At 59.0% G+C, this 139,249-nt stretch overlaps 1 protein-coding gene and 2 long non-coding RNA genes across 7 annotated transcripts; 2 read left to right on the top strand and 1 right to left on the bottom strand.

Moving 5' to 3' along the window:
• On the top strand, positions 10,261–35,534 carry PCDH1 (protocadherin 1). 2 transcript variants are annotated; one of them, XM_021084940.1, is made up of 6 exons: positions 10,261–10,476; positions 17,917–18,779; positions 21,645–23,840; positions 28,980–29,199; positions 30,082–30,120; positions 31,556–35,534. In XM_021084940.1, exons 1-5 carry the CDS (start codon positions 10,437–10,439, stop codon positions 30,105–30,107), a joined length of 3,345 nt encoding a protein of 1,114 aa, XP_020940599.1. In that variant the 5' UTR covers positions 10,261–10,436; the 3' UTR covers positions 30,108–30,120; positions 31,556–35,534. The 2 variants fall into 2 exon arrangements, with proteins under 2 accessions (XP_020940599.1, XP_020940598.1); XM_021084939.1 differs by lacking the exon at positions 30,082–30,120 and having other exon boundaries at positions 10,262–10,476.
• LOC110259521 lies at positions 70,427–96,426 on the bottom strand. The gene is made up of 3 exons (XR_002341951.1): positions 96,338–96,426; positions 90,759–90,876; positions 70,427–71,665 (listed from the first exon to the last, which is right to left on the bottom strand). It is a non-coding gene; the product is annotated as an uncharacterized LOC110259521 (long non-coding RNA).
• Positions 96,764–130,555, top strand: LOC110259522. Of its 4 annotated transcripts, none has more exons than XR_002341954.1 (3): positions 96,764–96,848; positions 99,555–99,714; positions 127,149–130,555. It is a non-coding gene; the product is annotated as an uncharacterized LOC110259522 (long non-coding RNA). The 4 variants fall into 4 exon arrangements; XR_002341955.1 differs by lacking the exon at positions 127,149–130,555 and adding an exon at positions 123,621–123,883; XR_002341952.1 differs by lacking the exon at positions 127,149–130,555 and adding an exon at positions 109,174–110,631.

The following is a 139,249-nucleotide window of genomic DNA, read 5'->3' as shown; positions in this document are numbered from 1 at the left end:
CAGGGTGGCATCAGAGAGCGGGCGGGGGAACCATGCTGCCGGTGATGGCATAATTGTTCCTTACCTCTCCTGGCTCCCCCAGTGTTAAATGAGCTTTATGTCAATACCACACCCGCAGCTGGGATGAATTATTGAAGCTCATTCACTGCAATGGACCCAGGTTCCACTTGCTTGATGGAATGGAGGGGAACGTGAGCGTATTATTTCTGTTTGCCTTGTGGTCGGTACATTTTCAGGCTTTTGTTAATAGGAAGGGACTCAGCCCTGACCAGCAGATAATCTCAGCCTCTGCAGCTCATGGGATCTGTGGAGTTGGGCATCGTAGGAGGCGAAGGGCACACAAACACCATCCAATGGCTCCAAACCCACAGGGGCTCTTAGTTACGACAAGTGACACTGTCGTCCCCACACGCCTATTCACACCCACACAAGCACATGCATGCACAGTACACTCAAAGTCTCCGTGAAGGTACGCTCCCCCACCAGGGGCCCCGGAACGAACACATGAAGGATGCTGACGTTTTCAAAGACGACTTTCCAAAAACAGGCTTAAACGCCTCTCTCCCTCGCTTCTCCTTCAGCAGCAATGCCTCGCTAGCAGGGCTGGCTGGTTTGCCTGTGACCCTTGGTGAAAGCGGATGATCTGGGGTGACCAAGATCAAGGAGGGGGGATTCCGCCGTGGAGGGTCCTCTGTGCACACGTGGGAGAACAGCCTTCCTCCTCGGCTCTCCCGCGATCCCCCAGGAGCCGGCCTATCCCATATAGATGTGTTTCTGCCACTTGGCCCAAATGTCGAAATGATTAGTTACAGCTCTGCACTTCCCCACACATACCTGCGCGGGCCTTCCCAGTCACAGACGTGTGTTTACACACACACACACACACACACACACACTACATACCAGAGAAAGGTTTGAATGCTGCTGAGAAGGCCTCCCGACCCTGTCAGCTGGTCACATGCCTCTCACAGATCCCACCACTAAATATATATTCCTCAGGAGTCCCCAGTTGAGAATCAAATACCTCTGGTCAAGGCAACGCACCCTCAAGTTACCATCTAACATTTTGATGGGAACAGACTCTGCCCAGGGCACTACTCCCTTCCCAGGCTGGCTGATGGTCACTCATGCTGCAGGTCTGATCTGGCTTCCCTGCCTGCTCCCTCTTCCCCCGGAATAACTGCCTCCACTATAAGTGTCGTTAAATGATTAGCTGTGCCATGTCATTGGTGTAGTTTGTGGCCACAATAAACTGAGAGCTCCACTTGGTTAGGGCCGCCTTTCTTGTTTGTCACTGTACCCTGCAGTGCCTAACCCGGTGCCTGGTACAAAGCAGAGGCTCGATAAAGCTTACATGAAGTTGGAGCGTTTGAGGAAAGGCGTGCCAAGGAGAAAAAGAGGCACAAAAAGGTCAGAGGGTCCCCAAATCTTTTCATCTTGGGCCTCTGAATATCGGTAGCCTTGCCTTTCCTCACCTGCCAAAGTGACACCCCTTCCCCCTGCCTGGGGCATGTTAAGATGCTTAATGGGATCACACAGGTGGACAGCACGAGGTCCCAGGGGACAGAGACATCTCGGCTGGAAGAAACAGGCTCGAGGGGCAGCCTGGCCTGGTCTGTCCGGCCCGCTTTTCCGAATGTGACTAAGAGTTCATACCTCTATGAAGTCTTGTGTGAGGAATCCTCTATTCTAGATGTTTCCTGGTAATTGAGATGTACGATGTGTGTTGCTGAGAATGTATGGTGTCAATAACAATGACAAAAATATTTACAGCTTTGCATTAACGAAATGTACTTACATCTACCGAAAGCTTTCTATGTGCCAAGAACAGAACCCAGCATTTTATAAAGGGTTATATATAATTATTTCAGTTAATTCCGTCTCTTAAGTACATATTATTCCCGTTTTACAGATGGGGAACAGGCTCAAAGAGATGAAGTCATTGGCCCCAGGTCACACTAGGGCCAAACTAGGAACAGTTGAGTCAGGACAGGACTCCGGAGGCCAAGCTTTCACTCTCTGGGATACACAACCTTCTCTTTTAAGCCCACAAGGAGCCGCCAGCCCACCCCTTACCCCCGGACTTTCATACTCACTCAGCAGGCAGAAGGGGATGCCGTTTATAGACCTGGGACCGATGCGGGATCTTGGAAGCTGCCATTACTTCCTTGTCCTAGAAGCACCTAACATGGCTCCTGATTCCTAGCATCGGAGATGAGAAGAGATGCCAGAACATCTGGAATTGTAGGAGGAGGCAGACAGAAACAGCTGGGAGGTACCCATGCCTGGGCGTCCCCCAGCAAGACACTCCTGGGCGCCGGCCCTCCCGCCTGAGAGATGGGCCCATGTCAGCCTTCCCTCTGGATTTCTCCTCTCTCAGTGGTGATTCTCAGGGCTCCCTTTGGAATGATGACCTGAGGCAGGTGATAGGTGAGCCACACGGGGCCACATAAACCAAAGCCAGTCAGGGCGAGGAGGGACCTGCTCCTGAGCGTGGGCCCTGTTCTCCTGGGACCTCCCGCAGGGTCCAGCCCCTTCCAGGAAGTGAGAACGACACTGGACACGGGGTGGTGGCCCCCCTTTGCCCAGCCCTCCCTAGTGCACTGACTCCAGCTTTATTCCTCCAGGGCTTGGCTGGCCTCACGCTCCATAGAGACAAATGAGGACTGGACCCAGCGAAGACCCCTAAGGTTCCAGATTCGTGCGGCTGAAACTCAGTCCGTGTTGCAGACACTTCTGGCTCGTCCTTTTCACCTGCATGGATCCTGGTGTTTCCCCTCCGGTCTGTGAACTCCTACAGGACAGGGTCTAAACCTGTGTTGAAAGTGGTCCGTTGGCACGCACGCTCTATGGCCACTTGCTTCTATGGTACTGTTTTCCGGGAACTGGACAGCTAGAGGGCACGTCCCTGACGCCCTTACAACTAAGAGCACTTGTGCGACTGGGAGGCCAACACGTGGAAGAGGCCTTCTTTGTGCTATCTTGAGCTTTCTGCTGGCAGGCCAGGTCCTGGAGACATGGGATTCTCCTGGAACAGTTCTTCCAGCTTCCTGGTCTCTTTTCCCTGATTCCTAGATGGCGAGGCCTGGCAGGTCTTTAATTTGACAGTCCCAGTGGTGGCCCTCTGAGTCCCCATCCTGCTGATCGGGGCATATGTATTCCATCTCCTCGGTATGAGCGCTCTTGGCACAGCTTCCGGGAGTCCATCCACTCTGCAAGTGATCTTAATGTTTTGGTAAGCACTCCATGCCTATATTAAGTTCCCTTCCGTTTAAAATACCTAGAGTAGTTTCTGTTTCCTGTACCGAAACAAGCCCTCCGAAAGCTGTGAAATGGCTTCTTGGAAAAACTGGTCAGGAGAGTGAAGGGTAGGAAGGCAGGTGAGCAGAAGCAAACATACATGATCATAAATCAGCTTCTGTTACTCACAACCGGTAGATTTTCCCATTTAGAGTATAAGAAAGATAGAGGCAGGAGCAGAGCAGGTAGGCAGGTAGGCACAGAAATAGACGTATACTTCAGGGGTCATAAGGGTTCTACAGAGAGGAGAGGCAGGCCAATAAGCACACGGTTCAAATGTGGGAATTCAGAAATCTGTTACAGATCCACCCCTGAATGCAGATTAATGTGTGTGACACTTTGATACACAGAGCGAGAGAGAGAGAGAGAGAGGGCGCATGACTCAGGATTCTCTCTCCTGGTCTGAAAACTCAACCCCTTTATTTACTATGATGGACCCAAATGGGATGAAGAATGATGCAGAAGGTAGAAGGGGTGTGTGTGTGTGTGTGTGTGTGTGTGTGTGTGTGTGTGTGTGTGTTTAGCAGGATAAGAATCAAGGCGAAGTGATAAGACTGCAGAGGAAGAAAGAATGAAGTAGGAATAATGAAGAAAGAGCTGGAAGTAGGTGGGAGGAATAATGGGAGTGAACTTAAACTTAAAGGAGAAGACGAGGCGAATGCAAGGGTGTTTGAGGGCAGATAAGCAAGAAAACCAACCTCCTCGCTTCTGAATAAACTAATTTCGGTTGCACGGAGCCTGGAAAATGGCGAGCATTGGATGCACGTTTGCTGAACGGAAGAACGAAGCGAGGAAGGCTGAGGGGGGCGGGATCACACAGGATGGGCTTCGTAGGTGCTGACAAGCACTACACCTTACCAAGTTTCACCACGAGGCAGGCATTCCGCTAAGCACCTTACATGCATGTCATTTGAAATCCACGCAAGGGCTCTATGAGCCAACGGTTCGGTTATCCCCATTTTAGAGATGAAGAAACTGAGGCTCGGACCGGTTAGGTGCCTCTCCAAGGTCACAGAGGCATAAGTGGCAGAATCAGGATTTAAACGATCACTCATTTGACTTCCAAAGCAGTGTTTCCCACTGCCAGAGAATCTGTACTCCCCTTTGAGTCAAAGGTCGGTCCACCCCCTCCCCCATGAGTTTAGACGGGGACCCCAGGGGACATGCTCCCGCCGGCCCACGCAGAGGGGAGAGGGCTAGCCGAGGGAGGATGGGGTAAGCAGCTGGGGCCGGGCCAGGCTCCCCATCTGGGGAGGGACCGTGTTAAAGCCTCATCTTCAACAACACACAGAAAAACCATTGGAAACTTAATCATCTCCCAGAATTATGATCCCTCCCCGCAGCAGGGAGCACATTAGCAGAGCTGGGAAATGATAATTCAGCAGCCCCCAACCCAGCAGGGAGAGCGAGAGAGAGGAGGAAGCCGGAGAGAGCGGGAAAACCGCCGGAGCGGCCCGCCGGGGTGGGGGAGGGCGAGGGCCGATGCCAGCGGCGAGGCCTGAGGGCACGCGACCCTTCACCTCTGCTCGGGGAGGGCCGGGCCCAAGCTGCTCCTTGGGTCCCTTCTCAGCACCCAGGAGTCCCCCTGTCCGGAGCGGCACCCAGGCGCACCCAAGCCGGCCGCGCGCGGCGGTGCTGGCGTGGGTGGGGGCGAGCAGCGAGCTCCCCGCCCGTTCGGGCCGCCTGAGCCCCGTCTCTTCCGACGGCACCGCGGCGAATCGCTGGTCTGTCAGAACCCGAGGTGCTGGACAGCTCCCAGCCCCGGAGAAGGTTCTCCGGAGCGAGCTGGGGGCGGGGCCCGGCTTCCCCCACGGGCGGTCCGCACCCTCCGGCGGGGAAGCGCCAAGGCTGCCCGAGCTGGTGGGGGGCGGGGGCCGGGGGTCGTGAAGGGGTCCCGTGCAGATCTGGCGGGGACCTGGGGACTGGAGCCCTGGGGCCAGCTGCTCCAGACGCATTCCTTCCTTCTGAGTCGAGACCCCCTACTGTCCCCCCCACCCCCATCAGGGACAATGGTGCCTTTAGCCCCCAGAGATGAATAGGGCCTTTGAGAGCCGCACGCCACGGGGTCAGCGGCGGCCACCGGGTCCCGGAGCTGCCCAGCCTGCAGAGCGCGGAGCCCCTGGTCTGGAGCGAGTATGCGGTTCTGGGGGGAGGGAAGGTACCCTATGGTCCCGTCTCAGACCAAGACGGGTGGCTCTTGGGAAAGAGAGTCACCCCAGAGCTGGCAATTCCCGCCAAAGAAGGGTTTTAGAGGCACCAGGAGAGAGGAAGCCCCTCTCTGTGCCTGCGAGGGGGGAGGTGGGGGGTGGGAGGGGACAGGTGCGCGCCCTCTGCTCAGGAGGTGTAGGAAAGTCAGCTCTGAGCAGGCAGAACCTGCCCGGCTTTTGCCACCTCCTCTCTCCCCTTCCCAAATCAAGGTCCCACTCTCCCTTGGGATGGGGCATCTTCCTCACTGTCTCAGAGCCCAGGTCCCTTCCTCCGGGGCTGCCCCTGAGGTCTGGTCTCTCCTCCTGTCTCCCCTCCCCTCCCCTCCTCACACAGCACAGACTATCCTGTTTCTATGGCAACAGGCCCAGCAAGGCTCTGCCAGGAGGCCAAGGCCACTACTGCTCTTGGTGGCGAGGGGGCTGGAGGAATTGAAAGTAAGGAGCAGGAGGTGAGTCCTAGCTACTCCCCGGAAGGGGATGAAGATCTGCTGAGCGCGAGCGTTTCACTGCTGGAGGGGCAGCAAGAAGAGGAGCCCGAGATCGAATTTTGCAATGTGATTGAGGCAGAGTTGAGGCGCTCCTTCTTGTTCCACGGGTCCTTAGTGTTCCAGAAATCTAGACGAGCCCCCTCAGAGGGGAAATCAGTGGGTGGAGAACGAAGGGAGATGGGTCGTACCAAGGGCTTTGCCCCTTCCTCTCTCACATGAGGCGCTATTGTTTGGCCCTCCTGGGAACATGGGCAGTGAGAGAAGGAGGAGGCCCCCCAGGAAACTAAAAGGCCATGGGAGGTGAAATTGGGGTGGACGTGGATATTCAGGGCTGCTCAGGAATCTCCTTAGGCAAGTGGGGCTGCGGGTGGCCGGAGGCCTGGGAGGGTCAGATGCTCTGTGGCATGTCCCCCAGGACCTCCACTGAGAGTCGGGCTGGGGTGGGTGGGTCTGGATGCTGCAGCTCCTCCCCTCCATCCATCCCGCCAGGATGCCAGGGTGTGAAAAGAAGAGAGTGGCGGTGGCCAAGTACGGACTGGGGGCAGAGGAAGATGCCTGAGGAAGAAGGGGTCAGTAGAGGGGTGAGTGGGGTGGGGTGGGTGTCGATGGTGAGGGCAGCTAGAGAACTTAGAGGCTTGACTGTCAGCTCCTGGAAAGGGAACTCCAGCGTTCATGCCCTCCCAGGGCTCCCATCTCAGGCAAAGCTGCCTCCTGGGCAGGGACTGTTGGAAATCTCAGAGTCCTGGGAGAGTGTGTTGGGGGAAGTCCCTTGGGAAGGGGCCTCCCAGGTTATCAGAAGGTTCAGCAAAACTTCCCTGGGGAAGAGGGGGGAGTAAAAGGGGGTCCCTTGGGAGCCTGAAGTTTCCTGGACCTGAGCCATCGGCTCTCCCTCTGCCAGAGCCCCCAGCACAGCCGTTTTGGTGTTTGCTTATTTTGGTTATTTTTTGATGAGATATTTTGGTGCTGTGCACACTGCCTCCTGTTGCCATGGCAGCCGTGACAGGGGCTGAGGCACCGTGAGAAAAATACCAAAATTAATGAGTGAGCGAAAGTGCAGCCGAGAGAAAAACAAGGTTAAAAAAAAGAGTTAAAACAGTAATGAAAACAGGCTTCCCAGCTCCAGAGCAAAGCAGCTGCCGAAGCCTCCCCAGAGTAGCTGCAGCCCCCAACCCCCACCAGCCTCGGTCGGGCTCCTGGCATCTCCAGACCTCAAGGCACAACTCACTTGCCTTCCCCCACCCAGCCAGTTACAGACGCCACCACAGCCATTCGGGACCCATCCCAAGTACAACAGTAGAATAGCTCCAACAGCAGATCAGCTCCCATCTCAGGTAGCATCCAGCCTCCCAGAACAGCTTCCCAGGGAACAGCTTCTCATCTCCTAGGCAACAGAGTCTGGGCTATGCCCCCCCCCCCCACATCAGTGGTCCAGCTATAGCACCGGGAAATGGCCTCCCAGCTACACTTGAGCTTAGGAGCTATGGCCGCAGACATAACAGCATCCCAGCTAGAGTCCTGCACACAATAACAGCCCAGTCACAAGCCTGGGCAACAGCATCTTAGCTATAGCCAATCCTCTGTATGCTGTCATCACAGCTATAGCTTTAGGACCAATCGCATCCCAGCTACAGTCCTATACACAACAGTGGCTTTGCTCTTATCCCAGGTAACAGCCTTCCTCCCAGGTACAGGCTCCTAGCAACAGTCTCTCATCTCCTAAGACCTAAGCAATGGATACAGCTACAGCTCTACCTACGTCATATTAACAGAACAGCTTCTCAGCTATAGCCGGTTTCAAGTGTGCCAGCCTCACACCTATAGCTTTAAGCCTAACAGCATTTCAGTTACAGCTCTTCTCTCAACATGCACACATGAACACACACACGCACAGACACACACGGCATGGCAACAGCTTCTCCAACAATAATCCGATCTGGTTATAGCCTAGGCACACCAGCATCATAGCATCACGACAGTGTCTCAGCTGCAATCAGAGGCGAGGGTTTTTGTTACAGTGCCAGGCTCCTCCACGGCATCCTAACTTTCTTAGCCACAGGCCATACCAGGAACATATATATCATAGCGAGGGCCTTAGGCCACAAGCCGCCCAAGCACTCCCATGCCTAGCATCCCCCAGGGTCCAATCCCCGGCCACAGGCTCAGCTGGACTCTCAGGCACCATCAGTTTAGAAGCCATCCAGCTCTCTACTTGCCAGCCAGGTCCTCCTCCCAGGTTGGTATGGAGCCAGGAGCCTGGCTTCTCTCTTCTTCAAAGGTGGCCTCCCAGTCTCTGCCCTTCACCTGCCCTCCTTCTTGAGGAATGCAGCCCATCCCCGATCCCCACATCTGCACTGTTCCCCCCCCTTTCCCCCCCCCCTCAGGTCCCCAGCAGAGCCCGGCCTGGCAGCGGGGGAGGGGCAGGAGGGGGTGGGAGCAGGGAGGAGAATGGACACACCCTGGTGGGGCCCTGGCCCAGTTCTGCTCCTGCCACTTGGTGCAGGATTTGGGTTTGATGGTGGTGGAGCCGGGAGGACGGAGGAGAACATCTGGGAGATTAGCATTTCCTGCCCAGCTCTGCGGCTGCCTATCTTGCTCAGCCCTGAGCAAGGGAGGAGAACAGAGGAGCCTTTGAACGGCTCTCAGCTAGCAGACTAGGGAGGGTTTGCTGCACTGGGCAGCGGGCGCACGCTGGGGGCAGGGAGGCTGGGGCAGCTCCTCTGTGGAAGGTTTCTTGTCTCTGGGCCACTGATTCCTCCCTTGGAGCTGTGCGCAGTGATGGGGAGCATATGAGTTTTGCAGGGGACGAAAGAAGCCACTTACAGGACAGATCCTTCTTTCACTAGCCCACCCCCTCTCCCATCCAGAGCCCCCCACCTGGGCCCTTAGGGCTGAGGGCTGGGAGTGCGGACTAGAGCAGGGCTCAGGCCAGAAAGGAAGTCCCGCTGGGGGGAGAGATCTTAGGAAGCCCTTGGCTGGCCAGAGGGCCCACCCTTAACCTTGAAGAGTGTTCCACTGAGAAGTCAAGTATCGGAGGGGAGGGAGCAGAGGAAATAGACAAGGGACAGAAGAGTGGCAGAGATGGGAAATGGGGACAGACAGGGGGAGGAGTCAGAGGCCAGGGCCCAGAAAGGCCCAGCAACCAGGCATCCCATAATAGGGCTTTTCACGCCCGGCCACAGGCCTTGCCAGGGACAGCCTTTCTCACTCTTCTGACCTAGAACGCTGCGTTGGCCTACAAGTGGCAAGAGGCTAGAGATGGTATGGGACTGGGGCACTGGCCAGCCTGGGGTACCAACCCCTGAGCGAAGGGAAAGGCGTTCCCAGGCTGCTCGGCGACCTCTAGATGGCGCCAGAGAGCCGGAGCTGAGCAGGAGAAACTGAGCACCGAGTGTGTGAGACACTGCGTGTGACACCGTGTGTGACTCGGTGTGGAGGGAGCGTGTGGCACTGCGAGGGCGTGTGACACGGGCCGTGACACCGCACGGCTTCGTGGGGTAGGGGCCCTCGTGACTCTCTGTGCATGTGCGTGTGTCCCTGGTAAATGTGTTGGGGCCACAGCTCCAAGGCGCCCAGAGGGCAGGTGCCTGGGGGACCCTCTCAAGGCCCCAGCTCAGGCGCGTCACCTCACCCCCACACTTGTATATCTCCCCATCCTCATTCTCGGGGAGCCCCCGGGTCCCCTTACCTTGCCCCTCCCACGGTCCCCTCCAAGCCCCACCCCCACGGCTTGCGCGGCCACCGAGGCTGACCGCTCTGCGGCTTCGGCCAGAGGGGGAGGGGCGGCCTTCCCCGGAGCGCAGTGGGGAGGGAGGGCCGCTCGGGGGTGCCGTGGGGGTCTGGGCGGCAAGAAGGCGGATCTGGGGGAGCAGATGCCCAGAGAAGACGCCGGGGGAGACATTTCCCCAGCCTCGACTTCCCCGCGGGCAGGGTAGGGGACAGGTGTTCGAGGCAGCTTAGAAAAGCAATTCGGGAGGGGTCCCAGATGGGGGCGCGGGGGGGGGGGGCGCTGAGAGGAAGAGCAGCAGCCAGGGAGGGGGACAGCCTGCGTCTGCTCGCCTTGGGGGGCGGGGAGCTAGCAAAAGGGGTCCTGGCTTTGGGGAGCGGTGCTCGGGTCCCCTCCCAGCAGGACCAGAGCGGTCCTGAGCTCCACCTCCCGGCGGGCGGAGGGGGGACGCCGAGTGGCGGGCGGGCGGGCGGGCGGGCCGGCCGGGAGGGAGGGGGAGGGAGGGGGCGGGCCCGGCTGTGCGCTCTGCTCGCTGCTGGCTCCGCCGCCGCCGCCGCCGCCGCCACCGCCGCCGCCTCACACACACTCGGGGAGCGGGAGCGCGGCGCGGACGCCGAGCCGCCGGGGCTGCTGCGCCCAGAGCCAGCCGGAGCCGGAGCCGGAACCGCAGCGCCAGCCCGAGGGAGCCGCAGCCCGGGCCGGGGCCGGGGGCGGCTCATGGACTGCAGGGCCCGCGGCCGGCGCTGCCCCGAGGCGGGTAAGGATAGGTGGCGGTGGAGGCGGTGGAGGCGGTGGTGGCTCCCGGCCGGGAGCGGCCATGGCCGGCGGGAGCCGAGGGAGGGGCGCTCAGCCGAGCGAGGCCACCGGGGCCCAGTCGGGGCTGGGCGCGCCGAGGCAGAGGTGGGGGCGGCTGGGAGCTCGGAGTGGGGGTGGCGGCCGGGGCACCCTGGCTTTTAAGGTCCGCCGCCCGAAGCCGAGCGCGGAGAGGGGGTGCTGGACCGGACCCCAGCTAGGCGTCCTGCACTCCGGCGCGCTTGGAGCCGCGGGGATCCGGGGGCTCGGGGAGCGCAGGGGATGGAGATGGTTTGGGGAAGCGCGCAGCCTCGGGGGGGGGGGGCTCCCCGCGGACGGAGCCAGCAAGGACCCTCACCCACCATGCACACACACACTTGTTGGGCGACCGGTTCGGATCACTCAGGCGCCTGCAGCTCCCCGGGGGCACCCGGAGGGCCAGACGACGGACATAGGCACACGCATACATACATATGTGCACACAGGCAGACCTCCCGCCCACAGGCGCCCACTGGGGCACCGTCACTAGCTCAGAATCCGCCTGGGCGTCTTCACGCTCAGCTGCACGGACACACAAACCGTGGCCATAGAGAGCAACAGAGCACAAGCGGGTGTGATGTTCGGCGACATGGACACACAAACACAATCTCATGTATGTCACGGCCACAGTTCTCCAGTTGAACATTCAAAACCCAGCCTCGCACACACACACACACACACATACACACATATTCCTTTAAGGAACACACCCTAACATAAATTATGTTACACTCCCTGGCCGGAACATAGTACACAATACACGTCTGGCTTGCACCCCTTGGGTGCACCCATAAACACAGAACCCAGTGTCTCAGCCCACGCCTTGACGGCACACACCCTAACACAGCAAGTGGCACCCCAAACAGCGCCTCACGGTCACAAACACGGAATCCACTGCTTCACACATCTTAACAGTGGGTGTCACAAACACCTTCCACCAACAGTGTCACATTACACCTTGCAGCGTACACACGCGAACACACAACGCTCTCTGCCTCGCTCTCAGAGGCCGGATTCCATCAGGGGAAGCCGCCGGGCCGCCCGGGAAGCCCCTGGCGCCCCTTTCCCGGTATCCGGACCGTGTTAGTGTAAATATCGGCCAGCGGGAACCCTAGGGGCAGGCCGGCCTCGCTCCCGGGCGAGCGCCTCCCCACCCCCACTCCGGGGCCGGCCGGCCGGCCGGGTGTTCCCGGAACGAGCTGGACCTGGCAGGCCGCGCCATCCCGCCTGCCCGGCGCTCCCGGGCCCTAGGTCCCTGTGCAGAGGGGGCGAGCCCTGGGCGGTGTTTGCGACCCTCTTCGAACCGTTTCGCTGCGTTCTCCGAGCCACCTGGGTCCCCAGCACGCCTCGGCCCCGCACACCTGTCTGTCCCTCACACCTGGGCGTCCCCTCCGCCTGGTCCCGGCTGCAGGCCAGCGTCGCGGGCGCGGCAAGGCCCGGGGACCAGGCCGGAGCCCGCGGCCCGCGCAGGGGCGAAGCTGGCCGGCGAGGCTCGCGCCCCTTACCCCCGGCGGCCCCGGGAGCCCAGACCTCTGGGTTCTGTTTCTCAGCAGCGCTCGGCGACCATTCCTTCCAGCCGGAATCACGCCGGCGGCTTTGGGGGCTCTGAGTGCTGAGCGGGAGCCCAGACCCCGATCTGGCCGCCGCCGAGGGTCCGTTTCCGAGAATTTCTCCTCCCCGCCCGGCTCGCCGCTTTGTGATCCCGGCGCCGGCTCCCTCCCCGCCCCCGCCGGGCTCCCGCTGCGCTGCCCCCGCCGACGCCGGGCTGCGGGGCACCCTAGGCGGCGGCCAGAGCTGCGGAGGAGGGATTCCCCGCAGCCGCCCGGGGCTGGGGGCGCCTGTCCCCGCGCCGCGTTCCCGCCGGGCCCGCAGCGCGCGGAGCGGGGGTGGGGGTGGGGCCGGCCGAGCCCGAGGACCGTGGAGCCGCCGACCCACCTCCCGCGACACGCACGCCGAGGCCTCTCGGAGGAGACGCCCGCGCGCGGGTGTGTGCGGGGAGCGCCCTGGCCACGGCGGCGGTGTGGGCGCGGGGAGGGGGGGGCGTTGCCGACAGGCGCCCGGAGCCTTCCATTACCCACCTGCTCTGGGCCAACCCTTGCCAGGAGGAGGGCGCCCGGAAGGTGTTTGTGACAGTCCTGAGGTCTGGGGCGGGGGGACTTTCTTGACCCGGGGGTCTGGGAGGATTGAAATCTGTAATTATCGCTAGAGCCGGGCAGAGGGTGGAATGCAGGAGAGGAATGAGAGGGGCCTCCAGAGGCCCAGGGGTGGTAGAGGAGCAGGTCTGGCTTCAGTTCTGGCCGCATTTAGTTTCTGCCCTTGGCACTCCCACCCCCACTCCAATCCAGGATAAAAGGGATTTCAGCTGGAAAGCGGCGTCTTGCTGGTATGCCACCCTCCTGGCAGAGGGGCCGCTGCCGTGGCTACTTGGTCGGGGGAGCTGGGCCAGGTCGCCAGAGCGAGCTAACTGCTGCGGAGGGTCAGGTGGCCGCGCAGCGGCAGGCCTGCGAGGGTTGGGGGAGGAGCTGAGTGGGAGTCAGGGCTCCGGGAGAGAAGATGGGAAGGAGGCCCTTCCGACTCGTGGGGGGTGAGGGCTGCCCCTACCAGGAGTGAGCATAGGCGGTGCTGCAGAGAGAGAGAGTCTTTCAACCATGTATTGAGCACCTACTGTCTTCCAGAGCCTATGGTGGGTGATGAGGATGCTGTAGTAAGATACCATCCTTGCCACCATAGGTCTTCCCAACTGGTAGGGGATTGGTTTGTTCATTTCTTGAACTAATGAGCACCTACTGTGTGTCTGATGCTGGAAATGTAACACCGTATTCAGTGATGAAAAGATAGCTGTCCTTTATAATGTAATAGACCTCAATGTATAAGATCTCATTTAATCCTCCCAAATAACTGAAGAAGCAGGATTATTTCCATTTCACAATATGAAACTATGTTCAGAGAGGCGAAGTCACTTGGCCAAGGTCACACAGCTAGGAAGTGGCGGAAGAAGGGTTCGAACCCCAACAATCTGACTCAAGAATGCAGGTGCCTGGAAACCCTGCAGAGGCTGATAGAGGACTGTGAAAGGGAAGGGAGAGGAGCCAGGCTGCGCGCTTCTTCGCTGTGGGAAGCCTCTGAACAGCTCCACCCGCACCGCCCAGCTCGCCTCCCCTCTTCTCCCAGATGTTCGCTTTGTGCCTTGGTGTTTTGTGCCCACGGTGGCTGGTGTGTAATAGCACAGAGGTGAGGCTTGCGGCTCAGAGCTGACCTGGCCCCTGGGACGGTGCCGTGTGCCCTGTATGTTCCCTCCCTGGCCTCGGCGTTCAGCAGGAAGTGGACCCTGGTCCCCGAGCCGGGCTGGCAGCGAAGGCTCCAGGTGAACCCTCACCGTGGCCCTCCTTCCTCCCCAGTTGTTGACACAGACGGCGTTTTCCTTGCCCTTCTCTGGACTCTGGCCTCACGCCTCACTGTGCTCCCAGGCTGAGAGAATGAATCCCAGGCCCTGCCGAGGCGCCTGCTTCCCAGGGTCCTGGGTGCGCATGTCACTAGGTGGAGCTGGGGACCCCCCTGCCAGGGAGGCAGCCAGTGCCTGGGGAAGGGCAGATAAGGCGCTAATGGCCTCAAAGGCTGCCGCCTGGGGACTCACGACTCCCAATAACCTTCCACCAGGACAAAGTTCAGGGCTGGTGGGAGCTGGGGTGGGGGGGGCAGAGGGCCGCCTCTCTGTCACTCCTGGCTGTTCTGGCTCTCACCCCGCAGCTGGGGAGGGCTGGGGTCCTTCTGTCCTTGGACCCTAGGCTCTCCCTTTCTCTTTCCCTCCTTGCCCTGCCCTGCAGGTTTGGCAGCCACAGGGAGTGTGAGTGAGTGAGTGAGTGTGTGTGTGTGTGTGTGTGTGTGTGTGTGTGTGTGTGTTTGGGGGCAGGGGCCATAGTGACCCCTTTCTAGCCTCAGTGACCTCTGTTGATTTCCCGTCCCCCATCCAACCTTCTCCCTACGCACGTGAGAGGGATGCTTATTTCTCAAACCCCAGCTCTTCTGCCTACTACTTCTGTGACCTAAGGCAGTTGTTCTTTTTGGGCCTCAGTTTTATCCTCTGCACGAGGGGGAGCAGTGCGATCACATATAAGTAGCCCCTGTTTCAGAGGCTTGGAAGGATTCGGTGGCAGGTGGATGTCGATTTAGTAAAATCTCAGGGAGCGAGAGCAGGGCTGAGGATGAGCACGAGGGCAGCGCCGATGGGAGCGGGGATGAGAAGAGAATGTAGCCTTCTTTCTTCACTCCAAAGACCTAAGGCATCTCAGAGTTGTTCCCAGAAGGCTCTGGACCCTTGCTGCCTCCACCCGACTGCCTGTGCGTTTCTCCTGGTCCCTCTTCCAGAATCACAGTTCCTAAGGGTGGGGCCAGATGATATTCTTTATAAAAAAGCCTGAATCCTCTTCGACTCTTGCTTTTCCTCTGGGCAACCCTCCCCCATCCCTATTTCCCCCAAATTCCTCCTTCCTCCCCAGGAAACCCCCCCCCATCCTTCTTTGGTTTTCTCGCCAGCTCAGAAGTTAGATACAATCCTTTCCTGACTCATGAGGGCGACAGGGGTGAGTGAGTGAATGTGTGTGAGGGGCAGGGTGAGGAATGTGTCACAGGCGTGCTAGGTTTGTGCTGCCTGGGGGGCCTGAGGGGGCCCCTGGTTGCGACCCAAGATGGGAAGGGGAGCCCGGTGGGCGCTGAAGGTGGGCACTGAGTCGGTAGCTCTTAGAGCAGCTACAAATCACAGACAGCCTCCTGCCGCCAGACCGTGGACCTCTGGATTTGTAGCCAAAATTTGTGAGTGATCATTTTTCTTGGAAAAATTTGCAGCGTACTTTCATAAAATTCTTAAGGAGGATATGACCCCAAAAGATTACAAATCCTTAATCTGGAGAGAGTGCGCGGAGGCCAGCCATCCAGGCTTTATTGCTTTTCTTTGTCAGGTTTAGGGTCATTTCCAAGGAACCCCACCCCCGCAAGACGTGTGCACGGAGTTGGTGCTCACGTGACCCCATGCTCTGTGTGCTGTGGGGTGGGGTGGGGTGAGGGGGCGGGGTAGGGTGCCCAGAGGGGCGTGAGGGTCTTTGGAGACACGTGTGTTTGGGCTGAGGCGTGATGGCCAGATGAGCCCAGGGCCAGGTCCGTGCAGATGGAGGCCAAGTGGCTGGAGGATGGATCCAAACAGCAGCAGATAAATCCCTCCTTCCTTTAAAGAGATGAAGATGGCAGCTGGGAATAAACGCACAGGAAGCTGATAAGAGCTCCTCCGGCAGTGGGCGCCGCGACCCGACCCGGGAGGGGCTGTGCGTGTGTAAGGAAGCTGCATTCGGTGACCGCTGGCTGAGTCTGCTAGGCACCCAGACAGAGCAGGACTGCACTGGACCCCAGGGAGGTCTCAGCAGACTAGCGAAAATGGGCACAGGAACAAGCAGTGACCACGCAGTGAGTTCCAGGATAGGCCACGCCTGGGAGCTAAAATCGGCACAGTCATCCAGCAGCTATTGCTGAGCATCGGGAGTGGGTGGGCAGGGGGTCCAGGGCAAGGCCCTGAGGACAGAGGAGTAAACAAAGCAGAGTTTCTCTCCATCTCTGCTCACAGTCTCGTAGCAAAGACCAACAATTCCCGAACGGTGTCCCCAGCAGCTACCTGACTGCCGTTGTGAGTGCTTGGAGGGAGCTGCTGTCCCCATCCCTGCTCTTCACTCTGCCGCCTTACATGTGTCACATGGGTACAACCTAACCACAGGGCCAAGTTAGAACCACTGTCAGCTCCTCAACAGCAGACTGCATCTGTCTTGTCTGCCACTGTGTCCCACTGCCCAGGAACGAGCCTGGGACATTGGAAGGGCCCGGACGTTCACTGAAAGATAAACAAGCACCTGCAGTGTACCCAGCTCCGTGAGGATGCATGGGTGGGGCTGGGGGTGAGTGTCGGGAGCCCGGTCCCCCCCCCCATCAGGGTGCTGGGAGAGGCAGAGAGCACAGGAATGGCTTCGCAGTCCGCCGTCGAACCACAGGGGCGGGCGGGTCCCAGGCCCCGGTGATTCATCGCCGCGGGACTGGGACACACAATGCGAGGCTGTGCGTTGGAGGGAGGAGAGGTCACCGTGGGAGGGCTTCCCGGGCCGCCAGAGCCTGTCTTCGTGGGGCGGGTGTGGCCCGTGACAGGGTCTGGGGTGCAATTTCCAGGTGTGGGGCCGTCTTCCAGGAGCAGGTAGGGAGCTGGAGAGATGAGATGGAGCCTGAGCCTTTGTGAAAAGTGCTGGGCCAGAGACTTGGGGGTTGAATAGCAGGCCTGGCCAAAGAGGTGCTCAGAGCGGAGGAGGTGGGCTAGTGTGGGGATGGGGGTACCGCTTGTGGTGGGCTGGAGCATGTTGGGGGGGACAGGCAGGAAGAGGCAGCTACGAGATCCCCTGGCCTAGTGCAGGCGGGGAGGGGGCCAGGGGCTCAGTTCCCCGAGAGCCCGAGCAGGGGTGCGGGCGGCGGGTGGGGAAAGGCTGCCGGTGTCATTGGTGGCTCTGTCCCAGTTAGACCTGCTGGGCTCCCACTTGCTACGGACAGGCCAGGGCAGCTCGCAGTGCCAATTCCAGGGCTGGGCAGCTCTGACCACAGTCCTGACCCCAGCCTTGACCTCTGCCTTGCTCTTCCCCAAACCTGCCAGTGAAGAGGGCGGGCGGAGGAGGCCGGGGAGCCGCGCGTGTGCGCAGAGCCATGCGTGCTTGGAAGGTCAGGGAGGCCCTGCACCTGCTCCTCAACCTGACCTGTTTTCAAGCCTTGGTGGGTGCCCAGTTCAGGCTGGCCCGTCCTGGGGATGGGGACCTTGGCACCAGGGGCGATGACTGTCGGAGGAGAGGGATTGAGCGGTCCTGCATCTCAGACGGGAGAGGAACGTCACTCCTCCTCCCTCCGGCCGCTGTGAGCGGCCCTCAGTGGGGGCTGCACTGATCCTGCCAATATGGGGGCGGGGGGTGCAGGCCTTACTTTCCACCTGCCGTGTCCGCCTGTCTCAGTATCAGGGTAATTAGCATGGGTGACTAAGGCGGGCCGCTGTGGGGAAGGAGGTGTTGGGCAAAGCAGAGTGGGGGGGGGCGGGGGGAGGATCAGGGCGTTCCATGGGCGGGACGGCTCTAGGCCTGTTCCGGGCCCTACCGGCTCCTCCAGCTGGGGCAGACACTGCTGCTCCACCCAGCTCTGGGTTCTGGGTTCTAGAACCGGTGTTCCGTGCTGGGGCAGAGCTCTCTCTCGGGAGAGCAGGGTGCCCCTGGGAGCGGGGGCTGGGGGCTGGCTCTGGGGGCCCCCAGGGCCCCGGGCTCTCCTCCCCAGCAGACCCTCTGTTTCACTCTCCCCCTTACAGCCTTCCTGACCCTGGAGCCTGCCCGGATGGGGCCCCCGAGGCGCAGCCCAGGCCCGGCGGGGCACCGGCTGCTGCTGGCCCCCTTGCTGCTGGCCCTGCTGCTCCTGCTGGCTCCATCCCCCGGCCACGCCACTCGGGTGGTGTACAAGGTGCCGGAGGAGCAGCCGCCCAACACCCTCATCGGGAGCCTCGCGGCCGACTACGGCTTTCCAGACGTGGGCCACCTGTACAAACTAGAGGTAGGCGCCCCGTACCTGCGGGTGGATGGCAAGACGGGCGACATCTTCACCACCGAGACGTCTATCGACCGCGAGGGGCTCCGCGAGTGCCAGAACCAGCTCCCCGGGGAGCCGTGCATCCTGGAGTTTGAGGTGTCCATCACGGACCTCGTGCAGAACGGCAGCCCCCGGCTGCTGGAGGGCCAGATAGAGGTACAGGACATCAACGACAACACGCCCAACTTCGCCTCGCCGGTCATCACGCTGCCCATCCCCGAGAACACAAACATCGGCTCCCTCTTCTCCATCCCAGTGGCTTCGGACCGGGATGCTGGCCCCAACGGCGTGGCATCCTACGAGCTGCAGGCCGGGCCCGAGGCCCAGGAGCTGTTTGGGCTGCAGGTGGCAGAGGACCAGGAGGGGAAGCAGCCACAGCTCATCGTGATGGGCAACCTGGACCGGGAGCGCTGGGACTCCTACGACCTGACCATCAAGGTGCAGGATGGTGGCAACCCGCCGCGTGCCAGCAGCGCCCTGCTGCGCGTCACTGTGCTCGACACCAATGACAACGCCCCCAAGTTCGAGCGGCCCTCCTACGAGGCCGAGCTGTCTGAGAACAGCCCCATAGGCCACTCGGTCGTGCAGGTGAGAGTCCCCTCCATCTAACTGTCAGGGTGACCCACCTTCAGACATGGGAGCCGCCCCACCTCACGAGACTGCCCTTCGCTTAGGGGAGAAACCGCCAGGAGACCGCGGGGCAAGCGCTTCTCCGCAGACCCTGCCCAGCGAGACCCTCCGCGGGGCCACGGGTCCCTCACAGGTGCTTTTACGTCCCTCTCTCAAGCTACTTAGGGGACAGGGACACGTGGCACATGCACAGTAATCCCCCCACCCCTAAGGCAGACAAGCTGGAGAAAGCTCTGCGAAATGAACCCCCTCCCCAGTCATATGACAGCCCCCCGCCCCCAGCCAGGGGAGCTGGAACAAAGGCCCAAAAGTAGAATCGCTCCAGAGACGAGCGCATCTGCCCGACCCAGGAGCCCAATGTGGCTTTCCTGAGGCGGCGGACACAGCCTTCCTCCGCCCACCTCTGAAAGTCAGATGAGATCATTTTAGCCAGGTGGGTCGTCAGAGTTCCAGAAAATGGTACACAGCTGTCTGTACCCTGGCCTCCTCCCCTAGGCATAGGGCGCCCATGGGTGTGGGGCGCTGGGCCCAGAGCGGGGTTGGTGGCCTGTGCTGAAGTTCTCAGCACCCCTTGCCATGGGAACTGCCCCAGGGGCTGGGCGCCTGGTGGGGCCAGGGCCTGGGAGGGAGCAAAGAGAGCGTCCCTGCAGACAGGTGGGTGTATCTCCCGCTGTCATCTCGGCCTTGGCCTCCTGCCAGCCCCAGCTCCTTTCTCCTGGGCCACGGGCTGAAGCTGTCTGCCCCGGGTGTGAGGGAGCCCAGGGGGCTCTGTCTGCCCTGCGCACCATTTCCCACCCTGGGAAACCCTCCGTCCTGTGTCCTCAAACTGAAGCAGGGCCTGGGAGGAGTTTGGGCCTTCGTTTAGAGGCTGGTGGACTAGAGCCTAAAGAGGAGAGCCTGAGAAAGAAAAGCGAGACAGACAGTCGGGGATGGCGAATAATAATAGTCTAGGTGCCAACACTGTTCTGAGTCCCTTATGTGTGTTATATCATTCGATCCCCACCGTATAAGGGCAGCGTCACCCCCATTTTACAGATGGGGAACTGAGTCCGCACAGAGTAGGCAACCTGCCTGATAGCACCTGCCTGATGTTTCACATCCCACGTTGGCCACGTCCATCAGTTTGGCTTCAGAGCCCGTGTGTGTAAGAGCTGGGAAAGGGGATGAAGCAGGAGACTGGGGCAGAGACGGGGCTGCAGGTGGACAGAGCAGAAAAGAGAGGACGGGAGAGAACCAGCAGCGGGAAAGAGGCGGAAAGAGACAAAGTGAGGTGGGAGGGGAGAGACGGAAGCCAAGAGTCAGAGACAAAGAGGTGAGATGATGAAAGAGGCAGAGAAGGAGCAGGGCGACCACTATAGAGACAGGGAGACTGTGGGACCTATCACGCAAGGGTCGATGACAGAGGGGGCGCAGGGCTGGGGGCGAGGAGAGAGCGTCCGAGACCAGGTCGTGGGGAGCCCTGCCCCCCCGTCTTCATTGTCCAAAAAGTCCAGGTGGACAGGAAAGGAGACCAGCCATGGCTCGAGGGCCCAGCAGGTGCCGTGCGCGGCCGTGTGTCAGCACTGCCTGTCTGCCCTGGGTGGACAGACAGAAGGCTGGATGTGCCTCAGGGAGCCGTTGCCACATGTCAAGCAGCGGTGGGCACTTTTACTTGTATCGGCCCATCTGATGCTCCCCACGGCCTGTGAAAGAAGGTCCTTTAGGGTCCTCATTTCACACATCTGCAGGCTGAGGCTTGAGGAGGTTCAATGATTGGCCCAAGGTTGTCACGGCGTTGGGAAGTGGCGGAGCTGGGATTTGACCCGAGGACGCTTTGGCGTTGCTCCCTACAGACTCTACCGAGTTGCACCTAACCCGTCCTCCCCCCAATCCCCGCCCGCACTGTCGTCATACGCTGTCTGGCGGTGACCTCATGGCGACCTCCTGTTCCTCCCTGACCGGTGCTGCCTCGCGGCCATCCCCACCTGGCTCCCACTGCCCATCCCCGCCCGTGTTTGTACAGACTTGGGCCGGGTGCGCGTTGGCCTCGGCCTGGGAGGGCGTGCCCGCTGCACAGGGACAGATAGTTCATTGTTTGATGCCGGGAGCCCAGCCTGCTGCCAGCAGGCTCTGTGGCCTGCACCAACCCCTCCCTCCCGGCCGCAGGCTCGGCCGGATTCCTCAGGCTGGTGCCGCGCCAGCGCCAGCCCCGGGAGGGGAAGGGAGAAGGAACAGGTTTCCCCGGTTTGATGGTCGTGGCCTGGCCTGGCGGCCTCTCCCTGACCCACATCCCTACCTGGCTGCTTCTAAAACAGAAATTCGCCTCGCCGGTGCTCCAGGTGGGCATGTGGGTCTCCACGCGTGTGCAAACACACACGTGCACACACACGCACCTTCTTACAGAATTGCACGCACATGCGTGCACGTCTTGCACGCCTGTCACGCAGACACACCGCCTCTGCTCGTCGGAACAGCGGAACAGTTAAGCTGAGTGGAATTGCGGCCCTGGCTGCTAGTTGGCGCCTCGCCCCCCGACTCGGGTGGACTAGTACAGGAATGGGAGGGAGAGTTTAACTGCCCTGACCCGTCTCTGGCAGCTGCTGCTTGCAGCGCCGCTGAGGGTCTGTGGGCTGCGTCTGTGTTCTTCCGGGCACGAGCTCGGGACGCTCGGCCACAGGGTCCGAACCGGGGACCAGGCAGCGTCCGCGTGGCTGCTTTTGGAAAGGGCGCCGCGTTAGATGGGTCGCGTCTGCCGTGCGTGTTGCAAAGGCCTCACCTCTGTCCCTTACCTGGCCGTCCCCGAACTCACCCGGGCCTGTCTTCCTGGTTTCCCCTGCTCTGTAGGTGAAGGCCAATGACTCAGACCAAGGGGCCAACGCGGAGATTGACTACACGTTCCACCAGGCGCCCGAAGTGGTGAGGCGCCTGCTGCGACTGGACAGGAACACGGGCCTCATCACGGTCCAGGGCCCGGTGGACCGCGAGGACCTGAGCACCCTGCGCTTCTCGGTGCTCGCCAAGGACCGCGGCACCAACCCCAAGAGCGCCCGGGCGCAGGTGGTGGTGACCGTGAAAGACATGAACGACAACGCCCCCAGCATCGAGATCCGCGGCATCGGGCTGGTGACCCACCAGGACGGGATGGCCAACATCTCCGAGGACGTGGCGGAGGAGACAGCCGTGGCCCTGGTGCAGGTGTCGGACCGAGACGAGGGAGAGAATGCCGCTGTCACCTGCGTGGTGGCGGGCGACGTGCCCTTCCAGCTCCGCCAGGCCAGCGAGACGGGGAGCGACAGCAAGAAGAAGTACTTCCTGCAGACGACCACCCCGCTCGACTACGAGAAGGTCCAGGACTACACCATCGAGATTGTGGCCGTGGACTCGGGCAACCCCCCCCTCTCGAGCACCAACTCCCTCAAGGTGCAGGTGGTGGACGTCAACGACAACGCCCCCGTCTTCACCCAGAGCGTCACCGAGGTCGCCTTCCCGGAAAACAACAAGCCGGGGGAAGTGGTGGCCGAGGTCACCGCCAGCGACGCGGACTCGGGCTCCAACGCCGAGCTGGTTTACTCTCTGGAGCCCGAGCCGGCCGCCAAGGGCCTCTTCACCATCTCCCCCGAGACCGGCGAGATCCGGGTGAGGACGTCGCTCGATCGCGAGCAGCGCGACAGCTACGAGCTGAAGGTGGTGGCGGCCGACCGCGGCAGCCCCAGCCTCCAGGGCACAGCCACCGTGCTCGTCAACGTGCTGGACTGCAACGACAATGACCCCAAGTTTATGCTGAGTGGCTACAACTTCTCGGTGATGGAGAACATGCCGGCGCTGAGTCCGGTGGGCATGGTGACCGTCATTGACGGGGACAAGGGGGAGAACGCCCGGGTGCAGCTCACGGTTGAGCAGGACAACGGCGACTTCGTCATCCAGAATGGCACGGGCACCATCCTGTCCAGTCTGAGCTTTGACCGGGAGCAGCAGAGCACCTACACCTTCCAGCTGAAGGCGGTGGACGGCGGCGTCCCCCCGCGCTCCGCCTATGTCGGCGTCACCATCAACGTGCTGGATGAGAACGACAACGCGCCCTTCATCACCGCCCCTTCCAACACCTCCCACCGGCTGCTGACCCCCCAGACCCGGCTGGGGGAGACGGTCAGCCAGGTGACGGCGGAGGACATCGACTCCGGTGTCAACGCTGAGCTGACCTACAGCATCGCCGGCGGCAACCCGTACGGCCTCTTCCAGATCGGGTCACATTCCGGGGCCATCACCCTGGAGAAGGAGATCGAGCGGCGCCACCACGGGCTGCACCGCTTAGTGGTGAAGGTCAGTGACCGGGGCAAGCCGCCGCGCTACGGCACAGCCCTGGTCCACCTCTACGTCAACGAGACCCTGGCCAACCGCACGCTGCTGGAGACCCTGCTGGGCCACAGCCTGGACACCCCGCTGGACATCGACATTGCCGGGGACCCAGAATACGAGCGCTCCAAGCAGCGCGGCAACATCCTCTTCGGCGTGGTGGCCGGCGTGGTGGCCGTGGCCCTGCTCATCGCCTTGGCCGTGCTCGTGCGCTACTGCCGGCAGCGGGAGGCCAAGAGTGGCTACCAGGCCGGCAAGAAGGAGACCAAGGACCTGTACGCGCCCAAGCCCAGCAGCAAGGTTTCCAAGGGCAGCAAAAGCAAGGGCAAGAAGAGCAAGTCTCCCAAGCCCGCGAAGCCCGTGGAGGACGAGGACGAGGCCGGCCTGCAGAAGTCCCTCAAGTTCAACCTGATGAGCGACGCGCCCGGGGACAGCCCCCGCATCCACCTGCCCCTCAACTACCCGCCAGGCAGCCCGGACCTGGGCCGCCACTACCGCTCCAACTCCCCGCTGCCCTCCATCCAGCTCCAGCCCCAGTCGCCCTCCGCCTCCAAGAAGCACCAGGTGGTGCAGGACCTGCCGCCGGCGAACACGTTCGTGGGCACCGGGGACACCACGTCCACGGGCTCTGAGCAGTACTCCGACTACAGCTACCGCACCAACCCCCCCAAATACCCCAGCAAGCAGGTAGGCCAGCCCCTGCGGCTCAGCGCCCCCCGGCCCCCACCCCACCCCTACCACGGGGCCATCTGGACGGAGGTGTGGGAGTGACGGGGCTGGGGTCTCGGGCCTGCCGCGCCCGCCGGCCCAGGTCAGTGGTGGGAGGCGCTGGGACCGGCAATGACCCTGCTGCCCCGGCCGGGCAGGGGTGTGCTGTGTGTCCCCTCCCTGCCCTCCCCTCTGGGAGAGGCCTGTGACTTGGCACATCCTGGGACCTGGTCCCAGCAGCTGGGTCCTGGCGGTGGGGGCTGATGGGCAGGTGAGCAGAGCGTTTGGAGGAAGTGGGGGCGGGGAAGAGGGCAGTGGAGACGAAGGCAAAGCAGGGTCTCTGTCTGAGACCAGCCACGGGTGCTTCTCTAGAGGGAAACGCGGGGACCTGGGATCCTGGTGGCAGCCGGGTGGGGACGCTGTCAGGGAAGGGGGCCTCCCCCCCTTGTGCCTTCTCTGTGTACTGTGTCTGCCTTTCCCCACCCCAGAGCCCTGGGAGTGGGCCCCGGTGCCCCCTCCCCAGTCCCCAACACTTACAGCTGATAATAAAGTTCTCTATTTTTGGAGTTTTGGTTTCTTATTTTCCTGGAACTGAGAGAAGGAGTGAGAGAGACTGGAAAGAGCCCTTTGTCCTGAGGTCCCGTCTCGGGGTCACCATCCCTGCTCTTTGTCCCTCCCAGGGCTGTCCCCCTCCCCCCGCCCTCTCTAATGGACCCCTGCCCCCGTGACCATAGCTGTGACCATGGCCGTACCTGGCGTGCGCCCTCCTGAGCTGTCCAGCAGTGTGTGCCCTCAGCTCGCGTCTGTGACCCCTTCACCGGCAGAGAGCCTGGTGAGCACTCGTGCCCTTTCTCTGCCGAGACCTGACCTCTGCCCACGTCGAGCCTCTCCCATCAGAGCCCAGACCAGAGCACTGGTGGGGGGGCATGCGGCCTCAGGTGGAGGCAGAGACCCTCTTAATTACCCCAGGCACCCACCTCCCCTGGGGCCAGAGCCTCCCAAGCCCCTTTCCCAGCCCCTCCACCCCACACCACTCAACACCCAGCCGCTAGCCTGCCCTGCCCCCCATTTCCCCCACGTCACCCCCTGGGCTGTCGGGAGGGAGGGCCCGGGGAGAAGGGAGGGACTCCCCCGTGCTAGGGACTGACCCGCTCCCTGCCCCCTGGGGCTGAGGCGTCCCATCCCCGCCTTCCTTCAGCTCCTTGCTCTGGCCGCCCTGAGCTGCTGGCTCTCCCTCCCTCCCTCTCTCTCTCTCTCCATCTCTCACTTCTTGCTCTCCTGGGTCTGCCCTGTCTCTGGCTGTGCCTGAGGAGAAGGCTAAAGTCTGGGCGAGGGGCTCAGGTCCTAGGGGAGCCTGAGGCCAGAGGCAACCCGTCTCCATGGTGACTGAAGAGGCTAGAGACGCTCCCAGGAGGTCCCAGGCGCCAGCTCGCTGCTCTGATTGTGTCCACAAACTCCCCGGCGCCCTGCGGGACCCTCCAAGTTAACACTCCTGGGGGCTTTGGAGGGGTGGGGCGTGGGCAGGTGAAACTTGGCGTCATCTGGTTTCTTGGGGACAAATAGGCAGCTCTAGGGTGACCTCCGGCAGTCCCTGACCAACCCGTCTTTCTCTTTTGTTCCTTTCCTGCTGCCACCGCTTCCGTCTTCCCTTAGCTCCTTCACCACTCTTTCTATCCCAAGGTCTGAGGGACTGTCCCTCAGCTCCAGTCCATGGAGTCCTGTCCAGGGAATCACTCTGAACGTTTGAACCAAACCACAACACGGTACACAGGCTGAATCGCTGCTGTGAGCTCTGCACAGTGCTAGACCCCGAGGGCAACGTGGTGGTGTTTCTGCAAGACATGCAAGGGACAAGATGAGGCAGTTGAGAATCTTGGGGTCGAGTAGGACGTGCCATATAGGAAAGCTTTTCCCAACTTGTTCTACCACATCTTCTGCCCCTACTCACTTCCAATTTTTTTTTTTTTCGCATCTTACCAGGTGCAGCTTACCATGCTAAGCACTTTGTGTGAATTAGCTCATTCAATGCCCATAACTCTCTGTGACGCAGGCCACTGTAATGCTTAATTTACAGACGTGAAAACTGGGTTGCAAGGGAGTAAGTTCCAGCGCAAATCAGCAGGAATCCGGTGGACAGGGTCTCCTGTTGTCCACTAGGCTCTAAAAGGGGTTCCACGACTTAGGTGTTTTTGGTGTTGTTTTTATGATTTTTATTTTTTCCGTTATAGGGTTCTGTCAATTTTCTCCTGTACAGCAAGATGGCCCAGTCACACATGCACGTGTGCATTCTTTTTCTCGCATCATCCTGCTCCATCATAAGTGACTGACTAGTTGAGTTCCCAGGGCTCTACAGCGGGGTCTCGTTGCTTAGCCATTCGTGACTTAGTCTTGGTAGGAGGTGCCCCATCACCCTAGCCTACTAAAGGCTCTGCAAAGCCTGCCACCAAGGGGGACCTGTTAAACCTTGGATCACTCTGGGTTTTCCGAATTTATTGGACATGGTTTCCCCTCCCGTTGTCTGAGGTGCGTGGGGTAGGGGGAGCTCCTGGGGGTGCAGTGAGCCAGCTCTTCAGGAAATGAGGAGCAGGCGTTGATGGGAGGAGGCTGAGCCATCCTAAGGCAGGAGGGAGTGGGACCACGTCGGAGGCAGGGAGGGGGCAGGAAGGGGAGTGTTCTGGCCAGAGTGGAGGGTGTAGGGGGAGCTGCGACAGGGACTAAAAGACTGGAGGGTGAGGACATAGGTGCCTTGCTACAAGTTCCTTACGAGGAAATGGGAGCCCCCGAAAGCCCATGAGTTTCGGATGAACTGAGTTTTAGAAAGTTCACTGGAGTGGATGGTGGACTTCGAGGTGAAGGGACAGCCCTGAACCTCTGCCTCCTGGGCTACGATGGTGGCAGGGGGGCCGATGGATGGATGGAGGGATGGAGGGATCGGGCTGAGCTGGAGAAAAGACCCGCAGGACTCAAGGGATGACTGGGTGCAGGGTTGGGCGTGGGGAGTGAGAGGAGAGCTACCAGGACTCGCAGATAGATGGTCCTTCCGCGTCTGGGTGATGGGAACATGAGATCACTGCCCAGGCGGAGGCTGACTGGAGACAAAGAATGTGCGTTCAGACATGCTGAGTCCAGGGTTCCCTTCAGGACAACCGACTGGGAACACCCAGCAAGTGTCCAGAACCTCTGGCTGGGGGTTTGAGGGAGATTTTGGAGCTAGGCTTTTAAAGATTGGATAGTCATAGAATTCTAGGGAACATTTAGTGTTGGGTGTGGCCCAACCCTCCATCTGACGAAAAAGAATCAGGAAAAGCACCGAGGGACAAGCTGGGCAGGCAGGGCCGGAGACTCGGGTTACCAGGAACAGGTTCTGCCGGAGGGAGGGCTGCCGGCTATTGTCTTAGAAGAAAACCGGAGGAGTTTTCTCGTGGCACGGCGGGTTAAGGATCCGGCATTGTCACTTCAGTGGCTCGGGTCACTGCTGTGGCACAGGTTCGATCCCTGGCCTGGGATCTTCCACAGGCCACGGGTACGGCCGAAAGGAAAGAAAAACTGGAAAGCAAGTCACTCCACGGCCAGACAGCCCTACGCCTCCCAGACCCTCCTGGAGCCGGTTTGCTGGCTCGCTGGCCCGTGGACGTGCTCTCTGCCACCCTCCCAGCCTTCAAATGTCAGATCGGCTTTGGGGCTCTGTCATCACCGAGACACGGGTGTTTGGGGTCACAACAGGGATCCCAAGAAGGGTTGCCTGTTCCCACAGGTGGGGTGGGAGCCCAGGCAGGGAGGCTGCTCTGGAGCTCCCTGTCCTGACAGCCTCTCCCACCCCAGCTGCCTTGTCATGGTCACCCTCCTCTGGCCACTCGATAACCGACCCACAGTTTTAGATGAAAGACAAAGCACCACGAAGTCTCAGAGGATTAGAGGGAGCCTGGGCCTGGCCACCCCCACCCCTGCCCTCCAGGGACCCTGGGTCTGCACCCGCCGCAGCGCCGCATTTCTGGTTGGCAGGAGAACCAGGGGCGGTCCCAGGTGGGTGTTCAGGCGATTGCTGGTTGTGCCAAGTGCCAAGCCGAGCTTGCCAGGCTCTTGGGATGATGGTTAACCCAGGGCAGGCAGAAAGGGCTGCTTGCTGGGAGCAGGCTGTCCCTGTCCTGCTCCCCTGCCTCAGCCCCCACCCCCTCTAAACTGCCACGTCCCTGCTCCTGCGAGCCGGCAACCCCCGCCCACGAGCGCCTTCCTGTTCCCTAGAAGGAGGCTCCATCTGAAAGCAGCCTTCCGGAATCCTGATGGATGCCAGCGCCTCCCCCATGCCCAGGTCCCCCTGGGCCCTGCCCTCTCCAGCTAATACGATTTCCGGGTCTGGAGGGCTGGGGGGTCTCTGGTTCTGCTTCCCCTTCCGCCAAGGTGCCCGGGGTTGTTCTCAGGCTCCCTTTCTTTCTCCGCTCCCAGGCTTCCCCTTTCCCAGGCCTCTCTGGAGGGGCACCTGGTGGGGACAGAGGGGCCGAGGGGGCGGGGACCGGCCTGGTGTCCTGAGGCTCCTACAGCGGTAGAGCCCAGGGCTGAGGCACAGGATCAGGAAGAGGTCAGCGTGTCACTGGGACGGAGGCAGTGGGAGGTCACAGAGCAATGAGTCTGCCGAGGAGCTGGAGTCTGGAAATTAGGGAAGTATCCTGGTATTGGTGAGCTGTTTCGGCATCAGGAGTCTGTTCTGCTTTTAGGGAGCTGTTCTAGAAACTGGAGGCTTGTTGGTGTGCTGGAATTAGGGGAGTTGGGGTGGCTGTCGGGAATTAAAGAAAGGCTGTGCCAGTGCTGGGAAGCTGCGCTCTAACAAACAGTTGCACTGGATTAAGCCACCGCAACACGGGCCTGCGCTGAGCTGCGCCATGGGGTGTGTGGCCCTGGCTGTACTGGGAGCTGTCTTGGTATTAGGGGGCGGTTCTCTCTTAAGGTCGGCGCTTTCTGGGGGGCTCTGCTGAGCTGGGGGGCTGGGCCTCTTCCTGGTTGCTGCTCAGGCCTGGAGGGCTGGAAGCTCTGGGGGTGGCCTGGCTGGGACTGCAGCCTGCGTGGTGGTGGGCACTGGAGGGCAGGCTGGCTGGCCAGCAGTGACACTCCCTCTCTCTGCAGTTACCTCACCGTCGCGTCACCTTCTCCGCCACCAGCCAGGCCCAGGAGCTCCAGGACCCGTCCCAGCACAGTTACTACGATAGCGGCCTGGAGGAGTCTGAGACGCCGTCCAGCAAGTCGTCCTCGGGGCCCCGACTCGGTCCCCTGGCTCTGCCCGAGGATCACTACGAGCGCACCACCCCCGACGGCAGCATAGGAGAGATGGAGCACCCCGAGAACGGTGAGGGCACCCCGGGAACGAGGAGGGCACCCCGGGAACGAGGAGGAGCCTGCGCATGGTGACGAGACCTCAGAAACGGCCTCGGCCTATCCAGCTCTTGTGCGTTCGGCGGGCGTCGCCGTGCTGAGGGCTTCCGAGCATGTGCTCACTTAACCTTCACGACCAGGCTCTGCTCTGAGAACTTGGCTGCGCCCCCTTTACGGTGGAGGCGACTGGGGCTCAGGGAGGTTGAATCGCTCACCCAGAGTCATACACAGGAGGGACAGAGCTGGGAGGGATTCGAACCCAGGCCTCTCTGATCGCCACGGCTTTGCATTCAGCCCAACTTCAGGCTGCTCCCTGGGAACAGGGACCTTGAGAGTGGGGGCCAGAGGGCTCCGGTAGTGGTGAGGGGACCTGGAGGTAACGGGGGTCAGAGGGCCGTGAGGAAAGGGAGGAGGAAGGAGGTCTGGCTAGGGGGGGAAGCTTGCAGGGGGCGGGGGGGGCTTGGAGGGTGATGGCAGAAGCGGGTCTCGGCCGGAGCAGAGGTGGGGTGGGAGTGGACGGTGGGGCGTGTTGTCGGAATGTGCGTGTGTGTGCATGTGTGCGTGTGCGTGTGCATGTGTGAAGGCATCCACGGCAACCCGTGCCCGGGAGCTGAATAAGCTCCCCCTTGGGAGAGAGAGAGACTCTCCAGCTTGGAGCTGTCCCAGGTCTCACCCCCTCCCTCAGTCCACACGCCCCCAACTCCCCCAAAGATGGAACGTCCTGAGCCCACCTCGGGTAGAGGGCCCATGCCCAACGGACCGACCGCCCAGGCCCAGGTCTCGGGGCGCCCTCAGCCCCACCCCGCCCCTCCCCGCGCGATCTCACGTCCATCTCGTCCTTTTTATGCCCGCGCAGAGCCAGCTGGCCGGAGCAGGCCCTGAGGCGGACTGCCAGGTATGTGGGAGCTGCTCTGGGGTCTGGGGTCTGTGGGACTCAGCCCAGCACCCAGCCCCGGCCACCCCGTGCCCGTGATCTGCTCCGTGCCACGTTGGGTCCCCCACTGTGCCCTGAGCTGAAGAGCCGGGGCGCTGTGAGGGTTAACGACAGAGCTACCCGTCCTCACCTTGCGCTGGCAGGAGGCCAAGCCAGGATGGATGGTGCCAGGGGAGTCCCCGCCCGAGGTGGTGCCGCTCAGTCATGTCCCTGGGGGGGGGGGTCACCGCCTGGTACTGTCCCCCAGTGAGGGCGGGACAGGGGCAACTGTGACAGGAAGTGCTCCTGGCCCAGCCGTTCCCATGGAGACCCCTGCTGCCCAGCAACCACACCGGCTACTGCTGATGCCAGGCGGCCAGCTCCTGTTCCCGTGGGCGTTCTGGGCAGCGAGCTGGGGCAAGGCCAGGGGTGGTGGTTGGTTTAGGGGCGAGCGTGAGGGGGGGAGGGGCTGCATGAGCGTGCTTGTGGGTACGCGAGTATGTGCTTTCTGGCTTTGTAGCAGGGCCTCGCTGGGCTGGGGTTGGGGGGCTGGGGTCCTGGGACAGCTGGGGGCCTGGGGAGGCTTGAGGGAGATCAGGAGAGCGGTATGTGCCCGCCTCGTCTGAGGCTAGAGATGCCTGGTATGAATTTGTGTGTTCACACCTGTCTGAAGGTAGATTGTGTGTGTGTGTGTGTGTGTGTGTGTGTGTGTGTGTGTGTGTGTGTGATTAAGAGAGAGACCGTGGAGTTCCCGTCGTGGCGCAGTGGTTAACGAATCCGACTAAGAACCATGAGGTTGCAGGTTCGATCCCTGCCCTTGTTCAGTGGGTTAACGATCCGGCGTTGCCGTGAGCTGTGGTGTAGGTTGCAGACGCGGCTCGGATCCTGCATTGCTGTGGCTCTGGCGTAGGCTGGCAGCTACAGCTCCGATTAGACCCCTAGCCTGGGAACCTCCATATGCCGTGGGAGCGGCCCAAGAAATGGCAAAAAGACCAAAAAAAAAAGAGAGAGACCGTGTCTTTGACGAGGACGGGGGGTGTACTCGCCGCTGAGGGTAGGCGTGCACGTCTCGGCCTGTCTGGAGGTAGACGGCCGAGCGCACGGACGAGGTGTGTGCTCGTGTACCTGTCTGAGGGCAGATACGGTGGGTGCTTGAGGGGAGAGCTGGAGGGTGGCTGAGGATGGAAGGAACGTGTCTGTTTAAGGATAGACTGTGTGCGTGTGGAGTGTGCGTGTTTACGTGTGTGTGAAAGAGCACAGCGGGGGATGGCGGGAGGGTGTGTGTGCCTGTGCCTGTGCTGGGGCGGGGTGTGGGGGGGAAGGCAGGGCCGTGCCTCCCCCTTCGGAGGCCGCGTGGAGGGGCCGGTGGGTGTCCACGGAGCAGAGCCTGACGAGCGCCCTCCCGCGGTCCCCGCAGACCTGCGCCCTCTGCCCGACGTCGCCATGACGGGCACGTGCACCCGGGAATGCAGCGAGTTTGGCCACTCCGACACCTGCTGGATGCCCGGCCAGTCGTCTCCCAGCCGCCGGACCAAGAGCAGCGCCCTCAAACTCTCCACCTTCGTGCCTTACCAGGACCGGGGAGGGCAGGAGCCTGCGGGCGCCGGCAGCCCCAGCCCCCCGGAAGACCGGAACACCAAAACGGCCCCCGTGCGCCTCCTGCCCTCCTACAGTGCCTTCTCCCACAGTAGCCATGACTCCTGCAAGGACTCGGCCACCTTGGAGGAGATCCCCCTGACCCAGACCTCGGACTTCCCACCCGCAGCCACACCGGCATCCGCCCAGACGGCCAAGCGCGAGATCTACCTGTGAGCCCCCCTCTGGCCGGCCGGCCATCCCTCCCCAGCCGCCGGCCAGCTCCACTCCTGACCCCTCCAGCGTGGACTTCCTGGGCCAGGGCTCCGGGGGCGGCGGGGGGGTGCTGGCCTCACGACCACGCTGGCCCTTCCCCCAGGCAGGGTCCAGGTCCCCTCCCCTCACTTCATCCCCCAGACCCTAGGGAGCCCCCTCTTCCCCTTATGGGGCTCCCCCAAGCTGACGCCCAAGAGGGCTCCGCTACCCTGACCAGGCTCCCTCCTCTCGACTTCCGGGGAGCACCCCCTCACTTTGGGCAGATGGTGGAGTCAGGGGTGGGCAGCACACTTTTAACTCGTTGTCTCCCGCGTGGCCGACCAGGGCGGGGCTCGGACGCCCCCATTCCAGCCCTGCAGCAGGGCTGAACTGGGGAGCCCCCCTGGGAACTCCCAGAGGAAACTCTTGACCGCCAGGGGCTCCCTGAAGGGCTGTTGTTACCAAAGGTGGGGTGGGGATGGGGGTGGGAGTGGGCGGAGGCCTTGTCTTCCTGCACTGCTCCTGGGCCGCCCACCCGCCTGCCACGCGCCCGCAGGCGCCTGGTCCCCTGGGGCCCCCTCCCTGCGGCTCATGCAGTGTCTGTACATAAGGACCTTGGAATGATGTCCCCATTTCTGCCTGATTTGCAACTTTTCTTGTTGATGTTGTGTTGTCTTGGGGGACCCCTCTGGGGGGGGAAACCTGCCCTGTGCCCCCTCCTCCCTGCCGCAGTGCCCCTACCCCAGGCCTCTATCGTTCAATGTTGTAAATACCCCTGGGGCCGCGGCGGGAGGGGGTGCAGGCCAGGGAGACAAAGGGGGGTGGGGGTGGGGATGGGGGAACATTCGCCTATCAGCAGAGCTGGGCTTTTATTTAATTTTTTTTAAGAAATCAAATCTCTATTTTTTTGGAACTGTTGCGCTGTGCCCTGGGGGGGGGGATCCCCGCTCCAGATGAGCATCACAGAGGGGCCCTGAGGCTGTGGGGGCAGCTGGACAGGGCTGGGATGACTGTGCCTCCGGCCTGGTTGGGTGAGTTGGGAGCAGGAAGGTCTGCTCAGGCGGTGGCGGGTTGCTGCCCCCCCGCCCCCTCCCTGCCCCCCACCCCCCAGCCCCTGCCATGACTGACCCGTCAGCCTGTAAAACCACCATTGCCTTGATCTCAGGGGGTGGGAAGGGCTGCCTCAGGGCACCCTGGGCTTCGGGCCCCCTTCTTCCAGTTGGGCTTCCCTTTGCCAGGGTCAGGGGTCCCTGGGGGAGGGGGTGGGGAGACTGGGGGAGCAGAGAAGCCCAGTCAGCCATGACGAGGTGGGATTCTTTCCTTCACCTCAGGGGGCCAGGGTGTGAGGGGCACCCTGCTGAGCCCCCATCTCCCACTGTGGCCATCTCAAAGCCTCAGTCCCCTTTCCTTCCAGAAACCCCCACTGCCTTGGCCCATACCTCTCCAGCTCCCCAGGGGCCCAGGCTGGGAGGCTGGAGACCTCAGGGTATGGCCCTTGCTCGACTTCGTCTAAGCTTGGGGGGCGGCCCAAGGGCAGGAGGGGTGGGTACAGGCTGCTGGGTCGTCTGGTGCCTTTGGAGCTGTGCTGCTGGGGTCTCGACACCCGTAACCCCAGAGACACCCCCCTGCCCCCCGGAAGCCAGGGGGCTGAGGAAGCCCCTTAGTCACCGCTCCTTGGCCCTGACTTGGCTTTGGGTAACAGTGCCGGGAAGGAGAGCTTTGTTCGGCTGGTGCCCCAGCGCACACCGCCCTTCTCTGGAGGGCAGGGGCTAGAGCAGGCTGGGGTGGCAGCAACCAGGTCTAGGGATTGGCCAAAGGCTCCTTTCCCTGGGGGAGGCCCAGGAAGTGGGCTGGGGCTTGTTAAAGAGACAGCCCCTTCCCCCTGCACAAACGGGGCAGGTGCAATAGTGGCGGAGTTTGTCACAGGCGGTGCCGGCTGGTGAGTCAGTGGCCTCAAAGGGCTGTCCTGGGTCCTGGAGGTCAGGATGCTGGCAAAAAGATGGCAGAGGCCCAGGTGCTTGGCAGGGAGGTGTCTGCACAGGCGGCCTTCCTGGGGTCAGTGTTCTCCCCCGAAGGCCCTGTTGGCCTGGGCGCCCCGCCTTGGTCTTGGAGCCCCGTGAGCACGGGGTGGCGGGGGTGGCAGGGGAGTCAGGACAGAGGAGCATTTTGCACAATGGAGAAGCCAGAAGGAAGGGGGTGGCCAGGTGGCCAGGAGGGCTGAGAAGCACAGAGGAGGAGCCCTGCCCGCAGGCAAAGGCAGAGCCCTAGCCCCCTGGTTGGGGTCAGGGTGCCGAGTCTGTCACCACCTGGGCACTCGAGAGGTGAAACCAAAGGTGGGCAGGGGATGGGTGACAGTACTGGGGACCATCGCGGTTGGTCCTAGGTTTGTGAAGCCCTTCCCCGATGCCTTGTGTCGCGTACAGTTTTATGTACAAATGGGCGACATTTGGCCAGAGGAGACCCCGCTCAAACCCAGCCTGACCCAGTCAGAGTCTTCCTAGAGGGGACCTAGTCGGTCCCCAACTCCTACTTCGGAGCGTGTCTCTTGGTAGGGGGAGGGTCTACGGGGACTGACTTCTCTCCTAGGGTCCCTGAAGCCTGTCTCACACAGCCGGAGGGGGCTCGGACCTCCCTCGCTCTGGGGGCTCCCTGGGCCCTCTCTCTCCCCTTGGGAATCTCTGGGGGTCGTGTCCTCCCGCTGGGGACCGTGGGAGCGCGGCCCCCTTCTAGCCAGGCTCTCTGCGAGCCTGTTCTCCTCCCCGGCTGCTGGGAGGCCCTGAGGCCTTCGGGTCTTGGGGGCCCGCTCCCTTCCCAGGGCAGGGCCCGCGGCTCGGAAGGAAGCCCCTCTGGGAGGAGCTGTTTCGGGCCCTCCCCGCGCCTCTCCTGCGGCCTCTGGCCGACCTGCAGCATCTGGGCTGAGACTGGGCAGCTCGGAGTGGTCTCTTCTCCTCGGGCCCCGGGGAGCCTCTCTCCTGAGGGCCCGGCCTCTGGAGCCATTTCTTCCCTGGGTGGGGGCGGTCTCCGGCTGTTGGGTTGGCTCGTGTTGGCCAAGAGAAAGTCTCTTAGGGGGCGTCTCCACGTGGGACTTCTCTGGGAGGGGGGACTGTGTCTCGCCCATGGGGTTCCCGGGCCGCGTGTCTGCCCGTGGGGACGGGGAGACTGTGTCTCCTCGGGTTATCGGAGTGGGGAGGGGGGCCGTGTCTCTCTCGTGTGTTGGGGGGGTGGGCGTCGGGGAGGGGGGTTGGGGGCGCCTCGGGTGCCCACACTGGGGTCGTGTTTCTCTTGGTTCGTGCCACTTCCCATCGCCTCGCTCCTCCTGGGAAGGGCCCCCGCCCCGCCCCCACTGCACCCGGTCCCTGGCGCTGCGAGCACAATCCCGTTGATTTGTAATGATTTCTGTCTCTCTGTCTTTCTCTTTCTCTGCCCACCCCCGCCCCCGCCGCGAGCATGCGCAGGCACCGCCCCTACCCCTCCGGTTCGGTTCGTTTCCGGTTTGTTTGCTGAGCTGTCAATGAAAGGCCCGTGTAATTATTCCCGAGCTTTACAATAAAAGTGTGAAAACCGGACCCCACTTGGCTTCTTCGCGACCCTGGGGTCTGCGTCCTGGGGAGCGTGGGGTCTAAGCCTGGGGTAGAGACCTTGGAGAGGGCCTGGGGGAGCGGACAGCAGAAGAGGGGTCGAGACCCACGCTAGGATTCATCGATCGGTGCCACGAAAGGATAGGGGACGAGACGTCATAGGCTGAGGACCGACCTCTACTTCGTACCCCTCAGAGCGTCCCGCAGCCCATCCGCTGGGGCCGATCCGCTCCTGGCAACCCCGTTCCCACCGGAGCTGAGGTGCAGGCTAGGGATGGGGCTGGGGGGCCGCGCAGCGCTGGGGACGGTTGCGCTCTGCTGCCCGCTTCCGGGAGGCAAGTATCGGTTCCCGCTCCCCTCCTTCAGCAACGAGGGTGAATCGCAGAACTGGATAGGACGGGGGCGGGAGAGACCTGTCTGCCGCTCCCTCGCACGCTCAGGAACGAGGGTGGGCAGTCCTTGCACGGGGACCCGAAAAGGTCTCAGCCCTCGTCCCCGACTGCGCTCCCCGCCTCCCCCCGCCTTCCAGACCGGAGCGGTCCCGGCCTTTTCCGTCGGGCTCCGGAGAGGAGAGGTCGAAGCGCAGAGACCGGATCGGCCGGTTTCCCGGCCCCGCCTCCGGGCGCCCCGCCCCCCGCGCGCGCGGCGCCTCAGCCCGCGCGCCCCCGCCCGCGCCGCGTGGGCCTGGCTCCCGGACCCCGGGGTCGGTTCAGCTGCTGGGATTAGCCGGGCGCAGGGACTAATCCTGGATGAGCCTCCGTGTAAACCCGGATCGACCGCGGGTACGGGGGGGGTCGCGGGGGCGCTCTCATCCACTCCCATACCCGAGGCTTCGCAGGGCCCGGACCCACCCCGCGTCCCCTGCGCCACTGTTGGAGACGAGCGGTTGGATCTGTTGTGCAGAAGAAGGAGGGCGGGGGGGGCGGGCAGGATGAAGACACCGCCAAGATCAGGCCTGGATCCGTCGCGGGAGAGCTAGCCTGGCATCGGGGTGGGGGTGGGCAGCCCGAAAGGAAGGGCAGAGGGGCCCTGGCAGCCTCTGAATCCATAAGGTGTAGGTTCAGCTGCCCGGCTCAGTGTACAAGCCCGGCGCCCACCACCAACCCTCCAGCTGCAGAATCCCGAACCCTCCCTCTGCCAGTGGCCAGGGTGACCTATCCCTAACCTTGAAGCCTCACCTCCTCAATCAACAGGAGGGCCCCATGTCCTGTCCGCCCCTGACTTGGCCAGCGAGGGATGAGGAGCTCCTCCTGCTGAGGCCCAAGCCCTGGAAACGATGTCAGGGTTCAAGGGACTTGGGTACTAGAATCCCATCTCTGGTTGGTTCATTCACTCTGCAGACATTTCCCGAGCCTCTCCCTCCTGCCAGCCCAGCACAGAGGGACACCCTCAGAATGACACACGGTCTCCATGGGAGAGGCAGACAGATAAACAATGACCACGTCATGCGTTCACCTCTGCCCTGAGCTGTAAATTCAGGATAGGGAGCCAAAGGAGGTGTCTCCCCAGCACTATCCAGCAGGCTTCCTGGAAGAGGTGGTCCAGAGCTGTGTTTTAAAGGCCAGATGAGGAAGAGCCCACTGAGGAAGGGGTGAGCGCCCAGGCTGCTGGATTAGCGTGTGCAAGGGCCTGGGGTACAGGAGGAGAAGATGAGGGGGTTCCGGAGGACAGGAAATTGGTGAGGAAGGCAGGGGCCAGAGCCAGCAGGGCCTGCTGGTCAACCTAAGGAGGGAACACGGGAGCCACAGAGGGATTCTAAGCTTCTGAAAGAAAAGGTCAGGTTTATGTCCTTTACAGATTCTAACTGTCCTCCTCCCTTCTCTGCCCAGGTTTCTCTGGCGATGCCTGGGTAGGGGGTAGAGGCACACAGCCACAGATAGACAGGAAGAGGAACCAGGGCAGAGTAAGTTAGGCTTTGGTCCCCATGTGCATCCTTCCATCACACCTGGCGTCAGAGAGACCTACGGTAGAAGTCTGTCTACAGCACTTGCTGGTGGTATGAGCTGGGGCAGGTGATCGAGTCTTGGTCTCTTCATCTGCAAAATGGGGATAAGATGCTTTACCATCACCGAGGATTGTTGCGGGGCTTCAGGGAAATCATGCGTCCGCTCTTTTATTTAACACATACTTAGCACCTACTGTGGAGCAGGCGCCGTGTCAGCTGCTGGCATTAGGGCACCGAATTAGACAGGCATGGTCCCTTACTGTCTCTTAGAACTTCCCTTCCAGTGGAGAAGACAGACAATAAACAAACAAACAAATGAGATAATTATAGATTGTGTTCAAGTACCGTGAAGAAACCAAACAGTGGGACAGGGAGGAGGAGAACTGGGGGTGTGGGAGAGGCGGGGGCTCCCTTGCTCAGTGGAGCCCAGGAACCTTCTCTAAGGGAGCCTGAAGCTTTCAAACCCACAACAGAGTATTCCAGGTACGGAAAATTGCAGCTGCAGCTGCCAACGCCCCCAAGATGGGCGACAATATTGAAGAAGTTAGCCCGATTCCTCTAAGATGCTAAGCTTCCTGAGGGCAGGAACCTAAGTCTTTCACTTCTCCCAACCTCCTGGAGAAAGAGTGGGTGAAGCAAATAGAAGTGGAGGGGAATTCCAGCTTACTGGGCTGCTGTTCCCCCCCCCCCATTCCCTGGAGTGTGGTGGTGGTGGTGGTGGGTCCTGGCCTCTTATCGGCCCGCCCATCTGCACAGCTTAATCTTCCCTCCAGCTGTTCTATACAGGAAAGATCTCTGCCCACTCCTGTTCCATTCCTGGGGTTCCCAATCCTCTCCTCAGGCAGGAGGGGCACGTTGAGGCCCCTCCAGAATCTGCCAATCAAGAGCCAGGATTGGGCATAATTGACTCTCTGACCTGCGGGGCTTGAGGGTCTCCAGGCCCCTCTGGGGTCTCCCCCTTGGCTGGGGTCTCACACCGGGGAGACCTTGAGGAAAGCGCCTCGCACACGGGTATGTTTCCCGCACAGCCACCCGTGCTGCAGAGCACACAGCTCCTCTCACTCGCTCACCATCCAGCTGCACATCGTGTCTCCATGGCAACCAGTAGGCCTGGTCCATGGATGTTAGAAATAAGTGCCAGAGGAAGAGGGAAGAGAAGAGCAACGTCAGACATAAAGAGACTCAGAAAGATAGTCTCCCAAGGAGGCCCCTCTCCCCTTGCACCCCTGCCCGGAAGACCTGAATGGGCCTAAGCAGTGGGCTGAGGGCTGTCTGGAGGCAATGGGGGCCCCCTGGCCGTGAGGGAGGAGCAGGAGTACGAGAACCTGAGTTTGGGGCTAAGAATGCTTGGTCTGGGTAAAAGGCCGATGGGAGAGTTGGGGGGGGCGCCTTTCCTTTCTCCCAGGCCTAATTGGCCGTTCAGGCTGAAACCACCTCTTAGGCACTTAGTCTAATTAGAATTGTTCTGGAGAAGCCAGTGGGGGAGGGGAGGCAGGTGGAGCGGGGTGTGAAGTGGGAAGGGGGTGGGGTGGGGAGCAGGAGCTCCTCTACCACCTTGCATCTCTTCTGTCAGCGTCCAGGGGCTGGGCTGGCCTCTCACAGTCGAGGCTGTGGGTCCGGAACCCCCTGCTGAGCCGTGACTGGCGCTCCCTCACACACACCTGCTTTCTGCCCAGCGTCTGTCTGTCTGTGCCTTCCTCTGACCCGCTCTCTCCTGCTCTCCTTCATCTCCTCCTCTTCCTTCTCCCTCTTCCTCAGTCTCGGGCCGTAATGTTTGCCTCACGCACAGGCGAAGGGTTAGGAGCGCTGGCTGGGGCTGATCCACTTTGGAGTGGAGGCGGGTGGGGTGGGGTGGGGTGGGGGGACAGGATGATATTGAGAGCAGCCTCCTCTTTGGGGAGTAAGAGGGAATGGGGTGACTCCACGCTGGCATGACTCCCCCTACAGAGACACACGGGGGAGCGCCCCCTCTGTCCCCGCCTCCCACCCCTAACCAAGTCTTTTCACAGCTCAGGAGTATGTGGAGTTTGGCCTCTGCAGCTGGACTGTCTGGGCTGTTCGGGACAGTAGCTTGAGCTCTCTGAGCATCAGTTTCTCTAGCTTTGAGATGGGATGATAGATCCTAACTTCGTGGACGTAAAGGGATAATGCATGCGAAGTGCTTTGGATGGAAAGATATAAAGCGCTCAATAAACGCGGATTTTATTGTGTCTCTGGCTCCTTTCCTTTCCCCAGGGCCCTTCAGGAACCAGGATATGCGCGTCTTCCTCTTGTCCTTGCTCTGCTTCCCGTTCTGATGGCCCCCAAATCGCCTCTCAGTTCCTCCACTCAGCCCCGCGGCCTCGCTCTCAAAGCCTCTCTAAGGCAGGGGTCCCCTTGGGGGCGGTGGTGGAGGGGGAGATTAGCCCTTGCCCACAATTGGTGGCTGGGGAGGTTGGGACATACCCTGCTCTGGTCTGGGGACTAGTTTTCCTTCTGCAGACGCCTGAAGAGGAGGAAAGGGGACAGCCATAAATGATGCAGGGAAGTGCTCTTGCTGAGGGGACAAGTAGGGACGAGCTGCGTCCGGAAGCCTGAATATTTCATGGGGCTGCAGCACTGGGAAGGGCACAGTCCCCGAGCCGTGTGTGTGTGTGTGTGTGTGTGTGTGTGTGTGTGTGTGTGTGTGTGTGTGTGTGTGTGTGTTCCACCTGCTCAGTGCCTCTGCACCCACGGAACGCTGCCCGCAGTGAGCCTTTTCCTGGCCCTGAGCCCTCCAAATCCTCTCAGCACGTGCATACTTTATCTCTTACAGCTGTGGCATTCAGCTCTGAGGCTGAATTGTGACATGGTCACGTTTTTCTTGCCCGTGTGCTCGGTCCCCCCGCCCCCATACCCCAGGACCGCCACCCTTGTCCCTCATCTCAGTGTTATCAGGAGAGCCCTGTAGTGGGCAGGAGCTGGTGGGCTGCGGTGGGGTGAGGGTGGCCGGGAGGAGGTCGCCCTGATTTTAGGTCTCATTCCGGGCAGGTGGGGAAGGGGCGGACAGCAGCAGGTACGGTGCCTTCCTTGTCTGTGCTTCCAGATGAGCCGGGGCAGCCTCTGCCCAATCCCGGCCTCGGGGTGGCCGGTGGCAGCTGCTCTCCATGGTCCTTTTCCTGACTCCATATCTAGGTGGGGGATTAGATAGTGCCCTTGTGATCCCTGTCATGGGTCCCCTGTATCCTTTTCCTTGACCCTGGCCAATCTATCATTATTTCATTTGTTGGTTTACTTGCTCAATTTCTGTCTCCTCCCACTAGAATAAAAGCCCGCAGGAGGCAAGAATCTGGTTTAACTTATTCACTAGCCCTCAAGAATATTTGCTGAATGCATCAATGAACGAATGGGAGGAAATCTGCTTGGGGAGTCTGCAGCCAGAACCAGACAAGGGAGGCAGAGGAGAGAGGGGCTGCGGGAGCAGTGGGGAGGGCTGTGGTGGAGAGCGGGGGTTGGGGGGGAGAAGGTGTGGGGGGGGGGTCAGGAGGCGAGGGGGGGCCGGGACCAGGGGGATGGGAGGAGGTAGGTAGATGGAGCTGGCGCGGTGAGGGCAGGGCTCTGGGGGAAGGCATCCAGACCCCCAGATGGGCAAGAGGTAGTGCTTTGGGCAGGAGATCCAGGCTGGAAGAGAAAGCCAAGGACAGCCGCTACCCTCTGCAAGGGCATACTGGGATCTGGGGTTGGGGCCATAATGGATGGAACACAGAAACCCATCAGGAAGAGCCGAGCCCTGGGAGTTTCCCAGGGCCTTCGGATGCCATCAATGTCCCTCCAAACACCCTCACCCCCAAATCTGGGCCAGATGCCCAGCCTGAGGTCCCCTCCCCTTGCCCTTCTAAGCCCATAAACAGGAAATGCCCGAGGCTGGGCTGACCAGTGCCACTCTCAGAGAAAGAGCCAGAGATGTCCCCAGGGCAGGAGGAGGTACACAAAGCCAGCAGGGTCTTCTGACTCTGTGATTACCCGTTTCAGAAGCTTCCATCTGCCCAAATCAAAGGTGACAGCAATATTAACTCATTAGCACGAAGCCCCCAGAGGAAGCTGGGATGGAAGGCAGAATTCTTTCCCAAGGCTCTTCCTTGTCCCTGGGCCCTCTCCTGAGCCCTGGGGCTTCCTGAGAAGGCAGGCAGGGACAGCAGTGGTAGCCTGCGGTGGGGATGGGGCAACTCCTGTCGGAGAGATGGCGACTCCCCCAGAATTGGCCAGAGGGGCTATGGAGGGAAAAGCAGAGGTGTGCACCTGCAGTGGTTGTCATGGCAACCTGACTTCCATCCCAAGAGAGTGGCCTTTCCCCCAAAGCCCTGCGAAGCCTGCAACACAAGCGCGCGCACACCCACACACACACACACACCCTGGCTTTGCAAAACTCTACCCCTGAGACAGCCCTACAGCTTATTCTCTCCTCTCCCCCCCAACTCCTTTGGTGAGGGTGAGACCAGGGATGAAGCCATGAGGAGCGGATGTAGAGGGTGGGGGTTTGGGAGGTGAAGGCCCTCGGCAAGGTGGGCTGTGCTTCCCAAGCGTGTGTGTGGGGGGGTGCACTGTGCCTGGGGTGGTGTCCCCAGCATGTGCAGAGGGTAAGTGTCTACTCAGCTCTCCCACCCTGAGTCCTGCAGTCAGACCACACAGGAGAGGGATTTGGGAGGGAGGGATTATTAACAAAGACAACAGCAATCACAGTTAACCTTAATCGAGGGCTTATTAAATCCCAGCTCTGTGATTGTGGCGAGCAATTTACAGGCAGTGTCTTATTTGATCCTCACAACAACTGTACAAGGCAGGACTTATTAGCCCCATTTACAGATATGAAAACTGAGATTTTAGGAGGTGAGGTAACTTGCTCCAGGCCCAGGAGCTGGAAAGAAGCAGAGCAAGACTGTGCAGAAGGGGAGGAGACAGAGGACAGGGGTACCAGCCCCTGAGGCCACTTGTCCCGTCCCCAGGCCCCCCCAGGCCCCTCCTGCCCAGGTGCCCCCAGCCCCTCACAGGGCTGGCCTGGCACCACGCCAAGGGGGGCGGGCTGGGGACCTCTGAGCGAGGTGCCTGCCTGGGCTGGGCCGGGCTGGACCAGCTGAGGGCACCTGTGAGGGTGTGAGGACACTGAGCAGCGGGCATCATGATTGGCACGAGCCAGGGGAGCGGCTGGCAGCCTTGCTCCTGGTAAACATGAGGAGAGGTTACTTCACAAGGAAACAGTAATTAACTTTAATTAGCACCTTGCATCTCGGAATATTATTAACATCTCAATTTCTCTAATCAAGGCAGCGGGAGAGAGGCGGCGTCTACTCCTTCCTGGCCTTCCTGGCCATGCCCCTGGCTCCTGGCGTGGTTCCTGCCTGGTCCCCACCCCAGGACGGCACCCAGGGACCCCTCCTCAGAGGCGGGTTGCCAAGGGGAGTCAGGGAGTGAGGGGACCTGGACCCACAAGGCACACAGAGAGCGGGTCCAGCGCTCGGACGCAGGAGCCAGCAACAGGGCATGAGGCCGGGGCCACCTTATCTTTTCAAGTTGACCAGAAGCACCGAAGGAGGGCCAGGCTGGGTTCCCCCACAGAGACCCACGGGGAGGCCTGGCCGTCCCCTCCCCGCTCTGCTGGCGCCTCTCTCTCTCCCTTCTCTCCAACTTCCTTCTCTGCTGGCGCCTCTCTCTCTCCCTTCTCTCCAACTTCCTTCTCCTCCTCGCCCTAATGTTCCCTTTCGACATGGGTTTATTAAGCATCGGTTACAGGCTAGAGGCTGGCTTTCACCACTGGGGATGCTGCAGTGGACACAGAATAAATCCTGCCCTGGGGAGTTTAGAATCCCTGGGAGGAGATAAGGCCTGAGTATAAAGAACTCTAATTGGGCTCCACCCTGCTAGGCATCATCAGTGCTGTGGTTCCAGGAGGGAGGCAGGAATGGGAGAAGCAGGGGCCCCAGGGGCAGGGCGCCCGGGGAAGCACCACCAAGGCAGGGGACCCGGAGGCAGTGAGGGCGCCTTCTTCAGAAGGCCATCTGGGGGGAGGCCCTGAGGGCACAGAGGGGCCTCTCCATTACAGCCGCTCTCAGGGGCTGTGAACCCTGCCGCTGGTCGCCAGTCTGGCCTTAACAGCCGAGCATCCTCCTTGGCCTGGCCTCGGCGGCCTGCCGAGGCGCCACGTGTGGTTTCTGCGGCAGTGTCCTGCTGACTGTCTCTCAGTCCAGCCACGGGATTTCCTGAGCACCCACTACGTCTTGAAGGCCGAGTCTGCCCCGGAGAAGGCTCCAGATGCCGGCCAGAGGGGTCACGGCCGTGGTTGGCCAAGCTGCCTAAGGCCTGACCTCTCAGCCAGACAAAAGCAGGGAGCACAGGGACACCCAGCAGAGGCGGTTCCACCTTGAGGCCACCGGCGCCGCAGCTGTCCTTGTGCTTGTACCGCCTCTGTGCCAACGGAGGACAGTGTCAAAGGCTAAGGTCCAGCTTCGATCTTGTCCAACATTAACCCCGAAGGCAGGTAACAGCTCCGTGCAGACCCCGGATCTCCACGGGCGGCCGGCCGGGTGCATGCGGGACGGGTTTGGTCTGCACGCCTCCTATGGGCCACAAGGCGGGGATGGGCCTTTGCTCTCCCTTTGCTGTCACTCACGCTCCCCGCCAGTTGTGATCACCGTTGGGCGAGGCCTCCAGCATCGCACTCAGTTCTCATGGGAACTCAGAGAAGCAGAGGCCCAGGTAATAGCTGAGCGGAAGTCACAGGGCTGGTCAGAAAGGGGCAGCGGAGCCGGACAAGCGCGGCTGGCGCAGGCGTGGGCCGGCTTTCTGAATCTGTCTCCCCGCCCGACCCGGAGCCGGCGGGGCCTGTGCCCGCAGGGAGAGGCGGGGAGAGGCCTGAGCAAGGTCCCTGCCCGTCAAGGACAGCGAGCTGCAAACCCAGGCCTCCCGGTGCCCCGCCTCGGCTGCTGCCCGTGCCCACGCGGCTCCCCGGCCGGGCTGAGCCTGTCTAATTGCAGAGGAGCCGCGCGGGGCGGGCCCGTCTGAAGTTTCCAAAGGCCTTTTTGATGCCGGCGATTAGGGCGCTGAGGAGGCTGTCCAGCTCCCCCCGAGACGGGGCCTTTCTTTGTTTCTCTCTCAACCGGGTCTCTGCTCTCTCGGCCCCGAGGACGGGGTTGTCAGAGGAGCCACCCCGGCTCCTCTCCAGGCGGGAGGGACGGGAGGGACGGGAGGGACGGGGCCGAAGTGAAACCTAGGGAATCAGCCCAGCCTTCACCTTCCCCACCGCTCTGGGCTGTGCTGACGTGATCATTAGCATAACATTTGCATAAGGAACAATTGAGGAGATTGGAGCCTTGCCTCAGAGGAAACACCTGCAAGGAACTGTGAATGAAAGCCTCTCCCGCCCCCACCCTGCGATCCCTCCCCCGGTCCCCCAGGATGGGGGAGTGACGGAAGGGCCTGCCTCAGGGTGGTGACAAGGCCAGTTAGCATCCCAGAGTCCCTGCGTGGCGCCGCCTTCTGTGTCCTGTCTTCACAACCAGCCGAGGTGGCCCATCGCGTGCCTCGCTAATACAGTTTAGGGAGAAGTTGAGGCTCAAGCGCCCCGAGGTCACCTAGATGATGTCAGCGGCAGAGCTGAGTTCTGGAGTAGGCGCTTGTGCCCTTGGGCCCTCAGGCACTCCCGGCGGTTGGCAGGCTCTAGGCTCACCTCAGGCACCAAGATGCAGTCGCCCAGGGGGCCAGGGGATCCCTAGCGGATTGGAACAAGGGGTCCAGGACAGGCTCCCGCTCGCTTGCTCGCTCACGCGCGCACGCCCCCCCCCCACCATGCACACGCTCACACTCACGCATGCACAGACACTCTGCCCTGCCCCCACCCATGCTTCTGGAGGCTGAGGAGCTGGGCTGACTTGGCCCATAACCAGGTTAGCCAAGATCCAATTAGCTAGTTAGCGCAGGCAGAGCTGGGGGCAGGCAGGGCGCGCAGGAGAGCGGGACGGATGGGCTGGGTAATGTGCAGAGACAGCCAGAGACAGCGGCTCCACGCTAACCTGATAAGCAGCTCCCAACATCGATGAGGCCCAGCCTGGCAGGCAGAGTGGCCTCGATCCCGGGCGGCTGGTGTGGGTGCAGGGCCAGCCTCTGGCCTCCCTCCCCCAGCCCTGCCTGCCTGCCTGCCACACAGCCCTTCACGCTGCCCTCAGCAACACTCACTCCTGCCCACCCCCGACCCCCACCCCGGTGAGGGCTGTGGGAAGGCAGCCTCTGGGCTGGGATACATTTTCTCCAAGTAAGGCTGCGAATGCCTGCCTCAGGCAAGGAGGATATTGGGTGAGACGGCCTGACCGTCTCCTCCAGGTGCGGGGCCAGGGGAGGGGGGTGGGGGGGAAAGAGCCGTCGGGAGAATTAATGGGGGGGTTAAAATAATAACAGCCACTATTGGCGAGTCTGCTGCGCACCAGGCACGGCGCAGGCTACTAATGTGTAGGTCCTCTTATCCCGGCAACCCTCGCTGCAGGCGCTGTTAGAATTTCCATTGCACAGATGAGAAAATATAGTTAAGAAACTTGCTCAAAGTCACAGGTGTCCCCAGGCTCAAAACCACCGCACTGTGCACTATCCCCGAACTGGGCCTAGGATTAGCAATGACATAACTGATAGTCAGGCTTCTTGCTTTCTTGCATATAATACTTTTTTGCTATAGAACTAACAAAGCCTCTTTGCATTGATCCTGCTTAATCCATAAGAGATACCTTATTTCTAACCCTACTGCGCAGCGCAAAGAAACCAAGGCTTGGAAGGGCTATGAGACTCGCCCAAAGCCTCACAGCTGGTGAGTAACCCTTGGAACCTGAACCCAGGCCAAGTCCTTCCGAGTCCTAGTCCAGCGCTCTTGAGGGACAGTAAGAGAAAAAGACATCCCTCTCTGTGTCCGAGCAGGTGGTTCATCTTTATGCAGGGCCACGGGCTCGTGGGAAGGGTCGTGTAGCACCTTGCTGGGCCGCTTGTGCAGCAGCGGAGGAAGCACGTGTTTTCCCGTCGCCGCCGAGGACCCGGTGGGGGTTTGTGTTGGGACGTGGGGCTGTGTTGACCAGAGGACTCCAGGAAAGGAAGGGCCAAGAGAAGGGTCTGCCCACCGTGGCCTCAGATCATCTCTGGTCTGACTTCCTCCTGTTTTTCAGAGGCTACAAGGAATTAAGTAACTCCCCGAGGTCCATCGGGCCGGCATGCACACCAGGGCTCCCGACTCTAAACCAGGGCTCCCCTCAGCCGGGCCTCCCGTTCACCGCAGGCTGGGGCCTTCCTAAGCTTCTGAGCTCTGTTCCGTCTGACATCCCCGCACACCTGCCTGTGAAGGGGCAGAGGGATGTGCTCCCCCCGCCCCCGCGGGAAGGCGCCCCATTGCCCTCTCTCTGGGCTCTGGGAGAGGAGAACCAGCTGAATTCTTGCCACTTCAGGCAATCCGGGGCTTTGGGGTTGGGACTCGGGGCTGTGTATCAGGCAGGACAGCATGAGGAAGGCACACACCGGTGTGGGACAGAGCATTTGGGCCACGCCCAGGCCACGAGAACATGTGTGCACTACTGTGTTACACTCTGCTTGCCCTGACTCTGGCACCAGAAGGGTTAAGTCGTCCCCAGCCCAGGCACGGGCGCTGTCTGTGCAGGAAGCCGCTCTCCCAGTCCCAAAGGCCTCAGGGAAGGGGGGGCGATGCTCAGTCTCTTTCCCAGGCTCCTCAGCCTCCCTGGGGATGCAGCTACATGCCAGAGAGGTGACCCTTGACCCCTCCCCCTCCACCCACCCGCCCTCACAGCCCAGCCAGGGAGAGCCCTGACCCTGCTCAGGGTGCTGGGAGCCTGGGATCACCCCTCTTCCTCACCTCATTTTTCCCACCATCTCACTTATTCTCCTAGTGCCTCGCTGTGCTCCGCTCCTGGTGCAGAGTCGCTGCACTCAGGGCCCTGAATTTCCTCCCCCATCCCAGCTCCAGGCCCCCAGGCCTCTCCTCCCAGCCCCTGCATTTGTAATTTTCTAAAAATAGGAGCCTGTGTTTCTTGTAGGCAACGCCGGAAATATACAATCCAGCCCAGGCATCCGCCGGGTGGGGACAAGGAAGGGCTCCTGCTCAGAGACCCCAACGATGCAGCAGCCCCCACCCGCCAGGTAAACATAGGAACGCAGCCTGGCAGGGGGCCAGGGGGGTGGAGGCAGGAGTGGAGGTTGGCTGGGGCTCCTGAGCTAAGGTCCCTACACAGAGGGTCTCCTGGTGGCCCCCCACCTGTCGTCATGAACAACGCCCCCCTCCTACTTTCTCAGCAACTGCCTGGCCGAAGTGGGGGGCTGGCTGCCCTACGGTCAGCCGGGTACATCTGGAGGCAGGACTGAAGTCCAGGGACATGCCAGCAGATTTGGGCCCTGTCCCCTGCTCTGTTTCCCAGGAATGGGTAACGCTGTTCAGAGACACCTGTTTCCCACCCTTCTGCCTCCTCCTGGACCCCGGCCACGACGCAGAGGCCAAAGGGGTCCAGGAGTGGCATCAGCTAAGATCCCCTTGTCTTTCCCAGCTGGGAGAGCAGATGGCCAGGCTGCTTCCACAGGGTGGCAGAAGAACTGGGACCACATCGTGCTGACCTTTGATAAGATTTGCTCCTACACTGGGCCTTCCCATTGTCCGGGCTGGCATTTGTGTAACTGCCAATCGTAGTACCTCTGGGAACTTCACAAACAGTAGGAATAATTAACTGGAAGACGAAGACCTGACATTTTTTAAGCGCTTGCCGTAGTCAGACCCGGGCTACATACCACGCAGGCTTCGTTCTCGCTGAATCCTGGCAGGAGCCCGTTTTTACCACCCTTAACCTGACGGTGAGGAACAAGCGCGGCAGACTGCCCACAGAGCTGGCCCTAGGTGACACTAGCAGATGACATCCCTGACGGCAGGCACAGAGGCCCCAGCCGGGCAGGATCCCGCAGCAGCCCCACGGGCTGGCCTTCCCGGTTCCTTGCAGGAGGCTGGGCGGGGCCGCAGCCGCAGCAGGGCCTGCCCACAGCAGCACAGGGAGGAATGAAGACTGGCCTGAGAAGCCCTCTGGGGTCAGCACTGGGGGGCCCCTTCACCCGCTGCAGCCTGCTGCCTGGTCCTGGTACTCTCCCCACACCTGGCTTTGGCACCCTAAAAAGCATCAGACCCTCCTCTCAGGCCCAAAGGGGGAGCTGTCCTGCTCTTCCCCACCGAGAGCAGGTCTTTGGACGTGCAGCCTCTGGGGTTACAACAAATGTATTAGTCCGACAGGAATTCCCTGGGGTGCCTGCGCCTGGGAGAATCCCCCCGTTAAAGCTGGTGACGCAGGTAAGCGCTTGGGCCGGCATCCAGCATAACTACAGTGAGTAGATTAGGGGGTCATTCAAGGGACCCCGAGACACATCACCCATGATAATAAAAATGCTGGTGTTCCCAGCTTACCAGCTACCCGTCCTTATCAGTTACAAGCCCGGCACTGTTCTGAGCGCCTCGTGGACATTTCGTATTTGCAGTGACCTGTACGGTAGGTGCTGCTCATCCTTGTCCACAGATGAGAAAACTGAGGTCAGAGTCTCAGAGTTAGTAAATGAACAAGCTGGGATTTGAACCCAGGCCTGTACATAAGGGGCTTTCTTTTTTCTTTTTATTTATTTTTTCTTTTTATGTCTTTTCTAGGGCCGCACCCGCGGCATATGGAGGTTCCCAGGCTAGGGGTCGAATCAGAGCTGTAGCCACTAGTACACCACAGCCCCAGCAACGCGGGATCTGAGTGGTGTCTTCGACCTACGCCACAGCTCATGGCAACACTGGATCCTTAACCCCCTGAGTGAGACCAGAGATGGGACCTGTGTCCTCCTGGATCCTAGTCAGATTCGTTAACCCCTGAGCCACTATGGGAACTCCAAGGGGCTTTCTTAAAGTTGCTCTCTCTGGGCTGATTGGTACTTGTGCGTGTCCCACAAATACACAGACCTCTTGGGTAAAATCGGCAGTTTCTCGAAATTCCAAGACTGCTCCAAGCAGTTCTGATGGGATATAATGCCCTACAACTTGGGTCAGGCTTTGCTCTGGTCCTTTCGTTGGCTGCTGGTCAGCACGCACCTTCCTGTAGCAAAATCTCCTGAGCAATAACTAGTAGCTGCTTTTATGTTCAGAAAACACCCATTAAAAGCCCATCTCATTATTGCAATTCTTTTTTTTTTTTTTTTTGGCTGTGCTTATGGCATACAAAATTTCCTGGGCCAGGGATCGAACATGCACCACAGCAATGACGTGAGTCACTGCAGTAAGAGCACTGCACCCTTAACCCACTTGAGCCACTAGGGAACTCCCTCATTGCAATTCTTTTTTTTTTTTTTTTTTTTTTTTGCTTTTTAGGGCCGCACTTGAGGCACATGGAAGTTCCCAGACAAGGGGTCGAATCTGAGCTACAGCTGCTGGCCTACACCACAGCCACAGCCATGCGGGATCCAAGCCACATCTGCAACCTACCCCACAGCTCACAGCACCGCTGGATCCCTGACCCACTGGGTGAGGCCAGGGATCGAACCCACATCCTCATGGATACTAATCGGGTTCCTTTCTGCTGCACCACCACGGGAACTCCGTTATGGTAACTGATGGTGGTCCCTCCCCACCAAAGAACCCCCTTTCCCTTTCCTGTTTGTCAGCTGAGCTACTAATTTGTATGATCCTTTTCTCCTTTGCTTTTACCTGGTCCTTCCACCGTGACCCTGGGGGTCCAGGATAAATTCCATTCAAACCTCCCCACCCCATCCCTGCGGGCATAGCCTGGAGACTGGATCTGAACTCTGGTCCTCTGTCTGCCTATCCTGTTATCTCTCCCTTAATATTCCTCTGGTCACGTCACTCCTCCCCTTCTGTCGCTGGTGTCTCTATTACCGCCTCCCTCCCCTGAGCCCACACCACGGAACCGCCCAACATGTGTACGTGTGACTGCCTGGAACATGTATCTTTCAAGGAGCCCGAAGTTGAGTGACAGTAAACAGAACCTTGGAGACCCAGACATCATCGAGGGTATATGTGGACTTAGCTGCGGGAACTTAGACATGAGGCAAGATGGGAGGGCGCGAGGGATGGGATGATCAAAGAATGAGCTGGAGGGAGAAATGGGAAGTGGGGGGAGTGATATTGATTCAACCAGGCAAAGAATCCTTGACTGTCAGTGCTGGAAAGGCCCTTAGAGATCAAGCAGTCCAGGAGTAGCAAAGGAGTTTCAAGTCACGAGCTACAGCTGAATAATGAATAGCAGCTGCCTAGACTGTGTCCCAAGAAGAGAGTGCCGATATTGATTAGCAATGTCTGCCATGGGCATTGGATTAGACATGGTGGCATGTGTGCCAGAATTGACATCCCTGATCTAGTTCTAACTTCTTCATTCTGCAGCAACCCAGAAGCCCAGAGGGGAAGAGACTTGCCCAGAGTTTGTGCAGTGAATTGGAGACAAATCTCAGGGTGCTTGCTATCTCCCTAAAACCCGAGTAAAAATTACACAGCATCTCCTAGGCAAAGACAAGGGACCCAGGGAAAGTGGGTCCTTGGCATGGGATAACCAGTAAAGGAGCAGCCACCTTGGAGCCGTGGAGGAATCTGTGTCGCAGGCCTCAGACACTAGACACTGGGTTACTGCTCGGTTCTCACTGGGTGATCAGTGACCGGGTACCCAGCACCCTGGTGGCACCTCCTCTAACCTCTGCCCTCTTCCACTTGTGTTGGCCCAGGGAGGACAAGGAGGTTCCCTGGAGCCAAGGCTGTGGCTCTCTCTGAACAAAGAGTAGAGAACACAGGCAGAGGGAGGCCGGAGGAGGGGGTGTGGTCTTCGGGCAGGGATGGCACCCTCAGGATGCCCAGTGGAGAGGGCCTTGGACACGACGGCCATTAGGAGGCAAGCCCAGAGATACCTGCGCAGGTGTGGTGTGTGAGCCAGAGGAGAAGAAAGAACCTCCAGGTGACAAGAGCTGCAGGATGGGGATGATGATACCCTGACAAAGCCGTGGGGGCTTGGAGCCCAGCCCAGCCAGGCTGCTGGCACAGCCAAGCTGTGACGCACCACTGTCAGGCAGGGGCGGGGGAGGGGAGGTGGGTCAAGGTGCCCACCAGCAGCACGGCCTTGGAGGTTGGCTATTGAACTGCTGCCTCCCTCCCTGTCTCTGTCATTTTCCCTTCTCTTCCTTTCCCAACCCTCTTAGGGGTTAAGCTCTAACGATGCAAGGATCCCTCCCTTCCTCTTTTTTCCCTCCTTATCTTGCTCTGTGACAGAGACTCCACCAGGAGCAGACAGGGAGAAGGGAGTGATGCAAATAGTGGTGACACCAAAAGATCTGGGAGCTGCTTTCACGCTTTCACCTACCCAGGGCTATGAAGAGAACCCAGGCTGTGCGAGTCCAAGGGCAGAGGATCAGATCTCACCGGGCTTTTCACAAAAGGAAACTAGGAACCAGAGGAGGGATGACCTCCCCCAAGTCCGCGTCACACCGATCTGCATCCGGCTCTCCGTCCCGCTTCTGCTGTGGAGCTCTCCCAGATGCTCCTTAGGGAACCACCGCCTCCCTTCCTCTGTCCATGTGGCTTACCTTTTTTAATTGCTTTTTTTTTTTTTTTTTTTTTTTGGTCTTTTGTCTTTTTTAGGGCCACACCCCTGGCATATGGAGGTTCCCAGGCTAAGGGTCCAATTGGATCTGGAGCCACCGGCCTACACCACAACCACAGCAACGTGGGATCTGAGCCACGTCTGCGACCCGCACCACAGCTCATGGTGACCCCAGATCCTTAACCCACTGAGCGAGGCCAGGGATCGAAAAGGCAACCTCATGGTTCCTAGTGGGATTCGTTAACCACTGAGCCACAATGGGAACTACCCGCCCCCTTACTTTTTAATTGGCCATGCCTGCAGCATGCAGGAGTGCCTGGGCCAGGGATTGAACCCACGCCACAGCAGTCACCCGAGCCACAGCAGTCACAATGGCAGATCCTTAACCAATAGGTCACCAGGGCACTCCTGTCCATGTGGTTTAGAAAGGGCTGACTTAACCTGATTTATCCAAGATCTCAGGGTAGGCCCATGACTGGCGCTGGCCTGTCTGTGCCTTCCATCCCTGGGCCACAGGTTCTAGCAATAATTTACCCAGTAAGTCCGCACTGGGTCTTTTGTGGAACTATGAGAAAAGGAGTGCTTTCTTTCCATTAGGCTTGTTGGTGGGTTTAACCCTGGAGCTGCTTAAAACACTTGGGGAGTGGCTACTGGAAAGTGAAGCCAACACAAAGGAGAGGAGAGCCAAGAATTAGAGAGAGACAGATGCCAGATGACATCGTTGGAGTACCTGGATACAGCAATTCCTGAAGTCTAACCTTAGAATTTTCAGGTATATGAGCAAAAAAACTTGAGCCAATTTGCATTGGATTTGCACCCAAGAGACTCTAAGGCAGCTGAGAGAGAGAGAAGGCCAGACTGCCCAGAGATGGGGACAACTGCAGGGATAAGGACCAGGTCTGACGAGAAAGCAGGGGTGTGCGGAGAGGCGGAAGGCTAGTCCGTTGGGATCACTGAACTGACACTCAAGAGTGAAACGGGAATGCTAGAGTTTATCAGAGGGAACACACGGATGATTCTCCAGGTGGCTTAATCTGAAAGAGGGTGAAAGCTTCTTGACTGCTACACAGGCTGTCGATCTGTATAATGACAGAAGTGCACCTGAGCCCCCAGCCTGTGCAGGATGTGGGTGGACAGAGGGTGGAGAGGAAGCCACGGCCAGTTGGAGTTTATCCTGACAGTTAGCAGCCAGTTGCAACGGATGTCCCTACTAATAGCTCTTATGATGCAAGCCGCATTCCAAGACAGATCTTAAAAGACAAATGAAAACATTCGCCCAATCCCTGCTTATCACGTACGCTCAGCGTTGCCCTCCCAACCCCTTCCTTATCAGATGGCCCCAGACTGCATCTGATTTACAGGATACTAAACTTAGTGATAAACAAGAGAGACAGAAGGAGGAACTAAATCATAAGCTTGACTCATCCACAGTCCAGGTTGCATGGTTCCGACGCATCCCCAGATGCAGCCCAGGAAGGGTGACCACAACTTTCCTTGCTGTGGCAGCAAAAGACATACTGAAGCCCCATGGCTTATAACCTAAGGTGATGAGCTCCTGAGGGCCACCAATCTTGAGCCTCGTCTGTGCTGCTTGCAGGAGGTGCCAAGGGGGGACGGGCACGGTGGGAGGAAGTCATGCCCTGGGCTGATAAGACGCTCCCGTCCCTTGTCCCAGGCTCCCTGTGACTACCCTCCGTCTCTGGGGTGAGAGGCAGGACATGGCCCTAAAGAAAGCCAGAGAGGGCCTGGGGCCTGGGAGTTATTTCACTTTACGTTTCCCGCCTCGCCCACTTGGCCTCACTGGGAAACCATCGATTCTTTTCTTCTTCCTCATCGTTGTCTTTTTAGGGCCGCACCTGCGGCATATGGAGGTTCCCAGGCTAGGGATCAAATTGGAGCCACAGCCACCAGCCTACATCAGAGCCACCACAACGCAGGATCCGAGCCACATCTGCGACCTACCCTGAAGCTGGGGACTACACCAGATCCTTAACCCAATGAGTGGGGCCAGGGATCGAACCTGTGTCCTCATGGATACTAGTCAGGTTCTTAACCTGCTGAGTCACAACAGAAACTTCACAAGTGATGCTTTAAAAAAAAACAACAGAGGGAGTTCCCATCGTGGCTCAGTGGTTAATGAATCTGACTAGGGACCGTGGGGTTGTGGGTTCAATCCCTGGCCTCACTCAGTGGGTTAAGGATCCGGCATTGCCATGAGCTGTGTGTAGGTTGAAGATGTGGCTCAGATCTGGCATTGCTGTGGCTGTGGCGTAGGCCAGCGGCTACAGCTCTGATTGGACCCCTGGCCTGGGAACCTCCATATGCCGTGAATGCGGCCCTAAAAAGGCAGAAAGACAAAAGACAAAATAACAAAAAAAAACAAACCCGACATAGGAGTTCCTGTCGTGGCTCAGGGGAAACGAATCTGACTAGTATCCACAAGGACGCAGGTTCAATCCCTGGCCTCCCTCAGTGGGTTAAGGATTCGGTATTGTGGTATAGGTTGCAGACACGGCTCGGATCCCATGTTGCTGTGGCTGTGGTGTAGGCCGGCAGCTACAGTGCGGATTTGACCCCTAACCTGGGAACTGCCAAAGGCTGTGGGTGTGGCCCTAAAAAGACAAAAAAAATAAATAAATTTAAAACATTAAAAAAAAAAATACCTGCTGTATAGCACTGGGAACTCTATCTAGTCGCCTGTGACAGAGCATGATGGAAGATAATGTGAGAAAAAGAATGCATATGTGTACATGTGACTGGGTCATTTTGCTATGCAGTAGAAAATTGGCAGAACACTGTAAACCAACTATAATGGAAAAAATAAAAGTCATTTAAAAATACCTAGGCATGGACAAACTACAAAAAAATAAAAATAAAAATAAAAAAGACATAAAATATATATAGGTAGTATATATGCACCTATAATATTCAATATACACACATATGCACAATATTCAAGGGGCTGCCCTGCCCGGGCGCTCTGCTTTAGAGGGAGCCTGCGGGGCCAGCCAGCGTCTGCCCTGCCCATCCGTGCAGCCGCTCGTGCCAGTCCTGTTTATCCATTCCCCCCTCATGGATGGACATTCAGGGTGCGTCTGGCTTTTCACGGTTGCAAAACAACAACGCCAAATACATTTTGTGCAGCGAACACCTAATACACCTTTTGCACACGCGGGAGGGTTTCTGGAGGATTCAGTCCTAGAAGAGAGATTGCTGGCTCAAAGCACGTAGGAATTTTTCATTTTGAAAGACACTGCCAAGCTGGAGTGGAGATCTTTTTCCCGTAAGGAGCCCTCCCTGGGGCTGGACCAGAGATAAAAGACACCTGGGGTGGAAAGAGCAAGAGCTTTCAAGTCAGACGTGTTCAGGTTCAAATCCTGGCTCTGCCACCTCCTTCCTATGTGACCCTGGGTGAGGCATTTAATCTATCCGAGCTTCTGTTTCCTTCACTGCAAAGTGGGGGATCAAAAGCGCTGCCTCACAAGCTGTGGCAAGGATCAAATGGCATCCTGTAGGTCAAGCCTCGCGTACAGGCCTGGCACACAGCAGGCTCTTGGCCAAGGTCAACACCCTGTGGCCGCCCCGAGCCCCTTGTGCATTCATCATGGGAAGCCAGCTCTGGGGAGAAGCTGCGGAAGGGGACTGATCAGGGAATGTCAGGACAGGGTCAGGATCCACCGTGCCTCCTTCTAATGGTCACCCCAGCGATTCTTGGAGCGAGGGAGCATTTCGCGTAAAGTGTGAGGATCTGCTTTGGAGAGCACAGCCCGGGGCCGTCTGCCGGAGCAGCTTTCGCCGAGGGGTCCCTTCACCCAGGCGCTGCCATCCGTGTTCTCGTGGAAGAAAGAGAGCGGGCTGGATTTCATCGCCGGCAGCGGCAGGATTGCTCCGGCACCCACAGAGCACAGAACAAGGACACGCACAGCTGATGGGCCTGAGGCTGGGCAGCAGGGCGGCACCTCTTGGGGAGCCGACAGGTGGGTGAGGGAAAGCTGCCAGGCTGCCCTGGCGGAGACCCTGGCCCAGGAGCTGGCCTGTCAACCTCGGTTCAGTGCCAGGGTGGGTCCAGGGAGGGGTCTAGAGAGCTGGTTGGCCATGGCCGTCCTTTGAGGCTGATGGCCTGATGGCGGCCACCTTCCCAGTCGGATCCCTGGCGAGGCTCAGACCAGAGCCCCTCAGCCACAGGCTCCTGTGCTCCCTCCCTCGAGCTGCGGGGCTATGGTTTCTTCTTCCTGGAGACCACATGGGACGTGAGAAGCTAAGGTGGGCTGCCCTTCCTGGAAGAGGAAGAGCGTGGCAGCCCAGAGGCTGTCACAGCAGGGACCAGGGTGGTGACCGTCCCAAAAGAGGCAGAGCTGAGCAGCGTGGCAACCCTAACAGCGGGGGTGACGAGGCCTCCACAGACACAGTCGGGATGAGACGGCTTGGTCGGGGAGGCCGTGGGGGCCAGGTGAGACAGTTCTGTAACTGGAGTCTGAACACTTGGTTTGCAGTCCCACATTCGCCTATGGCAAGCTGTGTGGTCTGGAGGAAATATCTGGCCTTTTCTGACCTCAATTTCTGCGTCAGTAAAATGGAGGGAGCTCCCTTCATGGCTCAGCAGTTAACAAACCCAACTAGTATCCATGAGAATGGGGCTTCAATCCCTGGCCTCCCTCTGTGGGTTGGGGATGTGGTGTTGCCATGAGCTGCGGTGTAGGTCGCAGATGCGGCTTGAATCCCACGTTGCTGTGGCTGTGGTGTTGGGTGGTGGCTACAGCTTTAGTTTGACCCTTGGCCTGGGAACCTCCATATGCCGTAGGTGCATCCCTAAACACACACACACACACACACACACACACACACACACACACACACACACACATATCAGTAAAATGGAGACGCTAATACCCCATCTCCCTTCAATGTCTTCACCAGCACGGGTTTTTGTGTCAAAGGGTGAGAGAGAATTCAGGCAGAGCTACTTTGCTGAAAACAGCCTGGGAGGAGATGACTATGCGGGACCAGTCACATTATCCCCAGAAGGACGGCTTGGGTCCCCTGGAGACTCCTGCTACGGTGACTCTACTTCCTGGTTCCCAATTCCTGGACTCCGCAGTAGCTGAGATCCCTGGCTCTTGCCTCACTTAGCATCTGGCTTCCTGCCCAGACCCCACTCGCCAGTGCTGATGCTGCCCCTGAAGCCTCTGGCTCCCGCCGCCCGGCCCAGAGACCCAACCCCAGCTTGTTGGAAGAGCTAACAGGAGGCTTGCATGAGGACCCAGGGCTCTGCATGATAGGAGCTGCCTCTGGTGGCTGGGAGCTGGGCTGGCACAGCCTCTCCCAAGGGCCCCCTCGAAGGGGCGGGGGTTTGGGCTCTACACCCCAGCAGAAGGGGCGAGAGGAAAGGCGGGGGGGGTGTGTGTTGGTGGGGAAGCAGGTCTGTCGGATGGCTGTGCAGGTGTCTGGGTGGCTTCCACACGGGGCCTGCGCCTTACTCATGCTCTAGGGAGGTGGGCAAGGGACAGAGTGGTCCCTACACCCAGGAAAACCAACTCTCCTCACTGAAATGGGAGAGGAAGGCCAGTCCCCACCTCTGCAAAGAGAGTCAGCGAGGAGAAAGACTGACCAGGGCTTGTACATAAATGGGGCGGGGCCCCTCAGCCGGCGGGTGGGGCGGGGGGAACACGGGACCAGGAGGGAATCCTCCCTCACCGGGCACCTAGGAGAGGCCGGGTACTGTGCCTGCATGATTTCGTTTATCCTCACGACACCCTGAGGGGTAGGGGCTATCTCTGTGGCCCCATTTAGCAGATGAGGAAACGGAGGCTCTGCAGGGTAAATCGCCACACTGCAAGGAAGAGGCTGACCTGGGATCTCCACCCAGTGGGCCCGCCTGCTGTGGCGTGGCTGCTCCGTGCCCCCCCCGCCGAGCTTCCCGGGTCCGGGCCGCCCTCCCGCCCGCACATCCGCCTCTCCCAGGCCTTGCCTCCCAGCCCCAGCCTCCTTCAACCGCTCTGCCTCCCGAGAGCCCCTTGAATCTCCTCGCACACCCCTCACTCGGCTTCGTCTTTGGAAACCAGCCCTGGGCTTTTTTCTTTCATCCGAGGGAGAGAAAATGGTCTCATCCCCACCCCCGGGTCCTTGGCTCCTCTCATCCATCCAACCCGAAGCATCTCTCTCTCCTCCCCATCCCCCGCACTTTTGTTTCTTCCTTCTGTTTATCCATCACTAGAAGCCACCCGCCCCCCTCCTCTCGCCTGTAGGTTCTGTGGCTATAATCAAATCATAACTTTTATTAAATTTAAGATTACTTTTTAATGGAATCAATTTCTTGTGTGGTGCTTCTCTGCCTGCCCGCGGGCTCTGCCGGCTCTGCGCTCAGCATCCCCACCCGCACAATTGTCTCTGCCGCTGGCATTTCTGGCTTAGCTGCCTGAGAAGGAGGGGCGGGTCTGCCATCCTAAACACACACAGAAACACACGTGCAGGAACACACACACACACACACACACACACACACACACACACACACACCAAGATGCACCTTCCTGCAAAGCCCCAGACATACAGCCCCCACACCCCAGGCACCCAGGCTGCGTGGTGGGGGTGGGGGAGCCGGATCAAGGTGGCAGGGGCAGGAGGAGGGAGCTTCGGAGAGAAAGACAGAGGGTGCAAAACAAACACGAACCCAGCAGACATTTCTCAGCCTGTTAATTTCCTACAGTTCTGTTTTCCAGCCTCAGCAACAAGCTGGTTTCTGCCAGTCCACCCCTTCCTCAGCCTGCTTTGTGCGGCTGGTTAGCCGGGAGAAGTGGCGGGGGGAGGGGTCCAGAGGGGGAGCAGGGGCCTCGGGTCCTCATGTCATCTACAGAAGGACAGGCAAGAAACAGAGGTGCCTCAGCAGCTGCGCCCCTAAGAGAAGCCCAACTGGGAGATTAGCAGGCTGGACCCATCGAACCAGACAGGTCTGGGGCTGCAGGGAATATTCTGGAGGTAGGGGGTGAAACAAGGCAAGGGGACGGAGGGTCAGGCTGCTGGGCAGAGGCTGGGGAGAGGTATCGGGGGAGGTCTCGAGGCGAGGGCCCGTAGAGGGGGGTTTGCTGATTCAGCAGAGACGTGCTGGCCTCCTTAAGCCCTCTGGGCATCCTGGGGCCCTGCTCCAGCGTTCCCGGGAGGCTCCCTGGACAGTCTCAGATGGAAAAGATCACGGGTAGGCAGGTGGGACTGAGACATAAGAGTGCCCCCCCCCCCGCCTCTTCGCACTGTCCTCAGTACACACCGGCGACTGGGCGTGGGGGCTGAGGGGGACCTCACGTCTCCCCATGCGGGTGGTGCACAGCTTAGTGAGGAAGATCGCAGCTTGAGCTTCGGGGGTCTGTGAATCCAGATGCTGATGCTTTCTGTGTGACCTTGCACAAGTGACCTAACCTCTCCGAATCTGTTTCCTCATCTGTCACCGAGGATTCAGTGAGACGACGCACGTGGAACACCCAGCATAAAGTCTGGCACTTCGAGCTCAATAGGTGGATTGTTAATATTGGTATTTTATCTTCCAGGCGCCTCCCAAATGCACACACACACGCAGCCCAGAGGCCACGGAGCAGAGGCAGGTTGGGATCTGCGCCAAGGGGTGGGAGAGAGAGAGTCTCCACCACGCAGGCCTGGCTCCTGGATGCAAATCACGGCAGGACCACAGACCACAGCCCAGGATGTGCGTGATGGCGTAGGGACCGACCGGTGGCAGGAAGCTGGGGGCTGATGGGGGAGCTCACAGCCCCTTGTCAGGAGGAGAGGGAGGGCCTGACAAAGGCTCCTGGACACTGAAGGCCAAGCCCACTCCCCCAGCCCTGACTGTCCGGGACCAACGACCCCCCCATGGGGGCTCCCTCTGGGGCAGGAAGGAGAGAGAACTTCCTGCTGCCGATTCTCCCCTGCAGCCTTTGAGAGGCACCTGTGGGTTCGGGGACTCCGACCTCCTGAGGGAAGACCCAACAAGAGGAGTCTGTAAAGATTTAATTAGGTGCTGTGCATGAGTGACCTTTGCTTCCCATTTCTGTCCTCCGGCCCCAGGGGGAAGGAAGAGAGGGTGGGAAACGCGAACAGGGGCAGAGCCGGGAAGGGCTGCTCCTGCTCGGGAAACCTCGTGTGCATCCAGACGAGGAGCAGAGGCCGACCTGGCGCCGCCGATCACGGGATAAGCGAGACCAGCAGCGGGGCCCCAGCAGGGCCGGGCTTGGGGCCTGGCAGCTGCCGTGGAGCAGAGGGGGGAGGCTGGCGCTCCCTCCCCCACCCCAGGCAGGAGCTGACCCCTCACCTCTCCTTCCCCCTAAAAGGAGGCTCGTCCAACCTGCCCGCCCTCTGTCTCTGTTTGACCTCAGGGCCAAGCACGCCTGCTGAGTCTACACCTGGACCTACAGGCCTGCAGGGTCTTGTCTGGGCCTGGGAGTTCCCATGTGTGGGTCACACAAGAAAAGCTTCACTGCTCCAGGGGACTTCTGAGGTCTGAATACTAATCACTCAATTCTTTCACTCACAAGGCCACCACAGGGAGAGTCACTTAAAGGAAGTAAGTGGTAGAGCCCAACCGAGATCTCCCGAACCTTCCAAGGCTTCCCACGGCTCCCGCGGCACCCTGCCCCTGACCATGGACATGGCTGTAACCCCGTCTAAGCCTCATGGGCACAGCCCTGCACAGTGTTTACCGGGAGCTGACACTTTATATGGAGTTCCAGCCCCTCCAGGACGGGTCTGCTAGGAGCCCCGTTTGACAGATGAGGAAGCTGAGGCTGAGCAAGGCTGATAACTAATTTACACGAGAAGGGCTGGAGCTGGAATTCGAAGCCAGAACATCGGGCCTGGAGTCTGGGCTTTTCCCCTCGCCCTGCGGCGGTGCCCCCGCCTGGAGCTTCAGCTGCTCTCGCCCTGCGCCCCCTGTCTCTGCTCCCCGCTTTGGCCAGCGTGGCTGCCATCGCTGCCCCGTCCCAGTTCCCACTGTCTCCTTTCAGTCCAAGCCAGATCATGGCCCGAGACCCAGGGCGGGCTCCGCAGCGCTGTCGCCCTCCGCTTTCTCTCGATGGTCCCCATCATGCTGCCGACACCACCCTCAGCGACGTGATCCCATTCAGCGCCAGCATCGCCCTTCGCCAAGTAGAAACCCCAACCACCGCCGACTGTGCCCTCAGAGACCAGCGCAGCTCGAACTCCGGCCCTGAGATGATTCGGGATGGGAGGAGGGGGCTTACTGTCCCTTCCAGCCATGCCTACTCCCCCAAGGAAAGACACGGAGCCAGAAGGTGGAAAGGCAGTCTCCTTCTTAGAGACTTTTCTGGAAATAAGAGGTAGGGGAGAGAAGTTGCAAAGAGCCAGAGTGTCTGTTGAGGGAGATGAATCAATGGCCAAGGAGATTGCTTGTCATCTTTCAATATCTATAGAAATAACAAGCCTCCAGGGAGGGGGGTCGGTGCTCCAAGGGAACAGAAGATCAGAGAATGTTCTGCTCAGCCCGTGCCGCTAATGAGCTACAAGGGAAAGATGGAAACAGAGGCAGCCTCCACCCACGTTGGCCAATAGCCCATCTTCCCGGGCACACAGCTCTCACAGGCCCTGGACGGCAGCAGCGAGCAACACTGCCCAGGAGTTTTAAAAATTGATTATTCCTTTGGGTCCAAATTCCACCCACTTGCCGGCCCAAAGAGCTTGCTGCTTAGCTCCCCACCAGCGCTAGCTGCCAGGGGTGCCATCGTCCTACCCAGGATCAAGGAAGGAAGGCGATGGCTTCCTGGACCAGAACCTCCACCCGCAGTTCCAGCCAAAGCCCCGGAGCTCCCAGGACCTAGAGGAGTTTTCCCCCTGGTTGTGTGTGGAACTGGCTGGTTTTCTGGGCACCAGGCCCAGCTCAGTTTAATTTTTGTTTATTTTTATGTACAGATTCTCTTCTGTTTGGGGAAGAGCTTTGTGTAAATTATTATTATTTATATGATAAAGAATAAATCACACCAAATAAAAAACCCCACAATCTCTTTTTCTCAAAAGAATTACTAAATTAGGGGCTGAAAGGAACAGCCGATATGCTGGGGTTTGGTTTCAGGAAGCTTTGGACATGGATTCTCACAAAATCTCTTCGTAAATGGGCTCTGTTATCCTGAATTTGATGCCACTCACAGGCAGCAGAGGCTTATGGGGCCTCCCAGGAGGACCTCGGTAGTTTGGGCCTAAGGGTGCTGGCTTGCCGGTCCTCCACATGTGCCATCCCTTGGGGGATGAGGGGGGCATTTTAAAGTGATTTGCGAATTCAGAATGGGAAAAGGGGGAGCAGAGGAGTTGGTGATTCTTGCCAGAGACATGGTCAAAAGCCCTGAATTGAGGTGGGGGTAGGGTACATAGGAGTTACTTGAATAGTGGCATTATTACATCAGGGGAAAATGAGCCAATCATTTCTTTGCCTATTCATTAAATTTGCATGCTAAGAATCTATTGGTTGGAATGAAATGAGTCAGGAGGCAGGGATGCAGATGGGCAGAGGACCAGCTTGGCCTCGAGAGTGTCCCCAAGTGGCCCCCATCACCAGCCAGGGTAGGGAGATCAGTTCACCAGCAGCACCATCCACCAACGGCCATGTCCACACTTGCATCGAATTCTGTTTGGGAACTAGAGTAAAGACACACCCGAGGACAGGAGTCCATATTGAAGGCCAGGGAGAGGAAAAGAGTGACCAACAGCTAGCTTTTATTTATTTATTATTTTCTTAATCTCCTAAGATCTTAGGCTACCTGAGATTTAAAAACAAACAACAACAACAGAAAGCCCAGACAAATCGAGCAGCACTGCCTCCCAGCTTTTGCTCAAGCTGGGTCCCTTTCCTAGAACGGACTTCTCGCTGCCCATCTGTGTCCTACCTCGGCTTTCAGACAAAGCTAAGATCCTCCTCCTGAGCTTGAAGAAATCTACTCTGCTACTTAATGGCTGTTAAAAAGTGGGACAAGTTGCCGACACCTCCGAACCTTAGTCTCCCCTTCTGTAAATGGGATAGTAATAGCAATTGTATACACTCGCACAGGCTTATAGTGAGAAAACCCATATAAAAGAGGACCTGACATATTCAGCGCGCAATCAATGTAGTCATTCTTTTAAATAATACTTCCCTGAGCTTTTCCGGAACTCCCTACCCAAGACTTAACTGCGCCTGCCCCTCTACCCTCAGCCCCCCTCGCCCTGGCCCAGCCTACGTGCACTCTGGGAGCACAAGGCTTCTACTTCTAAGGTTTCCACCTGAGTCATTCTCCACCATGTGCCCTGAATCAGCTTTACGTATGCATGTGGCAGTCCCTAGCCATGCTTTGCGCTTGGTGGATACTCACTAAGTTGATAAATGCTTTTTTAAAAAGTTGCCCAATGAATCAAATTCCCAAGCCCTGTAAATCCCACTCAATTCCAACTCCTCTCTCCCAGCATCCGCACAAGGCCTGGTTCAGCCACTGCCAGCAGAACAGCACCAGGGGAACCACAGGAGGTGGCGGGGCAGCCGGGGAGGAGGGGGTGGGAAGGGATGGAGCCGCGAGGAGCTCCGCCGCTTCCAGGCCTCGCAGACCATGCTCTTTCCAGCCCCTTCCGCAGGGCACTTAAAATTCCACCTCATCTTCGATTAAGGAACAGCTGGCCCGATTCAGGCGAGTCTGTACAGGCCTTTAGCCAGCCAGAGCGGGTGGGTGCTGATCAGCTGGCCTCGGGCAATGAACTGTGCAGGCCCTGCCCCTGGACTGTCCAAGAGGCCCCTTGAGGGGTGGTCCATGCAGGCGAGGGAGGTTAAAATATCTATACCCTTCTACATGGTCTTTGTGGGTAAATACTGATCCACTTTTATCTTGGAGTACATGTAGGAACTCATTCCTTCGTTCACGTACTATCTACTGAGGGCCTACTATGTGCCAGTACTGTCAGAGGCTACAGTGCCATAGTGACAAGTCAGACAAAATTCCTGCCCACACAGAGCTTACTTTCCAGCGAGAGGACAGAGCAGGAGCAAACATGCAAAGAAATAATTCCATTTCAGAATGTGCTATTAAAAAGAAGCTAAGTCGGGCTAAAAGAATAGAGTGAAAGGGCATGAGAGGCGAACTCCTTTAGGCTGGATGGGTTGGGCAAGCTCTGAAACCTCAGGAAAATCTGGGAACAGAGCATCCCAGGCAGAGGGGACAGTAAGTGCAAAAGCTCAGAAGAACTGCTTTGGGATCAGCCACTCTCAGGATCTGTGTCTTTTTTTTTTTTTTTTTTTTTTTTGGCCTTTTTGTCTTTTGAGGGCCGCACCTGTGGCATATGGAGGTTCCCAGGCTAGGGGTCCAATTGGAGCTGTAGCCACCGGCCTACGCCAGAGCCACAGCAACTCGGGATCCGAGCCGTGTCTGCACCCTATATACCACAACTCATCCAGATCCTTAACCCACCGAGGAAGGCCAGAGATAGAACCTGAAACCTCATGGTTCCTAGTCAGATTCGTTAACCACTGAGCCACAACGGGAACTCCAGATCTGTGCTTTTTGAGGCAAATTTCAACCAGCCCCTACTGCATATAGACTTTTATGTCTTTCTGCTGCATTTTTGTCCAACTCCTCCCTGAGGCCTACCGCGCCTGCCCACCGCTCAGTAGCCTCTAATCCCATTGGCTTTCTCTCCACAGGGCCTTTGCACAATCTGTTCCCACCACTTTAAATGCTGTTCCCTGTCTACTTTCTCTAATTAAAGCCTAGATCCTTTAGATGTCAGGAAGCCTAGGGTGGTCCACCCCTGTCCTTCCACACTAAATCAAGTTCCTTTGTTACTTTCATATGATCAGTTTCCTTTAGTCTGATCCCTTATCGCACTTGGTAATTATGCATTCATTCCTGTGTTTATCTGATATTAGCATCTGAGTTTAGTCAGAATTACAAACCTCGGGAAAGCCGGGATCTCGTTTGTATTTCCAGCTGTTAGCGCAGTGCCTGGTACCTGGAAGGCACTTAACAAATACTTATGGGGCCAGCGCTGGGTCCTACCACTGTGAGTCCTCAGTGATAGCAGCGCGGCACAGGCGAGGAAAATAGGTTGGGGGAGGGCCTCAAAACCATGGACACAGGGGGTCTGGGGGAAAGGGAGGAGTTGTTCAGCCCAGGAGAAAGAGAGCCTTAGGGGCTGCAGAGGCCGCCGTCCGGTCCCGGGAGGCCTGTCCCTTGCCGGAGGAAGACCACAGGACGCGGGAGCCAGGGAGTGGAGGACGGGGCTGTCACCAGGACGCGGTGAGGCCTCTTCAAGGAAGGTCTAACAAGAAGGAGGAATTTCGGGAGTGGAACAGGTGCCTTCTTTTGTCCTCAGAGGTTTCCTGCAAGCAGGCAGCAGAAGAGAGGGGGCCCTGAGGTCTCCTGTGAAGCCGAGGCACTGTGACTGGGAACCACAGGAGCAGGTCCCTCAAGCCCACTGCTAATCAGTCCTCACAGCTGTAAAATGGGGCTGCCAGGTGCCCAGGGGGACTGCGGGGGGCCAGTGTGGCCTCCAGCTCCCTTCCCGGCGGTTGCCCTTCCCCCGCTCCCTGTCTGGATCTGAAGGCGGGGGAAGGACGGGAAGGGAGTGGGGGTGGGGGAGGCTCTTCCAAGGTCTTAAGCGGCTCCCCAGCTGGAGCGAAGGTGCATATTTTAAGTGGAGTTTACTGACAATGGATCTCTCTGGGGCTTGGAGGGGAAGGAAGCTGAAATAGGACCATTCTGTGAATTCCCAAGTTCTTTGTATCCATTGTACTGGGAACAATGCTGTTTGTTCAGCAGGTTCACTCAAGGTGGGGGGTGGGGAGGGGTGATTAGGCTCCAGTGTTCAGAGGTTTTTCGGGGGGCAGGCTGCTCAGGAATGGGGGACTCTTTCAGGAAAGGATAGAAACTGGAGGAGCTGGGGTGGCCCACAGGGGATGTGGGCAAGCTGCAAGGCTGGCTGGGTGGGTCTGAGTTCCAGGGCACTTCCCCAAAGGCAAAGAATTGCTTCCTTCCACCTTCTCCACCCTTCCTGAGGATTCTAAGCCTCTGCGGCTTCTGACCTTGACCTTAACGTGCTGACCCAAGGCTGCAAGGGATTGAGGGGGGAGTGGCAGGGCTGTCCTCGGACAAGTGACCTTGGGCAAGTCCCTTCCTTCTTGACACTTCACAGTCCCGCTGCCTCCGTGATCGAGGGATTGGCCGAGGGACGGTCTCACGGCTCTGCCAGCTGAGATGCTCCTTGGAACAAAGCTCATCTCCCTTCCTGCTCCCACCAGAACCCCAACCTCTCCAAACCTGGCCTCCCTGACGCCAGGTCTCGCTCGCTCAGCGGTGCACAGTTTGGCTTGCAGAGGACTCTGCACCCTCGAGTGAAAGAAGAGATGCGGTCCCCGGTTCAGTGGTGGACCCTCACGAGTAAGAACACCCCTATTACTGCAGATGTTGGCTCCCGCTGCCGCCTGGATGCAAAGCCCTGCGCTCCCGCTGCCTGATTCACCGTCACCTCTCTCAGCCTCGGTCTCCTCTCTGTGGAGGACACACAGCAACAGTGCTATCTGTGTCGCTGGGCTGCTATGAAAATTAAGTGAGATACTGCCCCTAAAGCACTCTGCGAGGCAGGTCGGGCTCCTAGATATCAGCCACATACCCTCAGCCCTCCCCATCCGTGGGTTTCGCAGCCGCCGACGTGGAGGGCCGACTGCATAGGCTGTACCGCGCCGCTGCGCTTGAAGGACTTGAGCGTCTTTGGATTGGGCATCTGCAGGGGCTCCTGGCCTAAGTCCCCCTGGATCCCGAGGCATGACTGTGCTTGTATGTAATTACTCCTCCTTTTTTAGGTAAGGAACGCAAGCTCAGAGAAGGTAAGCATCAAGCAGTGAATAAACTAGGGCGTTATAATTCAAACCCAGGCGGGTGGATTCTGAAGCTGAGTGGCTGAGCATGCTCAGGGCCTCCTGCGGGGATGGGACTGATGCCTGCTCTGAGCAGGCCTTGCCTGACCTTCCAACAGCACCTGCCAAAGCTTGAGAGCCAACGAGCCGTGTTATTTACCCAGGGCTGGGGCCTGAGACTCCCCTCCAGTCCTTCCCATAATCCTGCTGTCAATTTGAATCCCCCCCCCACCCTGCAACAGCCTCTGCAAGGCCTTGTCTGACCCGGGGAGGCACCAGGGCCTCCACCAGGAGCAGCCTCAGTGCTCCTGGGTGAGCTCCAGGACTGAACCCCTGCATTTGGAGTCTGAGCTACGGTTTGGCTGGACCTGAGACCTGGCCCTGGTTGCTCTGTGGCCTGGGGCCGTCAGAGAAAGTATCTGGCTCTGGACCTTCACAGAGCCAGAGCCGAGGGAGATGCGGGTCCGTCAACAGAGCTGGAAACAGGAGGAGCAGAGACCCAAGCCTTGGGGGCCCACAGGTTGGGAGCTGAGCCAGGGCTCCTTCCCCTTCCTCTCCTACCCCTGCAGGCACACTAGTCCAGCCTCTCTCCCACCCCTACTCGCACTCTTTCAACCGTTTCTCGCCCTGGTCCATGGATCTCCATCGAATGAGGGGAGAGAGAGGGAGGGAGAGTGGTGTCCACGCTGGTGATGTTGAGCAGTTTTCATTCCATGAATGAAGGTGCTGTGGGTTCAGGGAGGAGGGAGGCGGGGGAGGGAAGCCCTGGGTAGGGCAGCCGGGGATGGGGTTGCCATGGGAACAGTAGCCTGTCAGGAGCCCTGCCTTCAAAGCTGAGGTGCCAGGGTTGCAGGTTCCTGGTGGAGGCGGAGGGCGGAAGCATGTCTGGGGCGGGGAACAGTTCCGATCTGAGCCCCCTGGGACTCCAGCTCCTGGATTCCAGATCAAAACCCTAACCTGGGAGGGGAGCGGCATCACATCATGCTCCCCGGCAGACCAGCCTCAAACCCTCTCTAGCTGAGGGTAAGGCAGCCGCGGGTGGGAGCTACACCGTGGGGGAGGCTGTGATGGAAGCCCTCTGCTGGCACTACCCCCTCGGGGCAGGAGGGAGAGGGGCTCTTCCTCTGGCGCTGGCAGTGGGGCTTTGCTTTGTCCTCCAGGCGGGAGTCGGGGCAGGTTCCACAAGGACATGGTCACTTCCCCGAGGGGGGCCTTGGGAAGGGGGCTCAGAGAGCTGCCGGGCTGGGCGGCAGGGGGGCTCTCCAACCGCGCACGCTCGCTGCCTCCCTCCGCCACCGTGACCCTCTGCCCACTAGGGGGCGCCATGGCGCGGCTTCCCCGGGAATTGCGCAACAGGTCAGTTCCGAGACCCCAGGTGGCCGAGCGAGGCAGTGTGGCTGGGATGCGGCCTCAGGACATTTGCCTTTCGTGGGCTTGATGCAGAGATTTCAGGCCAGACTGAGCCCTGAGGGCCTTGAGGAGGCACGCAGCAGCCTGCACTGCCATTCTGCCCCAGCCCTTCCAGCCGGAAGCCACTCAGCCCTGGCCAGAGACCACCAACCCACCGAAGCAGCCCTCAAGCACCTACCGCAGGCGGGTACTGTGTGGGCATCGCCAGCAGGACCGAATGTAAGAAGGGAGCGGGGGAGATGGACATTGGCACAGCACCCAGTAGCGGGAAGTGCCGGCCCCGGAGTCCCGGAAACCGGGGTTAGAGTCCCCACTTTGCTTTTCCTACTTGGGTGACCTTCAGCAAGTTACTTCGCTTGAGCCTCAGTTTCCACCTCTGTAAGATGGTGATAGTAACAGTACTCAGCCAGGGAGCTGTGGGGGGAAAACGTGCTTCGAGCCCTTCGTGCAGCATGTGGCGCATGAGAAACCCTCAATAAAGGCAATTCTTATGATCAGGATGAACCGTGGGGAGCAGCAACACGGAGATGGAAGCAAAGTGGCAAGGAGTCCTGGAGAAAGGAACACCCGTCTGATGAGAGAGTCGGGGAGGGCCTCTTGGACGTGGCACTCACAGAAGCCCGCAGGAAGCAGAGGGTTTCTGTGGCGGGGAAGGCGGGAGAGGCTGGACCCGCAGGAAGACCTTCCCAGGGGAAAGGCATTCAGCACTGTTCCTGGGTTTTATTTAATCCCGCCAATGCCAGGTGGCAGCCCTGGGCAGCTCCCTCCTGCCCCCGCCCAGTCCAGAGGCTCTCCTCCTGCCCTGGGCACCCTCCTCCGCTCCGTTCTCTCTCAGTCCCACGCTTGATTCCGTCTTCCTCCTCCTTGCTTCTTCCCTCTGGGAAGTCCGCTCAGAGGGAGCCCTGGCATAATGGTGACCACTGCCCTCTGAGGGCCTAGGCCAGCGGCTCTCAACCACCCGTGAGCTTGCCCCTCATGGGGCCTTTGGCCGTGTCTGCAGCCATGCCTGATTGTCACAACGGGGTGGTGAGAGTACCTTCTTGTGGGTAGAAGCCAGGGACAGGGCCCTTACAACAGAGATGTACCTGGTCCCAAATGCCAGTAGTGCCAAGGTCACTTCTCAGCTTTAGACCAAGCCTTAGACCAAGACCTGCAGCGGAGCCGCCGCCCGGGCTTCTGATTTCCTGTCCCAACCCCGCCCCCCAACCGACCTAGGGGACTCGGATCCCCTCCCCATGTCTCCCCTTCTCCAGCCTCCTTGGGCCTCATGGGCCCACGGCTCCCTGGCCTGTGCCTCTTCCCCCGGGTCGCGGCCCCCGCTTCCTCCTCTCCCTCAGCTGGGGCTGCGAGGGCCTGTCAGGCAGGAGTCCGCCGGCAGGCTGCACGAGGCTTCCGAGACCGAGCTGCCTGCTGCCCTCGGTGCTGCCGGCCCGCTGATTGGCCGAGGCTGCTGTTTCCATGGTGATGCCCAGCAAAGCCCAAGGCCCCCCTTGCCAGCCCCCCCATAGGCCCTATTCAGTGGCGAGAGCAGCGACAGGCAGGTTAATAAAACAGGAGCCGAGTGAGGAGCTGGGCTGCGGGCCGAGGTCCCAGCGTGGTGGCCCGCCCAGAGGAGAGAGGGAAGGACGGGATGCAAGGGAGGCACGGGCACGCTGCCCAGTCAGCGCCCTTCCCACTCCAGCCAGCTGAGGGGACTCGACCCGCACCATGTTCTGGGCTGTACTAGCCCTGGGGGGTCAGGGGTTCGGCCCTTCGAGTGCCCCTTCCTGCAGTGGCCTCTGGGGCCACTATCCCCTCCCCCATCAGGACCGCTGGTCCCATAACTGGAATGGGAGGAGTCCTGGGCTGGGGTGGGAAAGGCGAGTGATGCGGATGGGGGAAAAGAGAGAAGTGGCAGCGAACGAACGGCTGGAAGGGCCCTCGGGAGGGAGGTTGGGTGAGGGGAGCTTGAGGTGGGAGGGCCGTCAAGGTTGGGGATGGAGACAGGAAGAAGAGGAGGAGGAAGGAGGTGGGGTGAGGCTCAGGGGAAGAAGGCAGGGGCTGGCGGAAAGGGAGGTGGAGTATGATGGATACGGGCAAAAGAGGTGAGGCCAGAACAGAGGAAAGAAGGGGAGCTGGTGGAGGGTGCCAGGCAGAGAGGGGGATGGGCTTGAGGCCAGCAGGTGGCCATGAGAGGCTGGGATGGGGGCTGAGATCAAGGAAAAGGCAGGAGATGGAGCGGGCAGTGAAGGGCGGGATGGGGAGCGTGTCGGGCACGGCCTCTGGCTTGTTCACCACTTGTCCCCGGCACACAGTCTGGTCATAGTAGGATGCACGTGTGACCTAGTCGGTGCTCAAAGCACATGTGTGGAATGAGTGAATGCACTGGGAACTGGCGGGCTGTGGATGCTGGGAGCATGCTTGCGCTGGAATCAGTGACAGTGACAACAATGCCACTCTTACCACCTAATATCAACACTGAATGCTTCTCATTTACTACTTTCAATAATCCTTTGAGGCAGGCACTATTGCCATTCGACAGAGGTTCAGAGAGGTTAAGTAACTTGCCCAAGGTCACAGAGCTCCGATCCCAGCCTCAGATGTGGTGGACACAAGGTCAGCATCTGTGTCTGGACATGGTACTTCTGGCCAGAACCCATCCACACAGACTGGTAGCAGAGCAAGGCAGGGAGTCCGTGTCACAGAGGCTCCAGGATGGAGTCTGGCCATGACACCGAGTTGGATGTCCGGCTCTGGGATTGCCGTCCCTGACTCAGTCACGCACTGGCTCCATGGGTCCCTTCTCCCCGCTGGTGGAGGAGATGCTGGCTTTGCTATGGCGTGGGGTATCACTGCAGCCACCGCTCCGTCGCTGTGACAGGTCCTAGATCAGCTCTTGCAGTGCTGCTCCTGAGGTCACCCATTTTCAGACAAGAGGGGAGACCAGTACTGACGCCCTAGCTCTGGAGTGGAAACGGCTTTGGAATAAAATGCAATAGCTTGGCTTTGTTATCTCTGGTGTGCCCTTGGGCGGCCCCAAGCCTCAGTTTTCCCATCTATAAAATGGGTGGTGATGTGACACAATGAGATGATGTCTGAGAAATGACTGGCGCGAAGGGAGTCTCAGGAAATATTTCCTGCTCCTGCGTTCCTGCTGCCTCTGCAGGGCCTCTGTTGCTCTTTGTGCAAGTGTGTGACCCCTTCCTCCAGGCCCTAGGGGGGAGAAGGGGGAAGGGACCTCCTGCCTTCCTACTGTCTGTGCTGTCACCACTTCCAGAGGACTCCGTGTGGGAGGCTGAAGTTGAATTTCATAGGCCTAGAAAAAGAGGAGGCGTAAGACGGGGCGCAAGCCCCACCCCCTGCCACGAGCGTGTGTTTGTGTCTCCCCAGAAGGGTGAAGGGGATTCGGGACAAAGGCATGATGGGATGGCCCCCTTCCTGTGTCCCTCTGCTCTGCTCTCCCCATCCCATGCCCAGCGGAGCCAGGGAAGCCAGCAGAGAGGCCAAGCCTGAGCACCAGAGCCTTCCAGGACCATGCCGACGGGCTGCGGTCCCTCCGCCTGCCCAGAGCCAGCTGCGCTCGGGGGCACAGCCGAGTGGCCGAGCCGGCGGCTGGGAGCCCGGGCCTGGGAGGGCAGAGGAGGCTGCGGCAACCCGAGCTCTCGATAAACCATTAATTCTTAATAAACGGCAGGCTGTGCATTATTTAACAATAATGATACTTTCTGTTCCATTATAGATTAAAACACCGGCCTCTTCTTATTAATCCTGCATTTCAAAAGCTTGTAAATCCTGTGCAGCCGGAGGAGATAAAAGCCAGCTCAGCCCCAACCTGGGGCTGACACGCTTGCACCGACACGGTGGCTCCACGGCAGGGCCTGTGTGCACACACGTGTGTGCCCTGGGCCCCCCGCCCGGCTCACGGACAGGAGCCCGGGTGTGGCTGCGGGTGTGGACCTGCTCCCCTCTCCGGCGCCTGCGGGCTCTGTCTGTACCTCCCTCCCAGCATTTTGCTCTTTTTCTGCATCGAGTTCTCTCCTGCCTGGCTTCTCCCCTCTCTTCCGGTGTCTCTCTTTGTTTTCTGTCTCTGCTTCTTCCTCTTTCTTTCCCCTTCCCTCCTTCTCCCTCTCTTCTCTCTCTCTCTCTCTCTCTCTCTCTCTCACACACACACACACACACACACACACACACGTCCGTCACCTGCTTCTCGCTCCTTTACCTTCACACCAAATAGCCCCACGAGGCGCACAGACTCTAGTTCCACGCGGTCCCTGCTTGTCTTAAGGTTCTCTAAGCGGCCGGAGGGAGGAGGGAAGAGAACCTCAGGCACAGACAGGAGGCGCAGAAACCCCCCGAGACGCTGCAGCCTGGGGGGGGGGTCCAGCCTCGAACCTTCTTATCGTCCCCTGAGGGCAGCCCAGCGACTGCCCAGCGCTGTCCTGGGGGATGCTTGGTGCCCCTCTCTTACCCCCAGGCTTGCTCACACCCCCTCAGGGAAACTGCCACCACTGTTAATCCAGAGCACTTGGGCTGGAGCCCATCACCACGCCGGGCCCCTCCGGCAGGGACAGGTCCCTGGGAGCCCGAGGGCTGCCATTCCAGCCCCCTGAGGCCTCCAGGCATCCCAGCCGGACGTTCCTCCAGGCCTCCTGTGCCACTGAGTTGAGTTCCCTCTTCATCCTGGTTCCCCTGCTTGCTGCCGCCAGGGTGGCCAGAGAACTCTGCAGAGCCGCCCCGAAGCTGACCACAGCCCTTGCTGCAGTGCGGCCAGGAGAGGTCACCGAGACCCTCCCTCCACCTGAAGATCACAAACCACACCTGAGGGCTTGGGGAGAAAATTCACGCTGACCTTGAGTGTCTCTCCCAAGGTCAGTGTGAAAAGTCTTCATTTATTGAAGCTTTACGTCATGCGAAGCATGCCCGTCCTATCCCGTATCTCATTCAACCCTGTGAGATCCAGTCTACACTCATTTCCATTTTGCAGAGGAAAAGGCAGACCCGGAGGGACCAGGTTCACTTGGCCACGGCCACACAACCAGCAAGCAGCGAAGCCGGAATATGACCCAGTGCTGCCTGACTCCGAAGCATTTAAATTCAGCAGAAGACCACAGCCACAGAGGGCTAACCTTGGATCATCTCCCCAGGGATTTGGAACTAAACGTGTCCTCTTGGCCCCCAGGGTCCCCAAAGTCTGAAAGGCGAAACTGCCCTTCCAGTGTTGGACTAATGGTGTCCCTCGGGGAAGGGCAGATCCGGCGGGGGCTCGGGCGGCTCTGTTTGCACCTGCTGGACATTCCATCGGGTCTGGGAAGAAGAGATGGTTTCTAGCATTTGCTGAGCCCCCGCAAAGGCAGGGCTCTCTCATCTGCTTTAATCCCCACTACGACTCTGTGCAGGAGGTGTTAACCCCATTTTGAAGAGTGGCAAACTGAGGCTCAGGGAGGTTAAGTTCAAAGGTATCCATGTCTACCCCTTGCTCAGGAGTCTGGGAGCTTGATTAGGCCACTTCTTTAGAGTGTGTGTGTAGGGTAAGTGGAAGAGGAACAGGGGTCCCCTTCAAAAAACAGAGTTGGAGAGGCATGGTGTGCAGCTTTCTTCTTTCAAGATGCACGAATAGGAAATTTAGCTTGATCCCTCGTGGTTTCTGGGCCAACCCCTGAGTGAAGTCGGATGGCTTTTGCGAAGGAAAATTTTATCCGTTTTCTGGTTTTTATGGGGCTTCCTCAATGAGCAAAACCTCTCCTGTTGGTGCTTAGAGAGGATTTCTCTGCGTGGCCCACAGTGACGCTGTGTAATCTCCCAAAAAATATGGTACTAATATTCGCCGGGTTAGGGTTAGTTATTTTTATGTCTTTGTCATTTTGTTTCTCGGCAGCTCTTCTGCTGCCTGGAAAGGACGCGGTGGACACTTTATTTCCAGAGTCATATTTTTTAATTTGATCAAAGCAAATTTCACTCGTTCTCTGTATAAATTATTTAACTCATTTCTTTTAGGTTAAATGTCTCCATAGGAAGACAGAAAGTCTTTCCATCACTTTTCTTGCAGGATTTTAATCAGCTCCTCTGGATGCTGTGAAATTCTTGCTCGGGCCCCCATCCTTCTCTGTCTCTATGCCTCCCTCCCGCCTCTGCCCCCACTTCCTTCTGGGTCCCTCAGGCTGGTCCTGGCATCAGTCCCTGATGACCCAGAGTGGAAAGAAGTGGGGGGACCCTGAACACACAGGGCCCCAAGAGCGCACCCTGAACCCCTGCAGTTGGACGAATTACCAAGAGCACCCTTCTTCTGAGCTGACAGGGCCCTGCCAGGCCCACAGCTCACGCCCTTTGCAGAGCGAGGGCTGGGTGTCAGGCCCCACCTGCCCCTCGGCGGGGTCTCTGCTAGCAACCTGCCGCTTCCTAGGGCTGTGCTCCCCCCACCTCCATGCTTCCTCTTAGGGCTGCAGCTGCCTTCTGAATTTAAATGCGAGAGCCTTTCCCCAAATTCCAGCCCTGTTTCCTAATGAAAACGCCATCCTACTCAATCGCCTCTTGTCACCTGCCCTGGTTGGTTTCCTCAGCCAGTGGCTTATTTCACTCTGGCCTGGTTCCCTCAGCCCCGGGGCCACCGCCTCCCCCTGGGCCTGGCGCCTCACTCTGATGATAGTGCAGGGCTGGGGACGGCTAGGGTAGAGGTTTGGGGGCTGAGAGGTGGCGCCACAGAGGAGCGCAGGCCTTGCCTCTGCCCTGTCTCTGGCCCCAGGCCCCGTTCAGAGGAGCAGGAACCAGCACAGCGGGCCCATTACCTCTGCACACTCTCGCCTCCCTTTCATCGCAGGGCTGCAGCCAAGAACCCGTCTCCAGTGGGAATTGCCTTTCCTCTTACTTTTAAAATATACAGTAATTAACAAACGAAGGCTATTAACTGCGACAACGAGGAAATTACAATAAAGTCACTGCAGAGTCCACAAGCCCTCGGCCTGGTGGTCGGCGAGCCTAGCTCAGGCGGAAGCGGAGGGACCCAGGCTGGGCCCAGGGGTCATTCTCTCCGTCCCCGAGGAGTCTTCGGCCGGAGCTTTGGGTCCCCAGCAGGCCCAGCCAGGGCTCGAGCACAGCTGCTGCACTTCCTGTGCAGGAAGAGTCAAGATCCCGGCCATTCTTCCAGGCCCGGAGGTTTGCTCTTTTATAAAACCCTTAAATAATAGAGTTGTGGCCTGGTGCTGACCTGGGCCTGTCTGTGAGGACATGGCCCCTGCCTGGAGCAGACCCAGTGACTTCCTTTTAAGGACCCAAGAGGTTCCAACAGGACAGGCCTCCAGAGGATGCAGCTCAAAGGGAGCCTGGGGGAGGGCCTGCTGGACCACTGCACACACCGCCCCCCCCTCAGCCCTACGGAGGCACCTCGGGGTCGCCCTGCCCATCCCTCCACGTTCCTCCAGCATGGTCAGGCTGGGCCTTTCCTCTCCGGGGAGGTTTTCACAGGCCCAGCGAAGGGCCCCGGGATGCAGGAGGCTTGCTGTTGCCTGACTGTCTGGAAGTCGGCTGACAGTCTGACTTCAGTCCTCCAGGCCGCAGGCCTGTGGAACTTCCTCTGGGGGGTTCCAGGAGCCCTCCCCGCACGCCGCCCCACTCCCGCTTCACGGTCTCCCCGGCGCTTCCCTGCAGCCCCTTCCGCTGTCAGGTGGCCATGGCAACCGGAAGGGCGTCTTTCTCATCCTTCCTCCCTAGACTTTGACTCCACCCGCCAGGAACTTTTAGAAATTCTACTCAGAAACCCACAGAGAAGTTGTACGGTATCCCTATTTTACGGATGAGGAAACCAAGGCTCAGAGAGGTTAAGTGACTTGGTGGAGGTTACACAGCCGTCAAGATGCTGCGTGAGGACTTGAACAGAGCGCGCCGTGTTCCCACGTGACTCTGTCTTCCTCGACCGCTCTTTGTGGGGAACAAATGCTCCAGACGAGAGGCCAGAAACTCACCTTTCTTTGCTCTCCATGGCCATGCTGGGCTTGCAGAGAGAAATACAAACTAAAAACGTAGCTCATCTCATTTCCTGACAAGAGCATCACGAATTGGGGGCTGTCACCATGTGGATTTTACACGTGGGAGAACTGAGGCTGGGGCAGTGCCGCGCTCTGCCCAAGGGCACAGCGTGGGTGGTGTCAGAGCCAGAACGTAAACCCAGTCCTGTCTGACTCCAGAGCCCACTCCGCCTTTAGCCACTTGCTTGAGAAGTGAGACAGACTGACTTGAAGTCAGCGACAAGGAGTCCAGCCAGGGCGCATGGTGAGTCCGAGAACCTCATTAGGAGCAAAGCTGCCACACATGTCAAAAACCTGGCTGCCCAGCCACCCGACTCTGGCTTGTGGTGCGCAGTGTAAACATCCCCGCTAATTCACCAAACTCAATCACGTTACAGGGATGGATTTTCCCATCATTACTCCTGAGTGAGTGACAGCCTGCTCAGACACTTGCCTTCCCTGCTGTCTTGGGAGAGTCTCAGAAATCAGAATGCTTTGCTCCCTAAGTTGATTTCAACTTGTCCTAAAGTCATTTTAATTGGTGAAGCATCAGAGGCAATTTGGGTAACTTTCTGAGAGCCCCTTCCAGCCAGCACTGAGCTCCTGGCGGAGGAGGGGTGTCTCAAAAGCCACCCAGGCCCCTGGGAGGCCGCTTCCCCTCCTCAGATTGGTCGGGCCAGCTCACTCCACGCTTTCTCTTCTCGTGGCTTGCTGAGGTTCCTGCCGCTGGTTCCCGAGGATAACAAGATTCATTTTCTCAATGGCTCTGACAGGCAGGATCGTTACTGTTATTATACTCATATACCACCTTTCCTCCGAGGAGCTTAAGGCGCTTCCCAAATCTGAAAATTATCTAATAATCTTCCAGCAACCCTGAGAGAGGGGGAGGAGCGGCAACTGGAAGCACCGCACTGCAGCCAGAGAAGCCCCACACCCCGCACGCCTGCCACCAGGGCAGGCAGGTGGCCCCTGCTGGCCTGGGGACCCCTGGGGCCGGCGGCCTCTGAGGGTCCCGCTCCCCCTGCAGGAAGATGCCCAGGGGGGAGAAGGGAGCGAGGAAGGCAGAGAGGGAGGGAGACAGCTCCAAAGGACAAGAGCCAACGGGCGGGCGGGGGTTCAGGCGAGCAGAGTTGTCTTTAAAGACACGGGAAGCGAGAGAAAGCCGAGGCTCCCAGGGCCTTGTGGGTAAGAGAGCTGAAATTCAAAAGGGAAATCTACCAAGGCGGCAACGAGGCCGCTGCGAAAGACCGGGCTCCAGTGAGAGGACCTGGGCAGGGGGATGGAGAGAAGCCACACGGCCCCTTGAGATGGCTGCTCTTTGGGGGGCGGGCGGCCTCGGCAGACCTCTTTCTGCTGTTCACCAGGGAGCTGAGAGGTGTGCCATCAGGTCTCTCACATCCTATGATTCCATCTTCCTTTCGATTCCCTCTTGCCAGAGGTGGCCACGGTAATTGCAGCACCTTCCCTGGACGGGAAGGGCCCTCTGCTATCAGAATGACAGAAGGCTCAATGGGAGCGCCACTTACTTGAGCAGAAGGCGGGCAGACCCCACCCTGTAGGAGGCTGTCCTTTGGGGATTGGTGATGGGTCTAGACTATAACTAAGCATAGTATTGTGGTTAAGAGCTGGGCTCTGCGATCAGACAATGTGGTGACCTTGGGCAAATTACATAACTGCCACCACCCTGAGAGGATGTGTGTAAAGTGCCTGGCACAGTCAGCCACGAGGATGGTGAAGATGAGGAGGAGGTGGCACAGATGCTGGTGACATGACGTGGTATGTGATTTATAATAGGAAATATATATGTGAGAGCACTGGTGCGGCTCAGTGGGTTAAGGATCCAGCATTGTCACTGCAAGGGGCTCAGGTCACTGCTGTGTTGCCGGTTTCGCCCCTGGCCCAAGAAACTTCTGCATGCCAAGAGTGAGGCCAAGAAAGAAAAAAAAAGAAAAGAAAAAGGAAAAGAAATATATATTTGGTCTTTGTTTTGTTTCTGGCACAGAGCTCCCAAAACCCTTGGTAAGAGTCCAAAGATATTTTTGTGATATTAACAAGGTGACTTGTGGAAAGACCCCAGGTCACCTGAGGATGAGGCTGGTTACCAAGGGACCTACCCATGTGATTAGAAGGCCAAAACTTTCAGTCCCACCCCCTGAACACTGCCCCCCCTCCCATGGCCTCCACGAGGGGAGACGGCTAGAAATTGAGTTTGATCATCAGTGACCAGTAATTTAATCATGCCTATGCAAAGAAGCCTCCAGATCAACTCCGAAGGAAGGGTGCAGAGAGCTTTCCAGGTTGGGGGATGCGGGGAGATCTGGGGAGAGCGCCGGCTTGGAGAGGGCAGGGCGGCTCCACGCTTTGCCTCCTTCCTTTACCCCACGCATCTCTGCACCGGACAGCCCCTGGGTGTATCATTTTACTTTTAAAAAATGGTAATTTAGCAAGTAAAATGTTTCTCTGTGTTTTGTGAGCCACTCGAGCAAATTAATTGAACTGGAAGAAGTGGGCATTGGAACTTTCAATCTACAGCACAGGGATTTTTGACTGGTGGCTGAAGTGGGGTGGGGGGCGTGTCAGTCTTGGTGGCTGAGTCTTTAACCTGTGGAATCTGATGCTCTTTCCTGATAGAGTCAGAACTGAATGGACCAGTCAGAATGGCCATCATTCATAAATCCACAAATAACAAGTGCTGGAGGGGCTGTGGAGAAAAGGGAACCCTCCTGCACTGGTGGTGGGAATGTCAACTGGTACAGTCACTATGGAGAACAGTTTGGAGATACCTTAGAAATCTATACATAGAACTTCCATATGACCCCGCAATCCCACTCTTGGGCATCTATCCGGACAAAACTCTACTTAAAAGAGACACGTGCACCCGCATGTTCATTGCAGCACTATTCACAATAGCCAGGATGTGGAAACAACCCAAATGTCCATCGACAGATGATTGGATTCGGAAGAGGTGGTATATATACACAATGGAATACTACTCAGCCATAAAAAAGAATGACATAATGCCATTTGCAGCAACATGGATGGAGCTAGAGACTCTCATACTGAGTGAAATGAGCCAGAAAGACAAAGACAAATACCATATGATATCACTTATAACTGGAATCTAATATCCAGCACAAATGAACATCTCCTCAGAAAAGAAAATCATGGACTTGGAGAAGAGACTTGTGGCTGCCTGATGGGAGGGGGAGGGAGTGGGAGGGATCGGGAGCTTGGGCTTATCAGACACAACTTAGAATAGATTTACAAGGAGATCCTGCTGAAAAGCACTGAGAACTTTGTCTAGATACTCATGTTGCAACAGAAGAAAGGGTGGGGGAAAAAATGTAATTGTAATGTATACACGTAAGGATAACCTGACCCCCTTGCTGTACAGTGGGAAAATAAAAAAAATTAAAAAAAAAAAAAAAAGAACTGAATGGAATTGTAGGACACCCAGCTGGTGTTTGGGGATTGTTGCTGGTGTCGGGAATGTCCCTGCCCCAAACTTTGGAACTGGGGCATCAGAACCCTTTATATGGCTGCCCTTCCCTTGAGCTTCTTCTAAAGGTCTGTCCTCTCAAGGACTGGGACAGCCTAGACGGGACTCAGGGGCAGGTGGCAGGCTGGGCCTTGGGTGGGAAGGGGAAGGCATGGTCTAGAGACTGGGCCTGATGGTCTTTGGGCATCTACTCTGCGCTCTTCCCCACCGCAGCCCCAACAGACCACGGCTGGCGTCCAAATCGCCTTCACGGCTTGGATCGTCCCCAAAGCCTTATCTGAAGCTGGAGGTGCCAACCACCTGAATCCCCCTCCAGCTCCCCTTGGTGCAGCCAGCCTTAGACGAGGCCCGGCCCCCCTCCGCTGTGCCTGGGGGCAGGGGGTTTCCCCTGCTGAAGACCCCAGAGGAGGACCCCAGGGGGTGGAAGCAATGCTGCACACAGACCCGAGAGGCAGGTTGGGACAGTACCATGCAGAACAGGGAGCTGGGGAGGGCACAGAAGCTCTGAGGGTGAGGAGGGAACATGAGGCGGGGAGGCTCCTGCAGTTCTCCCTGGGGTCCACCTGCTGCATGAGGCATCGCAGTGCACCCCCGACGTGAGAGCTGGTAATACACAGACATATTTCTTATGTAATTAAGAAATTCCCAAACACCCCGCCCTCCAAGGTGCTGTGGAGCTGGTATCATCCATCCACCATGAGTTCATTCAATGCGTATTTACCCAGCACAGACTCTGTGCCAGCCCCTACGCAAGGCGCTGTGCTGCAACGACAAACAAAAACACACGCGGACCCCGCTGTCACCGAGCCCAGAGTCTAGAGCGGGAGACAGGCTTTAAACTGGCAAACACGCAAAGGAAGAAATGATCGTAGCCGTGCCCCGAGCATTGCATCCTGCATTTAACATTCTCCAGAGAGCAGAACTAAGAGCCAAGGCTGGCAGGCCGGCCAGGGACACCTGTTTGTGGAACTGCGGGGAAGATAAGCTCTCAGGGAGCGGGGACTGGCCGAGAGCAGAGCGGGGCGACAGGGCTCCGAGGGGACTGCAGACTGACCACCCACCCACGGGTCAAGAGGCCCTGGGCACGCTGGGCCTTGGAAGGTGCGGGATTTTTTTTTATCTTTCTTTCTTTTCTTTTTCTTTTTTTTTTTAACTACTTACTGAATTTTTTTTTTGTCTTTTCTAGGGCTGCACCCGTGGCATATGGAGGTTTCCAGGCTAGGGGTCTAATCAGAGCTGTAGCCGCTGGCCTACACCACAGCCACAGCAACGGGGGATCCGAGCCACGACTATAACCTACACCACAGCTCACGACAACACCGGATCCTTAACCCACTGAGCGAGGCCAGGGATTGAACCCACAACCTCATGGTTCCTAGTCAGATTCGTTAACCACTGAGCCAAGACGGGAACTCCAACTTAATGAATTTTATTACATTTATAGGTGTATAACAGTCATCACAACCCAATTTTATAGCATTTCCATCCCAAACCCCCAGGGCATCCCCCCACCCCCACCCTGTCTCGTTTGGAAACCGTCAGTTTGTCAAAGTCTGTGAGTCAGTGTCTGTTCTGCAAAGAAGTTCGTTGTGTCCTCTTTTTAGATTCCACATGTCAGTGAGAGCACTGGATGTTGGTATCTCATTGTCTGACTGACTTCACGTAGCATAATTTCTAGGTCTATCCATGGTGCTAAATATGCCGTTATTTCTTTCCTTTTTAATGGCTGAGTAATATTCCATCGTGTATATGTACCACATCTTCTTGATCCACTCCTCTGTCGATGGACATTTAGGTTGTTTCCAACTCTTGGCTACTGCAAATAGTGCTGCAATTTCTTTCTTTCTTTCTTTTCTTTCTTTCTTCTTCTTCTTCTTTTTTTTTTTTTTTTTCATTTTTAAGAGCAATGGAAAATTACTGAAGGGGAGTGATCTAAGTTTTCGATGATCTCTCTGGCACCTGAGTGACCAATGGCTTACAGAGGGAGATGAAAGGAGAAGCAGCAAGACCAGTGAGTGGGCTCTTTCAGGAGCTAGCAGGGTGGGGGCCCTCCTCAAGTCCCCCCTCTACCCACTGGGTCTAGAACACAGCCTCTTCGGGCCTCATTTTGTGTCGTGTAAACGTCATAGAGGTGTCAGGAGAGTTGAGGGAGGGAGGTTTGCCCACATCTGGGACATAGTAAGAGTTCAATATGTTATAACCATTCTTTTTTTCTTTTTTTTTTTTTTTTTTTTGTCTTTTTTGCCTTTTCTAGGGCCGCTCCTGTGGCATATGGAGGTTCCCAGGCTAGGGGTCCAATCAGAGCTGCAGCCCCTGGCCTATGCCAGAGCCACAGCAACGCCAGATCCGAGCCGATCTTTGACCTACACCACAGCTCACCGGGCAACACGCCGGGATCCTTAACCCACTGAGCGAGGCCGGGGATCAAACTCGCAACCTCATGGTTCCTAGTCGGATTCGTTAACCAGTGAGCCACGATGGGAACTCCTGTTATAACCATTCTCAGTGGAGCCCAGGGCACCAGAGTCAGGAAGAAGCACAAGTGGCACGTGAGCTGCTGACCTGTCCCATCTCCTGCAGCCCAGGGACCTGGGCCAGGGAGGAGGCTGGATTCTGGGCAACCACCCCCACCCCCGCACCTCCAATCAGCTGCATCCACACGGATTCCAGCAGGCCTGCCCGCCACCCGGTGAAAGAGGGGGTGGGACTTAATTTCCCTGTTCAGACATGGAGACGTGGCTTTGCCCCAAAGCTTGGAGACAGAGCTAGGAGTGGCCCGTGGCCCCCATCTCCCTGCCACAGACCTCCTCCCCCAGCGCGGGCAGTGGAGGGAAGCGGAGGCTTGACTCCCTGCCTAGAGCTAGTGCTGGGCTGCCAAGATGTGTGGGTGGTCTGAGGTTGCCTGGGCCCAAGGGCTCAACTCCTGGGGTCCTGTGCCGGTGGGTCCCTTGGCTGACTCTAGTGGGCCCAGCACCATGAGGGCCCCCACTGCCACCCCTCTTCTCTGAGAGAGTCCCCAGATGGAGCCCAGAGGTTTTCTGGGTCTAACCCTGGCCATGCCGGGGAACTCGTGTGTTCCCTGAGCCATGTTAGAGCAGCGTGAACCCAGACTCTGAAGTCAGGTAGACTTACATTTCAACCCCAGCCCTGCCTCTTTTGAGCTTGTAATACCTTAGACAAGTTTAGCTTATCCAGGCCTCAGTTTCCTCATCTGCAAAATGAAGAGAAGTAGCAAAAACAATGTAGAGCACATCGACGGAGAAGGAAGGAGCTCCAGGACGTTTTATTGATTAGCAGCAAAAATGCAGAACAGAAGAAAACCAAGATGCAGACGAGTTTAGTACAGTATGCACAAAGTTGAATTTTTAACAAGGGCTCTCTCCTGCGTGTGTGTGCGCGTGTGCGTGCGCGAACGTGCTGGATGTGCAGAGACCGACTCAGAAAGCCCACGGGGCAGTCCTCTGGGGAGTGGAGCCGGGGCGGGAGGAGGGAGAAGGTTACTTTTCACTGAGTAGAGCTGGTCCTGTTTGAACTGTTTACTTTGTGTAGGTCTTTTTTTTTTTTTTTTTTTTAATGGGGTTAATAATATTTACAGGGTTGACTCAAGGATTAAATAAATTTACTCATATAAAGTGCTTAGCACAATGCTTAGCCAGACCAGTACTCAACTCCACACACCACAGTATTTCTTTTCTTTTCTTTTTGCTGGGCTACACCACAGCCAGAGCAACACCAGATCCAAGTCAAGTCTGCAACCTACACCACAGCTCATGGCAACGCCGGATCCTTAACCCACTGGGCGAGGCCAGGGATCGAACCTGCATCTTCATGGAGCATGTTCGGGTTCCCTAACCACCGCTGAGCCACGAAGGAACCTGACACCACAGTATTTCTGGATCCCAGTTCTTCCCTCCCTGGAACCACCCCCGCCTCAGGACGTTCTTTGGCCAAGGGGGCTCTCTTGCATTCCTGCCTTTTGCAGAAGATCAAGCCTAGGGAGCAGCCAGTCCAACAAGGATGAAAGATGCACAGAGCAGACCCACAGCCAATCCACTGTTTAGAGCCAAGCTCAGCAGAGACTAGTCCAGATGAATCAAAACCCAGTAAGTTGGCAGGAAATACTTTCTGCTGCAGGATCCTAAATTTTTAGCGCGCTTGTTACACATCATCATAATGGCAAAAGCTGACTATATGGCAGGCCTTGTGTTAAGTGCAAGGGACACAGGGCTGAGCAAATCAGATGCCATTCCTACTCTCATGGAGCTTATACGTGAATGATGAAAGGAACAGGAGAGCATTAAATGGCAGGGAGGCTTATCCAGGCAGAGGGTCAAAGAAGCTTCCTCGAGGAAGTGACTTGAACTGCAACCTGAGGGATGAATAGGAGTTAACTAGGTAAACCCCTCCAGACAAAGGAACCGAATGTGCAAAGGCCCTGAGGCTCCTCCTAGGGGGCTGACAGTGGTTGAAGAACAGAGGGACAGTGGGAGATGAGTGGTGCAGATCAGCCAAGGGTTTTGTGAAGGAGTGGGTAACTGGGAAGCGGTTTGGAAAGAGGCTTTGGTAGAAGGGACAGGTGACACAATCACATTTCTTTGGTCAGACATCATTTGCACTCAGGTGATACGCACACTGGAAGTTAGATTCGCCATGGTGGTATTGGGACTATTACAGCATCTGCACCCACGTCTATATCTCAGCCTCGTTTGTGTATCTTTCCCTGTTGGTGTCCTTCCTTTTGTGTCTGGCCTAAGAAGCGCCAGGGCCCCCAGCACCTTCCCAGATTATTGGGGTTCTTAAAATCTTCGGGTCCTGTTCAGCCACACCCCAGGGTATACCCATGGATTTCTAAAGCTCTTGCCCGAGGTACCTCTGGACTCTCCAGCTGGGCTGCGGGTGCCAGTCCCGGCTGGGGTCCCTGGACCAGCAGAAACTGACGACTTGCCCCCAGGGCTCCTCCCAGATGGGCTGGGGAGGGACGGGGAGGAACAGGAGGCAAAAGCGCCCTGGCATCTGCAAACTCCCATCAGGGCAAATCAACGCAAGATTAAAATTCATGATGGTTCCGGGGCACAACTGCAAACAATTTGTTCAGTAAACTTTGCTCTAATTGGCATTCGTAGAATTTCCTGTTAATCAGGCCCCTTGGGCTCTGGGGGACTGGGATGCTCTGTCTCCCCATGACAGGACGGAGCAAGCGTGGGTGGGCGTGAGAGGAAGGGGCGTGTGGACATGGGTCTCTGTAATCATGTGCCTGGGTCCGTCTCACTGTGTGGACCCAAGAACCACAGATGACTTTGCCCAGGAGAACCTCTGAGCCACTCCAGGTGGGTCTTTGTGTTTTGGGGGTGCATCTCCGTGAATTACGTCTAGGGGCCATCTGGTGGGGAGTGTGTGCCTGGGTGTGTGGATGAGGCCCAGTTGCTATGGTATGTGTGCAGTGGTGAGGGCGTGCTCCTGCCTGTGCGTGTGTTGGGACCTGTATCTAAGCGCTCTTTCGTGTTGGGTGTGCGCGCACGCACGCACGCACACACAGCTGTCTGGGCGTGGTCTGGGTCTCAGCGCAAGGTGCTGGGTCCAGAGACCCCCCTTAGCCATCCCTTGGCTCCAAGAGACAGGGACTGGTGAAGACCAAGTTGGGTCCTGAGCTCAGAGGGTCTCCCGTCCGTAAGTCCCTGGTCTAGCCATGTGGGCCATCAATTTGCAAACAATTGCAAATTGCCCAATGGCACTACTCCGCCTATACCGCAGCCACCACCCCTTGCCCCAGGCCCTGTTTCCCATCTTGCACTAGAGGCCTGAGACCCAGGGCCCTAAGGCTTCTGAGGGTTCTGCTGAAAAATACCCGTTCCTCGCAGACGAGCAGAACTCGCGTGAAGACCTCCCAAGTAATGAGAGCTTAATATGTCCTCGAAATGGGACATCGTGCCAACTGCCAAGCCGCTCGACTCATGTGGTGATACACAAATCACATGTAACGTGGGATCTGGCTGCATTTTATTGTGTTTGATATTGTGGGAGGTGGCGCCTCCGGGGGTAGGAGGAGCCAGGAAGGGGTAGCAATGGGCCTGAGCTCGGGCAGGAGTGCCCAGCTCTCTGCTCACTCTCCGGGGAGCCCTCCTCCGTCCTCCAACAGTGACGGGGTCCCCTTGGCCTGCTGTCAGCTCTGCCACACAGAGGCTGGAAATGCATGGCCATGTGTGTGTGCGCGTGTCATGGCCTCCGAGCACAGTGCCCAGATAGTCGTGTGCAAGAGACAGGGACTGACGCACAGATGGCTGGAATGCTCCCCTCCGGGTGTGCGCGTGAGCACGTGTGCATGCCCAAACAGACAACTTGCCTGAGCGCTTGCGGGGGGTTGGGGGTGCTGGCTGGGAAGGGGGTGCGGGTGCCCCCCCAGCATCCCTCACAATCATTATCTCAGCAGGAGCAGCTCCTGCCCCGCGGCCCGCCCTCGCTGTTTCCAGCAGCTGCTGCTTTTCCCCAAATTAACCCCTCTGATCCAGCTTCTCATTTTCCTGCTAGGGGGCCGTGGGCGGGCTGGGGAGGGGTCTCCGGAGGACAGTGCCCCCAGCAGGCAAGCTGATCTTCCACAGACCCCCCCCACCCCGACTCCTGCCTTGTCCACAGGGGGCCTGTGCCTGTGGACAGCAGCGGCTATGTGACTGGGTATCAGAGTGCTGGTTGTGTGACTGTGTGTGTGTCAGAGAGAGAGAGACTGGAGCTGGGTCTAGAATGCTAAAACGTGAACGGTTCAGGAACAGACAAAGCCCTGGCTGCCCGGGGGGTGGGGTGCTGCACTCTTGGGCCCAGCATAGGGGTCCTGAGCCCCTCTGGCATCAGGGAAGGGCCAGAAGACCCTGGATTCCAGGTGGCAGGGACATGGCTTTGCCCAGCTGGGGCTGTCGCGGGCCTAACCTAGGCTTAGGCAGGAGCACCCAGGGAGGCTCAGCTGAGGCAGAGGCCGTGCAGCCTCCTCCACCCGCCCCGAGGGCCTGATCCAGGGGAGGAGACAGATGGCAGGGAAACAGGTGACAGAAGGGCGCAGGGGGAGCTAAGACCAGAGGAACTTGGTCTGGTACCCGCCTGAGTCCAGGGAGGAAGGAGGGGGTTCAGAGGCCACGTGAGAGCCAGACGAGGGGCAGACGAGGGAGCCAGACCTGCGGGAGTTGGACGGACAGCCGTCTGCATGCTGGGCCCTCTGAGCTGCAGTGGCTGAGTGGAGGGACCCAGGCCCTGTCACATCTTCACACCACGGTAGGGGAGCAGGACGTCAGCCTCCAGTGCCTTGGCTCTGACTCTGACATCCAAGTTCCACACAGGGCCTGGCACAGAGTCACGAACAAGACCCCCAGCAGCCCCGAACCAGCCGCAGGCTCCCGGGAGGGGCAGGGAGTGTCCTGTGCGGGGTGGCGGAAGCTCAGGGCTGGGGCTGCCCAGAGGGGGCACATGACCCAGCCTCGGATAGCAACATTTTTGGGGGGGTGGCATCTCGGTCCAGGCCCGACTCTAACAACACAAACTATTATTTGTAATAATAGTACCAAACCAGAGCCACACTGAGCAACGTCCGGCATAACCAGCTGTTTATCTAAGCTTCCTGACTGCGCTGTGGCCGAGGCGCTGGAATCCCCGTACAGATGGGGCATCTGAGGCTCAGAAACGTGAAGGGCTCTGTCTAAGAAAGTTCTGACAACCGGGATTTCAAGTGCACCCAAACCTGCACGGTGTTCTGCCATTGAGACCCAGCCTCCTGCACGCCTGCGTCGCTTTTCCTAATTTCAGCAGCGGCCCCGCAGCCTCCGAAATTAGGCAAAGGCCTAATTCAGCGGACCAGACGCAGGAGCCGTGAAGGGCAGCCGCCATCCGCGGACGGACACTTCCCGGGCCTTGTTTTCAGTTGCTTTTTGCTTGAAAAGGGACAAGGCCCACGTTTTTATGACACCAGCTTGTGATTCTATTTTCTGTTTAAATTCTGGGTGAGGGAAAAATAAGAGACATCAGAGAAAGCTTCAGAATCTCATTTCGAGAGTCTGAGCTGCAGATAAATGAGCCTCCTGCAGAAACGCTACATCAAAGCGAATTTTCTCGGCTGTATTTTCTTTCTTTTAATAGGGCCATTTACTACATTAATATTCCAGGAAGTCATTTTAATTTTGTGTTTATCATCCATTGGGAAAGTTCAGCAGGATCACTATGTAACCAGTGGTGAATTGGGGGCTCTTGGGGGAGAACGGGCGTAACTGGAGGCCCCCCCACGATGCCACCACCAGGAGTCCTTGGGAGCAGGAGGCGGCGGGGAGGGACGAGGACAAGAGGTGGGAGGCGTGGGGGAGGAGCTGCGGTGGGACATGCGGGGGTTGGGGGGTCACTCTCTGAACACGCCCTGGACTCAGGACGTGAGGACTCAAAGTCCCATCCTCACATATGGGGAAACTGAGGCTCAGAAAAGTTGTCACATGGCCAAGTCTTGGAGGAGAGCTCCCATTCACAGACTGCTTCCTTCCCTCCTTCCATAAGCATGTGTCAAGCACCCGCTGGGTGCCAGGCGTTTACCTGGCAGCCCGAGGCTTTAGGGCAATAAAAGCTCCTTTACCAGAAGCCTAAGGGTCCATGTCAAACCCACTGCAAGTCTCTTTCGGCGAATTGCATTTCTGGGGAAAGAGGCGGGCCCTGCCCTTGTGGAGGCTGCAGTCAGGGGGTGGACAGGCTTTCATAAACAAGCACATAGGGCACCGTGAACTTGCCCCCATGGTCGGGGCTTGGGGCTGGGGTGGGGCTTCATCCAGACAGCACGTCAGGGAAGGATTTCCGGCTGAGGGGAGCGAGGGAGGCGGCTGCGTGAGAGGCAAGAGCTGACTGGTGCGTGTGGCAGGGGGCGAGGCCAGGTCCAGGGAGCAAGAGGGGGAGCACCGAGGTTGGAGGGAGGCAGGGACCTGGCCGGGCTGCGGGGACAGCAGAGGTGACCGGAGCTCCCGAGCCACGTGAGGACGTAGGAGGCCCAGAAGGCCAGGGGGCAGACGTGCGCTCTGCGTCAGGCTGCTGGCACTGCTGGCACTGAGCGCCCCCCCAGGCTCCGCAAGGCCAAGCCGGGCAGTGGAAGGAGACGGGGCGGGAAGGAGTGGATCTTGAATAAGATCCTGAACAAGCCCTGTGCGCTGAGGGGTCTCGGAGGAGGTCGGGGAGGATGGGGGTCGGGTCTGCAGGGAACTGACGGATCGGATGGAGAAGACCACCCCTCGGCATGGTTGGGGATCGCCCTCCCCCCACACCGCCCGCCTGTTACCCTTCGGCTCATCCTGCGGCCTTCACCGCACGGCGCCCAGAGGCAGACCTCTTAGCTCGACCTCCACTGCTGCCTCGCGGAACGAAGCCACCGGCCACGCTCACCTGGGTTACCGCGAGAGCCTCCTAACGCTCCTCTCTGCTCCGGTCCTTGACCCTAACCGTCTATTCTGGGCACGGCGGTCAGAGTGATACTTTGAAAACCTAGATCCGATCATGCGAAAACCCTCCGGCGGCTACTCATCTCATTCAGATAGAAGCTAGTCCCCGCAAAGGCCAACAAAGCCCCCGTGACCTGCGCTTCTCCGGTTCCTTTGCGACTCCACTTCCTAGGACTCCACCTTTGCTAATGCAGCAGCTTGCAGCCCGTCTGGCCTGCTTGCTCTTCCTGGATCACACCAGGTATGGTCCCACCTCAGAGCCTTTGCACTTTGCAGTGGCTGTTCCCTCTCCCTGGAATGCTTTTCCCCCAGATGGCTGCTTGCTCGCTCCTGCACTTGAGGTCACATCCTCAGGGGAGCAAGACCTTCTTGGACCACCCACGCCCACCCCATTTCAGTCACAGTTCCGCATCCTCACTCCCTCGCTTCCTCTTACTGCTTGGTTTTGTTCCATTGCGTTTCTTGTCTCTACCACGCACTGTAACTGACTTATCCATCTCGTCCATGGTTTGCCTCCTGTCACTAAATGGACACTCCACGGGGGTGGGCTATTTTTGTCCATTTTGTTCACTGTCACATCCCCTGTGCCTGGAACGTTGCCTCCATGTCATGGGGCTCAGCCAGCCAGGTAAGAAAAAGACACCTACCCACTTTGGGAGGCAGAGAGCAAAGCTCCAAAGAGAATACTATTTCTGTGCTGAGTTGTTTTTTTCATTTAATTTTTTATTTCATTAACTCCTAACAACAGCCCTTTGTGGTAACAACGATTATCGGCCCGTGTTACCGGTGGGGCAGCTGAGGCTCAGAGAGTGGGTGAAGGAGTGGTAGGGCTGGGCACCCATCAGGTCTCAAAGGACTGGTGGTGGTGCCAGGCTGCATGGGCTGGGGCCAGGGGCCTCCACTCCCTGTCTCCAGGTCCCTGGACAAGCCTCTGTCTGCTCTGTGCCTCATCTGCAGAACGGGAGCGACCACAGCACCTAGCTCCAGGGGCTGCGGGCATGGTTCGTGGTTAGGATACACGCGCATTCCTCAGGGTGGCGTGTGAAAGGCACCCAATAATGCCAGCTGTGTGACCCTTGGAGCTGCACCCCGCTGCCTACGTCAGGCTGCCGGACCCCTCCCCACCCAGGACTCTCCATCCCGTTTCCACAATGGACCTTGGGCTCTGCCTCCAAATGGCAGTGGCCACGCTTGTCCTGTCCCATTTGTTTAGGCAGAATTTAATTTCTCCCTAAGCTGAGAGTCCTCTGCCCCCTCCTGCCCTCTCTCTTGCTCTCATCAACGGGAAAATGAGCTCCGGGAGCTTTCCCCCAGTCCAGAAATCCAAGGTGAAGAATTTCATTAACAATCAGAAGGACATAATCAACAGTCTAATAATTCCAGATCCCTACTCCCCCTTTGGCAGCCCCCCCAAAGTGCCCCATCCCCCCCTCCACCCCACTCCCAGCTCCTCCCAGACACACTCACCTTGACAAAGACATCTCATCTCCTCTGCAACCAAATTTGCTTTGCTCTTAAATGCAGCGCCTTACCTTCTGCCCAGATGATGCGGGGCCGGAGCAGGGACCTGCCGGATTTTCCGCTTCTGCAAGAGACATGAATGGCAAGGATGGGTCACGATGGACTCACTCCCCTTACCGCTCCCGGAAGGTTCCAGGGTGGGGAGACTCTCTCTCCACGAGGTCCTCTCTACCCCACTGCCAGAAAAGCAGAACTTCTCGTGCGGGAGAGGAAGGGGGCTCTGGTCCTCTCTTCCCCAGGACTGCAGAAGGATCTGGAGCTGGTCAAAGGCCTTTTCGGGTTCATTTGCATTTTACACAATGCAAGGCCCCCACCTCGAACCCTCTAGGCAGCACTTGGGATGACCGAGCCGTGCCGCCTCTGGCTCTTGGACCTTGGGTAAATGACTCTTGCTGAGCCTCAGGTTCCTCATCTGTAAAACAGGCCTGAGAGCAGTAATGTCCCTTCCTGAAGGTCCCTGGGGGAGGGAGAGGAGACCCACTTAGCGCAGTGGAGCGGGCACGCAGCGGGTGTGGCGGGAGTCACGGTGTCTTTGGCTCTTGCGTCCCAAGACATGGTCGTCGCCTTCCTTTCGCTTCACTTCGCTCACACCTTCGCGCACTCAGAGCACGCGGCGTTCTCAGCGATACAGGTTTACCGTTGCAGTGACAGGTGAAGGGCGGGCGGCTTTAGGAACCCAAAGGGGGTGCCTATGCTGTGGCGGGAGCCAAGACCTGGCAGGAGGAGGACTGGGAGATGATGCAGGAGAGGGGCTGGGCGCCTGGGGCCTGTCACGCAGAGTGCCCGAGGGGGGAACCCCCAGACTGGAGAGGAGGCTTTCTTGTGTTCCTTATGCAATGGGGCTGGGGAGGGTGGCACTTGGGGGCCGAGGCCAGCGTGGTGAGTCCCGCCTGGGAAGCCACGAGGCGAGTTTGGCTTTTATCCTCAGGGCATGAGGAGCCCGTGGTGAAGGACAGCAGTGAGGAGACGGTGGCCTGTCTCTTCTCCTAAAAACACCTGTCTGGCCGCAGCTCGGAAGGGAGGGAGATGGGGGAGGGTGGGGTGCCCCTGCGAAGCTAGTGCCGAGAGGGATGGGGCCTGGGCCGTGAAGGCTGTGGGGGTGGAGAGACGCGGAGGCTTTGCTAGTGGAGGGTCAGGAGCGGAGCGCTCGCTGCAGTCGGGCTTCAGCACCCGCACCCACGGGGGGCGCCTGGGAGAGGCACGGGGTGGGGGGCTGAGGGGAAAAGGGCACCCTGCCTGCCTGGGCGCTGGGGTGGGCGCTTCACCTGACGTAAGTGCCCGTCTGGGAAGGTGTCTGAGGCAGCCTTGGGGTGCCGGCGACAGGGAGGAGGGGGGCCCAGAGCCCACGGTGAGCCTGGCCTGGCCCATGCCCTGGGCAGCTGGGGCCCAGGATTTCAGGCTCAGTGGAGGCTGTGGCAGGAACTTTAATTCTCTCATCTCTGAAGCCTCCTGAAATCCCTTTTGAGCCTTGAGCGGCCCTGGGGCTCACTTTCCTGTGGCGGCTCCATGGCAGGGCTGATGGCACCTTCCTTGTGCTCCCACACACACCACACAGCCACACTGCCAGACACACACACACACACACACTGAGCCTTCCGGGCTCCATGATGGGTGGGGGAACAGGGAGGGGAGGAAGAAGAGGAAGCTCCATGCTCTGTGGCTCAGGCAGAGATTAGCGCCCCCCAGGGCACGAGGAGGGCTATGGCTGTGCTCCTCCCGACGGCAGCATCAGCTGGGCATCCAGCCCCTTCCTTCTGGCCCCTTCCTAGGGCGCAGGGCTCTGGGTCACCGCCCAACCTCTCCCCTATCCTCTAAGAGGATCTGCAGCCGGTTTGGCTGAGAGAGAAAGAGAGAGAGAGTGTGTGTGTGTGTGTGTCTGGGGAGAGGGAAAGGGGGGACCGTCTGGGCACAGGTAAGAAGAAGAGGCAAGTGTTGCCTCTTTTCCGATGGGGACAGGAGGCTGTTCCCAGGTGGGAGGTGAGACAGAGCGTGAGAAGCTCCTGGAAGGCCTCCCACCCCCACCCTCTGGCCCCCAATCCTTCCCCGTACGGCAGCCGCTTTCCTCTCCTTCTCGACATCCTCCCATAGCTGCATGGTGCCCTCCCAGTCGAGTCCCAATGCTCCAGCAAGGCCCACACGGCCTCCTTGTGGTCCAGCCTGTATGTTAACAGCCCCCGAGTCTCTCTTCCCATCGCTGTTCCCTCTGCTGGTCCAGGGCCACACCCTTGCCCTTCTCACTCACTCTTGAGGCTTCAGAAAGCCCAAAGCCAGTTTCTCAGAGCCTCCCTCCTCTTCTGAGGCTAGAAAAGTCTCCTCCTGTGGGCGCTCCTGGCACCACTGGCCTGTGCATTCTCTCTGTGATCTGTCTGTGTCAGACTGGCCTGGCCCCTGCCGTCTCGAGGCTGTGAGGGCAGGAACCTGCGTTTCTAGAATCCTCAATGCCTGGCACCAGACCTAGCATTCCCTAGACTTTGGTGGAAGGAAAACCCTAGGAATACCCAAATGGTACCGTCTCTCAGGCCAGACGCTGCTGGGCGATCACCAGGCGGACGGACCTCCTATTTTCGAGGTCCCGAGTGTGGAGTGAACTTGCCCACAGTCCCGAGGGAGGGTGGGTTGAGCCAGGACAACAACTCAGCGGTCCTAACCTCTGGCCTCTCGCCCCTGCCCCCAACCGTGCGATCCAGGCAGGAAGTGGAGGCAGCGGGCGGGAGGCAGACTGGGGCACCCCCTGGGAAGGGCCTCCGTCTGAGGGTCCTGCAGCACCAGCAGCACCCATGGCATTCGCACAGGTGGGTGTGTCTGCACTTGACTGGCTGGGCAGTCCCTCCTGCCGCCCCACAGGGAGGGGACCCAGCTCCCTGGGAAGAGCCCAGCCAGGACTGGGTGCTGGGGTGCTGAGGAGGCCAGGCCTTCCAAGTGGCTTGGGGATTTACATCACCTCAACCCCCTGTAGAAGCTGAGAGCAGGTCCCCAGAGGGAGAGGCAGCCCCGGGGAGGCAATCACAGGCTAATAGCCTCCCAGCCTGAGATGCAATTAGGGGGGAGTTCCCCAAGGGCTGGGAGGCAGCAGGGATGGGCAGTTAGGTGTTCGGAGCTGACAGCAGGGGCCCACTTCTGCCAGGCCTGGCCCAGGGGCCCAGGGGCCCAGGGGCCGAGAGGCCGAGGTGAGGACACAGGTGGGGTAAGGAGCTCTCCAAATAGAAGGCGGGGGAGGGCCAGGGCCCTGCGGTGAGCAGAGGAGCTCCTGGAGGTGAAGCACTGTTATGGAAGATTCACGGGGGCTGTGTCCCCAGGACCCAGTGTGACGGTGAAGGAGCCAAGCTAACCGGCTCAGACCCTCTGCCTGAGGGGCTCTTTGCTGCCCTCTAAGATAGGAAGAGCAGTAACAGAGCAGTAACAGGCGAGCTGTTGTCAAAGTGAAGTGAGAAAAAGCAGACAGAGTGCTTAGCTCAGAACGTGGCGCTTCGCAAGCGCTTGGTAAATGGTCATGGTGATGGGCCAGAGCTAAGGTGGGGATGGCACGTGCCGAGCGTACCACAAACTCTGGAGTCATGCGGACCTGGGTTTGAATCCCAGTGCCTCCCCTTAGGAGCTCAATGACTTGAGGCCAAGACTGAGCCCCTGCCCTGCCGTCTGTAAACAGAACGAAGAGCTGGACTTACCCTCGCCAGGGGTGAGAGGCTGTTCAATGGGGAATACACGCTGCCTACAAAGCAGGGGCTCCCTGGATGGTAGCTCCCAGCCTGGAGTTGGGGTTACTCCCCGTGCCCCAGATCACAGTGGCAAATCTCCTGCCCCCGAGACCACCAGGCAGCTCTCTCTGACCCCGGGATCCTCCCATCCCAGTCTGTCCAAGACAAAGGTCTGCAGAGGCGGCTTCCCGCTGGAGCTTCGAGAGGGGCCCACAGGGTCACGTGACTGTGGTTTGGGAGGCTGAGTTCTGCTTACAAACTGCCACGAGATTCACAGAGATGCAGAGAGCCTGCTGGACGAGTTCTCCGAGAATGGCGGCCCCAGGCCCAGCCTCACCTGGTGGGGGGGCGCACAGTTGATGGGCAGTAGCAATGGGGGGAAGGCAGTTAACAGTGAGGGAGGGGCAGTAGCGAAGGGGAGGGCAGTAACGGGGGCAGTATCGGTGGGGGAGGGGCAGTGGGGGCAGTTAACGGTGGGGGAGGGGCAGTTGGCGGTGGGGGAGGGGCAGTGGAGGGCAGTTAACAGTGGGGGAGGGGCGGTAGCGAGGGGGGAGGGCAGTAACGGGGCAGTATCCGTGGGGAGGGGCAGTTGGTGGCGGGGGAGGGGCAGTGGAGGGCAGTTAACAGTGGGGGAGGGGCCGTAGCGAGGGGGGAGGGCAGTAACGGGGCAGTATCCGTGGGGGAGGGGCAGTTGGTGGCGGGGAGGGGCAGTTGGTGGCGGGGGAGGGGCAGTTAACGGTGGGGGAGGGGCAGTAGCCATGGGGAGGGCAGTAACGGGCAGTATCGGTGGGGGAGGGGCAGTTGGTGGCGGGGAGGGGCAGTGGGGGGCATTTAACGGTGGGGGAGGGGCAGTGGAGGGCAGTTAACAGTGGGGGAGGGGTAGTAGCGAGGGGGGAGGGCAGTAACGGGCCGTATCGGTGGGGGAGGGGCAGTTGGTGGCGGGGGAGGGGCAGTAGCCATGGGGGTTGCCACACTCCTCCTATCGGCCGTTACAGAGCCCTTTCTCTACATCACCTGGCATCATCCTCATAACAAGCCCGTGAAGAGGTTACCCATAGGGAAAGTGAGCTCAGAGAGAGGGTGGGCCTGGCCCAAGCCTGCCTACCTAGGGGCCGCCGCAGGATTCTTGCTCCCCTGAGCCCAGGCTTTTCAGCCCAACCGTTCTGAGCCTCGGGAAGAAGCCTGGTGAACAACGTGTGTCACACATACACCTGCAGGAGCCCCTTGCGGGAGGCCTGGAGGAACCCGCCGGCTGGCAGGGTGAACGAGACCCCAGATTCAGATGCCAGGGGCCGGGCGATTTAGGGATCCCTGGCAGCAGGCCCAGGCTGACGTCAGGCGGGGTTGAGGTAGAGACCAGTGTCCGGCCCACAAAGCCATTGACTGGGCCGGAGGAGGGGTGCCCAGCCACGACGGTTCAGCCTGGTGGCCTGGCCTTACCTCCTGCCTGGCCGGGGACTGAGTCGGGTGCTCGGGGATCAGGAGCAAGTAAAGCCGTGAACCTGTAGTGGTGGCTGCTTGAGGGTGAATATAAACCTGGATTCCTGGGCCCTGGATGACTCAGCACAGCCGGCCGGGGCCGGGGGGCGGGGGGGGGGCGGTTTCCCCTCCTGTGCTGGTGGAGAAGCTAGAAACCAGCAGCATCCAACTCCCTGGGAGGCTTTTCAGCGGAGACGTCCCGCTCCCACCCCCCAGCTCCAACGCGGGCTTTGCCCGTGGAAGCCACACTCCAACCTCAGGGCCCGTCAGAGGCTGGGGGTACAGCCTGGTGTCACAGCGAGAGCCTGGGCCAGCGAGGCCCTGAACACGAATCCCAGCGCTGCTACTTACCGCCTGTGTGGCCTGAGTCTCAGTTTCCTCGTCTGTGAAACGGGAATAATCCGTATCTACGTCTGCAGAGCTTAATAAAGAGCACGTGCGAGGAGAGCACGCGCGTGTTGGGCACAGGGTCGTGCCCTTGCCTCCCCAGCCCCAAGCCTCAGTGGCAACTGCGATTCACCCCGAGCTGCGAGCCGTCCGCAGACTCAGCTTTAAAATGCGCCGCGGGGAAGTGAGGGCCGGTCAGCAGTGCACCTGAGCGGGAGCGCGAGGGGCACCTGCGGGGCTTCACAGCTGTGGCGTGGAGAGGATGATGAGGGCCCTGATTGAGTTACCGACACCTGAGAAAAGCGGGCCTGGCCAGGCCTTCGAAAGCAGATTCTGGCCCCGCTCCCCCCTTGGAAGACGGACAAAGGCGGGGTGCCGGGGGGGGGAAGCTGCGGGCCAAGGTCACCCCGCGAACCAGGAGCTGTGGCGGCAGGCTCCCATCCAGCTCTCCCAGATCCTGCGTCCCTCGCGTCAGGTGAGACGGGTCCTGGGAGGGAGGGGAGGCCCCGCTGCACTGGGCCACTTCCCTGGCACGCGGTGGGCGTGCCAAAAGGATTTGGTGAGGGGGTGAACGGGGAGCAGGAAGGCCACGTGCCCCTCCAGGAGAGGAGGGTGTCTCTGTGAGACTGTGGTCACCTTGACAGGGGCCCTCGGGGCCTCCCCTGGGCTCCGGCCACATGTCCCCTCTGCCTCCTCTAGATGGCAGCTCTGGGAAGGGGGCAGGGCTTCCTCAGGGGCAGGGACTGCAAGTTAGACCGCAGGACAGTTCCTTGAAGGAGGCAGGGAGGCCGGGGCCCTGGTCGGGTGAGGAAGAAGTGCTTTGAGTCTAGGGCAGGGGGGCCTGGAGGGTTTAGTGAGGTTGGAAGGGGTGCCCAGGACTGGGCGGGTGGTGGGGGACGCTGAGTCACACTTGCTCAAAGCCTAGGACACCTGGGAGGCTCTGCTGGGTCGGGGGGGCGCCAAGGCGACCTCTGCTCCTCAGAGGTAGACCAGGCTCAGCTCTGGCTGCTCAGGATCCTGTTGCCACGGAGACCCCAAGGCTCCTGCGAGAGCAGGAGAGGTATTGGGCGTGTCCTGCCCTCAGCGTGGTTGAAAGCCTGGGGTTGGGGGTGCAGGTGGGGTAGCAAAGAGTTTTGCTGGGCACAACGCCCACAGACATCAGCAACGTGGCAGCTGCTGGCTTTAGCCTTCCCAGCCCTGGGCCAGAATCCCGGTTATTAACTGGTGGCCTTGGATGAGCCTCAGTTCCAGCATCCGTAAGATGGGGTTGCTAAGAGTCCTCACACAGCGGCAGTTGTGCCGTGTGTGGAAAGCGCAGTGCCTGGACCGCGGGCCTCAGTAAGCGGTAACTATTAGTTCTATAATTGGCGCTAGGACTGGGCTCCGCAGGAGTCTGCCCTGAAGGCAGCAGCTCCCTGCCCTCAGCCTGCTCTTCGGGGCTCCTGGGGGAGGCGGGAGAGGGGCCTGACTCGTTCTCCACAGACGCAGGCCAACAAGAGGCAGGACTTATGTCATCCTTTGAACATGGGCCTGGAGGCTCTGCCGCAGGCGCATCTGAAAAATAAATAATAACAACTTGAATAATTCACAGAATCCGTGTGAATAATTCACCACGGCCTCCCAAGCACCAGCCGATTAGTCACCGCAGTCCGGGGCTCCGGGCCTGGCTTCTTCTGGCTGCCCCACCGGCCCTGGGGAATGCGGCCTGGCCCAGGGGCATGTGGCGGAGGTCAGGCAGGGCCACTTGAGTGGGGACCCCTCCCAGGGCTGCGGGGGCCTGGGGGGCAGTTGAGGAGGTAGCATCCATGGCCTCACTGGCTTCTGCAGAGACCCAAGGGCTGGGGCAATCCCCAAAGGGCACTGTCCTCGGGTCCCTTGGTGGAGGGGTCCTGCAGTGGCCATCACGGCTTTCCCTCCCTGGGCTGCACCTTGGAGTCTTGGAGCTGCGACAGCCCTTCTCGGTGTATTTCAGCAGCGAGCCCACTGTAGCCTCATCTCCACAGGGACCCCAGGCTGTGAGGTCTCTCCGCCCTGAAATCAATCCCACAAAGCCCACACAGACCTCTCATGCTTCTCCTGGGAGCTAGGCTGGGGGCGGTTAAATGCCTCTGCCCAGGACTCAGGCTTCAGTTCCAACAGCCGCTTCCTGACTCTGTGGGACTGGACCAAGTGGCCCAGAGCTCCAGGTCTCCACTTCCTGGTCTGTAAAAGGGGATTCAAGACACCTTCTTGATAACGTTGTTTCTGTTCTGCGATGACATGATGTAATGACCGTAAGCCGCTCAGCGCAATGCCAGGCACGCAGTAAGTGCGAAAAACCAGCAGCTGTGATAGACTCATTATCTTTCCAAAGATAGCATGTTGGGCACTTGGGGTAGGAAGAGGGCTGCTCAGATGCCCCATAAAACATGAGCTGCAGGCCGGGGAGACAAGCAGAGCCTGCCAGCCGGCCCAAGGCAGGCCCGTCCTTTGACGTGTGGGGGACCCTTCCAAGATCCTCCAAGTGGGTCCTTCACTCAGAACCCTCAGTGCCCGGTCCGTTTGCTCCTGAGCATTTGCACAACTTGTGATGAGGTTCTTGGCTCCTTAGTCACATTCCGATTGACGTGCCTTCGCTGCTTGACACTGGGCTCCAGGAGGACAGGGACACCCTCTGTCTTTTTGACCAGAAGTATCTCGCCAGGCCCTAGAACACTGTCTGGCACATAGTAGGTGCTCAGTAAAACTTGTCTCTTGGCTGAATAGATTCCTCCGCTGGGCAAGGTTTTAGAAGGAATGAGCTCAAGAAAAGCGGCCGGAATAGAGCCTCCGCTGTGGGTGGGTCAAGAGGGGTTCTGGGCACAGCAGCTGGGCGTGCAGCTCAGAGGGGGAAGGTGGTACTGGGGCCCCTGCCAGACTGGCTGCTGTTGATGGCAATACCTGGTTCCCCATCTTACCGCCCAGGTAAGCTTCTCCTAGGCCAGCAGCACAAGGGAGGCTTAATGGTGGCACGGGCTCACTGCACCTTCCCCAGTAATGATTTAATCGCTTGTTTAGAATTTCCTGTGGCATTAGTGATTATCCCCCAGCACAGGGGGAATAATTGGCTGTGTTCTCGCAATGAGCCAGCTCCCTGTTAGTGGGGAGCCGAGCCTGTTCTCCTGCAATCTTCTTCCCTCACCTGCCTGCCACTCGCTCACAGGATGATGGAGATGGATGAGCTGCCATGTGCAGAGTCGCTGGGAAGCCACCTGGAGCTGCAGGACCTCGCCGGGGCTAGGAGGCTGCAGGAAGGGCAGGAGACTGAAAAAGAAATGCAGAGAAACACAGAGAGCACGGAGAAACAGCAAGAGGCAGAGCCGGTAAGACAGAAGGATACTGGGAATCTGTGTTCTTGGGCCAGGCGAGCCCCACACTCAGCTCACAGCTTCTGGTTTTCCCGAGCCGCCAACTCTGGCTGACAAAACCGTCTGTGCGCGGGCAGGTCCTCCCGTGGCTGGCCGTCTCTGGGGCTGACGTGCTCTAAGGGTGGTGCCTGGAGCTGGCCGGTTAGCTCAGTTGGTCAGAGCGTGGTGCTAATAATAAGAGCGGTACCAGGACCAGCACCATCAGCAGCAGCTGGCATTTGCTAGAAATGCACATTCTCAGGCTCCATCTCAGCTACTGAATTAGAAACCCAAAGGCAGGCAGGGGCCAGTACCCTGATAGGCTTTCGAGGTGATGCGGCGCACCTAAGGGCGAGAGGCCCTGCCCTCCCATACAGCGTGGGTAGAGTCCTATGAGGAGACGTGGGTGCTGTCGCGTGGTACGGCCACGTGTACACACCACGAGGGTGCCGGTGTGAGCCTTTGGGCCCTTGAGCCCAGCCAGGCAGCTGCTGCAGCAGAGGCCAGAAAGACCCAGGCGGAAATCCTGTCCGGGGCTGCTACTTGTGGAGAGGGGACAACCGTCCAGCTGTCCATCAACTGCCCCAACATAGCCACCTGCTCCTGGGTGGCCACGGGACCCCCTGCCAGGGGAGTCTAAGGGGCTAAGAGGGGACCCCCATCCCTGCCAGGGCCTCCGTAACGTAGGCCTGGGAGCAGGATCTGCTGAGGGTTGCTGGCATCAGCCCTGACTCCCTAAAGTGGTTCACAAGGGGCACTGGACCAGAGACAGGAATCCTAGGGACGGGCCCCCACCTGCCCCTCCGTGAGCCACTGCTGCTGAGCTTTGAGGAAGTGAGTTTTTGTGGATTGAGCAGTTTGAGAAGGCAGGGGGAAATGAGTGATAAATCAAGACCCCCTAAGAGCCAAGAGCCACAGGCCCACCTGCCAGAGCCTCCAGCCCAATTTGGGCCTGTGGGTGCTATGTCGGGAAGGGGGCGTGGGAGGCTGGGTTGGGTGAGAGTGACCCTGGGAGTGAGGGTGGCTTCAGGAGAGTATTGCAGGGACGGGAGGGAAGGAGGGGGAGGGGAGGGTGAGGATGGGGGAGGGGAGGAGGAGAGAAGATGCCTGGGGGAGAGGGGAGGGCCGGGAGGTGGGGGAGGTCAGGACAGCAGGATATTGAGGGTAGTGTCCCCAAGGGAGGGAGGGACAGAGGGCAGTCTCTGGGGGATGGGGCTGCCCGAGGCTCAGGGAGGAGGGGGCGGGTCTGAAGGAAGGGGTGTGGGCCTGCCATTCACTAGGAATCTGCAACAAATAAGAAAGTGAGCTGCTTGTTGAGTTTTGTAGTTAACAAGACAAATACAGGGAAGGAGTATGAATAATTAGGACGTAATGAAGACCTTGCAAAAATAGCTTTTTCTTAAAGAAAAAAATAATAAGGGAGCCAAGAAAATAGGTACTCAGAAAACCAGAACATATGCAAATTGCCCATCTTGGGCAGGTGAGTGAGTCAGCAAGCCAGGCCGGGCCCTCACTGCCCGCCGGGTGGGATGGGGAGCGGGAGCTGGTCGGGCAGCTGAGGCCCGCCCCGGCCCGCTGGGAAGCTGAGAGCACGCCTGGCTTTCAGCTCTTCCCAGCCCCTGCTCTCTGCTGGAGCTCCCGGACCCACCTGGGGGAGACCGTGGGCGGCCCCAGCAGCGATGCTGACCTCAGATGTCTCAGCCCAAACCCCCAGCAGCTCTGGCTTCCTTTAATTACCACTGGGGACCCAGCATCCATTAATTTCGTGCAACCCTTTCTGAACTCCTTTCTATTTTCAGCTTGTACAGACCCCTTGGGGGTAACAAATTCCAGAAGCTGGACAGCAGCTGTGCAAAGCAGGGCTTCCCTTTAGATATCCTGAACGGAGTAGCTCCAGCTTGAGGAGGAACCTCCCAGCTGGGCTAAGGTTCCCCTATCAGCAACGCTCCCCAGCTCCCAGAGTTGCCAACAGCCCCTTGTGCCCACATTCCAAATATTCGGAGCTCTGAGGTCAGACTGGGGTCCAAATGGGGGCTCTGCCACTTGCTAGCTGTGTGACCTTTGAGTAAGTCACACGTCTTTCCGTCCTTAGTGTTGCCATCTGAAAAAGAAATAATTATATTGCCAATTACAGCACGTGGTGAAATGATGTCTGTAAATCACCTAAAAGAGTTCCTAGTGGAGGTCCCGTCGTGGTGCAATGGTTCACGAATCCGACTAGGAACCATGAGGTTGCGGTTCAGTCCCTGCCTTGCTCAGTGGGTTAAGGACCCGTCGTTGCTGTGAGCTGTGGTGTAGGTTGCAGACGCAGTTTGGATCCTGCTTGGCTGTGGCTCTGGCATAGGCTGGCGGCTCCGGCTCCGATTGGACCCCTAGCCTGGGAACCTCCATGTACCACGGGAGCGGCCCAAGAAATGGCAAAAAGACAAAAAAAAAAAAAAAAAAAAAAGAGTTTCTAGCACCCTAAGTGGTGTGTGTGCCAGGTGCTGCTCTAGGCCCCAGGGGGAGAGCCCTGCCGTCAGGCAGCTTCCATCCCGGGAGAATGTGGGGAGAGGACCACTAGCCAGGACGTGCATCTGTACGGTGACCCCAGAGAGCGCCGGAGCTCTGAGGACAATGGAAGGGGGACGGGAAGGTGGCGGACAGATGGCGGGTCTGGGAAGGCCTCTCTGCTGAAGTGACATGTGAGCTGAGAAGCAGCCAGCTTCGTGGGTCTGGGGCAGGCCTTTTTGGAACTGGTCTCTAGGTTTGGGAGCAGCTCAGGACCACATTTCCCGGCCCCTCCGCGGTTTCAGAGCAGTTGACCCCCTTCCCCTGCATCTCATTCTCCTTCTCAGCTTTAGCGCCCTCGGGCCCCGGCCTGAGAAGCTGCTGGAGCCGCCCAGGGCTGAGCGCGCCGCCGCCTCCTGGGCTCCCGCGCTGTCGGTGCCCGGCTCTCTCCCCTCGCCGTCCGCCCGCCGCGGGGAGGGCTGCCTCCTTCCCAGGGCTGAGTCCGGGGCTGCCTCCGTCAGGCTCCGGGCGGGCGGGGGCTCGGCCGCCGCTCCGCTCCCCGCGGCCCCCGCGGCGGCGGGCAGGTGCACAGGGGCGCGTGCGGGGACAGCCGCGAGCAGCGCCGCTTCTCTCCGGCCGCTGCGGCGGTGGCGGGCCGCTGTCTCCGGGGCACAGCGGGCACCCGCGGCAGGAAGGCTGGCTTGTGCCGCCAGCCAGCAGAGGCGCAGCAGGGACTTGAGGCCGGATCTCCAGGCTCGCTCCCGCGCTCTTTTCCTGGCACGCCTGGCTGCTCGCCGGCATTCAGGGCTCTGGGGGGTCTCGCTCTTCGAGGGCCGGAGCTGGGTGTGCGCCGCGCCCTCGGAGGAGCCCTCAGCCTGGCGCGCGGGGCAGTGGGCCTCGCCGTGGCGCCGGCACGGACCGCGAGGGACCACGTAGAGCGCGTGCTGAGGGGGTTTTGGCTGCTGCGGGGAGCTTGGTAGGAAAGAGTGTTTTATAGTTCAGTGCTTCTCAAGTTTCAGCCTGCAGCGGAATCACCTGGAGGGCTTATTAAAACAGATTGCTGGCTTCCACCCCCAGAGTTTCCCATTCAAGGGGTCTGGTGTGAGGTCTGATCATTTGCATTTCTAACTAATTCCCGGGCGATGCTGACGCTGCTGGTCTGAGAAGCGCTGCTGTAATTGACTAGCGCTGTCTGCTCTGGGTGTGAGAATGGGGAATTGTGACAAGTATGGCATACATTTGCCATCCCTCTTCTAGTGTGACTTGTGAATCTTTTTGTCATAACTTGCAAACCTTTATTTTATAGGCAGCCAGAGTAATCTTTTCAAAAGGCAGATCTGATCATGTGACTTAAAGCCCTTTGAGGACCTTTGCGATAAAGAGAAAAGGCCATATTGTGACCACTGCCCACTCCTCCATCCTCATCTCACATCCTAGGGCCTCGTGTGTCTCCCCACAGTCCCTCCCATGTGCTAGCACAGGACATTTGCACATGCTGTTCGCTCTACCTGGAATACTCCGACCACCAGTCAGGCTCCTTGCCTAGTAAACTCCAGCTTAGTCCCCAGATCTCAGCTCAGCCGTTGTTTCTTCAGGAAAGCTGTCCCCCACCTCCCTGCCCTGGTCATATTCTCCCATTACGTGTTTTCATAGCCCAGCACGCCTCTTCTTTGAAGCAGCTAACACAATTGCAGGGCCATAGGAGTGATTGTCTGATTAACACCTGTCTAGCCCACCAGACCAGGACCCCGGGAAGGCAGGGGCCATGTATTCTTGTCATTTAGCCTTGACCCCTGGAGAAGAGCACAAGGCCTGTTACACAGGAGGGGCTCAGTTAACACCTGTAGAAATGGAGCAAGAGCGGGAGCTGTGGTCGAGTCCAGACGGATTTCGGTTTCAGGTTTTTTTCTGGAGGAGGAAGAGGCTGCAGCCTCAGTCTGTCAGTAACTAACTAACCAATGGTTATTGAGCACCTGCTGTGTTAACAGATTTGTAGGCCTCAGCGCTGTGACTTTCCTGTCCCCTGGACAAGAGCAAGCTCTGAGGTGGCCAGTGAAAAGGGGCAAAAGAAACTTGAACCCCCTCTGAGGGCTGGTCCTGTGCTGTTATATACTCTCTCTCACTTCATTTTGTGGAATAGATTAGCATTATAATTCCCATTTTCCAGATGAAGAAACGGAGGCTCCCAGAGGCCAAATGAGTTGTGCGTGAGGCCTGTATAGGAATCCTCTTCTTTCTTCAAACCTCAGCAGAGTTTAGGGGGCCCAATAAGAGAGAACACGGGGAGTCATGGCGCAGTGGTTAACGAATCCGACTAGGAACCATGAGGTTGCGGGTTCGATCCCTGGCCTTGCTCAGTGGGTTAACGATCCGTCGTTGCCGTGAGCTGTGGTGTAGGTTGCAGACGCAGCTCGGATTCCACGTTGCTGTGGCTGTGGTGTAGGCCGGTGGCTACAGCTCCGATTGGACCCCTAGCCTGGGAACCTCCATATGCCGCAGGAGCGGCCCTAAAAAAAAAAAAAAAACAAAAAAAAAAAAAAAAAAAAAAAAAAAAACAAAAAACAAAAAAAGGCCGGGAGGGGGAAAGCGGGGGGGAGGGGCAACAAACCAAAAACAAAAAACACAAAAACAAAAAAAAAAAAAAAAAAAAAAAAAAAAAACAAAAAAAATAAAAAATAAAAAAAAAGAGAACACAGGTGTTAGGGCAGCTGAGAGAAGGGGCTCTGGTCAGGCAATTCACGTCTGTTCATGTGCCCATTCTCAGACCTCGATGCTGGAGGCACTGGGGATGGGCAGGGGAAAGATGAAGTCCCTGCCCTCAAGGCGCTTACATTCTAGCTATTGGAAACAGATCCAAGTGCAGCAGATGTTGTCGGATGGTTGTAAATTAAACGGAGGAAGTACATCAGGGCAGTGAGCCAGTGTGTGGGTGTGGAGGGGACAGTCACCTGGAGAGCTCGAGGAAGGCCTGTGGCGGAAAGGACATTTAAACTGAGGCCTGGGAGTTCCTGTCGTGGCTCAGCGTAGCAAACCCAAGTAGCAAACAGGAGGACACGGGTTCAATCCCCGACCCCGCTCAGTGGGTTAAGGATCCAGCATTGCCATGAGCTGTGGTGTAGGTCGCAGACTCGACCCAGATCTGGTGTGGCTGTGGCTGTGGCGTAGGCCGGCAGCTCCAGCTCCAGTTCAACCCTGAGCCTGAGAACTTCTGTATGTCGCAGATGTGGCCCTAAAAAGACAAATAAATAAATAAATAAACTGAGGCCTGACTTGTGAGACATCGCCAAGCAGGGCCATCTGCTCCATCAGGGACAGTAGCCCAGTACGACCTGGGCTCCAGAATACCTTTAGGGGCCCATGAACATGTTTTCATTTCTTTTAAAGTCAGAAGAAACCAATGACCTTTCAGGTTGAAGAAAATATTTTAATACATAATATTAATATTATTCGTGCTCATACCAATGCAATTATAAAGTATAATTTGTATATCTTTTAAGACAGAAAGAACCCACAAAAGCCACAGTGCCTACGGCCCATAAAAATCTTAATGTGGCCCTGGCTCCAATGGGAAAAGCCACAGCAGAGCATCTGGGCAGAGGGAAGACAGCCACAAAGGCCCCAGGGTGACAATGGGCTGGGCAAGCTGGGGGGCAGAAGGAAGGTCCCTTGGCTGAAGCGAGGGGGTGGATGGAGCACGGTGATGGGGGTAAGGTCGTGGGGTCAGGTCACCAAGGTTTTCACGCAGTCAGATCAAGGCCAAGACGAGGAGGCGAGCTGCTGACCGTGGGAGGGGCCCCTGGCTGCTCTTAAGGAGGAGGTGGGCTGCTTCCCAGAGTCAGAGGGGCCGGGGCCACACCTGGACCAAAGCATCCCCTTGAAGGGAGAGTCTGCCTGAAGACCTGCCTGCTGCGTCCTTGCAGCCAAGACACAGGCTCAGGCAGTGCCTGCCTCCTGAGGACTCGGTCCCTTGGCAGATGCCTGGCCCCCCACCCAAGAAAAAAGCGGGCTCTGCCTCTTAGGTACAGCGATGAACAGGTGTTCTCTGGCAGGTGTTTCCATGACTGGAGGGTGTTTAGGGAGGGAGGGGACTGAGTCCCTCTGTCTTGGCCTCATTTCTGGGGCTCATGCAGCCCCTCCCTGGGACAGCCAGACTTGGGGGGGCGGGGCCTCGCCAGCAAGATACAGCAAGGAGCTATTTAAAGCTGCCGGCAGCTCGCCCCTTCTGTTCACGGCTCTGCCGGGTGGGAGCTGCCATCGTCACGCACCCACCGGCGCCACAGGAACACAGCAGCCCAGTGCACCCACACAGAGACGTGGGGGAAGGGTCTTTCTGAACCTCCACAGCCTGGCAGGGGTCCTGCTGCTTGTAGGGGAGGGCGGATAAGGCAGGAGAGGACCCCGGAGAGCCCCTCACTCCCAGCCCAGGTTCCCATCCACAGCCCACCCAGGAAAGTCGCCTAAATTTAGGTCACCCCCACACCCACTGGCTGCAAGTGTGACCAATTAACGGCTTTCCCAGGGTGTTGGCGGAGGCGGAGGCCGGGGCTGGGGGGATCTTCGGCCCACGCCGGCCTGGAGGTGCTTCTTTGGCTCTGGAAGCTGGTCCCAGGCCTCCGAGGAGGAGCTGCGAGCCCCCCCCCCCCCAGCCACAACCCCCAGTGAGAAGACCCTCTCCCGCTGCTGACTCACACCCTCAGGGGCCCCGAGGGAGTCATCTGTGGGGGCTGCACAGGGTCTACAGGGCTCCTGGGCCCTGGCATGAATCCAAGCAGGCGACCTAACCTCTCAGCCTGTTTCTTTCTCTGGGAAGTGGGGGCAAAAATAATGACCCCTCGTAGGTCTGAGGATTTTATTCGAATTAAAGATGACATGGCTGGCCCCCAGTAAGCTCAGAATGAGGCGTGGCTTTTGCCAATTTTACTGCAATTATCATGAGATGTTTTGAAACTGGCTTCCCAAACTGAAGGCTGTAGTGGCCCCCTCCAGGCCCCCATGGGTGTGGCCTGAAAGTCCCGAGGGGCAGGGGAGGCAGTGAGGGAGTCTGCCCTTGACCGTCGGTGCGGTCTGGACACACGCTGGCCCTGGGCCCACATTCGGGTCCAGCGCGCACACCGCGCTGGGCTGGGGGTTCTCTCCCTGCTCCTGTCCTCCGCAGCCGCACGTCCAGCTCACACACCCCAAGCTTGGAAGCCATACCACTGGCTCCTTCTCCAGTGAGAACTGCTGCTTCCTCCCGACCCCAGCAAGTGGGAATGGGGGCTCTTCTTTCTGGACCAGACAGACAGGCAGACAAGTAGACAGACAGCTCTCTGCAGGCTCAGCCCTGAAATACAGCCCTGTAGGACCAGCCCACCCCTCACAGCGGCGGGGAGCCACAGCAACCGTGTCCTGAATCGGAGGGCCGGTCAGCAGCTCAGCGCTGCACAGGGGAGAGGCGGGCAGTCCTGGGAACTGAGAGCTGAAGGCCCGTAGCAGCCAGGAGAGTCAGGGGAGAGGGGCCCATCTGAGCTCGGGGTGGGGCTCCTGCTTCTTTTAACCTCCTTCTGACCCCGCCCCAGGCCCCTCCACCTCCAGTCCCATCTGTCTGCTTCTCCTCACGCTGCCCGGGCATGGACGTGCCCCGGTTAGGGATCCACTCTGCGCCACAGCAGCACCCTGAGCCACAGCAATGACAAGGGCAGATCCTCAACCCATCAAGGGAATGCCCACTCACCATCTCTTGAATCTGCACATGTGTCTCATCCTCCCCCACCCAGGCGCCCCTTCCTCACCCATCACAGCTCTCCACCGAACCTCTTCACTTTCACCCCATCGAGGCCACATCGTGGCAACCCGTGCGGCTGTGACCCCTGCTCAGGCCCTCCTTATCCCACCCAGAGTCCACTCTAGAAAGTCCCAGGGGCTCCATCTCCAGCCTGGCTCCCTCGTCGAGGTCCCTGTCACCCGCATCCGTCATCGTGTTCCACAGCCAGCCGCCCGGGAGCTGAATCAGAGCCATGGAGCTAACATTTCGCACACACGTCTCTCCAGATGACAGGCAAGATGGGCCTTCTGCCCTCAGCCCACACACACCCGTGCTCAGGAAGTACAGAAACCAGGGCTGCACCCCACACGGGGAACAGGGCTGGGGGCGGCCCCTCTTCCTTCTGGAATGCCGGCCTCACCCCGGCCCGTCGGGCTTTTGCTCAAAGCTGAGACTTTCCTTCTGGGAGCAGAAAAAACACAATGCGAGATGGAGAAGACATAGAACTGGTAGACAGAGGCTGCAGGAGAGTTCACATCAGCGGTGGGGACAGGCCAGCAAGACGGAAGGAGAGGCAGGGTGGAGCCTGGAGAGACGCAGACATCAGACAGGGACAAGGAGGGACAGAAACAGGAAGAGAGGAGGAGAGGGGCCGAGCCGGGAGTGCAGAGAAGAGAGCGATATGAGCAGAAGGAAGGCCCTTGTGGGAGGGGGAGAGAGAGGAAGGGGCCCGAGCGGGGCGCAGGACCCACAGCCCAGAGCCAGAGCTCAGGTGGGAAGCGCTGCCAGGAGCCTGGGCAGACCTGGGGGGGAGGCCTCGGAGATGCTCAGGAAAATCAGAACCTAGAGCTTCCCCGGAGGGTCCAGAACTTCACCCTGAGGGGGCAAGCGTGGAGGCCGTTCCCAGGCCACCCAGGACCAGAGGGGGGCTGCTGGCAGGTGCGTCTGAAGAGATAGCAAGAACCATGCACCCCCGGCCTGGCCCAGCCCAGGCCCAGGCTCCTGCTAGGAGGACTTGGGCTGAGCCTAGGGGATGCCAGTCCAATGCTCTCTTGCTGCCAGCATGGCTTCTGCCCCATCATATTCACAAGAGCCAGCGTTTATCTAAGCCCCTTCTCAGTGCCTCTCACACCCATTACCTCTTCAATCCTTTCACACAAAATGTTTGCAAGGCCAACACCTCTCTTACCCCCATTTTACAGGTGGGGAAGCCGAGACTCAGAAACATGAAGGGCCTTGCTGAGATCCGTCCAACTCCCCCATGTGATCCATGAGCCTCTGCTTGTCTCACGGTATCGTGAAGGCCCATCTCTGCTCTAACATTCTGTGACTCTGCAGTTTTCCCAACACATACACGGGGGTGGATTCCAGGAACACACGCGCACACATACCCATGTCCCCAGAGGGGACTTGGTATCCGTCCTTCCTTTGCTCCTGGCTTCCCCACCCCCAGCCCCAGCGTCTCGTGCTTCCCCATCCACAGCATCTCAGCTCACCTCCCTCCGCTCAGCGGCTAAGCACGGGATGACATCATTCTTTTTATTTAAAGAAAAGGGCTGAGCTGGAGCTTCAGGATGGGAGTCCACGTGTGAGCGGAAGCCAAGTGACTGGCCATCTCAGGTCCAGGCCCCGGGCCCTTCTGTCCCCTCAGCTGCCATCTGCTGAGCTGCCTCAGGACCCCTGTCCTATCCCCCGAGAAGCCCCCTGCAGGTCCCAGCTCAGCTCAGGCGCGGTATGGGCCAGATCAGCAGCACAGGGGAAGGAGAGGTGGTGCCGGCGTCTGCGCTGCCGAGTGTGCTCGTTAAGGGCTCCCTGGGCTCCGGGCACGTGTGCCGTTAGCCATGCAGCCCCGCTGGGGAGATTGAGGCTGCGGGACAGAGGCGGTCACCCCAGGTGGTTTTCTGCAGAGGGCACCCTGGAAGGAGGGTGGTGGGAGGAGGCCTGAAAGGGGAGCCTCCTCCCAGGTGGCCGACTGCTCTTCCCCCTCCATCTTCTCACGATGGATCGCAGCCTACTCACCCGAGAGGGGGCATCAGTGCGGCAGAGTCTGCTCAGCTTCCCCCTGGGTTCCAGTTCCCTTCCAGGGCCTGTCCTCCATCCTCGGAAGCCCTCCTGGCAGTAACTCTACCCCTTTCCCGCTCAGCCTGCTCCCTCGGCAAAGCCTCTTCTGTGAGGGGCGTGGAGCATGCATGACCTCCTGTAAATCCAGCAGCCTTGCTACCATCATCCCCATTTTACAGCCAAGGCAAGCGAGGCCTGGAGAGGATGAGCAGCCTGCCCGGGTCAGCTGGTCAGTGGCAGAGCAGGGTGCAAATCCAGGTTCGTCATGTTCCAAAGCCACTCTCCTCTGCCTCTCACTATTCTGCAGGACGTGCCCTCAGACCCGAGACCCCCACAGCTTCCCTGCACCCCCCAGGCCTCTAACAAGCTGCAGGGGTTACGAGGAGAACACAGCGCCCATCCTCTTCACCCGCATCCCAGCCCGCGAGAATGGGACCACCACTCCCTTCCCAGGGTCCCTAACCCAGGCAGCATTCAGTGAGTCCCTGCCAGGGCCAGGCAGAGATGCTTGTTCTATATTTTATTTAGCCACTAATTGCCTGCATTTAGAGGCATCGCAGTGCCACAGTTGTCCTCTGCTTCATGCCCTGATGCGTGTTTCTGCACGAAGGGACGCTGGGGCAGGGGAGCCAGTGAGCGCGGGCCCACGGTCTCCCCAGTGACAGCTTTAAAAGCCTGACCCCAGCGCTGAGTGTCGGAGGAGGTCAGGTTGTCACCCTGAGAAGCAAGATGGGGCGTGCAGGGGCCGGGGCCTCTGCAGAAAGGAGGAGAGAGGTCAGGGCCCTGGCAAGGGCCAGGCGGGGTGGGAGAAGGTGTCCTGCCTCACCCCTAGGATGAGGGCACAGCTGAGAGAGCCCTGCCTGGAATGCCTGGAGGACTCTGCCGTAAACAGCTGCCTGGAAGCAAGCAGGGCACAGCCTCAGTCACATGTGCTGTGACCAGGAAGGAGCCTCACCTGTGCCAAGACAGGAGACGAAGGTGAGGGTGGGAAGGTGGGGGGAAGTGGCTGAGACAGGTGGTTGAGGGCGGGCACCTTTTGGGACAGCCCCGGGAGCCCGCTTTGGGTCTTCCACCTGCTCAGAAAGGGCACCCCCCCGTAGGTAAGGAAGGAACTTGTTTGCCGACCTTTCTCAGTCACTTCCAGGCCTAGTTCAGAGCCAGGTATCATCTCACGCTGACCCCACCTCAGCCTCACACGCATGTCACGGCTCCACGTCAGCCTCAGCCCTCGCCTCACCGCCGAGCCTCCTCCCAACTATGACTTCACCCAGTCCTGTCCCTGATACTCAGTCAAGCCCAAGTCCCCCCCACATTCTTACCCTAAAAGCCATGACAGCACTCATCCCACTTCCAAGCCCAACCCCAGCCCGTGGCTGCCATCACCCGGCCTCCGCCCCTCCCTGCCCCTCACCCGCCTGTCCTCCAGCTCCCACTGCCGCAGGGGGTCCAGCCCACCTTCTTTCCCAGTCCTTCTTCCCCCGACCTGACCCTTCCTCCGGCTCAAGGTGGCTTTCTGGGTGCGGCTAGTGCCCGTCCCTCTCCCTGGCACTAGCCCAGACTTTGACCTGGTCCCCTGGTACCTGGGTGAGGCGGAATGTGGGTCAGAGGGCTGCCACTCTGAGCCAAGCTACCAAGCTGTGGGACCTTGGGTGCGGTGCCTCCGCCTTCTCAGAATGCGCGCGGTCCCAGCTCTGGATGCGGGAGTGTGGGCCCCTTCTGCTGTGCTCAGCTCTTGGCAACTGGCTGATGATACCAGGACATAGGCTGGTTTCAAACCCAGCTGAGGAGCCATGCTTCTCGGAAGGAGTGGCGAGGTTGGCACTCTGCAGAGCAGCCCACCTCTGCCACTCGTCACCCCTCACTGGGTAATTTCTACACGGCCAGGACCGAGCCTGAAGGGCTGCCTGTGTCCGACCAGCTGGACCGTCAGGGAGGGCAGCCCCCAGGGTCTCCCACGGACCGAGGGGCTCTGCGCTCTGCTAAAGGATAACGTTTTCATCCTACATCTGTCACGAGAGAAGGGCACTCTGGAATGGGAATCCTGCAGCCCCTGGGGGAGAACGAGATAGTCAGAGTGCACGGCTGAGCCCTCAGAAGCAGGAGAACAATAAAAAAAAAAAAAAAAAAAAAAAAAAAGAAGCAGGAGAACTTCCTCTGGGAGGGGGCGGGGGGGGGGGCAGGGGACGGGCAGGGAAGTCAGCCCTCGTAGCGGCTTGAGTGCCAAGGAGCCACCATCTGAGCTCAGCAAATGCCGAGTGATTAAGCTTCCAGCATGCCAGGCCTTCCAGCAGCCCCTCTAAGAGCAGCGCAGTGTACCCGTGCCCTGCCCCTGGGGCCCACTGTCCGCCTCGAGCCATCCAGTGACAAACGTCAGCCGTTGCCACTGCACGGGCGGCACCCCTCACCCCTGACATCACCCACCCCTCTTCCTGGGGTCTGTCTGTTCGCTCAGATGGGGAGCCGATGGCCAGGCTGGCCACCAGTTCCGCGTTTCCTGCCAGGCCTGGTGCACCGCCGCCGTCGCTCACTAAACACCAACTGAGCGTTTGGTCTAAACTTTCTCCAGCTTCGTTCCTGGCAACTTCCACCTCCTGGGAGGTGGCCTGAGGCCTTCCGCTCCATCCTGCAGGGAGGCAAGCTGACCCCGCAGTTGAGCGCTGCAGCACCAACCACACTTGCAGGCCTCCCACGTGCTGGCATGTGACCTTGGGCAGGGTGTCTTCTTTGTACAATGAAGGTACTTATGGTGCCTGCCTCACAGAGCTGCTTTAAAAACTGAATGAGGTAGTGCACAGTAAGTGTGTGTGTGTGTGTGTGTGTGTGTGTGTGTGAGAGAGAGCATTGAGCACCGTGGCTGAAACACAGTAGGATCTCAGCAGGTCCTCCACAGACGGTGCAGCTACAGGGGCTGGTGGCCTAACTTCAAGACAGGGTCCTGAGAGAGGGGGCAGCGTGGGTCCTTCTCCTGGGGAGAGAGTGTTGGGTACGGCGGGCCCCCCCATCCCTTCCTCTCTGTCCCACTGGACACGCCCCTTTCCCCGCCCCCAGCCTGGGCTGGGCATCTAGTGATTCATTCCGTTGCTCATTCACACCTCTTCCTCCTCCATCAAATACCTATAGATTGACTGTTCTTGGCAGCGCCTGGGCCTGGGGCTGGGACCCAAGTAAACAGGTGGAGGTGGCTGCGTGGAGCCTGCGGTCTGGGGGGTTCGCCTGCACACGCGTGGGGCGCGCGCAGGAGGAGCCCCAGTCTAAGCGCAGGGAGGCGGGATGCCGGCGGACGGTAGGAGGTAGCGGGCGAAGGCGGAGGGATCAGCCTCAGCAAAGCCTGGCTGGGAGAGAACAGCAAGGTTTCGGCCCCCGGGTCCAGAGGGGCCGCGGAGCCGCCCACGGTGGCAACGTGTGTTCACACAGGCTGGAGTTTGCGCTGCGTCCTAAGGCCTCTTCATCTGGAGACTGGCCGTGGCCTCACGCGAGCGTTCCCCTCTCTCTGCACACAGCCCGTCTCAACAATGGGGTGTTGCTGTGGGGGAAGGAGGGGAGGGCGGCACCCAGGAGAGGAGCTCACTGCTGGGAGGGCCTGGGCTGGCCGGAGAGAAGACCTTCGAGAGCCAGTGCCACCAAAGCGATCGCTCCACCTTCTCTCTCGGTCTGTCTGACGCACGAGAAGATGCCCTTAGCAATTCCGTTTCAAACGACGAAACCGAGGCACTGAGATTTTCACTAATATGAATGTGGCCCTGGTGTCCGTCCCCAGAGCCCATGTGCTGAAGCGCCGGGTCTTCCTGGAGGTGGGACAGTGCTGGGGGAGGGGACCGAATGGCGCCCTCTGCAGGGGGACTCCCCGTGGCCTCTCGGCCAGCCGGGCTCCCAGACGCAGACCCCGGGAGCCAGCGCCTGCCCGTGCTCCGGAGGGACAAAGCCCCCCATTCAGGGCCCTGACCGTCTCCCGTCCCAGCTGCTCAGCTCCTTGCAAAGCATTTTCCCTTAATAGCCTCCCATTCAGCAGGACGCCTGCAGCCCACATCTGCGGAAACCAGGCCACGGCAACTCCTCCTACCAGGCGGGCAAGGCTGCCCGTGGCCGTGGTCACCATGTCCCAAGTGTCTCTTCCTCCTCCAATTCAGGGACCTTCCAGCCTCCTTCCACTCTACCTGCTCTTTCTGGGGCTCTGCCTGTAGAGGGGGCTAGAGCCAAGATTCTGTCCTTGGGGCCAGCCTGTCCTTAGCTTTTCTCTACAAAATGTGTCTGAAGGCTGGGGATGGGGAGCAAGAGGAAGAGAGGATCCCCTGGGTTCTAATCCCTCCTCTGCCTCCAATTTGCTGTGTGACCTTGAGGAAGTTACTTCGCCTCTCTGGGCTTCCTGTTTTTTTCAACTGTAGAATGAAAAGGTAGCCCAGGCGTGGATTCAGACTACCCGGGTTTGAATCCAGGATCCACACCTAATGAGCCGTGTGACCTTTGGCATTCCTCTCTGCCCCTGGGTTTCCTCCTCTGGATGACCTACCTCACCAGCCGCCGAGGAGAGTAAGCGAGATGATCCAGGTGAAGCCCTTGGCGTCGCGCCTGGCTCTCAGCAAACAATCAATGAATGTTCGCTGTAATGATTGTTATTACCATAGTGGATATTTTTCAAAACAGCTGTGGAATTTCTTCTTCTTGAACACAGTTTTTAAGCAGAATCCTGATACTTGGTGTGGAAGGTCAAGTGGTGGCAGGAGGGCTTGTCCAGAATCAGCCCCAGTAGTTTTTGGGTGGTTTTTTTTTGTTTTTGGTTTTGTTTTTTTTTCATCTTTTTAGGGCTGCACCTGCGGCATGTGGAGGTTCCCAGGCTAGGGTCTAATTGGAGCGGTAGCCGCCGGCCTACACCACAGCCACAGCAACGCCAGACCCGAGCCACGTCTGCGACCTACACCCCAGCTCATGGCAACGCCGGATCCTTGACCCGCTGAGTGAGGCCAGGGATCGAACCTGCATCCTCTTGGATACTAGTCAGATTCGTTTCCGCTGAGCCACGACAGGAGCTCCCCCGGTAGTTCTAATGATCTTCCAGGTTCAGGCTGCCCTAGGATCCTTCTGGCCCTTAGGTGACATCAAGACTTTGAGGATGGGGGCCTCCTTCCCTGTCACCCACACGGGGCCAGTGGGTTTCAGTTGTTCCCATGCCTTTGCTCAGCTCCTAGCCTGTCCCCTGCCCGCATCAGGGTCCCTTCCGTGAGTTCTCTCTTTGGGGCCTTTACCCACCTCCAGGCAGGACGCCCCGCCCTCCCTTCCAGGCCCGTCTCTCTTGCTAATCACGCTCTAATCCCCTGCGAGGGTTTACCATGGGCCGGGCACTGTGCTAAGCGCCTCATACTTATCATCATGTTAAATCCTTACAAAGCCCTTCGAGGTTCGATTATCCCCACCGACAGATGAGAAAACCAAAGCAGAGAGAGAGAGGTTAAGCGACCTGGTCGTCGTCACACAGCTGCAAAGAACCTCGCAGCTGGGTCTGCCCGAGCCCGCAGCTCATGCTCTTAGCCACTCTGCTGACGTCCTCCCTCAGTGCCCCACTCTGAACCCTGCTGGATTCACCTCCACTCCCTGCCTCCCCCGTCCCCAGGGCCCCGCTGAAGCTTCTCTCAAGACCATGGTGCTGGCCGCAGCTCCAAGGGCAAGCGAGAAGCAAGCCTGAGAACACGCCTAACCTTGGGGTAGAGAGGCCAGCCACTCCCTTGGGAGATCACAGATGCCCCGATGAACCCAGTCACCCAGCAGCTCCTCCTAAGCAGCCTCCCGTCGGCCCTTCCCTCTGCCATGTGATGGTCAGCATCCATCCCTCCGCCGTCAGGGCAGCCTGCACTCACCAGCCCTGGTCCTCTGTCCATTTCCTTCTGACATCAGAGGCTGCCAGATGGCCCTTCCATCAGTCGGTCAGCCCCTCTCTATCGACCAAGGGCCTTGATTTGTGAGTCTTCAGGGTGGAAATCCCTGACTCGGGGTCAGTGGGAACAGACCTAGCTGCTGTCCCCGGAGACCTTACACTCGGACACCCACAGAGCCAGCCCTCACCCGGGAGCCCCCTGGGTCATGATGCCCCCCAGAGCTCCGTTGCTGCCCCTTCCACCACCTCCTCTCCCTTGGGCCCCGTGGCCCCACTGTGGGGACCTTGCCCTCGGGGACCTGTCTAGGTAATTTGGAAGGTGATTAACAGCAATCACGCTTGAGTTTGACATCCAGGCACGGCCGCTAAATTGAGGCTCACAAAGCCTCCTTGACATCCAATATGTTATATGCTTTTCCCCTTAATTAGGAGCTAAAGTGGATAAATATGAAGTTGCCATAGCAACAGCCTCCCAGGTTGGTGGAGGGATGCAGCTCAGTTTCTGTCGGCTGGCTGGCTGACACACTGGCTGATGGACCGAGTCGGCTCCTGGGAAGGGGTAGGAGAGGGCCCCCTCCCACGTTCCTGGGAACCTGTCTCCCAGCCTGGTTCTGGTTATTCTCTCTGTCACTGCTCACGCGACTTCACAGTGCCCTGGAATGCCCCACCTGGACCACAGACCTCAGCTGGTCTGACCCTCTCGCGGAGCAGGTGGGAAAGGAGGAGGCGTGAAAGGAGAGGATCTCCTGACTTCGGGAGAGGCCCACAGTGGTTCCTAAACCTCGGGGTCCTGGATCCTTTGGAGAACCTGCTGGAGGCTCTGGATTACCTATCGGAACGTACTTTCAGGAGGTTCCGACCCTGAAGCTTGTCTGTATACCACGCCCAGCTCCTCCAAAGTTTGCACCGCCTGTAGAAACTCCTAAAATGTATTTGTGTAGTAAGCCCTCAGTTTCCGTCTGCCTTCTCTCCAGGATAGTCTTGTCTGAGCTGCTCCACCCCACCCTTGGCAAGATGCCCAAGCTACTCCGCTCCAGGCTTCTATGTGTGTACCCAGCGGGGCCGGGGCATGGATGGGATGTGGGGGTGGGGCGTGGGGGCTGGAGGGACAGCTTTTCCAGCTCTGCAGCCAGAGGGTGGGCTGCACATTTGCTTTTTGCCTGAGAATGAGAGGCTTGGGGCTGTGGGGGCAGAAAAGGGGTCAGTCGGTCGGAGGGGGAAAGCTCAGCAACTAGGGCTTGAGATCAGCCACACAAGGGGCTTCAGGCCCAGAACGGGGGTCTGACTTTAAATGTTCATTAACTAACGGTGTGCATTTGCTCGTACTAACTCCCTTCATCTTCAGCAGTTCTGCAGGGCAGATCCTATAATTTCCCGTGTTTTACAGAGGAGGAAACAGAGGTGCAGAGAAGTTTAGCCACTTCCCCAATGTCACGCAGCTAGTAGACGGAGGAGTCAGGATTCGAACCCAGGTGTTTCTGACTGCAGAGCCCAAACTCTAACCGCCACACTCTACCGCACCTGAACTGCCTTTCCCAACCTGGGCAGCCGTGGGCTTTGAGCCAGGGAGCCCTTCTGTCAGGGGCGTAGAGACACTAAAAACTCCTCCCTCTCTGCGCTCAGCTCTGCTCTTGGGCCAGCGCAGGAGAGTCTTATGCCTCGTGCCCATTCTCCTGCCCGGGAAGAGCCAGCCCGGAACACCTTCTGATCGAGTCCAGATGTTTAAACCTTGAAGGAGGAAGCAAGGGCCCCCTTCAAAGAGCCCACAAAGGAAGCACCTCGAGTGACCTGAGGCCCATTTCGGGAGGCACGCCGGGTCTTTCTCCTTTTCCTCCTCCTCCCTCTGTGCCAGAGACCGGGTGCAGCGGGTGCGGCGTGTTCAGGCGGGGAGAGGAGGCAGCTCTCCCTCCCCAGCCCCTCCGTCCCCTGCTCCCCTCCACCAGGCCTGTGCCCTTCTCTCCTCCGTCAGGCTGACACGCTTGCAGGTGGAGGGAGCACAGTCCGTCTCCTGGAGGAGCTGGGACTCGGGGCTCCCACGCGCCCCCGCCCCGCATGCTGTGGGTGCCGGCAGCAGAGCTGGGGCGGGTGGCTTGGCCCCCGAACTTCCTTTCCTTCCAGTTCTGCCTAAAAATAGCGCCGGCAAGGACGCAGCTCATTCTGTCAGACAGTGTTGGGGGGGACGCCTGTGCAGACGCAGCTCCCCCCTTCTCAGCACGTGAGACTCAGCCCCCAGTTTCCCCCGCAAACACCTCCTGCCTCCCACAGCCTCTCTCTGCCGTGGCATCCAGGGCCCAGGAGCCAGGGATGCGGGGCTTTGCTGCCTTCCCCAAAGCCTCAGGGAACATTCTCTTTGGTCTCTGACTTGGGAGGGGCCCGGGTCAGGGCTACAGCCTAGAGAGAGGAAGGCCTGACTTCAGGGGTGTCCTCCCTCTTCCCTCAAGCCAGGTGAGGTCGGGGGACAAGGCTGTCAGGATGGGGGCCACCTTGTACCTTTCAATCCTGGAGGGAGACCCAGAAGCCCAGGCAGCCGAGTGGAGGAGGCTCAGTGGTGGCGGTGGCGGTGGCAGAGGGGAGCGTGTACTCCCAGACGGCCTGGCATTTCCCAGGAGGATGCCTCGAGCCCTCTGCCTCTTGGCCTTCCTGCAGGGCCCCCCTTCAGCTGACTGAGAGCAGCCTCGGTCAGGTTCGTCTCCTGGTCAGCAGCTGGCTTTCTGTGGGCAGCCCCAGGCAGCAGAGGGCCGGAGGGGTCTGCTGGGGGGGAGCGAGGCGCCTGGCCGCCTCTCCTCTCTGCTCCTCCCCGCTCCCAGCCCCGCTGCCCGGTCCGCAGCTCTGCTCAGGGAGAAACGCAACCCCTCGCCACCCCCCACCGTCCTGGACACAGAGGGAATTTACAAGTCGGCTACAGGTCCTCAGGGCAGGAAAAGCTGGTGCTGGGCTAAGAACAGGCACCCAAAAGGCCACCTCTACCACAGCTCCTTGTCACTCAGAGGTGGTTTTCTCCTGGGGACAGAGAAGTCAGAAACCCCTTCCGATCGCCACCCCCACCCCAGTCCACCTGAGGCACCCCCAGAGTTCCGGGCCGGTGCAGTGGGTGAGAAGAAGCCGTTTGCTGCTGTATCTCCAGTGCCTGGAACAGGGCCTGGCACGCAGTAGGTGTTTAGAAACATCTGTTCAGTGAGTGACTGAAAGAAGAAAGGAACAGGATGCAGGCACGGCTCGAGACAAGCAGAGAACCACAAAGGCCATCACCCCGGTACTTTGGTACCAGGGCGGGACTGGAAAATGAGTGCCAAGGGCAGACCGCTAACTGGGTGCCTTTTCAACCCCCCCCAATATTTGTTCACTGTTGGTTTGGAGGAGAAGCCACCCAGAGACCGATCGGGAAGGCACCCCCCTTACCGCAGCCCCACCGCCCATGATTCAGCTCTGGCCTAACCTCAGCAGGACCCAGGCCCAGACCTTTCCTCCGAAAGGAGGTTAATGAGCAGCTGCTGGAGCTGGAGCTCCCCGAGGGATCTCACCTCGGCCCTGCAGCTTCCCAAGGCCTTCCTACACCCCCAGCCACCCCCAGGCCTGCACCTGGGAAAGCCTCTTTTCTCCCAGTCGTGAAGTGGCCAGTGAAGCTTTAGCGCCCCTTAGAGACGGGTGCCTGGCCAGCTGCCTGTGGGCGGCCCTCCCTGCATCTCTTCCCTGGTGACTGGGGAGGGGAGAGGCCTGGGGTCGATGAGGCGCCTCCGCCTTCAGCTCCTCGTCGTCTCCACCCCCGTACCCAGGAGGGCAGGAGCGTGTGAAGGAGGCCCAACCACACGGCTTCTAGCTCTGAGCAGGCGAGAGGGGAGCGGTCAGCAGCCAGAAGAGACTCCCACGCCCTGCGGGGAGCTCCAGGGGCGGACCTGCTGCTCACGGGCCCCCATTCTGCAGGGTAGGGACCTGAGCCCTGAGATCCAGCAAGTGCAGTCGAGCCCCGGATGGATGGCGGTGGAGCTGCCGAAGTGATTCGGTCTGACTTCCGCCCCGGGAGGCTGCAAAAACCGGATGTCTGGCCAACGGGGCGATCGCGATCGCCGGAGCAAAATCCTCAAGTGCATATCGAGTCAGTCACTTCCGCTTCCTCTCCTCCGCTTTCTGATTCCAGCCCGCACGTCCCCTGCCCCACACCCTCCGTGCAGCTGCCTCCCCGGCCCCACCGCCCCGAGGGCCTCTCCATCTCTCCCAAGCCCCCTGCCACCCGAGTAGCATACAGCGAAACCTCCGAGCACCTGTGCAGGTGCGTAAACACTAGCAACATAACGCTGACCTGTCCCAGAGCACCCGCTGGGCGCCAGGCCCTGGGTTACGCTGTTCCTCGACGTCACCCCGCATTTCCTCCTCACGTCACCCTGAGAAGTAGGTACCACACGTCCTTCGGGTAAGACTCCGCGGTCAGACAGAGTCCTAGTTTTGTCACTTGCCAGCTGTGTGACTCTAGGAAAATCACGTCACTTCTCTGAGCCTCTGTCCCCAGCATCTCCCTTACCCGGCTGTGTGAGGCCAGCAAGCCGCACGGAGCTTAGTGCCGCGCCTGGCACTTAGCCAGGCTGGCCCGTGGTGCCATTATCATCTTCTTTTCAGATGAGGAAACCAGGGAGGCTGAGTCCAGTGCCAAGGTTGTGAGGGCTGAGAAGACGACTGGATCAGGGTTCTGCCCAAGGCCTCCTGGTCCTGTCTGAGGGGCTGCAGGCTGGGGTCAGGGCAATGTCTGGCCCAGGCCCTGACTCTGCCCGCCCCAGGCTCCCGGCGGCCTTTCTCCCGTGAAAAGGTCAGAGGAGCAGAGCAGGCCGGAGTGAGCCTGTGGGTGCCCAGCGGCCTCCCGCACCCTGCCGCGCTCTGGGGAGTGTGCACACGCCCCGCTGCTGGCCGCGGGGAATCCAGGCTTTCGACTTGAAGGGAAATTCAGTCCCCGCCCTTCCTACCCTCTCGCCAGTGCTGGGTGTTCATGGCAGCAGCACGGACCCAGTTCCAGAGCCACCGGCCCAGAGGGCGCGCGCTCGCGAGCTCGCCTGGCTCAGAGCCTCTCACACCTCCTCATCCAGCCTTACCTCAGATCCCCATGACTCGGCTCCTTGCCCGTCCCTCACCCGTCCCTGGAGAAGCTCCGTCTCCCTGCCTGGCCCTCCTCCTCTGCCCCAGGCCCCAGACCCTGGCCCCTTCTCAGTGGTGTGGCCACCTGATGACTGTCCCCATGCGTCCCCCTCCGCTCCACCCTCCACCTCTTTCTCTCGGCCCAGTGGTCCAGCTCAGCCCGGGCCCTGAGCCTGGCACTGGAGCAGGAAGAAGCTTGGAGCCGCTAGAGCTGTGTTTAGCGCAATCAGTAATGAGCGGCCTATGCTTAGGGGCTGAGGGCGGGAGGCGTGCGCCATGGACCCTGCGCTGGGGTGGGGGCGGGGGCTGGAGCCCCGGCACACTTGCCTCACGTGGCCCGGACCCCGTCTCTGGCCAGATGCCCCTCTCACCCCCCTCCCACTTCACGGTGGGTCCCATGCCCAGACCTCTGATGGTGGCCCCCGTTCGTTCAGCCCTCAGGTCCTTCCTTACTGAAGCCTGTCCTGGCTTCTTGTGCCCAGCCTGACCACCAAGCAGAAAGCGCCCGTTCCCTGCCATCACAGGGATCCCCACCTCTCCTGGCCTCCCAGCTCTGTGAGGAGCCAGGCCTCCAGTGCTTGCGGCAAGAAGTCCCCCAAAGGAGCCACCGCAAGTCAAGCCCCCACCTCCCCTGCTCCCCGCATGGCTTCTGTACTGTCCCCCTCCAGGGGCATTTGCTCTATTCTCCCCACCCACCCGGCAGGGGACCAGTGATGCTCTCCAAGGACCTTTCCCATCCCAGCCAGTCCCCTGTCCTCTTCTCCTCCAACTCCTGTGACAGGTCTTGGGGGATGGGGGGCAGCCACCCCCAACCCTGTCCCTGCAGGGGCGGCGGCCAGCAGTGGCCAAGGGAGGAAACGGTGTCCAGGCTCCTTGGACTGTCAGGTCCCATCCATCCGGGGCGGGAGCTGGAGAGGAGCAGTCCTGCCCGTGAGTAGGCACCTTTAAGGCCACGTGATGCCCTCACTAGGGTCCCGTGGGCCTGCTTGAGCCATCGGGTTCACCGCTGACCCCTCCCCCAGAATATTTTCTGGTGCTTTCACCAGCTCATCAAATCTAGCACTTACTCTACCCGCAGCCCCCCACCCAGCACTGTCCAGCACAGGGCCTGGCAAGAGGTATCAATTAAACACAGAAGGACAGGCCAGACCTCTGCTCCCTGCGTGCCAGGCAAGGGCTTTGCGAGCCCTGGCCACTCGTCAGTCCGCACAGCCGCCCCCGAGGTGAGGGCGCTGTCAACCCCCGTGTACGGCTGAGGCAACCGAGTCTCAGGGAAACTAGGTGATCTTCTGGCTCCCGCAGCCGGAGGGGCCGAGGGAGGAGTCTGAGCTATTTGGCCTTCGTGGCCATTGCTGAAGGGCTGCTCCGGGTGAGACTGCGCTACGTAGGGGTGTGAGGAGCGAAGTGGCCGTGGAGAGTGTCCGGAGCCAGAGAGGGTTCCAGAACGTGCTGCCAGGAGGGAGTGTGTGGGTGATCCGGGGTTGAGAAGTGGAGGGAGAGTGTGAGGGTACAGGGCTGAGCCGGCAGGGGGTGGGGGGGTGGCCAGAGGGTACCAGGCCAGGGTTGGAGAAGGAGGAGGAGGAGGAGGTGAGGGCAGAGAGGGCGGGAGAGTGTCAGGTGCCTGCGAGGTGGAGGGCGGAGGCGGCAGCCAGAGGGCTGAAAGGGCGGGGAGGGCGAGTCGGAGGCGGGGGTGTCAGGTGTGGGGGTGTCAGAGGCATGAAGTGGCCAAGAAGCGAGAAGGGTATGCAAAGGCGCCAGGGCTGTGAAGGTCCCCGAGGAGCCAGAGGACCTGCGTGGGGGGAGAGTGGAGGGGGGCGTGGGGGGCGGGCGGGGCGCGGGGCTCTGAGGGGCTTCCGCAGTTTGGCCTTTGTCCCCGTCCATGTCCCCAGCTGCCACAGCCCCACCAGACCTGGCCTCACGGCCAGGCTCATTTCAGGGATGGGTGGAAATTTCCGTTTCAGCAAAATCCATTTGTAAAGCCCTGGAGCTTTGAGCCTCATTCTGCTCTGCCCGCCGGCTCTGCCCGCCCAGCCAGCCCCACTCTCTACCCCAGCCCTCGCTCTGCTCTCCCCGCCCTGCAGGCAGAGCTTGGGCACAGGAATCGCTACCCCCAGACTCCACCCCAACCAACCCCATCACTAGAGCCTGCAGAGGAGCCCACCGCCGCTGAGCATCTTGATACCCCTGATACCCGGGGGGCTGGCGGGTGTGGGAGGCCGGCGGCCACGTGGCCCTCGGCGAGGGTCCCATCAGGACACAGCCCGTCCCCACTGCCCCCTTTCCCGGTGCTGAGGGTGGCTGTGACATCTCAGGATAGCAGAATGGGACAGGAGGCTCTTTTAGGAGAAGCCTCTTGAGAGCTTTTCACTTTATAAATGGAGAAAGAGAGGTCCAGGGGAAGAGGGTGCCTACCTGGCCAGGGCCACACAGCTGGCCGCTGTGCAGAGCCAGCACCACCTCCTTACCTAGAGGGTGAACGCTAGAGAGGTGGGCACACAGGTTCAAACCCAGGCTCTGTTGGAGAGATGTGCCTTCAACAAGCGATTCTATTTCTCTTCCGGTTGCTCCTCTACCGAATGGGGCTCGTGACTGCGCTCCCAGGCTGGCGTGAGGACGCTGAGTTGGCGGCCCTGGCCAGAGGCAGCAAGCGGGGTAGGTGACAAAAGCCGGTGGGCCCTGGTGTCCAAGGGGCAGGCGGGAGCAGACACTAGTTTTCAGTGCTGGCCCTTTCCTTGTTCCACGCCTTTGCGGGGACCACAGAAACTGCAGAGGGACCAGCAAGGCTGGTGTGGCCATGGACTGCGCTCTGGGTGGGCAGATGAACTCTGGGCTCCCGGGGAGGAAGTGAGGGGATGCTGGGGGGTTCTCACTCCAGCCTCTGAGCAGGACTTTCTTCCCCCGGCTCCATAAGGAGTGGCCACTCTGGACTAAGGGAGGGGGGATGGGTGTCCTGCGTCCAAGCCAAAGCCCTCCACTGGGACAAAGACCCAGGTTCCTGATCCGTCTTGCTCCCTTCCACATTCTCTTGTGTTGTGACAGACAGGGTACAACGCCACAGGCCTTGCCACAGCTGGAGGGAGCTTAGGACGACAGCTCTTAGCAGACAGTCCCCAGGAAGTACCCAGAGCCATCTGACCTAGCCTGCTCTCTGCCCCAAGACCCATGTCCTAGGCACACCCCGGGCACACGTCCCAGCACCCACTGGAGCCAAGTGCGGCTCTAGCGCATGCCCCACGCATCCTCCAGCTGCTGCCCTCCTCCTCCAGCCCCACAGGAATCCTAGGCCCCATCTGCTCCACTTCCCTGAATCTCCCCTGAACATCTGGACTGCTCCTGAAATCTGGCTTCTGGCTCCATCCAGAGGGAGCTGCTGGAGGAGAGGGGAGAGACTCTGGGGTCCCCTTAGTCCCGAGCTGAAGCCGAAGCCGGGGACGTCTGTGCCTGCTGCCCACTTCTGGCCTCTGCCACCAGCATGAACAGGCCTGATGAGACCCTGGTCCCTAGCCCCATCCCGGACCCTCAGGCCCCCCTCACCTGTAGGGTTGCAACTATCCTTTTTTCTCATACACACATAACAAACCCAACTCAGTCTCCCCAACATCCCAAGGGTCCCTCCATTTTCTTAAAGAAAATTCATAATCGGAATGCATTTAATTTCACTGGACTCCCCACTTCAAAAATCGTTAAGATGGCCATTTTTTATGTTCTGTGTACTTTACCAAAAAGAAAAGAAAAAAAAGCCCAACCCCAAATCGTAATCTCTCATGGGTTTAGCTTTGCACTCTACACTCAAAGCTTCCTGGAGCTTCCCAGCAAGAGCTGCACTCCATCCAGCACCCCTGGCACCACCGTCCTGGGCACGGGCGGCTCCTCCCCCTCCCCCTCGCCTTGATGGAGGTGGGGGCGGGGAGGCTTCCGGTTCGGAGTCAGAGAGCCTGGGAGGGCCAGGCTGGGAACGACCCTCACCTGTGTCCATGCTGGTCCCCCTCCGCCCCCTCGCCCCTGCCTGTCGAAGCCCTCCTACCTTCTACAGGGAGGCCCGGTCCTGCTTTGTTTGGGGAGAGGGCCTGTCCCTGGCGGCACATGCTCTCTGTGGTCCTGCAGCCCCCGAGTCTGGGCAGGATTCACTTTCCTTTGACTTTGAGACGTGGGTCCCTCCTGCCACTGTCTCCACTGACCCCGGTACGGAAGGAGCTGATGGTGAAGGAGGGCAGCGGGGGGCACAGCGACAGAGCGCGGACGCGGGGACACAGAGAAAGGGGTCGACCTAAGATGGCCTGAGGGAAGAAACGGTGGTTTGTGTTCCTTCCTGGAAAGGGAGTCTTGCCTCTGGGTTCTCGGCTGTGGGTCAAGACCTCCTTCCCCTCCGGTACGCGTGCCCGCGCTTGCCCGTCCCTGCGGCATCCTGGCCCCGCTGTCCCACCTCCCAGCCGCTTCTCTTACTTTCTGTTCCTGCCCCACCCGGACTTGGAGGTCCCGCGTGTTGGGGACCATCCCAGCCCTGGTCCTAAGGCCTCAGCTGTTGCTGCCTCCTCCGTGAAAGCTGAGAGGAGACCCCCTCCAGACTTCTTGTGTCCTGAACCCCTTAAGAGCATATCGGGGGTGCAGAAGATCTGCTCAGTTGCCCTAAGAGTGGCGCCCCCCCCATCCTCAGTGTCCTCACGATTGGAGGAGTGGCGGGACCCCTGCTGTGGGAGGGAGGGAGGGCGGGCCTGTACAGCCGACCCAGCCCAGGGCGTCCTCGGCACTGAGCCTGGGAGGAAGGAGCTGGGGAAACAGAAAAGTGTGGAAAGCGGCTTCCTGTGCAGTCATAGCTGTTATTATTTATTTATTCATGTATATTTTATTAAGGAGGAGATGTTGGCCTAATGAGCAGGGAGCCCTGCCGCCTCTAAGGGGTGGAGCTGGGGGTGACGGGGCACTATCCACGGCTGCAGGGCTCCCTCTCCAGCCGCTGGGACGCCCTGGGTGACTCTGAGCCCGCGGCACACTCGGCGGCCTTTCCTCCCCTCTGGCTCGCTCTCCCTGCACTGTGCACCTGCGCCTGGCGGGGCGGGGGGGGGTGCACACTCACACACTCACACCCCACCCCTCGCCCCTGGGTGGGACGTGGCTCTCTTCCGCCTCCCTCCCGGGTGCTGTGGACAGTAGAGCCGGGGCTGGAGCCTCAGAAGGCACCCCTCCTTCTTCTCCCAGAGCCCCCTGCCCGCAGCCCCCTGGCAAGACCATCCTCTCCCAGGCTCCTTCTCTGACCACAGAGCCTGCTCCCAGGCCCTGCCACCCCACTTTTACCCCCAGTCAAGGGCCACCCTGGCCTGCATCAAGGACAAGATTTACCTTCAGCTTCAGCTTTCAGTCAGCAGTAGGCTTCGGACCCAGGTCTTAAACCCAGCTCCTAACGGGGGGCCAGCCTCAGCCCTGGACTGAGGCCTCAGGCCTGCGAGTGAAGACGGCTGCAGCGAGTCCCAGGCGCGAGGCTCTCTCTGGGAAACGGGGCCCAGACCCAGATCAAGAACCTGCTCCTATGGCAGCCCTGGCCTCCGTCACAAACGGCCTCAGACTCACCCTCTAGGCACAAGCCCAACTCCAGGGTTTAGGGCAGTGAGGGAGGTGGAACTCGCAGAGCCAATGCCAGGGACCGCGGCTTGGCTTGAGGACTGTGGCTCGGGGGAGGGCAGGGCAACTGGTCGTTCCCTGTGGATCAGAGCACTGCACACTCACCCCCCTGGCAAAGGGGTAAGGACCTCACTGAGAACACACCCTGGGAGTTTATGGAGGGGAGGGGCCCCCCGAGAGACGGAGACCTACACAGGTCCAAGTCCATAATCTCCGTCAGGCTCCCCCAGGGGTCCCCAAAAGCCAGACCGGGGAAGTGATTTGCACAGCAAAGCTCGGCCCTGCCCCGCTGTGTGCCAGGATCTAGGGACAGCGAGCACATCCCCAGTGAGCCAGGCGTGTCTACAGGTGGGCAGGGCGGACCAGCCTCAGCTCCTCAGCAGCACCCACTGCTGAGCATGTGCTGACGCCGAGCCCTGGCTTCCACGGCGTCCGCTGACTGCGTCATTACAGCCCCACACAGTACACACTGCGATCGCTCTCATTTTATTAAATAACATTTCATTAGTACAGGAGCAGTACCTGTGCCTTGCAGAACATTTAAAAACACAGAAAGCAAAAAGAAGAAAAACATCACACTCCTTCCTAGTCGCACCTTAATGCACGTGTCTCCAGATCTTTCCCTACATGCGTCTTCTTACCAGATGTGACCACGTTGTGTATACATCCTGCTTCATGATCAATTTCTTCCCGTCAACAATCTCCGCCTTTGCATTCATTTCGGTACAATTTCATCCCTTTTAATATCCAGACCAGATACAAATGTGCCCAAGTGCCCCTCCCCCTAGGTCCCCGATGGTTGGCTTGTCAGAATCCGGTACTGGGCCACACTCGGCGTCTGATCATGATGTACATTAAATTGCATTAACCTGCTTAAGCGGCTGCATTCCCCCATTTTGGGGGTCCCCTGACCCATGAAACATCCCAGTCAGTTTTCCTACACGCTGTCCCCCGTTTCACATGTGTGCTTGTTTCCTGTGCGGCTGCTCCCAGTGTTTCCCGTGAACAAGAAGCTAGATCTAAAGGCCGGAATGATTCAAGTTCAGTGTCTTTGGCCACCACACACGCGAGGTGATGTGCACTTCGCCTCGTGCCCCACTGGAAGACACAGCGTTAGGAGCGCTCCGAGGAACAGCACCCAACTTCCCTCTGCAGCCTGCTTCTCGAACATAGTGTTTTGGGTGACTCAGTGTCCCCATGAACCATTCCCCTCATGCTTCCTAATCCAAGCCCCAGCGCCTGTCTGATTACTCCCACTTTTAAAGATGGGACTTGGAGCGGGGAAGAGCGCCAGGCACGCGCACGCCCTCGGCTGACGAGGGCCCTGACGAGAAATCTGGCCTTCGTCCTCTTCCCGCCAAACTGAGCTGCGTGCACAGCAGGAGCAGGGTCCACCTCACAGTGTCTGGAAACCGGCAGGCCAGGGGTCACCCCTCTTTCTAGATGAGACCAACCAGAGGTAGAGGAGGCTCTCGGGGAGGCCCAGCCCGGGTCTGAGAGCTGCTGCCCCTGCAGATGGTGCTGGCAGAAGAGGCAGCCCGTGCGACCGGCTTCACCGGCGTGAGCATCTTTGATCCTCTCAACAACCACAAGTTATCTGCACTACATTTTACAGATGAGGAACAGGAGGCTCAGAAAGGCCCCATGCCTGCCTAAGGCCACACAGCTAATGATCCAGAGAGCCACGACGAGTTCTTCTGACTCCAAAACCCGGGCACTTTACCAGACCCTGCCCTGGCCTCTCACACCAGGCTCCCGCCCAGGTCTGAGCCTGAAGAGGAAAATTAGAGGCGGGGGGGCTTTGGGCCTCTTCCTTGCCTGAGCTGGTCCTGCCCCCCCCGCCCAGGCCCCTGTGGCTGTAGGTGGAAATCAGCTGGGTCTCCTCTGCGGCCTCGCCCACTGGGTAGCCCCTGCACCCGTGAAAGTGCCAGGATGCAGCTGGGTTCCTGCAGCCTCTGCACCCAGTTATGCCTCCTGAGCTCCGCTCTAGGGCCGTGGGCCCCGGTCAGAGCCCTGCACCTTTGCACGACAACCCGGATGTCATGAGACACTTCCTGTTTCTCACATTGATGGAGTCAGACCCCACAGTCATCTTTTGAGGGGGGCAGGATCGGCGGCTGCGCTGTTCCGGCGTTGAGGTGCGTCGAGGATGAGTCCAACCCCAGAGCCGCCTCGCTCGCTCCCTCTTCCCCAGTTGCGCGTTTTCAAGGCCTGGGCCCCTGCGCCAGTTCAGGACCAGCCAGGAGGTGGAACTTCACTGCCATTTGGACCGCAAAGCTCGTCCCTGGGAGGGGCCTGTGGCCTGAGCCGGTCAAAGCCTGGAGCAGGGGCTGTGTGGTCAGCCTCGCGTTCTCCAGCCCTGTCAGGGAGCAAGCCTCTGAAATGTCACCAGCACTGAGGGCATCCTGGGAAATGTCAACAAATGCTGCTTTGGGTCCCTTGGCAGAGGGCGGAGTCCGCCTCTCTGCTGAGCCGGTTCCGACAGCAGCAGGAGCAGCCACGAGGCACACTTAGGGCTGGGCCAGCCCCAGGCTTTAGGCTTTAGAGCTGGGGGAACGGAGGCCCAGGCTCGCAGAGCCAGCTGCTGAGTTTTTCTTTGGAAACATCAAGGATTAGTGATAAATCTCCAGCCGCCTCCCCGCTCCCTCTTATTTCCGATCTTTGTCAGGCCCTGGAAACTGCACCCCCTGAAGTCCAGACACCATGATTTCCAGCAGCCCGAGGAGCGGGTCAGGGCCGCGGGCCGCCCCAACCCCCTGAACTGCCAGCGCGACCAGGCTCTTCCTGCCGCCCCCGGAAGAGAGACTCGAAGGTCCTGCTGAATGGTGGCGGGGTGTGGGCTGAGGCGGCGACACAGTAGCCTCCGAGGACTCTGGGACGTCACCATGCTTCCCGGTCCCCGTGCAGCTAGTGCTGGGTGGCTCACCTTCTCTCTGCGGAAGCCCCATCACCCCGCCGCGACCCCCAACCAGGGAAGGCTGCTTCTTGCCCCAACCCAGGCAGTCCTAGGAGGCTCTGTCCATCCGTTTTCACCTCTACTGGCTACAAGGGACCCTGCGCCGCTGTCTCAGGGAATCATGCTGGGGCCCCAGGACGTCTGGACTCTGTTTTCAGTGGCAGAGCCCGCATCCCCCCACCAGCCCTCTCCCAGCCACGGGGCACAGTAAGCCTCAGTCCCCTCTGCATCTGTCTATTTGCCCTGAGAACTGGAAGCCCAGGGGACAGGGCCTGGCCGTGTCCTGGGGCGGGGCGGGGGCGCCGTGCACAGCAAATAGTCCCCGAGGAAATAAATACTGAGCTCCCAGATCAGTCCACACTTCCGCCTCGAAACACTTGACCTTGCTCTTCCTCCCAGACTGTACGCTCCCTGCAGGCAGGGACTGTGTCTTTCTGACCCATTTCTGTATCTTTAGCGATAACTCAGTAGCTGGCCCACAGCGGGCACTTAATAAATCTTCATGAAAGGGAATGTGTAAGTGGGTGGATGGCTGGATGCATAAGTGAGTCAATGATCTACGCAGGTGACGTGTATCCTGTCACTAGGATGGGGAGCCGAGACGCAGAATGGAGGGACTCGTGGAAAAGCCTTCCCAGGTGTTAAGTGGTAGAGTCAGGATTTGCATGCAGGAAAATCTGGCCCGGGAGGCTTGGAGCTGCTGACCAGGGGTGGTGATAGGAGTGGGGCGAGCCGAATGGAGAAGCCTCAGGGCAGTGACCCAGGCAGCCGAGCCTCTGCCCAGGAGGAAGGACTTTGCTGGAATGATCCTGCCTCCAGGTGGAGAAGCAGGGAAGCCTAATTGGCTTTTCAGCTCTTGGAGCTTGGTCCATAAATCACGGCTCCATTTAAGACACAGGCGCGTCCTCTCTGGAGACCCCGATGTGACTTGATACCCATTCCCAGTGACATGGAGGGGCTTGCAGCCGTCACGCGCAGGGGCCTGTGCCACCCTTACCCAGAATAGAAGGCGCCGCTCAGTAGGGCCTGCCAGTCCACTGTGGCATGTGGGCTCTGTGGGCCCGGGGGAGGAGCGAGCAGGGAGGGGACCCAGGAAAGGCAGCGAGCCCTGAGAGCGGGGGCGGGGGGGGGGGGTGGCCACGGCGCAAATAGCCTTCCTTTGCTGCAGTCAATCCCTTCACTGCTTATCGAGTGCCTGCCTTGTGCCAGACACTGTGCTGGGCACCAGGGTCCCCTGGATGGCTCAGATGCCAGAGAGAGGGAGCGGCAGCTACAGAGACAGTAATCACAGCACGGGGACTAAGTGCTCTAGGGGTGCACAAAGTGCTCTGGGAGCTCAGAGCACAGGCCAGTGACTCTTCCCCTGGTGGAGAAGGATGTGGGAGGCTTCGTCCAGGAGGAGGTGTTTCAGCCAGGCTTGGCGGCTCGGAGGTGGGCAGAGGGAGGGCATCTCGGGCAGAGGGGGCATGTGCATAGGCAGGGGTATGAAGGGGACGAGGACAACTTCTGTGTGGCCAGAGCAGAGGGGAGGCAGGAGGAGAAGCCGGACAAGGAGCCTCGTGCCAGAATTTTCAAGGCGGTGAATGGTCCTACTAGAGAGGTTGGACTTGATCCAGTCGTGGGCAAAGGGGAGCCATTGAAGAATTTTAAGCAGGGGTGTGACAGGACCAGATTTGTGTTTTAGAAAGCCTTCCTGGGGGGAGGCAGAACGCACCAGGACTGTGGCTGAGGGCCAGAGAGGAAGGAATGGATTCTGGGTACATTTCGGGAGGAAAATGCATGGGACTTTCCTCCTTAAGTAATTATTTTGGACCTTCTTGCCTTTCTGCCCAGGCTCCCGGTTCCCCTGGGGAGAGGGGCTGCTCCCTCTTTTCTCTGTCTGACGCGGGCTTCTGCATTCGCAGAGCTGAATTACAAGGTCTGATTAACTGACAAGAACAGAGCAGCAGCACTGGCTCCCAGTGGTCGGGGAGTCCGGTTCTGAGGATGAACCGGTGACTTCTCTCCAGCTCAGACCACAAGCCCCAGAGCAGGGCAGAGCTCAGCCCCAAGCCCGTGGGGAAGGCCCCCCTCCCCTCCTGCCCTTTCCTTCTTTCCCTCTCCTCCCTCCCCCTCCTCCCCGGAGCCCAAGCTTTCTTGCTGGGAGGCTCTCAGAGCCAGCAGAGCTGTGGATGAAATGGTTCGATGGCTCCAGCCCAGCTGCTACCATGGCAACCAGGCTGCCTGCCAGACCCTCAGTCAGGAGCAGACCCAGCTTTCCTGCTCCAGAACTACAATTCCCAGAATGCAAAGCCTCCAGGGCTCTGAGAGAAATCCAGCTCCTAGGTGGGTGTCCAGCAAAGACTTCCAGCTTGGAAGAGGACACCTGTGGGCACCCCCAGGGGGACAGGGGACAGAATGGGAACCTGGGGGTGGGGCGGAGTGCAAGGAATACGTCTCAGGGAGGCCTATGAGCCCCTTCTGATGGTGGCCCAGGGGCCATCCCAGAAGGTCATTGGTTACAAGAAGGTGCAAAGGCTCAGGATCAGAGCTGGTCCTGGTTGTGCCACCAACCAGTGGTATGGCTTGAAAACTTTCTCTCAAGAACTGTCCGCTCTGCTCACTCTCCACCAGCCCCTTCCTGCCTGAGCCCAGATGGCTTATTGGTCTCTTGGCCACCACTGGAGCCCCTCCCTTTGTTCTTCAACCGAGGCCTGAGTGACCTTTTCAAAATGCAATTCTGATTATATCACTGCTGCCTGAGCCCGCCCCCCTGCTGTTTAAACTCTTCGGTATTTAAACCCGTTACTCTTAGATGAAGAAATAAATTCCTTACCTCACCTGACAAGGCGCTGCCTGGTCTGGCTTCTGCCTGCTTTCCAGCCTCCTCACTCACCCCACATGCTCTAGGCCCCCTGGACTTTGGCCGTGTGTAGAGGCCATGCGCCTTCCCGCCGCAGGCCTTTGCACCCGCTGTTCGGTCTCATCAGAACACGGCTGCTCTGGGCAATCTCATCTCAGAGAAATGTCATCTTCGTAGGAAACGTCCCTGACCTACTGACCTTGACCAAATCCCCCATATGTGCTCTTGTTGGCATGATGAGCCTCTATAAACACTTGTCAGAGTTGCAATTTTATGGTAATTTGCATGATTTTTCTTGTCTTTTTAGGGCCATACCCGTAGCATATAGACGTTCCCAGGCTAGGGGTCGAATCAGAGCTGTAGCTGCCAGCCTACACCACAGCCACAGCCACACCGGGTCCCTAACCCACTGAGCAAGGTCAGGGGGTGGACCACTGAGCCATGGCGGGCACTCCTGAGTGATTACTTGACACCTATCCCTCTCACGGGGGATCGCAGCCTCTGTGAGAGGAGGCAGAGTGCCTCTTTGCCTGCCTCTGCATCCTTGGGGCCCAGCACCTCGTGCGGTGCTCAGTGACCTGACCAAGCCACAGTCTCCCTGCCGGAGTGCCCACCATGTGCCAGGCACATGGATGGGACGCCAGAGACCCAGCCGTGGACAAGGAGCCCGGGTGTGGTCCCTCCTGCCACGGAGCTCAGTCTAACGAGGACGATAGACCCTGGGGAAGACAGACCGGCGTGCTGAGTGTGGCCAACAGGAAGGAATGCAGAGGCGTGCAGGGCAGAGCTGGGGGTCTGGAAAGACCCCCAGAGAAGAGAAGTCGGACTGCCCAGATAAAGAGGGCGGATGACTGTGAAAGGGCACTGCGGGCAGAAGGGCACCGTGAGGCAGGGAGCCGCCGGGCGGAAGAGGGGGTACGGGGTCTGAGGCCTGAGGAAAGGCAGAGGTGCTGGAGCGTTGAGTAACTGGAAGGTGGTTTTAGTTTTACGTATGGGCTTCGATTTCACTGGGCACAAGTGGCATCGCTTGAGCTCTCTTTTCAAACCAGCTGGCTCTGGTCTTCCACGCTCCTCCGCCCTGTTTCAGGCGCAGACGGAGGTCCAGCATGAGCACGCCCAGGCTCTTCCACTGCTCAGGCACCCTGTCCTTCACCTCTGAGCACCCACTGCTGTATTTCAGCAGGTCCTGCCTGTGTGTGTTGTGATGAGGCTCTGGCATTTGGAGGGTGTGTGTGGCAGGGCTGGGGTGGGGGGACACAGGCTGCAGGAGCAGCCAGTCAGTCCTGGAGCATGCATTGCTGACAAGTCTCAGGAGGAGGGTGCCTGAAGAGACAGGGAGGCTGGCCTGGGGCTTGGGGGTGGGTGCACAGCTTGCCTGAGAAATGAGGCGTGACTCACCAGCTGCAGAGCCTTCCATGGGTGGGGAGCAGAGCCCCCTGGGCACAGGACAGGGAGGGCTCCTTCTCCTCCTCACATCTGTTGCTGTCCTCCTCTTCCTTTAGGGTCCCAGGTCAGGTGAAGGAACTGTCCCCAGCTGGCTGGGCCCTTCTTTTCCTTCCTTGGCATTTGAGCTCACAAGTAGCTCCCAGTGTGTGTGTACAATGAGGTGGCACCTGACTGGAGTGTTAGCTTCTGCATTCCACAGTAGGTATTCCAATCACTACCCTTCTAACACACACACACACACAACCTGGGTGTGCATATGCACGCACCTGCTCTAAGAAGCCCAGATCCCCAGTTCTGATGAGATCTCCCTGTAGCAAGAGCCCCCAGCTCACCCCTTCCCCAGAAGAGTGTTTCTCGACAATGTGACCTTCAGACCCAGGGCATCAGATAGAGTGCCTGTGAAAATGCAGGTTGCCTGGGTACTTCGATGCGGTGGTTCGCAAACCACATTTTGAAAAGCTTTGTCCTAGAGGATACCTAATTCTGTCCAAATAACTACTGAAGCCTTCCTTTCCCCAGAAATGTCTCTCCAATTGTAGCCAATGTTGATCTCCTTGGCGATCAGACCCTGGACCCAGGGCCCTCCCCTCCCCATCAGACCTCTGCCAGAAAGGCAAGCCAGCCCTGCCCCTTTAGACCTACCATGTCAGGCAATCAATAAAAATTCACCAATGTCCTATTAGGTCCCAGGTGCTAAAGTCCCAGCGAGAGCGTGGTGGCCATGACCCTGGCCCTCAGGGGTCTTCTAATTTAGGAGTGAGGACAAATATTATAGAAGCAAATCAATAAATAAGCAAACTAACAGCGGCAAGTGCTATGAAGATGATAAAACAGAGTTTTCTGAAAAAATACCCCCCACCCCGGAGCAACCTGTTTAATTCTGGGTTCAGGGATGGTGCTACCTTGGAGCTTATGGAGGATAAGATTCTGGGAATGAAAGAAAAAAAAACCCTTCCTCTCCCTGTGCTCCTGTTTCTGCCTCTCTTCTTTCTTTCTTTCTTTCCTGTACCTTGGCTTGGCTCTCTGTTATTCTGGTTAAACTCCCTCTTTGTCTTACTGCTTCTCTCCTCCTCTGCTTCCCTCCCTCCCTCTCCCATGGCCTCCCTCTTCTTCACACCCCCTCCCTCTCTTCTGCTGCCTCTAGATAAACAGAAGAAACCGTATTCTCTGCCTCTCAGGCTGGCCAGCTATAATTGAGCTGTGGGCTTGCTCAGCAGCTGGACTTGAGAGCAGGGCTGGAGGAGAGGAGCGGGGAGGTCAGAGGGGAGCTGGGGGGGGTGAGGACCCTCCGAGGGGCTGGAGGGGGCTGCCGAGCCAGGCAATCTAGTTGGGCGTGAGGCATAAAGACCGCTGACTCCTGTGCACTGGCCTGGCCCAGGAAGTCACGTCCATTTGAAGAGGGCGAATCCTCCACTGCGAAGCCCCCTCTCCACCACACACACGACGATCAACTGTCTTCAGCTTCCAGGATGATCTTACAACAGCTTGTCAGTGACAAAACAGCCTCAAATCCTCCCATTTATCAAACGGCCAATCCTGTTAGCAGCTTAAAAGAGACATAATTACCTGCGGCCTTTTGTGTGATTCTTTATACCAACGCCGCTTCCTCCTTCCTGGCAGAGTTCCAGAACGTGAGCTCAGAATTCGTTCTGGTGACGGGGGAGATCATGAGAGATGGTAACGCTGCAGACCAGAAGGGGTGGCGAGGGGTCCTGCACTGCAGACCCGTCTACCCCCCGCCCCGGTGCAGGGGTCAGCACCATGGACAGGGACACGCTTGCGCCAGGGCCTGACCGCGTGGATGCTGGGGTGAGGCGGCTGGTGACGTGGGCAGAACTGTCCACCCTCGGCCAGAGCCAGCAGTCCCTGCTCTTGACTCGAGAATGGCTGACACACTTGGCGTTTCCGTGACTTCAGAATCTGCCAGGCCGCCGCCATGGAGAATCACACTGCTGGCTAGTAAAAGCTAACGGGTACCGAACGCTTGCGAGGGGCCAAGCTCTGGTCTAAGGTCTCCGGAGATATAATCTTAATTAATCTGAACCTCATGAAAATCTCTTCTATGATCCCATTTTATAGATGAAAACATGAGTGAGGCTCAGTCCTGTGTCTGAGGTCACCCAGAACTGATTTAGACTTAGGGTCTCTGAGCAGGGCCACCTCCTCGGCAGCTCTGGCCATGATGAGAAATCAGTTCTGCAGCCCTGAGTTGGTCTCGTTCCCTCTCTGCGCTTCTTGCTATATTCCTCAGGGAGCCCAAGAAAGGCAGCTCTCCGCTGTGACAGCTGCAGGGGGAAGGACAGGAGAATCACGTGACAGGACCTCTTGCTCCGTGAGAAATAAGAGGCCCTGGGAACTGGTGTCTCTTCAGCCAGGTCCGCTCTACACACATACCTTCATCGCCCCAGCCCCCCTTCTCTCTGCTGACCCAGGTCCCTCAGCTCCAGCCATTCCAAGAGGCCTCCTCACCCTCTCCCCCGACGTCCCATTGTCAGTGTTCCCCACACCCTTCTCCATTTTCCATGGGATCCTCTCCTGGGAGGGAGCCGTCAGAGTCCATTTGGAAGCCAGATAAAGAGGTAGACAGTGAGACAGACAGCAAGAGACAGACGAAAGACAGACTGAAAATGAATTTTGAAGCTCTGTTGAGTGAATGATTGTGGTCAAATCCTGTTGAGAGACAAGCCCGGGATTAGCTATCTGGAAGGATCTCACAGAATTTCCAGAACTCAGCTTTAACTCTGCTGGCTCCCCCTGCCCACCGGCCTTCCGTTGTCACCCCTTTCCATCCCTGGGCCGCCTCCCAGACTAGCATCCTTGCTCCCACCCCACCCCGCCCCAGGGCATTCATCACCCGGGTTGGTGATTTATCAAAGTCTCCGACACTTGCTGCTTGGCAAAAATCAATCTGTGAAGAATGGGACCAACCCAGGGCCCCCCGTTCTCCAGAGCCCCCACCATCACTCTGCCCCAAGAAAGCCAACAGCTCCAACATCAGCACTCCCCACCCCCTGACCTCACCCTCACCCCAGCTTTGGGCGAGTCTCTGCTTCCCTTCCTGCTCTTAGAGAGAAGGGAGAGAGGGTGGGACGAGAGAGAGAGGGAGAGAGAGAGGGAGAGAGAGAGAAAGAGGTGAATTAATGCCTTCTCTTAGACGGTTATTTTGTTGTTTTTAAGTGAGAAAGTCCCAGCTCTATTAAATGCAATCAATACTTGGCCCAAGAGAAGCTTCCCTTCTCTAAGACATTTGAAATCTGGTCAAATCATTTTGCCCCAATACAGAGTAATTTATCAATTTCAAAACGCTTCTAATCAGGATGGGCTGTGGAGTCCTGGTTCCTGCCATCTTCTGCGGCAAGACACACACACACACACACACACACACACACACACACACACGTGCGTGCACGCACACATGCACACGCACAGACTCCTCTATTCTCTCCACCAAAACTCCCTCCCTCCTTCCACCCCCAAGGGCTGCAGACTGTCTTCCTCTCAGCGGCCCTCAGGCTGGGCGCCCTCCTCGGGGTCCCCAGCCCGGCGTGTGTGCTCCCGGCACAGAGAGGCTACAGGGCCCCTGTGGGTCTGCAGCACTCAGTCCTGGGGAGGTGAAGGCGGTGCGGGCCCAGCTGCTATGCTCTGCCGAGTGTGCCCCTCTTCACCTGCTGAAAGTGGGGTGATTCTTGTTCACAGACAGAGCCCAGGACTGGAGTCAGGGCGCTGGAAGGGGCTCAGAGCCACCAAAGTCCTCCCCTAGGACCTTGGCCCTGGTCTCCAAGGGGCAAGCAGGATCAGTTGGCTGGAAAGGGGTTTGCTGGCTGAACCCAAGGATGATGTCACAATACTCTCCTGCCTCCGAAGCTGCTGCTTTTGCCCTCGAGGACCGCCTGCGTCTAAAGGGAGATTGTGACAGCAGTGAAATCACCTTGCAACTCACCCGCCCGCTCCCAGGAAGAGTCCTGGAGCCTTCACCACTCCATTAGATTGGATTCTCCGTGACCCTTTTGTGGCCACCGGCTGCAGTGGCCAGATGGGCCACTGACTGCAAGGAGGGGCCACGCACTGAAAGGCTGATTCACACGCTCCCCCGAAGTGGACTCTGCATCCTCTCCCTCGGAGAGTGGCTGAGGAAAGTGAGTCAGCAAGCCTGAGGCCAGCCCCACCAGGGAACTCAGGAACACGGGAGGAGCACAAGCTTTCTGAAACCTCCCGCCCCAGGACAGTCTATCCAGGGGCCCTGCCTGGGCCTCCAAGGCCCCTCCAAGGAGCCTAACCTAAATCCTCCAAGAGCCCCGTGAAAGCCTAGTGTCCACCGCAAATCTGTGCCGTCCGTGCGCGTGCGGATCCCTGTGCAGCTCTGCGCCAGCTTTGTGCCTTCTCTCCCCAAATCCATCACAGTTCCTCTAGGGCGAGGGCCAAGGACTCTGCCTGTCTCACAGCCCCTAGTTCCTCCCCCGGGGCTCTGCACAAGGACTGTGAAGCTAGAGCGAGCCCCATGCCGTACAGTTTACGAGGAATTTTACTATTAACTGTCAATTCTGCAGTAATGCTGAGAGGCAGGTATGACCCTGCTTTTTCCTGGGAGAAACCAAGGTTCTGAAAGGTGAAGTCACGTGTTCCAAATTGCACAGAACGTAAGCGCTAAACCTGGGTTGCCAAGCCAAGTTCCCTGAATCCAAATCCTAAAATCTTTCCACATTATTCACTCATTCATTTATCATGTAAATACTGAGCCACCTCCTTATGCCAGAAGTTAAGCTTCCTTCATGGCAATCTCAGTGTAGGTGACATTATCCCCCTCTATGGAGACTGGGACATGGAGAGTCCATGGTGAAACACTCGGCCCAGGTAGCACGGTGTAACGAAGCCACGCAAGGAGACTAAACCCGTGTCTTCTGCTCTTGGATCCGGAGTCTTTCCCACTGCACCACACAGAAGCTCCATGGCCACGCAGCACATCAAAGAGATGGATGCGAAGGGGCCCTGCCTCTCTCCTTGATAGTGTGGACAGCGTCAGGGAGCTGCTCCAGTCCTTGTCCTTGCTCCCACCACGTCCATTTGCACAGGGGGTTCTGCATGTCACTTCCCTGGGAATTCGAGAAGGGACTAGGGGTGTGGCACCAAGGGCCGCCCTAGCTAGAGGCAGTCCCTGGCGGCGGCGCTAAGTAGAGAGGCAAGTCCATCCAGGGCTGAACAAATGCTGCCGGGAGACAGGGGGACCCAGAATCACCGAGCAGGTGATTGGCAGAGCAGCTGACTTCTGCGAACTGCAGTGCCCATCACTTTCTCGGATTCCCCACCCCTCTAGAGCTGAGGAGCCCCAGCCTCCTCCAGGAGGGGACATACCCCCCCCAAAAGTGACTGCAG

This window comes from Sus scrofa, chromosome 2 (genome assembly GCF_000003025.6).
Source record: "Sus scrofa isolate TJ Tabasco breed Duroc chromosome 2, Sscrofa11.1, whole genome shotgun sequence".
NCBI classification, from domain to species: Eukaryota; Metazoa; Chordata; class Mammalia; order Artiodactyla; family Suidae; genus Sus; species Sus scrofa.
The sequence above is the reverse complement of the archived record's forward strand: the minus strand, read 5'-3'. Positions and strand labels throughout refer to the sequence as shown.

Excerpts from the sequence above, each read along its gene's own strand:
- PCDH1 (XM_021084939.1), top strand. The coding sequence starts at position 10,437 with ATGGACTGCAGGGCCCGCGGCCGGCGCTGCCCCGAGGCGG. Across the intron at positions 18,780-21,644 it reads TAGGCCACTCGGTCGTGCAG|GTGAAGGCCAATGACTCAGA; the intron begins GTGAGAGTCCCC and ends CCTGCTCTGTAG. Across the intron at positions 23,841-28,979 it reads CCAAATACCCCAGCAAGCAG|TTACCTCACCGTCGCGTCAC; the intron begins GTAGGCCAGCCC and ends CTCTCTCTGCAG.